Below are 121,896 nucleotides of genomic sequence, written 5' to 3'. Positions count from 1 at the left end.
TTTCTCATTTGCCTGCTCGGTTTTCTTTATATCTTGTATGAGCTCAGCGAACATCACCTGCAGTTTAGACATTACAATTGTGCTTTCTTGTACCGTAGGTGAAGCGTCAGGCTCTACTGTAGCCGGTGTCCCCGCTATTCCCGGCTCGCGTGGAGTAATTGAGATCGCGGACTGTAAGGCCTTTTCCAGTTTCAGGTGTTCTCCGATCAGCAAGCTATCGAGATCTGCACTCACGATCGTATATTCGCTTCCCTTTTCACTCTCAGCCGGTGACGATGTAGCAGACTGTGGTCCCGAGGAGTCTGTACTTTCGCCCATCTGATCCAGATCTCTCTCTGAAAGGCCGTATCTTGAGCTAGGGTTTGCTGATCTTAGATTGGGTGCAGCTTTAGTTTTCGATTCTTTCGGACCCCCTTTCTGGTTGGCCATGTTTATATATGCTTACATACTGTATATACTGTAGCAGTCTCCTTGGGTTGAATAGATACAGGATATCTCAGGATAATAAGCAAATAGTATGAAAAATAACACCGCTGCTAGCGGAGCTCCATTTCAGATGTCCATCTCTCGCATCGGACCAGACCAACCCCTATTATTTGTCTTTTTAAAATAATTTAGTTAGGTTATTCCCAGGTATATCAAGGATTTAGATTTTCATACTTTTTTTATTTTATTCTTTTTCATATTTTCTTCACAAATTCTTCTATTAAGTGTATACCTCTTTAAATAAACCCATAAAACTATGACCAAGGAAGAAAGTATTTATATTGACAAAGTGATGGTTCCTCACCGCATAGTGTGGATGAGCGGTGACAGCACGTGTCTGTTCTGCTCGCTGGCCTAAATTGTGCACAGCACCACCTTTCTGGCCACTCAGATGCGGGTTGACATTGTTAGCCACGTCTCTGATTAGTTTATATTTGAGTAAACCATTTCAATAAATAATTAGTAACCTATTTTGTTTTGTTTATGTGCTAAATCTTGTCTTATGACCTTTACAGGACATATACTGTCACTCTGTATATTTTAGAACACATTTTTCCTGTTGCTATCCCGCAGCGAAGCACAGGTATTCAGCTACTGTAGTTACAATATACAGTATATATATTGTCACACATGTGCGATTGGGAGGCAGTCAAAGAGCCTAAAGGTGAGTGAAACATCGCGAGATAGAGGGTTGTCACGTGGTACTTACCTGAATCTCTTTTGCCCAACAGAAAACTGGAAGAAAAATAACTCCTCCACTTCCGGATTCCAAAATGGCCGCGACGACATCACTTCCGGTCCACCATGATGATGTCACTTCCGGCTCCATCAATTCACATCACTTCCGTCCCATCCTGATGACGTTGTTTCCGGTTCCTGTTTTCAACGTCACTTACTGCCAACCATTTCCTGTCCCATAATCCTTCCCTCTATAAAGTCGCCATTTTGTCTCAGGAAAATTGTTCATTGTTTTATTTTTAAGACTTTGAATCGTGCTTTTCTTTGATTGTCTGGACGACAATATATGGGGACGGTCCCCAAAACTTTTTCTTGTTTGTGTAACATTCTTTTAAAGAAGAATCCTTATCACAATATATATATATATACTGTAAATATAAAAATTAGCTATAATTAAAGCAACTTCATTACTGTAAAAACTTGGCACATTGTTAATGGCTGGATATTCTGACTAAACTTTCACCAAGGATGTTGTGGAGTTTTGCCCCCCAGACACAGACAGATGGACTCAGAATGTGCCCAAAACACACACGGTTTATTTTACTTTTCTGCACAACACAATGCAACCACAAATCTTCCCAATAAATCAGTTCTTATCTTTTTGTTTTTCTTTTTTTTTCTTTTCCACCTCCACTCCTCTCCTGCAAGCTTCGTCCTCTTCCACCAAACTCCGGCTGGAATGGAGTGGAGTGAGGCGGCCCCTTTTATACCCCACCCAGAAGCACTCTAGGTGTTCCTCAATTACATTCCGACAGCACTTCTGGGTGTGGTGGAAGTGCTGTGTTTTAAACCCAGCTCCTCTTCTAGCAGCACGAGGCGAAGTGCTGCAGACCACGGCTCTGAAATTATCCTAGTGACCCCTGGTGGTGGCCACGTAACCCAACAGGCTTGAGCTTTACAGCCCCATGCTTGTGCCCCCGATGTAATCCAGGTTGGCTGTCCTTCCACATCCCAGGGAATGGCTTGCCCTTTTCTTGGTCCCCTGCTCTCCCAGGCTTCCCGACAGGGCACAATCCCCGGCCGTCCATCACAATATATTACTACTTAATAACATAAATGAATTAATTTACTTGTCCTTATTTATCACACAGCTACTGTATTATTAAATAGAATCATTAGACATAAATAATAATAATAATAATAATAATTCTTTACATTTATATAGTGCTTTTCTCACTACTCAAAGCGCTCAGTAATTGCAGGTTAACGGCCTTGCTCAAGGACCCAACAGAGTAGAGTCCCTTTTGGCATTTATGGGATTCGTAATCCAAATTCACATTAATTTCATATCTTTATGTTTACCCACACTTAAACTCTGCCCATAATACTATTTAAGTGCCCATCTAACAAACAAAACCTGATTAGCTCAGTTCTTCTAACTAAAACAGAATGACACCATCAACAGGTAGAATATATTGAGTAAACTACCAGTTCATTCATTCTGTTCATAAAGGTAAGAAAGGCGGCGAGAATAGATGCCAACAAAAGAACAGAAGAACTGGGCCGATAGAGTGGAGAAAAGAAGAGCTGCGCAGGAAGCAGCAAGCACACCAACCTCTGAGAAAACGAATGCTAAACATACAGAGAAAGATTATTAAAACTAGGAATGCTCAAATCAAGTGTAGTCACTGCACGTTATCATGCTTTCTCTAGTTATTCTTTTTACAAATAAATTTCTTCCCCTTAATGAACCACAATTACTTTTTAGTATTAACCACTCTTATACTGATTATTATTTATTCACTCTCTTTCAGGATTCTACAACCACTTTTGGCACTCCATGACCCACCCACACTATTAATTTGAGCGTAATGAACTTTTCAAATATGTAGCTACTTTTGCTCTTATAAAGTGTAGAAACGCCTACACAGCTCCTTTGTAAGTAACCAAAAATCAAAATATTTAGGAGCAAAAGATAAATTTTAATGAACTCACACAGAAGTACTGCACAGCACTATGTATAACTTCCACTTAAACAAGAAGGAATGACATGAAACATTAGTAAATGAATCTCACAACAGGATCTCTCTCAGGATTTAAACTGGCTATTTGCACTGACATTAAGATTGGAAAAATGTGATGTGGACATGTAGTATCTGACAATACTGCTTCATAAATTCTACAATACTTGGACAAACAAGATCTACAGTTGTGTGTCATTATGTAATCAGTAGAAACAGTGCAAGATCTTTGAAAGAAACAGAAACACATTACTAATGAAATTCTTTAAGTATTTTATTAGAATTATATTTCTGGTAACAGCTTGTTTCACATCAGGTTGGCACATAGGTTGTTTCCTGCAATATCAAATGTGACTTAACCTTGCAGGTCTTGAGAAGGAAATGTAAAGTTAACTTCTATCATGTCCTAAAATTGCAATGTATTAGTGTGTTTTACATCAAATTCATCATGCTAATTTCTTCTAAGTAATTTTAAGCATTTATCTATAAGATACACAGAGATAACCAGCAGATCTGAGATTTTTTTATAACAGTTATATCACATGTGTAGAAATATCTCTTTATTCTGCTATGGACTGTAGGCAGTAGTGTCATCTGTCTGTGCCTTTTCCATTTCATTTGCTAACTGAGGCAAAATAACAAGATCTCTGTCAGGGCTAGCACAGTTAAAAAAGGGATAGAGGGGCATTTCAGTGCTAAATGTCCAAGTGTGAATACGAGAAGTCTCATCCAAATTGTAGAAGGAAAGCTCGCTTTTGTCATAATCCAGAAACACTCCAATCACACTAGCCCTCTGTTTCGTAGTCAGCTCCATTTCTTGTTCAACATTTACAGCAATAAACTTCTTATCTTTCCACTTCAGTTCCCAGTAATTCTTCCAGGCCTTAGTCTTGTCTTTTACTTCACTAAAGTCTGAGTCACTGGTGACACCCAGTCTCCATTTATGAATGTCTCCCACCTTCACCTCCCAGTAGTGTCTCCCAGCAGTGAAGCTCTCATTGGCAATGGCACAGTCCCATCCTCTTAGCTTGGTTGTTTTTGCTCTGACTTTCTTTCCATCTTCTGACACTTTAACATTCTTTGATGATTTGATTTGGCTTATTGTTAGATTAACTGTGTAAAAAGAAACAAATATTGGACTAAATACTTTATCTGTTTCACATAAAATTTAATTGTAATATACTAAAAAGTTTAAAATATTTTTTGCTAAAAAACTGTAAAGATACCAGCCAGTAATACCCTTTTTTAAAAACCTCTTCATCGATGTTATGTCTTTATTTACCTTTTACTGAGCGCATCTCCTCCAGTTCTACAAGAAAAAAAAACAGCAGACAATTACCATTCCTCACACTGGAGTTTACTCCTTCATGATACAAATATAATTAATGCCATACCTTGGCTTGGGATGTATCCTCTGTTTTCTGTTTAGGAGACAGAAAAATAATAAGAATATCAAGTAAAGCAAATGGAACAAAATAACTTTAGCTTAAAATTCAGGCAGCCTCACTGACCAGCTGAACTCTGAAATGCATCAGAAATGCAAACTAACTGTAACAACAACAGGTTTCGGAAAGGAATTTGGAAATGATGCAAATATTTTAATCATTAAGGTTTTGTTTGTATGTGTAAAAATGGTCAAAATTCATAAAACTGAACTTTAAAATTTTTCTGTGGATATATATGTATCAATGTCCAACTCAGGTCCAACTCCTCCAAGGACAGTCCCAATCCCGGCTGCAAAAGGAGGTGGGTTGGACCCCCCCACCAAGGGATCAAAAAACCTTGGTATGAAACCGATGGAATATGAAACAAATCTATGCATTCATGCTACTGCATCTGGGGCAGCCAATGCACCATCATTGGGGATCCATAGTACTGGTGAGAAGTGGACTACTGGCCATAGCAAATTCATTGTGCCAAAATTGGAAACCTGCATCGCTGCATGGAATGTACAAACTGGCCACCATGTTGTCCAAAAGGAAATCATAGCCTAGGAATTGTTGAAATGTAAAATCTTGATTGTGGCAGTATCGGAATTACAACTCACTGGACTTGGAACACTAATCATTCATCCACCAACAGATGATGAAATGATGATGCTGTACTACTCTGGTAGTGGAAAACAAGAAGGAGGTGTTGGATTTATGGTGGATAGCTAGGATGACAGAAATATAATCACTTTCCAGCCAATATCAGTTCACCTGGCAATGCTTACCATTGATAATACTATCAGGACTCACACTCTATCTGTCTATACACCAACTGAGACTATCTTAGATGCTGCCAAGGACGATTTCTACAACAAACTCCAACATACACTGGACACGATTCCGAAGACTGAGCTTGTTGTATTGACTGGAGATTTCAGTTCCCACATTGGTGCAGACCAGCCTAGGATGCAAAGAAATAATGGGCAGATTCAGCCACGGGGAGATCAATGATAATTGATTGCGTCAGTTATCCTTCGCCACATTTAAACATTTGATTGTGGGGAATAGCCATTTCCAACACCCCCAAAAACATCAGTTACATGACGAAGCCCATCAGGCAAAGATTCAGCCATCCTGGACTATATTTTGATCAGCTCTCAATTCTGAATATCACTCAAGGATGTTCGTGCATTGAGAGGGCCAGATTGCAGATCCGACCACTACATAGTCTGTGCTAAGATACAGCTGCAACTCCATCTGGCAAAGCGCAAGAAATCTCCATCAGCCAAGCTGAACTGGACGCATCTGAGGGATACAGCAATCAAGCAAGAAGACCGGCACACAATCATTGAAGAACAGAAAAGTACCTGGAATGGACCAAGTCACCGCTAAAGCGATCAAGGCTGGATGGGACACCCTACTGCATTGACTACACACACTTCATTGAGTTGGCAGTCGTAATATGTACCGATTGCATGGAAAAAAGTTGTCATTGTGCCAATTCTGGAACTATTTTGGCATCAGCCTCCTTTCCATTGTTGGCAAGGTCTTTATGAAGATCATCCAATCCAGGCTACAGAAATATCATAAACAAACCAGCTGAGAAGTACAATAAGGATTCATACCAAATCAAGGCTGCTGCGATCAAATCCTCTTTATTCCCCAACTGATGGAAAAAGAATCAGATGTGGACATCAAACAGTCATCGTCTTCATTGACTTCAAGTCCGCTTTTGACTGTATTCAGTAGCTAGCCATTTGGAAAGCATTGGAGATCACTCGACTCCTCCAAACTTCATATCATGGCTTTACCAGCTCTGTGCTGATTTAAAATGAGCTATCTGAGAAATTCTCCCTTGCTCTTCAACACAGTGATTGACACCATTATGAAAAAAGCATTCAAGGGCAGGTATGGCATGCAGTCAAACAAGTACAACTTTGTGATTGAGTTAATGTTCTCAGACGGCAGCACCATATTCACCACCATTGCTGATTCTCCTGTATGGATCCAAACATGAACCTAGCTCAAACAAGACTGAAAAAGCTTGAGGTCTTCCAAACGCAATGCCTGTGGCAGATCCTGGGAGTCAGTGCAACTGAAAAGGCTGAAATGCATCTGGTGCTTCTAAAATAGGGTGTACTCAGGCTTGTATGGTATAGCTGTAAGCAAATGGTATTGATTTCTTACTTGTCTTTAGAGTCACAAACAGGAATCTATACAGAAGTGTTACATTTTGTGATGTTCCATCTGATGAAATGAAGCACATTTTATTTCCACATGCATAGCAAAATGATCATACATAAGCCAGGTTTCCATCCGAGGAGTTTTTGCGAAAAAATATTTAGCTCTTCAAATTTTAGCTAATGGAAATGCTAATTATCGATAAAATGTTGTACATGTCGACATAATATTTTTCCGTTTAACTTTAGCGCATAAATTCCATATCGATACTTCAGATGTCGCAAAAACTACATTGGAAACATTTTTTGTCAGAAAAAAAGGGCTTTAACGCAAATAAATGTGTCACATGATACATTTTCATCACGTGCAATCAAAGCGAGAATAGCGGAGCGGTTCGCATGGTCTGATGAAGAGCCTCGTTATTTCTCGTGATGAGCCAATGCAGTAGCGGATAGGCTGGGTCTCCTGCTACTAAAAGGGGTACCTGAACTCCCTCCACATCAACTGTAGCCTGGGGGTGTCTCTCAGGATGTCTAAATAATACAAAAACCGCAAAGGTAGTTTACTGTGCCAGTCAAAATATTTAATAAACCGTGTGTTTCATTATCTAAACATTTTTTTCTTATTATTAAATGGCAGATGTTTTAGCATATATGAGAAATTCTCTTATTAATATTAGCTTTAGTTTTTTTTTTTTTTGATTAAACATCGTTATTTTGTATTAATTCAAATTTCAGTTTTAATAAAAAACCTTAAGGGAAGCAGGTTACAGTACTAATTCAGTTGTTATTGCACAGAGAAGGGATGTTGAAAGGTAGGCTCACCTGTACAGATCCGATGCTGCAAACACAGCTGCATCATGGGCACTTCCAGGAGTGCCAACAGAAATGTCTCGTATCATGCACCTGTCATCAACAAGGGCCTGGAGAACAATAGATGGCCATCCTTTGCGATTAATGTAATCGCGGTAGCCTTCCGTCGGGGGAAGAATAGGCACATGCGTGCCATCCAGCGCACCGTAAATCTGTGGCACAAGATGCACCAAGGAATTGCGGTATGCAATTTCATTGGCCTCCGCTACAGTCGGAAGTCTGATATAACACCGCATTAATTTTTCTTTAATAGCGGTGCACACAGCATATACACATCGATGGACGGTAGTTTTACCAACCCCGAAAGTTTCTCCAACTACTCTATACTCGGCGCAGGTTGCCAGCTTGTAAAGGGCGATGGCAATCCGCTTTTGGGTTGGAACCGGTGGTCGATGGCAACCTGTGATTGGCGCAACATCAGGACTGATGAATCCACGCAACATCTCAAACGTTGGCCGTGTCATTCTAAAATGTTGCAGCCAGAGATTTTCTGTAAAGTGTCTCTCCACCACCTCCTCCCAGAAGGTCTTATTTCGTCGTCTCTCCCATACCCGTGGGTTTCGTCGCACTGGGGTACTTTCTTCGAGCTCTAGGGCTATCGGACAAGCAACTGCTTCATTCTGCTGTCGTCTTCGGATATTATGTACAATTCCAATTATTTGTGAAACTGAAATAACAGTAAGCTGGCAAATTTCAAAAAACTGTCTAAATAATCTCTCCATTTCTTTGTTTCTTTGTTTAGTGGACAGGGTGTAACATGGAAAACAAAAGGTAGATAATTTGCGACATACACAAAATTATGTATGGAAACGGCTCACAGGCAGATTTTTTTTCGTGATACAACAAAACTTATGCGACAGTTCGTTTTGGGGGTGACGTCATCACGCACACCATTTTATCGATAAAAAGCCAGTTGGATGGAAACAGGCTGGAGACAGCAAATGTCGCACATTTTTTTTAACGTATATTCTGTTTGTCGATAACAAAACGTCGCAAAAAACTGGATGGAAACTTGGCTATTGATGACACATTGCAAACTGCTGCTGAGACCTCTATATGAAATGTTATACACCTTTGCCTACCAACAGACCAAAACAAAAAACACTATAACTTAAGGCACAAATTTAATATTATTCTTTATGTAGCTGACATTTTTACCCAAGATAACTTACAAACACTGATATATAAAACATATTTAGATGCTTGACAAGAATCAAAGTTAAGAAATAACTAAGAATAACAATTTAGGAAAAGGACAAGAAATTTAGTACTGTTGCTGACACCATTTATAGCAAAGGAGCAAATGCAATTTCAGCCCTGATAAGAACAGATAGTGCAAGGGTAGATATCCCAAATGATGACAATCATATGGCTTTGACAGCTGTGGTCATGAAAACCTTTGAGAGACAGGTGTCAACTCACGTGAAGGACATCATTTCCCTGTAAGACCCCCTTCAGTTTGCAGACAGAGCAAACAGGTCAATGGATGATGAAATAAATATGGGTCTGCACTACATCCTGCAACCGTTTGACAACCCAGGGACCTATACAAAGGTTCTATTTGTGTATTTCAGTCCAGCATTTAATACAATCACCCAGAACTCTTCCAGTTTAAACTCACCCACCTTCTCTGTCATTGCCTCCTCCTGTCAGTGGTTTACTAATTTACTGACAAATAGGAAATAACAGGTGAAACTCACCTCTAGCTCCTCCACAATCAAAACTGATGTCTGCCAGTGGTATATGCTCTCCCCACTGCTCTATTCACTCTGTATTAACCTTGTTACTGTTACACTTTTTCTCAAAAGAACAGCTAAAATGCATTTTACAGCCTGAGTAATCCTCAGGTCCAACGCTTATGTGTTAGAGACGCATCTATACAGTTGCCCAAGTGATACTCGAGACTAACGCTTTTGGCATTGTTTTCACAGTCTGAGAGACACTCGAGTCTAATGCTAAGGAGGTTCATGACTATACTTCTAAGGACCGCTCTGTTGAGCTCCTCTAATATGAGTTTGACACAACCATCACTGGACTCATAAGAAATGGTGATAAGTCTGCATACATAAGGGAAGTTGAGTACAGGGCCCTTTGGTGTGGTCTGAACAATCTCGATCTAAACGTCATCAAAACTGTGGAGATGACAGTGGGCTTCAGGAGGGACCCTCCAATATTACATCCTGTCTCCGTACTTAAAATATTGTGTCAATTGCAGAAACCTTCACAACCTTAATAACAGGAATGGAATCCTTGACCTCAAAAACAACCAATTCTTGTGCAAGATTGTAACATTTACTATCCCAATGAGTCAAAAGAAGCAATAGTAAAACCAAATCATAACAGGAATGTTTCCTTTAAAAAATATATTTTTTCATACAACTTGATTCATGTCAGGGGCCCCTGTAACTTGAGGAGCTCTGAGCTGCAGCCCAGATTAGGCCAATCACAAGTCTGTTTGTGACCATATCTGTGCTTTATCAAATCAATGTCATCTGGCTCGTTGCTCCTCCCATACTATCGCTTTGGGCAGATGATATTCTATCATTTGCAGGTACAAATCAATAGACAAAACAAGAAGCCACACATACTCTCAGTTTCACTTAATGCTTTCCATGGCCAAAATATAAAAGTGACACAGTACAAAACACTCTAACATTTAGTTCACTGATTTTTATCACATTACTTAAATAACAGGGGCTTTTGCTCTTCTCATGCTACTATCCTCCAGTTTACCGGCACCTTTTCAGCTTATTCATTACACTTGAACTGCTTATATTTCAATAAAAACTGGAAAAATCCTAAAATGTTTGACCAGTAGTGCATGTACATTTAACTTTTTGCCTCAGAAACTCAGACTGAGAAATAACTTTTAAGCTGATTTGCTTCAACTTGACATAGTTTACAACAACCAAAGTGCAAAATATCAACCAGTAATACTGATGCTTTTAAAAGAGTAAGTGTAGTTGTAAAAAATTCAAGCCACAAAAGTAAAACATTTTATAGACAAATGGTGTCTTACTTATTATAGCGTTAAGGTCACTGCAATCTGGAAAAAAGCAAAAAATAAGAGGGACTAATTATTCTGACTTTGAACTTTATTTGAAGCAAAAAAATAAATTCATCTTTCTAATCTTCATTTATAATAATATAACAGTTATCTTGTACGATTCCCATAAAATACATTTCATATAGCTAGTGTGATTTATATGAATAGTATTAAATTAACATTTTAATGCCTTCTAGTAGCTCAGTAACTAAAAATAAATTATTTCATTAGTCTAACACACAAGTATTCTCAGCATATGTTAAGTTCAGCAGTTATGCACATCTTCAAATAATCAGTTCATTTGATAAGCTGTCATTTACTATCAAAAACCTTCGTTGTCAAAAATCTTACCTTGTTTTAATTTTCGACTTTCTGATTTTGTATTTTCTATTAACAAAACAAAAGAATGAGTTTTAATTACACATAGTAATACAGATTTACCTCCCCATGATATCTCACCTGAAGAAAGGTTTGACCTGACTAGGGCACCAGATAACCAGGAAGTAAATTAACCAAGGGATTAGAGGTTTGGAAAAAGAGTGGTAAGAAATACAAGAAGTACTTGTTACTTTTAAGCATAAATGATCTAAATAACAAAGCCAAATGGTAAGCAAAAGTTATATAAAACAAAGCAACTGCAAGTCTTTTAGAAGCCATTATAAGAACTTGCAGCCATTGCATCACAAGTCACAACAAAGATGGCCCTGAAATAAAAATGAACTCATCTAAATGGTATCAGAAAGAGCCAAACACTTAGGTGAAAAAAAATTTTCTAAAGAAATGAATAAAAACAAAATTCACAAATTCTGCAAATAGGCTACAGTCTGTAAATTCTGACCTTTTAGATATCCTGGGTTCAAATCCTTTTCCCATTTGTTCTCACATCTGATAAAAGCATTTTCATACATTACATACCCTGGCTGAGACATAACAGTTGGTTTTTCAAGGCAGATCATTACAAAGTAAAACTTATTACTTGGGGTTCATGTGAAGTTCAAAATGGGTATTTGAATTATGACTGCTGCAAATATTTCTGAAGCACAAAGTGTTTTAGTAAATGACACAATGCCGGTGCAGTTCTCTCAGACAGCATAAGTGGGTTAAGTGGGTACATCTCATTTCAGTATACAGCAGTATGACAACCCAGTTTATTGGCCAAGAACTGAGTGTGCGCTGTAAAAGCTTCAGCCTTAAATCTGATGTGGGTAGCTTTATGTTTCTGAGATACTTGCGTAAAGGAGGATTTAGTGAAAGCTGTTGGTACAGCTTCAGTGATATCAGCACTCTTCATGTTGCAGAGACTGGCAAAGGTGCGTGAACTTTAAAATAAGAATATGCATTTGTCAAACGTGGTATTCATTCACAGGGTCAAATCTAAACAGCTGACAATGGCCCACAGCCATATATTGATCATCTATTAAGGATAAGATTGAGCAACACCTGGCAAGGACAGGAGTTATTAGGAACAGTCAGCATGGGTTCAGAAGATGGAGGTTGTGTTTTACTAACATGCTGGAATTGTATGAGGAGGCAACAAAATGATACAATCAAACTGGAGCAGGTGATCTTATTTATCATGACTTTCAGAAAGTATTTGATACGGTGCCATATATGAGGTTGGCCATCAAACTAAAAGAAGTGGGAATTTAGAGTGTGGTGTGTAGATGGGGGCAGAATTGGCTCAGACACAGGAAGCGGGTGATGGTGTGGGGAACCTTATCAGAATTGGTGCGTGGTGCTCCACAGGGGTTAGTAATACGACCGCTGCTATTTTTAATAAATATAAATGATTTAGATAGGATTATAAGTAACGAGCTGGTTAAGTTTGCAGATGATACCAATATAGGTGGATTAGCAGATAATTTGGAATCCGTTATATCATTACAGAGGGACTTGGATAGCTGACAGGGTTGGGCAGATTTGTGGCAGATGAAATTTAATGTCAGTAAATGTAAAGTATTACACATAGCAAGTAAAAAGGTTAGGCTTGAATACACAATGGGAGTTCTGAAAATTGAGAATACACCTTATGAGAAGGATTTAGGCGTCGTAGTGGATTCTAAGCTATCGACTTCCCAACAGTGTTCAGAAGCCATTAAGAAGGCTAACAGAATGTCAGGTTATATAGCACCCTGCAACAAGGTCCGCATGTAGGCCAGTGATCTCTAAATCCTTCATCATTTTCAAGTAATGTTGAGAACAAAGCGGTGTTCAGTTGTTCAAACAGATAAGCTACAATAACAGGCAGCACCATTTTAAAAAAGATACTCCCCTTCAGTGCATAATGGATATGTGAGGTGCATCTAGCACAAACATGTTTTCCTAAATGTACAGTCATATGAAACAATTTGGGAACACCTCTTAATTTTTTGGAATTTTGTTTATCATTGACTGAGCTTTCAACGTAGCAACTTCCTTATACTATATGGCATGCCTTACGGAAACAGTAGTATTTCAGCAGTGACATCAAGTTTATTGGATTAACAGAAAATATGTAATATGCATCATAACAAAATTAGACAGGTCCATAAATTTGGGAACCCCAATAGAGATATTACATCAATACTTAGTTAAACCTCCTTTTGCAAATATAACAGCCTCTAGACACCTTCTATAGCCTTTGACAAGTGTCTGGATTCTGGATGGAGGTATTTTTGACCATTCTTCCATATAAAATCTCTCCAGTTCAGTTAAATTTGATGGCTGCCGAGCATGGACAGCCTGCTTCAAATCATCCCATAGATTTTCAATGATATTCAAGTCAGGGGACTGTGAGGTCTATTCCAGAACATTGTACTTCTCCCTCCACCAAATCTGACAGTAGCAGGTGTTTTTCTTAGAATGTGGTGTTCTTCCGCCATGCAAAGCGCTTTTTGTTATGACCAAATAACTTAATTTTTGTCTCATCAGTCCAAAGCACTTTGTTCCAATATAAATCTGGCTTGTATAAATGATCTGAATACAACAAGTGACTCTGTTTGTGGCGTGAGTGCAGAAAGGGCTTCTTTCTCATCCCCCTGCCATACAGATGTGATTTGTGCAAATTGCGCTAAATTGTAGAACGATGCAAAGATACACCATCCGCAGCAAGATGTTCTTGCAGGACTTTGGAGGAAATCTGTGGGTTGTCTGTAACCATTCTCACAATCCTGCGCATATGCCACTCCTGTATTTTACTTGGCCTGCCAGACCTGGGTTTAACAGCAACTGTGCCTGTGGCCTTCCATTTCCTGATTACATTCCTTACAGTTGAAACTGACAGTTTAAACCTCTGAGATAGCTTTTTGTGGCCTTCCTCTAAACCATGAGACTGAACAATCTTTGTTTCAGATCTTTTGAGAGTTGCTTTGAGGATCCCATGCTGTCACTCTTCAGAGGAGAGTCAAAGGGAAGCACAACTTGCAATTGACCACCTTAAATACCTTTTCTCATGATTGGACACACCTGTCTATGAAGTTCAAGGCTTAACAAGCTAATCCAAACAATTTGGTGTTGCAAGTAATCAGTATTGAGCGGTAACGCATTCAGATCTGCAAAAATAGATAGATAGATAGATAGATAGATAGATAGATAGATAGATAGATAGATAGATAGATAGATAGATAGATAGATAGATAGATAGATACTTTATTAATCCCAAGGGGAAATTCACATACTCCAGCAGCAGCATACTGATAAAAAACAATATTAAAGAGTGACACAAATGCAGGTATAACAGACAATAACTTTGTATAATGTTAAGGTTAATGTTAAATTACAAGGGTACCCAAATTTTTGCACAGCCAGTTTTTCACATTTGATTTAATTTCATACAACTAAATACTGCTTAACTAAAAATGTGCACATTTACTTTGTAATGATGCATCTACTTGAGAAGAATTTTTAGTACTCTTTCCACCTCTGTGTGCAATAATATTAAACTATTTTGCCTTTTGTGTAATAAATACACTTACAGAAAGAAAGAAACAACTTACCCAGATGCTTCTTGAGATCTTCTATATCTGAAAATGAAACATTTTATTATATATCAGTATAGTTCATTTGCATAAAATATATTTAAGACAAACAGATTGTGATTGCATTCACTACACTTTTGGCACGCAGACTTATTCTGATAAACTGGAAGAACCTAAACTCTCCTCTTTTAAGTCAGTGGGAAACAGATGTGTTATATAATTTGAAATTGAAAAAATCAAATACTCAGTTATAGGAGCCGTACAGACTTTTTTCAAAACATGGCAGGATCTAATCAGTAATATTTTAAAATAAGTTCATGAAGCACAGAGAGTTTATTAATTTAGGTATGTTTACAAGCCGTAAAATATTTACGCCGTTTGACTTGCTCTCTCTCTCAGAGGTGGGGATCGATCTGTTCTTAACTCAATTTTTCTTTTTGTAAAAACTTGATTGTTTTGTTTGGATTGCAATAAAATATATATATATATATATATATATATATATATATATATATTTAATTTACAAAATATACTGTTCCTCATTTTTGAAATTATTAGCTGAATATAAACAAATAAATTAATATGACCAATTACAAAAAGTAAAACATGGTACTATTCCCATGTTGTACAATGTATGTAACATATATGTCTGTAGTTTAGAAATAATATTTTCCACAGAAGCAGTCAAGTCTTTAGTAGAATTAATATTTTGTCTTATGAAATAATTTGTTTGTAAATGGTGTGATGGGTGGCCAGAACCCTTACCCAGCCGGGACGCTCAGAGTGTGGAAGGACTGGGGGAGAGAGTATTTTCAGGACAGTTTCTCCCCTGGGCCAACAGAGGGCAGACCCCATGGTTTCCAGGGGATACATGGATCTTTCCAGGGACTTATTTGGCCACACTTCCACCAGACCCAGGCACGTGGCCGGAAGAAGCTTGTTGGGCACCTGGAGTCCTTCCGGGTGCCCTATAAAAAGGGGCCAGTCTTCACCCTTCAAATGCCAGAGTCAGGAGGAAGAGGACAAAGCCTGAGGAGGAGTGGAGGGAGAAGGACTGGCAGCAAGAAGGGACTGTATTGGGCTGTGAACCTTGTGTTTTGGTGTGTGGTGATTTGTGCACTTTATTGTGAATAAACATGTGTAGTGTAGCAAACCTGTCTCCTGCCTGTCTGTGTTGGGTTGGCTTTCACAATGGATAATGGCAACACAGAGTTCAAAACTCTTCTCGTTTAATTATTTTAAAGCTTTAAATATTATATTTAGGAGCCATCCACTACTCCATCCATTTTCTAAACCTGTTTATTCCACTGTAGAAGAGCAACAGACAACAGCTTATAATCACAGAATTCAGAGTTATTAGTCAATTGAACACAAACGTCTTTGGAATGTCAGATGCAATCAGATGGTGTGCCATGGATGGCATGCAAACTTAACACAGGAAGTGAACAGGTTGGGATTAAGCCCAGTGTCCTGGAGGTGTAATAGTATCAATGATAACCACTACTCCAAAATGCAGTCCCTAGTCTTTTTCTTTAGATGGAAATATTACATTAATAGGACCACTACCCTAAATGGTCTGAAGGCAGTACATGCTGGTAAAAGAACATTTAAGGTGCTTTATGTTTAGCTTACTTTGTTGTTATTTTTATAAAATAATGCATGTGGAAAAGTAAGTGCTTGCATTCAATGATTTCAATGATTTTCATTTAGCAATATGAACCAAACTAAAGTCAACAATTATTTCAACCTTCTTTGTCAGAACAGGGTGAAGGGGAAAATGGGTGGTGCAGTTTAGTGGCAACAATAAGAAACAAACTTTCATTCATACATAGTTTATTATAGTTTGCTATTATTAAAATTAAAGGAGATCACACATAACATTTTATTTATTGTGTTATAAAAATAAAATAACATTTTTGGCTAGAGATTCAAATTTAGAAATTTTAGGAATTAGCTAGCAAAGTGCAGTTTCAAACTTCTGTGTGCAACAAAGTGTTACAAACCTATTAAGCGTTGTCCTGATTGCTTTAATGATTATTTAATTACAGTTATATTATAATTGTTTGACTTTGCCAAATAACTTCAGACTTCAAATTTCGGTTTGGTCTTTGTTTTAGGAACTTTGAACTTTGCTAAGTGACCCTACCCTGGTTTGTAACTATTCTCTTAAACTGCCTCTAAACTATCATCCAGTGGTTCCTCTATCACTCTTGGCAAATTGTCTGGAGTGGCTCATTCTTGTTAACCATACTTTACAGGTTGGCTCCTCTGTGGATCCACTACAATTCACATACAAATGGAATTGTTCAGTGGAGGATGCAGTCATGACTGCTCTTCATACCAGTTATGTACATTTGGATAAGCCACTATTTTGTGAGAGTACTGTTTATTGAATTTACTTCAGCCTTTAACTGCATAAAGGCTGATATCCTTTGCAGTAAATTACAGAAATTCCAGGTGGATCCCTAATTATACCCTATAAATTATGGACTTTCTCCTTAATAGGGAGCAGTTTGTTAAGGTTGACAATTATATTTCTATAGGTCATCGTACATTAACAGGAGCTCCATAAGACATGCTGATGACCCCTATACTCTTCTCTATCTATACTAATAGCTTGAAAGGATCTGAGAGCAGTTGTTTAACTGTCAGATTTGGAGATGATACAGCTGTGATTGACACTTCTATCAATGTGGCACATTTTGAGGAAGAAGCAAAGAGGTTGCAGAGATGGTGCCAGGAGTGCAACCACTGGTCCTCAATGGAGAACAAATTGAGAGAGTTAGTAGCTTTAAGCACCTAGAAACCTATCATTAGAAAACATGATGTTAATTTTCATACGTAGATCACACCCAATTATACTTTTCTTTTAGATAAAATTAGGTTTCTCCAAAGTTTTCGTTAATTAAATGTGCTAGTGAATTAATGGAGTGGATGAATGAGAACTACTTGTCTTTAAACAAAGATAAAACAGAAATGTTAATTATTGGTGGTAAAGATACTGGTCACAACAATATTTTGTCATTATTTAACTCTGCTGGAGTTTTACTGAATCAGCTCACAATCTAAGTGTTATCTTTGACACTAGCATGTCATTTAAACCGTACATTATTAAATTGTCCAAAACATATTTTTTCCATCTTAAAAATGTTAGGAAATTGACATTTTCCTAATATGCTGGATTCTGAGAAATTAATTCATGCATTTATTTCTAATAGGATTGACTACTGCAATGCATTGTTTACTGAATGTTCTTTATACAGATTTCAGTTAATTCAAAATGTTGCTGCAAGAATTATTACAAGAACAAGAAAGTACGAATACATACCTCCAGTTCTTAAATCCTTACACTGGCTAATGGTTAACTTTAGGGCAGATTTCAAAATCCTCCTTTTAACATATAAAGCTTTACATGGCCAACATCTGACTTACTTATCTGAACTTATCATTACTTACAAACCAAGAACTAATAAAATAACAGTCAGAGGACATGCTTTTAGTTACAGAACCTTGAAACTACGGAATGGTGTGCCTTCTACTGTCAGAGATGCCCTTTCAGTCTCAGCTTTCAAATCAGATAAACAAGATGAAAGATGAGCAAGGTGTGGTCTTAAATGAGCATGATAGGATCAAGAATAAATCAGTCAGTCAGTCTGTCATTACCCAACTCGCTATATCCTAACACAGGGTCACGGGGGTCTGCTGGAGCCAATCCCAGCCAGCATAGGGTGCAAGATAGGAACAAATCCCGGGCAGGGTGCCAGCTCACCACAGTCAATAATAACTGAAAGAGGTAATTTGAAAAGCTGTTGAATAAAGACAGTCCAGGTGTAATATTTGGGCTAGTACCAAGAATAATGAGGGAGGAAGTAAAGGAGGCACTGAAAAGAATGAAAAATCAAAAGACAACCAGACCAGATAAAATATTAGCAGAAATGCGGAAGAGTTTAGCAGAGGGAATATACTGTATGCATTGTGGGATCTAATGCAGAAGATCTCTGAAGAGGAGAGGAGTGAAGGAACAGTGTGATTGTACCAATTTATTAGGAGAAGGGTGATATTCAGGATTGTGGAAACTATAGTGGGATAAAGCTGATGTCACACTCAATAAAAATTTGGGAAAGAGCTATAGTAAGAAGGCTCAGGGAAAAGACCATCATAGGGGAGGAACAGCTTGGTTTTATGCCAGGGAGAGGAACAAGGCAGTCTTTGCATTTCATTGCAATGTCTCATAGAGAAGCATCGAGAAAAACAGAAGGGATTGCAGGTGGTCTTTATTGATTTGGAGAAGCCTTATGATGTCAAAAGATTTGGAGGTGAATGAGAGAGAAAGGAGTACCAGTGAAGTATGTGATGATTGTCTAGGATATGTATAAAGGAATGAGGACTAAAGGCAGCATTGTGGTAACAGACAATATCCATGTTAGAGTAGATCTGCACCAGGGATCTTTTTTAAGTCCTTACCTATTAGATCTGGTTATTTATTGTGTGGAGTCATGGGATAAAAGACCAAACCCCCAGTGCAGGCTTTTTTACTAATGAAATTGTGTTGTGTAGTGGAGAGGAAGTTGGAAGAATGGAGAAGGGCTTTGCAAGACAGATAATTGAAGATAAATAGGAAGAAGACAAAATGTATGAGGTTTAATGATTATCAGGATTCAGAAGTTAGACTGCAGGGAGAGCTACCGAAAAGAGTTGATACATTTAAATATCTAGGATTAGTGTAAACCCCAGATGGAAAACTAGATGCAGAGATTACCCATAAAGTGCAGGGATTCTTAGCGGATGGAAAGTATTATGAGTCATGTGTCATTGAAGAATTAAGATGAGGTTTTTAAGACAGTGGTAAGACAAGCAATGATGTATGGAGCTGAGACATGGGCAGTAAAGGGAGCACGGGAGAAGAAGTTAGATATAGCAGAAAAGACGATGTTGAGATGGATATGTGGAGTTACAAAAAAGGACATAATTAAAAAATGAGACAATCAGAGATACAACAAAAGTGAGAGAGAAATCTAAGAAAGTACAGGAAAGTAGGCTGAAATGGAATGGACATGTGATGAAGATAGACAATGAATATGTGGGTCAAAGAGTGAAGGGAATAGAAGTACAGAGGATGAGAATGTGAGGGAAGAAGAAGAAAAGGAAGAAGAAGAAGAACAGCAACAACAAGATCCATGGTAGGTATTGGGTTCACTATTTTGACTCCTCTTCACAGTCCAGTTCAGCAGGTGGTGGTAATGCACCTTCACAATTAGTTTGCCAGGCGCCAACAAAAAGAAGAAGTTAATTGGGATACATTATGTAGGTTAGATGTTGGCGAGTGCTCAATATGTCTGTGTTATTGCTTATTTTGAATTATTGGAATTCAACCTTTCTGCCCTGTTTTTGATTACTCTCCTTGGATTATACATTGTGACATTACCTCTGGATTTTTAGGTAAGTCCATTTGTGCTTTTGATGGTCTTTTTAGGTCTTGTTTATTAAGAATATATGTGAGAAATCTTTGTATTTTTAAAGATTCATTTTTTGCCCTTTAATAACAAGCCAAAGTTTCACGGTCACCCTTTCACTTGCAGTGTGTTTATGATATTTTTTGGAATTGTTATAGTTGTTTTGCCAGCTCTTCATTTTTGCCTGCTCCAGCTAAAGCCAGTAAGCTGCCTTGGGCCCTGATTGAAATTAAGGAGGAAGGGCAGACCAGGTAGATTTCTGGCATGTTTCCGAGATTCTTTATGGAGGTCTCACAATTTTTTTGTTCTTTAGGAAACTCAGATCATTAGAGTTTACAGAATGATTAACTGTTCTTTACTTGTTTCTTATCTATGCCTATATAAACTTAGGAATGTCTTTGTCTAGTCAGAAGAGCTTAAGAAGAACTATAGTTCACATGCTGCGATCCAATAGATCAATTGAATAAAAGGAACAAAGCCTTTACAGAATGATTTCAGAGTGACTATTTAAAAGAAATCTACAACATTATCCAAGCAAACATTTCATTTTACTATGTGCATGACAGGCACGGTGGCGCAGTGGTAGCGCTGCTGCCTCACAGTTAGGAGACCTGGGTTTGCTTCCCAGGTCCTCCCTGTGTGGAGTTTGCATGTTCTCCCCGTGTCTGTGTGTTTGCTCCAGTTTCCTCCAAAGGTGCATTGGTGATTCTAAATTGTCCCTAGTGTGTGCTTGGGGTGTGTGTGTGTGCCCTGCGGGGGGCTGGCGTCCTGCCTGGGGTTTATTTCCTGCCTTGCGCCCTGTGTTGGCTGGGATTGGTTCCAGCAAAACCCAGTGACCCTGTAGTTAGGATATAGTGGGTTGGATAATGGATGGATGTACATGACAATAAACATACTTAATATTTACAGACATTTTAGGCAGCTCACATTGTGTGACTACTGAATATAATTTTATTGTTTTTAGGGTTGTGCATCTTACCTTCTTTAATCTTTGCAAACTCAGATTCTATAACAACATGAAAAAAATGAAAAGTTTAGTTATTGTATTTGATTATACTCCAACCTAGAATGTTGTTGGGTAGAAATATCATCTGTAGGAGCATATTAATCAGAAAGACAATTCCTTACATATTCAAATTAGTCAATAAAAGGTGCATTTTTTCTGATAATGCATTAGGCGAGCACTTTTGAAACATTTGTATTGTCTGTATTGCAAAAACCTGAGCTCCAGCTTCAAATTTTAAATATAAATTTCCAGACTTCAGATTTGGTTGTGAAAGAAGGGTAAGGCAGTCTCTGTGATTAATGTCATTAGAAATAGTCTAGTTGTTTAGGAAGAACTGCAGGAAATTAAATATTTTAAGATGAAAAACTAAAAAAGGTTGGTTAAATGATGGAGCACTGCACTGATAACAGATTCAAAACCATTACGCTGTAATGGAGGATAACAGTCAAATATAGCAAAAATAGAACACTAATAATTTAAAACTAAGTCTTCAATTTTAACCCCTAAATTAAAATATCCTGACATAGAAAAAAACAGTGAACATTTTTTCCCACAAGACTAGCTACCAGGAAATTATTCAGAAGTAAAATGAGAAAACTACTAAGAAATCTATCCAAAATTTTTTTCTTAACCACTCATTTTTAATCTCTCATTTCAGGTTAGGCATGCTGGAAGTATGTTGAGCTATACATGTCAGATCTCCCTGTCCCTAACAACAGTCCCCAGCTCCTGTTAGAGAATTCACAGATATAAATCTTCCAGGGTGTCTTAGATTTGTCCTGGGTTTTATCCCAGGCATCAGTTACTTTACTACCATAGCTTCTTTCTACTGCCTCCTATTTTTTTTTTTTATCTCTGCACGTTAGTGTCACATTGAGGAAACTTACTTTCAACACCCTTACAAACTTCACCTGCATGGCTCTTAGATGGGAAAATGTGAATATCCCCATATCTGCCCAGCACCTTTACAGAGGGGAAACACTAGTGAAAAAGACACATAGAAGCCACTCTTGATTAACTAGTTTAAATCTGGAGTGGTAAGTCTCGGGATTGAAACCTCCTGCACTACCTCCAGTTTCCAACAACCAGGCCCCATGACGAAAAATCAAGCATATCTTGTGTACTTGAACAATATGTCTAAACTGTATCATTTACAGAGCTATTTTTATACAGATATTTTCCTTTTAAATGCTCCAGTTTCTAGAATGTTGGTCTATACAGAGTAGGTTAGTTGAACAAATGTAAAGGTTTAAACACTCACCTAAATTTTTGATGCACCTTTCTTTCTCTAAAAATGAGAGTAGATTGCTGCATTAGGCCACAAAAATATTGATTAATATGTCCATAATAAATGATCAACCAAGCATCTGTTCAGTCTGTTTTTTTAGTTTAATCAGACTTACCTTCTAAAAGCATTTTTTCTGATTCTGCAAGAGGAATGAGAAAAGACGTATTATGTAAGTTAAACTAAAAGCTGAAAAACAACTTTCAAATTAAATAAAATTTAATTACATACATTATTTTATCAGGGAGGGATGAACCTAAATTTTATTAACAGTTTTTATCTTACTTTTCCCTAGCAAGAAGGCAAATAGCAGTGATGACAATGGAAGGGGAGTAAGGCCAGGTAGATTGTAGGTGGATTCAAATTGTTCTGTCATGGTGTAGATGGGAGGAGAAATGGGGTAGGGGTTATTCTGAAGGTACAGTCTGTCAAGAGTGTTTTGGAGGTGAAAAGAGTGTCGGACAGAGTAATGATTATGAAGCTGGAAATTGAAGGTATGATGATGATGAATGTTGTTAGTGCACATGCCTCACAAGTTGGGTGTGTGATGGATAAAAAACAAGATTTCAGGAGTGAGTTGGATGAAGTGATGAACAGTGTACCCAAGTGAAAGAGAGTGGTGATTGGAGCGGATTTCAATGGGTATGTTGGTGAAGGGAACAGAGAAGACGAAGATTTGATGGGATGATAGTGGATTTTGCGAAAAGGGACCAAGCTGGGAGAGATGTGCAGCAGATTAGGGTGATAAAGGATAAAGATGGAATCTCACAAGAGAGGAAGGTGTGTTGAGCAGATGGAAAGAGTATTTTGCGAGGCTGATGAATAAAGAGAATGAGAGAGAGAAGAGGTTAGCTGATGTGGAGATAGTGAATCTAGAAGTGCAACGGATTACCAAGGAGGAAGTAAGGACAGCTATGAAGAGGATGAAGAATGGAAAGGCTGTCGGTCCAGATGACATACCTGTAGAAGCATGGAGGTGTTTAGGAGAGATGGCAGTGGAGTTTTTACTAAATACAATCATTGGTAAAGTAGCCAGTCAGAAAAAAGGAAATATAGGCAGGTGGAAACTGCCACATCAGCAGGCACACAAAAACAGGAATGCACAGAGTGGCTATGAAAGATGCAGTGCTACCTTAAATTTTCCTTTGAAATCAATTAAAAGTATATTTTTGTTCCAAGCTAAACACAGAAATATGTATTTAAAATGGGTTCATTAAAAAACTGTGTGCACAGATAGACATAAGAATATTTTCAAGAAAAACATGTTAAAAATCACACAGATATATGAAATCATGAGGGATACCTTCTAGTTTAGCTGTTGTCACTTGGCCTGCAGAAACAAATGAATGTATTTTACGATTTTTATATCATTTAAATGACTTTCTTCAAAAATATTGTGGTTAATGAAAATAATCCAAATCTTTAACTTAAACAGGATAAGAAACATCAGTATTTCAGTTCAGTTAGCAGGATCAAAAAAGAGTTTACTCACTTCAAATACATTTTATAAAACAAATTCTTTATGAAGCCTCCAAAGTAGCTATTTCATCATGAGCAGGTATCTTTTAGTACATATGGAGCTCTGTCTAACTGAATGCCAGTTTATTTGGAGGCACTAAGTATGTGGTAGTGCCAGACACCAAATTAATGCTGGTTCACAGAATAGAGCAGTTTAACCCATTAACCACTGTCACACACATGTGCTTGGGAGACAACTTCAAGGCTTGTCTGAATGTAATTCCACCCTGGGTCGACATCTGGCACTGTCAAGTAATGCCTCTCCTTTTCTTTTAACAACAGACCAATGGCACAATGAAGCTGTAACGGCTTAAACCACCAGCACTCCCGTATTATGGTGGTCAAGAGGACTCACGTCTGAGAAGAAGCTCATTGCTTTCACATTCTTGGTAAGATGTCTTTATTTTTCAGGTGCCCAATATTTTATCTTTTCTTGTTTGTTCTGAAGGCTTGTCACATACAGTATATAAGTATATCAGCAATAAAAATTGAACTTAATCTTTGAATCTAAATTACAGGTACAATTATATACTCTAAATATTAAGATTGCTTGAAAGTAATATTTAATGAAACAGGTGTTGATCCACGGGTCTCAGACTCACTTTTCAGGGGGTGATGTTAGATATTTTTTTTAATTATTGCTGGTAATAAAGCATGTAATTAGAATAAGCATCATTGGTGCTCTCAATCCCTCACATACAGTAAGATATTTCTAATACTGTAGATTTTCCTTTTCTGAGAACATCATAAACACTTCTGTGGTCCAGCACAAAATGGTACATGTCAACCCTTCACTTTTGTCTCTATTATTTCATTCCAAATACACGACTGAAATGTATATGAATAATGAAGGTATAAGAATGGAAATCTGGCCAAGTTCACTCTTTACCTGGTGGTTCTTGTTATTTCTGTCTTATTATTAACTGACTACTAAGAAGAACAGAAAAAATAAACCATAAACATATTGGTTTAATAGTAAAAAAAAAAAACAAAACAGGGGTAATTAATCTTAATGAGTGAATTCAAACTGAGTTAAAGACGTTCCAAACTTAGGTTGAGACCCACATATTAAAATTACTGAACTTAGTAATGCCTATGTTTTTGGGTTTATTTTTTGTTTTTAAATAAGTAAGCAGCTCATCCATTACCTCTTTTCTTCATCCAATAAACAGCTGCAACACCAAGGAGTCCAAGAGTAAGGAGAAGAAACAAAAGTATAACAACAAAAGCAGATTTCCATGCCCTAAAGGTCTGGAATAGCTCCTCTGCAAATTAAAAAGAGAAATAATAATAACAAATATTATTTGCATGTTCTATTTTTTCACTTTAATACACACTGATGGCATCTTGCACTGTATACCACACAAAGACAACATGATCTTATTGCAGCAGCACAGAACACTACAGAGGAACAAGCTCTGGACACGGTGCCTGTCCATTGCAGAGTCCACTCACACACACACAAGCTCATACTCCACCAATTAAGAATCAATTCATCTATATACTTCTTTGAGGATGTGGGGGGAAAACTTGAGTACATAAAGAATTTGCAAACTACACATAAACAACAACCAGCTATGGGATTAAACCCTTAATGCTAGATTCAAAAGGCAGAAATGCTAATCATTGTTCCACCAATATAATTACTTTTTATATTTATTTTCTGTAAAACATTTCGATTTTCTATCACGGTATATTACACAATTGTCACAAATTACAAAGTAACAAATTATAAAAATACCTTTTATTCATACTCACCTTTGATTTCTATATATGTTTCAGACTGTCTTTGCACTCCACCGACACGACAAATTATCCCATCACTGTCTTCTGGAGAAACCTCAAGGTGGCTGTTGACACTGTACAGTCCATCCTGGTCCATCAGAAATTCAGTGTTTGAACGAACAGAGATATCTTTATATGTACCATCTAACCACTCTACTTGAGGAAAAGGGAGCCATCCAAAAGATATGCAGGAAAGTCCAATTCCAGCACCCTGATGTCCATCCAATGAAATGAGTGGTGTGCTGCCAGTAGCTGCAAATACAATGTGACCCAAATTTAGCTTAGTGATTTGTTTTACAAGCTGAAATAATGAATGCAGAATTTTACTTACCAATAACATTCAAGGTAAGGGAAGCATCCGAAAACCATTCTGAGGTAATAACTGAGCAAGTATAGTTGCCTTGATCAGAGATTGTGACACTTTTTAGAAGTAGAGACACATTCCCCTTCCTCACACCTTCTCTGAGGAGCTCAGTCCTTCCTTGGTAAATTTTGTTCAGTTCATTTTCATTATTCTCCTGTGATATAAATATAATTACTGAATTCTGCTTCTCTTTCTTCAGCCATCTGATCTCCATTCCCTCTGCACTGATATTTGCTGACAAAGCACATGGCAGAACAATATCCTTCCCAACATGACCAAAAACAGATGGTGATGAAGCTACCAATGAAAATTTGTCTAAAACAGGAGAAAACACATAATTAGATTAGACAAACTTTATTGTCTAACTAGCTGTGTAAGCCTGTGATGTGAAAAGCCTGAGGTCCTAAAAACTATTGAAATTGTCAGAAAAAAATTGAAATGAAGAAATATCAGGTAATTGAAAGGAACTACTCTGGGTGTCTCTCTCCTAAGAGCGGTTTCATTTTGCCGACATGCTTGCATCGCTTGTACATTAGTGGCGGGAGGAAAAGTAAAAGGAATACCGTTTTGCCGATGTTAGCGGCTAAGCGACTTTGTCTTTCTTCTGAAGTTTCATTTGCTTATGTGCTGGTCTCACTTGTTTTATTAGCTGCTAAGTGAGTTTTGTGTTTCCTCAGAGGCAGAGCCCTTACCCCAACTCCATCGCTCACTTCTGGGCCGGACAGACAGACACATACACTTCCCTGCGTAGACGTTTTTATATAAGATGGGGAGATTCAAATACATACAGCAGCAGAAACATAAAATCCTGTAGGTACAACTGATTCTTCTGTTATTTTTTACATAAAATGATTATTTAAAAACACTAGGGGACTCCGCCCCCTGTTCGCTTCGCTCACCAACAACATTTCCTGTGCTACACGTCGTGCTGAACGCATCCCAAGGAGACACGCTCGTTCCTCCAAAACCCCCTCTTAAACGGTGATACAATGGGAAACAAATAAAGTTTTTTTTTTTTTTTAGTCCTCTTTGCTCGATCAGCTTCTGGATTGCTGCTGCTGCCGTGCCATGTGATCTGCATCTCTTGCAGCACTTCGAACGTTTAAATGCCTGTACACCAGCTCTCCTTTTGTCTCACCGACTTGTCTCTCTTCTCCCCCAAACATCCTCAAACACTATTCGATTTTTTTTGCTGTTCCGTTATTTCACTGAGTAATATTTTCCAATTGTTTGTGCTAACTTGATTTTTACTATCATTTTTTGAAACTTTCAAATTTTCCTACTTTCATTATCTTTAACCTGCTCTGCATGTGTATTGCGCCAACGTTGAATTCTTTACGACGTTCTACTTTGTCTTTTTCTGGTCCCAGGCTTTCTTTTTTGCATTCTTTTCTCTCCAACGCTTTTGGGTCTCTTTTTGACATGCTGCTTTTTCTTCTTCACTTAGTTGCTGACGTGCCATCTAGAACGTATGCAATTTTTAAGAGCTGAGAGCACAGGAAATGTCTCTGCCAAAAGCATTCCAACAACTGAGAGGTTAGATGACATTGGACTTGTTTGAAAATGGTTGTAAGTAGGGCATGACTTGCAAAAGTCACGGTCTCACGGGACTTGCTTCCACAGGTTGTAAGTATGACGTGACTTGACTATCTCTTCAAAAGATCTCTTTTCAAAAGATCACGTAAAAAAAGTCTTGTCTCGTCCCAAGATTTTTTTTTATAATAGAGAGATATATTGAAACAATAATAATTCACCAGACACACCTTGATTGTTTCAGTTACTAGATGTAAAACGACAACTTCTCAAATAGGCCACACATATAAGAGATTTAGTAATTAAAAATATGAGATGTTTGAAATGTAAAGTCAGTGAGACAAAACAGAAGAGGGTGATAAATATAATATGGCACTGATCGAGAGACAGCTGGGAAAGAAATGATTAAGACAGTGGTCAGTGTAGGAACAGCACTGACAACATGGCAACTTGACACAAAGAAGAAAGAAAGTACAGACATGCACTGAAAAAGATCCAACTTCTTCAAAGCCACAACAGAACCCACACCAACTAGTCTGGTATGGCAGCTACAAACTGCTCAGTTCAATCTTGGTGCCAAGTTCACATCCAAGCAGTACATTTATGAGAACTTTATGTTAAATCTCTTCATCCCCTGCACATGTTATCTGATCTTCCTGTGACCAACACCCCATCATGACAGGAACCCACCTACTAATCAGGGTGATTAATCCGTTACATTTTTGTTAGACATTCTGCACCTCACTTAATTGAATTGTCTGATTGTTACTTGTGATTTGTAACTATTGTTCCAGACTTTCAGTGCACTACTAGCTTCACTTTGTCCCAATTTTTAGTGAAAAACACATTTAAGATGCTAAAGTGTGAGTAATTTCAAACTCTCATACAGTCAAATTGAAGTTTTTTTTTTACTATATATGTCTGAATCATTCACCAGGTGTGATCAATGATGGAAGTGGGATAACACACACCATGTTGTATTTATCTATGTATGTTGTCTTGTATTTTTCCCTTTGGAAATAGGTACAAATCAGAGTTATGCCTATTTTAGCAATACAATGGGTCCACACATTTTAATATTTGCAACTTTTAATTTTGTTTGCACTGCACTGAATTATAAAGACCATCCACAATGCTAAATTTAGGTCAGCTTTGCTAACATCTCATAGGTTACTAACAGTCACCACAATACAATACAATACAATTTAATTTTGTATAGCCCAAAATCACACAAGAAGTGTTGCAATGGGCTTTAACAGGCCTTGCCTCTTGACAGCCGCCCAGCCTTGACTCTCTAAGAAGACAAGGAAAATCTCTCAAAAACAAAAATGGAAAAAAAACTTGGGAAAGGCAGTTCAAAGAGAGACTCCTTTCCAGGTAGTTTGGGCATGCAGTGGGTGTCAAAGAGAATAGGGTCAGTACAATACAATACACAAAACACAAGTAATCCTCAATACAGCATAACAGTAAAATAAAAATATTACGAGTACAGAGCAGAATTTAACAGTAGATGATATCACATAATATGATTTGGATTTGTACAGAGTCCTGGAGACTTCGGCCATCAAGCTGCCTCCCCCAGTTCCATTCCACAGCTGGGACAGCACTGTGCCAGCCAATCCGATGAAAGTACTCCTCTTCCCGATGATTCCTGCAATCCTCCATCAGAGATGACTTTACCTTAGGCAGGCAAAACAACTTGGCAGGTGGGCAATGGCACCAAATGCCACATCAGACTATGTGCCACACACACGTTCACCCACATTCATCCCCTCTTATTTTGTTAAATTATGCATTTGCTATACAAATGCAATCATCACAGAATAAAACAGTAGACATGTATAAAGAACTCAAAAACCCAGGCATGTTACAATATTATTTTACTGTGGCAAATGCTGATTTCAAAGTGGATATTACAACCAAATTCTGGAATTGTAACTATTTTATTTGTGTAACAAATAGAAATCAAACTCCAACTCCTACTCGTTTCTCACTGGCATTATTGCGATAAATTAATAGAGCAAGTGCATTTATCTCTTTAGTGATTATGGTTACAGACACCATCACATAATAGTTTAGAAAACAGTGGGAGTAATGCAAACTAGATGTAACCATGTCACATCTTATATATACAGTAAATGTGTATGTATGGAAGTGTATGTGTCTGTCTGTTCGGACCGGAAGTGAGAGGTGGATTCTGGGTAAGGGCTCTAACTCCAAGGAAACAGAAACTCACTTAGCCACAAATAACACAAGTGAGGCTAGCATGTGTGCAAAACAAAACCTCAGAAGAAAGACAAAGTTGCTTAACCGCTAACATCGGCAAAATGGTATCCCTTTTACTTTTCCTCCTGCCGTTAATACACAAGCGAGGTGAGCACGTCAGCAAAACGAAACCTCCAAAGAAAGACACGCTTGCTTAGTCACTAATGCTCAAGTGATGCGAGCATGTTAGCAAAATGAATCCTCCTAGGAGAGAGAAGACCAGAGTAGTTCCTTTCAATTACCTGACATCACTACATTTCAATTTTTTTCTGACGATTTCAATAGTTTCTAGGATCCTGGGCTTTTTACAGCAGGTGCTTACACAGCTAGTATTCTATGATCAAATTATTTATATTGTATTAAATGTCTTAAAAATACGAGATCCTCTGTTGGAAAAATAATGTTTACTGTATTATATGTGCAGGTTTAGCTACAGAGGTAGCATTTGAAAAGCTTCAAAATGGTGTTTATCATTTAAATGCTACTTGGAAAAGCAGTACACAGAAAGTATTTATCTACATAATAAGCTTCCTAGAGCTAGATGTATTAAAAAGTTATTCAAATGGAAGGTTATTTTAATATTTTTGTATTCTTCTTCTTTCTTCCTCTTGCATTCTTTCTCTGGCCAGATTCACTGCCTAATACTAAGGTTGTATGTTTCGAGGTCCTCCCTAAAGTTATCCCTCCAGTGTTTTCCATTGTCTTCCTCATGTTCTTTTCCCTGTAATGTGGCACTGCATAACCCTTTGTGGCAACCTTCTTTTGTTCATACTGGTAATATCTCCAAACCACAGGAGTCATCGTTTAATGTTTCTTCCTGCTTCTGTGTGTTTCGTATGTTGTCATTTTGTATTCTGCATAGCCAGGATAGTAGTACGATTTTTCGTAGCCAGTTCATTTCTGCGACTACTATCCTGAGTTCATCTTCTTTCCTCAGGCAACAGCATTCACAGCCATACATCATAACTAGAATTACCAGAGTTTCATACATTTTGACTTTTGTTTTGATTTCTATAATTTTTGATTTCCATAGCTTGTTGAGGCGAGTTCAGTTCCCCTTGTGTCATCAGCCATACTGCATCTGACCTGTGTTAGCAAATGACAGACAAATTCCTTTATCTGTTCTAAATCTTCTCCTCTCATCTTTATTTTTAGCAACTGTTGCTTTTTGGACTTGCTTATTAACATTGTCTTCTTTTCGATTGGAAACATGTTCTCTAAAAACAAAGACACTAAAGTCCATCCATCAATCCATTCATTCATTACTGAACCAACCTAACGTTTATCAAGTTAGGATGACATGAGCTTAACCCTATCCCATAGGAATGAAGTGCAAGGCAGGAACCAGTACCACACCAGTCAGCTTTAAGGCATGGCCATACTCGGCCTCCCAGACTACAGTCAAAGTGGCAAATCATTTCACATAAACATCTTTGGGATTTAAAATGAAACACAAAGTATACGTGTTTATTAGTCCTTGAACCCACGCTTAAATATTCACTGGGCCCAGAATTATTTTATCACTCATTATGCTGAAAACAAATTTTTAAAAAATCAGTCATCATGTCTTAAAATTACATTAGCTTGCCAAAACATTGGTTTCTACTTCACTTTTGAACCAAGTGTGTGCAAAACAAAAGACAGAGTACTTGCAAAATGCATAGTTCTGTGTTGACATTTTGTCTGACAGAATGTTTTTTCCCACTGTACACTGTTTATTAAAAATATATACAGTACATATATTTAATAAGGAATAAAAGGGGGTTATACTCACTTTCACTTGTCTTTGTTCTGCACAGCTGTACAGTAGCCATCAACATGAAAAATCGAGCTGATATGCAGGTCTTCATCTTTCTGAATTGATTTTCTGAGGAATTCTATTTTTTCTAAAAACAAATAGTAAAAAATTATTTCAGTATCTCAAAATTATAAGAATTTGCTGCTTTAGTGTAAAACAAAAATTCAGATACACTATATGAGATCAATTTATAATACACCATGCTAGGGCCATAATGGGAAAAGATCAATTTGTGATTTTTCTGACATATATTGCGATTGTGACTTAATTTGCAATATCATTTTTAGTGAGAAGTCAAGAAAGATTACAATATACTGTATGCAAGCTGTTGAGGCAACTCAGGCCCTTCTTCAGGCAAGATGTAATACAGAGACTGGAGTTCCCTGTGTTTATATAGACATTTGGACTGATACAACATTGGAAAACCTTTAAGTTGTATTGTTGTAATGTTGTTCCAATGTTGTTATTTGTCCTACTGTGTATTGTAATGGACAGCCGGGTCCCATGCCCGGTCGGGACGACCCTGCTGTATATGGTCCGGGGGAGCAGCCATGGACTTCTCAGTACCTCCCCAGGGACGCTTGGTGACAGCCTCCCTGGTTGATGATGCCTCAGTTTCCCACAGGGTTTCATGGGAAATGGAGTTCTCCCCAACCCTGTGGGGACCCAGGATGGCCGCCAGGGAACGAGACAGATAATTAAGCCCAGCTGGTTTAATCATCAGGCCCACACGGGAGTGCAATTGGGAACAGGTGAACAAGCAACAGGAGCACTCCCGGGAGGGCCATAAAGGAGCCAGCAACCACCACTCTGGGCCAAAATCGGGAGGAAGAGAACGAGGTTGCCTGAGAGGAGTGGTGGTGCCAGCGGAAGGATTGCTGTGTGTAAAGTAAGGTGCTTTGGGGCTGTGTTATACCTGTGGGGTTCACGGGGAAGACGTGCCCCACAGAGGAAGAGTGTTTGAACTGTTTAAGTGTTTTGGACTGTGATGGGCCTGTGGGACACGGGCATGACGTGTGCCTACGGGTGAAGAGAAAATAAAAAAGATTCCTGTTTAATTTACATGTGCCTCAGTGTGAATCTGTGCCGGGTCAGGCGCTTTATATAGCGTCTTATTCACAGTATATAAACACAAGGAATTCCAGTCTCTGTATTACATCTTGCCTGAAGAAGGGCCTGAGTTGCCTCAAAAGCTTGCATATTGTAATCTTTTACTTAGCCAAGAAAAAGGGGTCATTTTGCTTAACTTCTCCCTACATCCATAATGGCTAACACGGTACAACACCCTAGTACTACAATATCATTTTTTAAAATCAAGCTTCAATATTCACCGTGTAACAGATTTTAAAACATGATGGAGCATTACCACATGACATACCATCAAAATATTTACTGTTTTATACTGCAAAACAAGGATGACTTTTTAATTACATTTTAACTGGAATAGAATAATCAAACATAGAACGTTTATCACAAAAGCTGTGACTTGCGGCTATGGGGTAGCATCTAAATATTGCACAATCTGTAATCAATAGATTGTTATTTACTGATATCCAGCATTTAACTTATAAATTGACAAATAACAGAATAATAATCAAAAAAGTGACCACTAAAAAATAATAGAAACAAAATACAAATGTTAAATTGTCTAAACATTGCATATTAATATAAAACATCTATTTGCCGATTACCAGCATTAAACTTGTGAACTTTTTTCACAAAGGCTACCAATATAGGATATAGTGCAGAACAACAAAAATATTACAAGCCCTACATAATACTTGCTTCCCTGACATCTGTACTTCTTCCCAACACTCATTGTGTTCTTCACAGACTTTTTTGTCAAAAACACCAGCATGTCAACCTTTGCTGGTTTCAGATGTGAACACTGACACATAACTGCACTGTCCCAGCACTACACAGTCTCTCTGATAGTGAACTCGTGGCTGGTATGCACAGGAAATTGCGAGACAGTTCACTTAACATCGGAAAGCTAACATTGTGTACTAGGGCTGTCAAATTAGTCAAAAAATAAGGTCTGAATATTCAAATGAAAACTAAGTATATATTCTAATATATATTCTAACTTAGGTTAACGATGCTAGGAGTTACATGTACGTTTGCACTCGCTTTTTTATACTTTTCTATTGTTGTGATGGTCACAGCATCAGCTAGTAAAAGAACAAACACCAAAAAAAAACAAAAAAAAATAGCCATACCCGGCCAACGGTTGTTTAAGACTAACAGACATCAAAATCCCAAGCAGCTATAAATGCTATAAAAGGGACGCATCAGCAGTACTGCCTTGTTATAACATTAAACAACAGCTAGAAATCATAGGTTTAAGAGTAAATGGGACAGAATTAGATTTGAAATGATACTTTTACATCACTGGAAAAGTGTAAAGAAAAACTGCACTTGTGGCAGACCTGTCCCAATAATATGCAACTACAGAGCCCGAGCACCATACATCACCAAAGGTCTACGCCAGCGGAAGTTAAGGTTAGGGGTTAGTATCGTTAGTGTGTAGGATGAATTGTTAAGGGTTAGGGGTTAGTTAATGTTCAGGGTTAGTCTTTTTAAGGTAAGATTTGGTGCGGTTAGAGTGTTAATCAATTTGATTTCTGACGACCTATAAATGTTTATTACCAAACTGCTGGTCTGGATATGCAGTGATATCACTTCTGCTGTGATACTGCTAGCGTAGACCTGCAGTGACGTATGGTGCTTTAGCTCTGCAGGTTGACACATCTTGACCCGTCGCCCAGACCAAATATACAGGTGGGCTTTTGCATTTCTATGAGTGGGCACAAGGCAATATGAATTTCTGACTTTAAATAAAGTGAATGCTATTGTGCTTTTTTCACAAAGCCCTGATTTCAAAATGAATTAACAGCATAGATACTGACATGCAGATAGATAGATAGATAGATAGATAGATAGATAGATAGATAGATAGATAGATAGATAGATAGATAGATAGATAGATAGATATGAAAATCAACATCTGCTCAATAAAAAACCTTTCTGGTTTACGTAAGATGTAGTATTATTCTCAGCACATAATATGCATTCAACTCTGAAATTGAAAGAATTAATAACATGAAAGGATAATTTTGTGCAATGTCAATGGTCAGTAAACTAAACACAGTTTTTAAGTTGTGGTGTATGGGGAATCCTAAGGCTTCTTCACACACTTGTGCCAAATCAATGTTACTACAATGTCAAGATGACTTCTGTAGAAATGATTGTACCCGATCACATTAAGAAGAATAGCACTTTTCACATAGTCTCCAGGTTTTAGCTAAACACAAAGCTACCTTCGATATTTTAGATGTATTAGCTATTATTTTTTTGTGTCTTCAATAAAATGTCTTGATGATGAAGCTGTCAATATCATTTTTCAATTGAAAATGTGAAATGTTTATATTCTTTATTGAGATAATGACTTATGTTGCCACATTCAGTCAAAAAATGAACTAATTGGAATGTTTATCTATCTAATTTAAGTTAATTTAACTTAAAATAAAAAACGTTTTATGTACATGACTATCTTGTATTTGCATGACGTATGCCTCTTTTGTTGAGCACATGTTGCAGCATGTTCATTTTAACCTTTGGACAGTTGGAAAAAAATAAAATACTTTTAGTATTTTTATTTCAAATGTCACGGAATTTATCCAGTTGTGGAAGCTGATATATACTTTTTATACACTCTACAAAGCATTTTTTTTTCTTCTTTTCAAATACAACATATGGTAGTTAATTTTTAGACCTGCAGTGCAATAAATAAACGTGTTGCTTTAGCGTAGGAGTCGTTACGTATGTTTGCAAGTAACTGTGCAATCCACACAAAATGAACAATTTAAAAAATTAATTTTCAACAGTTTTGTCATTCGTGTAAAAAGTATTTCAAATATCCAAAGGGGCTTTACGGGCCATCACTTACTTTCTTATAAAGCCCTTTTGTGCGGATTTGCAAATGTTTTTCATTTCTATTGATCGAGCTTGACTTCGATTGAATCAAAACGAGAAAGGTCATTAAATTAACAATCCGTTAAAAAAAATATTTACGGTGGGCGGCACGGTGGCGCAGTGGTAGCACTGCTGCCTCGCAGTTAGGAGACCTGGGTTCGCTTCCTGGGTCCTCCCTGCGTGGAGTTTGCATGTTCTTCCCGTGTCTGCGTGGGGTTCCTCCCAAAGCCTGATGGATGGATATATTAATAATATATATATATATACATAACTAATTTACTAATCAGTAATGTCCACAAAAAATGTAAAGACTGTGACAAAATTCACAAGTATTTTATACATTTGGTGCCGATTTTATGAGTATTTTGCACCCATTTCCGATTTTTACTGCGTTTGTGAGCTAATTTTTATATTTACAAGAATAAGGAAATCTCTGGGAAAAATAACCCTTATAAACAAACTGTGAGAAAATTTGATTTTTTAATGACTTTAGTATTTTCATCCCGGAGTTATGAAGTCTCAAAGTCCGAATGTCAAACAAACGTCAATCTAACTTTTTTTTCGTTTTCTGCTGTTGTGTTAATGATGACGGGGCAGATCCCAGCCGCCCTACAACACGAATTGAGCTCTGCGGGATGACAGACACGGTGATTTTACAGTAGCCTAAGAAGTGTCAGCAAGTAAAGTGCAGTGCGACGGTCGGTTTTAGTGCAATTCTTGAAAATCAAATATCTTATTACATAAAACCAAAGCAGCTCGGTCCGTCAGCAATTCCACGGTACTTCCGGCAGTCAGTGCGCTGTTTTCACACTGCAGTTTAAGGCTTTTGCTCCTGCACTTTCAGACTAAATACTGAAGAAAGCCGAGCAAACACTTTTGGCCAAGTCGCGCCGTTTTACGTCAGTCCACTCGGTGGTTTCTAATGACTGAAAGTGACCTTCCATAAAATGGTCATCGAAATGCACCAGTTTAACGAGTTACGAAACCTTCTCTCGACGAGTATATTTAATTGCTTTCGTAATTATCTCACGTATTTTGCAAAGTGAACCACATTACTTACGTCTCTTGGTTTTGTCTTCACATATAAAACCGAGTAAACTGGTAAGAAAATTGTAAGAATGCTTACGAATGGCTCTTGATTTTAAAATAAAAGCAGCCGCACCTTTCGTTCCCTGAGATTTCACTTTTACTTTTAATTTCTTCATACCTGTGCTCCTCATTTCGTCGCAAGGTGGCGCGATGTATCAGCTTGACGTTCGACTTTGAGATCCCAACTTGAAACTCCGTAGCACTGAAACCAAAATTATAAATTCGTCGACGACAACTGTAGATCAGCTCGCATGTTGTCAAACTTGTGCTCATAAAATGTCCTTATTTTATATAAAAATGAAAAGTCTCTTTCAAAACTCAGTAAACATCGAAATCGGTCTAATATCCGTAATAAATAAGTAAACTTGTCCGTTTATTCACTTCTTTTATAAAGATAACTATTTTTTTAAATAATACATAACACCAACATCAAGAGCGTAAAAGCTAAAAAGACACAGCAGTCCACAAATGAGGTTAGTTTTGTTTTAATGTTCAATGCTTCATGTGCCTTTAACAACTCACAATTTACATTGATCTCTGTCTGAGACCCTAAACATTACCTGTAAATAACGATGGCTGCACTGCATTCTGGGGCTGCAGTCCCTCAACTCAAATGGCAGGTATTCAAGTACACTTCAAAGCAAATGCTCCCGATTACATACAGCATGGAGGTCTGCCGTAATGTATTAGGGATTGAAGATTTAAAATTGAATAAAAAATGCAGGATTGAGCCATCAATCTAATTTCTTTGGAAAGGTTAATTTAAGAGTGAGTCTTTGTTTTCACAGTCCTTGTCTAAGTTTTGAATTCTTTAATTTTTCACAACCAATTAATATTAACAAAGCTGCACATCCAAATAAAAGTATAAGGGCTAAGGATTTAGAGTAGAATTAAATTGTCAGAAAATTATGCAATATTCAATTCTATACAAAACAGCAACTGTAATGGCTGATCTTTGTTTCATAGTACTCAGAGATACCAGATTTCACTTCTGGGTGCTGTGCAAGCCGCAACCTTTGTATGGAAGCTTCATGTTCTGTCTGTTTTTCTTTTTGTTTCTGAACTTATTTTATTAGTTACTAGTTTGGTTAAGGTTACATTTTATCTTGCTTGTCACTGAAAGTGGTCACGAGAAATCTCTTTACAGTTTAAATTGCAATTTGTGAATTAGACATCGACATTCAAGCTGTCAGAATTAGTCCATATTATTTGCCCAGGGAGATGAGTTATGGATGTTTACATCCCTCTCTCTGCAGATTGGTACTCCGTAACAGAAATGATTGACTCTGTCAGCAACACTTTAATGATGATTCATTCTGAATCTGCAGTAGTGCTGAGGTACTCAAGACTTCTTTTGATTGTCTTGGACTTGTCCTGAACTCGGGGGTATTCATACTCAGACTTGCCTCGGACTTGGCTGTTGGTCTTGAGAAATATATTTCAGTCTCAGTCAAGTCAGGCTGTTGTTGAAGGGTTTTTTTTCTCCACTCAGAGAAAAACTTTACTTTTAACTTTAACTTTTCCACACTTGACTGTGTTGTTTGACTCCTCATAGATCCATCCCTTTGAAAAGAGCCATTTCAATCTGCAAATGGTTCTTTGCACATGGAAATTGATTCTTAGGGCTTTGAAAAGATTCTTATTTTTGGGAAAACACAAATCTTTTATGTAAAGCAGGCTGCAGGATACTAATAGATCCAGAAAACATGAACTTAGCATGTTATTGTGTGCAGGTAGGTTTTTTTTTGTAGTCAACATTTCACTAAATAAAGTCAAATTGGCAGGATATGAAATGAAGCAAGAAGAGTCTTTTTAAAGCCATGAACACAATTGCTATTTCACAAATCTGTTATTATCTATTCACTGTTTATTATGGAGCCCGTTTTTAGATCTAAATAAATGAAGGTTCTTTTGATTAATATAGTTTTTGTGAAATACATTTATATACATTCTATATTATATGCATATAGCCTTCTCTATAGTATTCTACAATATTTACTGTGTTGTAGGCTCTAGGAAGGAAACACAGGCATCCTGGCCAGGATAAAGAAGGATTCATACCCATTTAGGATGACATAATGGAAGGACCAGCTGAACAGACTTACTAGGAGCTGGTCATTCCCCCACATGACAGGTGGCAGTGTTCCTCAGGGCTGAACCCAACAGGGACACCTGCAGGGTTGCATGAAAGTTGGAGCCTGGAAACTCAGGCCTGTCAGGTTCTTTGGTGACCACCAAAGGGCTCTCCCGGGGACAGCTGCCCTGGTTTCTGCACAACCTGGATGTGCTCTGGACAACTTGGACCGAGGACTGGAAGTAGTTACCAAGTCACCTTTAAAAGAGAGACAACCAGCCTCACGAGTTGGGAGGAAGCAGGGGACACTCTTGGAGGGTAAAGGAGAGAATTGTGAATGGTATATTTGAATCTGGAATTGTGTTGGATATTACTTTGTCTGTGGTTAGGGGCTCAAGGGTGTCTCTTTCTGGTTACAATTAGCATACAGTAGTCTGCAGGATTTCTGGCCATCTGCTTGGCAGGGACCTGCAAGTTATTTTATCATAATCAAAACCCTGAACATAATCCTACACATCTGGCGCCAACACCTGAGACCAGAAATAGTATGAAGAACCACCAGAAAAGCCAGCAGAGGAGGAAGCAATCAGTCACCTACAGGAAGCTTAGCTTTGTATGAAAACATCTGGCCAGCGTACTGAGTCCAAGAATGGAATCCATATGCGTAGGAATAGTACCTTGCTGGAGGGATGCTGGATGACAGAGCACTACTAACCTCAAGTAAAGATGAGCTACATACCATCAAAGAGTCAAAATCACTGCAATGTGATGCAAAAAACCTTGTGGATTCTCACTATGAAAACAATGAGCCTGTGGTGGGCCATCTTTTCTATATTTCAGCTTCCTGACAAGAAGGCCATGAGGCACAAGAAGACAGGAGTGGTGAAAACATTGTTATTACAACCAAAATGCCAGATCCACCACTAAAAAATACCTGATGACCAGACCAAGGGTAAGTGATTCCCTTTTCTTACCAGGAGATGATAAGGGGTCTCAGAATTCATATCTGACTTCCACCACTAAAATTTTTAAGATAGATCAGACTGTCCCTGAAAAGTAAGTTCTGGACTCATTCTTCCCACAGTTCCATGGAAAACCAGAGTGCACATGCACTAGACCAGCATTTGCTGGACTCACAAAGACGGGGCAGAGATTCCCAAAGATCCACCCAAAGCCAGACAAGCCAAGCCAAATCAACCTCCAGGAGCTCAAGACCTTTTAAAACCAATGACCACACTTCAGTCTGTATGGAACACCTTAGAGATTGGGAGTATGCAATGATGCACCACATTACCATACAACAAACCACCTAGATTGGGACCCGAGTGCAGCCGTGCAACAAGTGACACCTCAACACCACACTGCAACAATGTAAGTTTTTTTACAGTGGCTGGAGTGCCAGTCCTGCCCCCAACTCCAAAATTTTCACTGAAAGTTGGAGGGAGTACTTGCAGGACTGGATGCAGATTAACCTCATATCCACGACAAAGCAATTGCAGGTGAAGGGACTTTCCCAAAGGCCCAACGGATTAGTGTCACTTCAGACATTTACAGGATTCGAACCAGCAACGTTTCGATTGCTGGCACAGATCCCTAGCCTCAGAGTCACCACTCTGCCCATAAATACTGAAATAAAAGGGATTGAAGACACTGTAAAAGCACCACTGGAGGCTCTCAACAAATATCTTCTGCATTTGGGCTTTGAATCCACCCAAAGTGGATTTGGCCATACTGGTGAGCATTGCTAGTATGGTAAAGTGTATAGTGATCTCCGAAACCACTGAGGGAAATTAAGTATCACTCAGTCCAGCAGATTTGGAAAAAACGTTCCCTATGGTCAGATCTCAGGTAAATGGAGACTACTACCCAGACCACCAATGTCTGAATAATGAAGAGGAAGAAGTAGCACTTGCTTCTACAGGACAAAAGGATATTAGGATAAAGCATCCCCTTGCACTAATAAAAGCCATACAAAAGGTGCAGGGGCCCTCTTTAACTGATAAAGGGTCCCAAACCATCCAAAGGCCAAAAAATAAAATGGGGAATCTAACATAAATTAAAGACTTGCCCAACAAATTAGAAGCAGCCAAACAGGAATACCTGCCGAGGTTGTGTCACTTTATACCCATGCCTACTTCCACCCTGTCAATCAATGACAGGCCAAAGGGGATTGTACACAAAGGGATAAAACTTCAGAGGGGATGGACCTCATCTAGTTCCCTCTCTGCTTCAGAGTTTAAAGAGGGTGTTGTTTTGAATGCCAAGGGTTGGGACACCGATGGAGACACTGTCCTTGGTGACAATTCACTGGGAAAGAGCCACCACAGATGCAGCAGTGGCTATAAACCCAATGAGGGATACATTGACAGCTACAGAGTGCACCCAATGACTGTGTATTCTTATCCCCTCACAGGGCTCAACTGAGGGGGGAGCTATGTAGGTGCTAGAAAGGAAGAACAGACAGAAAATGAGCCCATCACCTCACTTAAATGAGTCAAGAGGCAGCAGACTACATTATTAGAGGATGAAGGAGAGGATTGTGATTGGAATATTTTTGCCGGTGTTCTTATGAAGAAGGTGTTTTGTCAAATAAAAATCCTTCATTTGAACCTAGAATTGTGTTGAGTATTGCTGTCTGTGGTTTGGGGCCCAGTGGCACCCCTTTGTGGCTAAAGTGTTTATTTCCTGGCTGTGTTTGTTCTTCTCTGGTTAACTCTAGTTTGGCTCATGATGTTAGTTCATCTTTTGATGTTAGTTCATCTTCTGGAGCTTAGGATGTCTACCAAAAGTAACACTGCCTTCTTGATATGAACCATGTCTTCAATCTACTGATGATTACCAAGTCAGCATTGTTGCTGTTCAATTCATTTCAATTTTTTGGTCTTAATTACTTTATGAAAATGGTTGTTTCAGCTAGTGTATTCTGTGTACAAAATATTTCTCTTTATATGTCCAATACCTGCTCCTGTCTGCAAACAGGTCCCCAGTACGAAGTAGATGCTGTTGAAACAACAGCAGAGCTTTTTCCTGAATGTGCAGCTTGACAGTCTGAGCAACTCTTCATTACATGTCAAACACAGCCCTGTTTCAAAATATTCAAAGAACAAAATTATGATGTTGGTCTGTTTGATGAGGTAAATAAAATTAAACACGCTCCACCTTTCAGAATAATTAACCCAATTTCCAAATGCACCTGAATGTTATGCCATGTATAATGTACATTATCCAGCTTATTAAAAAAAAAGTTATTTTCTAACAATTACAATAAATAGGTAAGCAAACTTAAAAATATTTTTTTTCTGTCATTTCAAGATTGTTAATGGTACTTGTGTAGTTTTTTATTTCTAAGTTTTAAACGTGTTAATAAATGAGACTTACTTTATGTTGTAAATTAATGTAACACACAATTTATGATTTGGGGCTGCAATAGTTTTATGGTTCGTCTAGCACCCCCTAGGCCTAAATGTCAAACTCCCCCCAAGGTTAAGTAACATTAATTTCATCCACATCTGCTACTTCAATAAAGGTGATAGGTAAATTGTTGAAAATTGTGCATAGCGATACTGCGCTGCCTGCCTCAGCAGACTTCAAAGGGCTGAATAACATTACAGGAATTATGGAAGTCGCTAACCTTCTAAAAATGAACAAAAATGTCTTCAGGTTTAGATAAGGATAGGAGGACATGAATTGTAGGGAGAGGTGAACCAAGAAGGTAGGGTTGGAAAGGATACAGAAAAGAGTGAAGGTGGAAGGAGGGGAAAGTTATATTACAAAAGTATTTGGTTGTTAGAGTTTTTTGATTTTAATAAAATGTTTGTCAAAAATACAGCCTTATTTATTTTCAGTGTGTAAGAACTTTTTTGAATGAATAGATAGAACTTTGAAAAACAAAGTTCTTTGGCACAGTTGAGTTTATGAAGGTTCCATATTTTAATCTATTGCTTTATGTGCTAATGTGTGAGGTGTTTCGCAGTCTTAACATTTTAGCCTGTTACTTGGTGTTTACCAACAAAGACATTGTAAGTGATACACCATAGAAGATGTTGATCTGTGTGATACATTAGACTTAGGTCTGATGTTGAGTAGTCCATGTGAAGTTTCACTTCATATGACTTCTACTTCAAAGCAGCACAACACCCTTAATGATGCATATCATTACATATTTCTAGAAAGTGTAATGTCAGATGAAAAACCATACTTAAAATAAATAATGTGGCCTAATTAAACCCTATACTGTTGTAACAGTTGTCACATATTTTTTTATTGTGTGCTTTTAACAGTTTCTGCTGCTTGCTTCCTTTTAGAGATTATGTCCCAGTAATTAACTGTCTGGGGGATATCTCTTTAAGAAGAATAGGGGGCCAAACTACGCCTGTGGTTCTTTGCTAAACATACCATGGTGTGACGTAAGGGGAACGGACTTTATAAAGGCAAGGAGGCGCGTTTTTTTTTAAAGTGAAGAAGGGAGAAGAGACAGAAGGAACGGAAAAGGGAGAAGAAAAACTGTTTGAGTAAAGAGCTGGGAAGGTGATTGGAAAGAAGCAGCCAGCAGTAAAGCAAGCAAGACTCCGTAATAAGGACGGTTGGGTGCATGTAGAAGGGGTGCTTGCTAACCTAACGGTTTTACTTGTCTGTTGTGGAGCGGGAGTCAGCCCTGGACGGATCAGCCCTGGACGGATGCTAACGCCGAGTCACCGGGTGAGACGGACTTCATCCATCAATAAAGGAACTGTCGCCAGGCCGGTGAGATTGCATCTTTACATATAAATTCCATAAACGTGTTCGCGGCGCACATCAGGATTGGTCACTGGATTCACTGCAGACTTCCCAGGCCGTATGGATATAGACTTCTAAAACAAAGTTCAGATAAAAGGGACTGGGAAACATGTGGGGATTGTGGGCGTGTGTGTGTCTAATTTATGTGTATCTAGATGTAATATAGGTTAAGTACATGTGAATATATTTGCATCATTTATAAATAAGACTCTTTCTTTTTCTTTATGTTGCTTTCTTTCTTTCCTGCTTTCTTACTTTCTTTAGTTTTCTTTCTTTTTCACCGTTTTTCTGGGTAATATATTAAAGGGTTTAAGGGGGTGGCATATTATTTAGGATTTGTATAGTTATTATAGATTAGTTAAGGATTGTTTAAAGGGTGTTTATTGTTTTGTTTGATTTATAATATATACAGTGGCTTGCAAAAGTCAAAATCCAAAAATGTTTGGAATCATGTATGATTTTCATTCCACTTCTCACGTGTACACCACTTTGTATTGGTCTTTCACGTGGAATTCCAATAAAATTGATTCATGTTTGTGGCTGTAATGTGACAAAATATGGAAAAGTTCAAGGGAGCCGAATACTTTTGCAAGCCACTGTATATATTGTGGTGTATGGCCGGCCGTTTATCCAATACCCCCAAGCCGCCAGGTGGAGCCCTCCCTGCAGTATGGAGGTCCCCCGAAGACAAGCAGGGCATCATGGACACTGCAGGGCTGGATGCCATGGGGGCCACTAGGAGAAGCTGCAGGGGGGAACAACGGTTATGTACCCTACGCCCCGGAAGTACGTCCGAGTCACATGGACAAGGGGAATGACGTGCTTCCAGGGTGAAGAAAAGGACTTTTTATCTGACCCGGAAGTGATACAAGATGACGTGGACTGGAGATTGGGAACACTTCTGGGTCAGGAAATATAAAAGGATTGTGGGAGCTCCCAGATGGGGAGCTGAGCTGGGTGGTAGGAGGGCAATGCGTCTGGGAGTGGAGGATTGATTTATTGTGTATTGATTGGTGATTTGTATGAATATAGTGGAGGAGAGGGTGCTTTGTGCACTGTGGCATAAAAATAAAGTCAACTATTAGACTTTTACCTGGTGTCTGGAGTCGTGGACAGGGGTTCAAAGGAGCGATAGCACCCCTTATCTATATCTATCTATCTATCTATATAAAAAATACAATATGAGTTGTTGGGGTGATTATTTCCTTTTTTCCTATAAATTCTCAAAAGCCTACTACAGCTGAGGACATCAAATTGGGCCTAAGGTTCTGTCAGTTTCTGTTCCTAATAGAATTAATTTTCCTAAGAGTAGGAGATTTTTGTGTGTGTCGGGCTCCTCATTCAACTTAAGAGGAACTCGCTACACTGTTGTGACAAGTTACTCAGATGTCTTCTAATGCTATCCTGGGTATCATGGGTCCAAAACAGATCATGAAACATTTGGGAAAGCACAAGAAAAATCAAAAGGCCTTTCTTTTGAATGTAAAACTATAAGTGATAAATTCTAGGTAAAGGAGTTTTATTAAGCATTATGTAATTTAATGAAGATTTGTTTTATTGCCAAAGAAACTATACTGTTTAAGAAAGGGCAGAGCAGGTTCTTTTCCTTGGGAAGTGACATCCTTCACATCTTCTACAGCACTGTGATGGCCAGTGTGATTTTTCTATGCTGACATGTGCAGGGCGGGAAACATCACTTCAGAAGAGACCCGCTGAAACAATAAGCTAAAACAAAGGACAGGCTTGGTTATGGGATGCACTCTGGACCCAATGGAGTTTGTAGCTAAGGACAGAATTAAAACAAAACTGAGTGCCATTATGAACAATGCTCTCCATGACACATTGTCACTGGAGACATTCAGCCAACTAATTATTCAGCAAAAGTGTATCAAGAAACACCATCAGGGCTTGTTTCTACCAAAAGAATAAGCCCTCATAATGCCTCAGTGGGACTGGGCATAGCTGTCTTACTAGAGTTTACCCAACTGAATTAACATACAATCATTAAGATGTCTGCTCCCACTGTCACTTCAAGTCACAAAGACCAGCCAAAGTCTGTGCTTGAAAAGCAGTGCATTAAAGCATTCACACACAAAAAAAACCTAAAGGCATGGTTTTCTCCAGGTCTTCTGTCATCCTAAATGTTTAATTTTTCTCCAGTGCTAAAAATCATTTGACATCTTGTTAAAGTTTCTTAATATTTCACTTTTATTCTCTATAGTGGCAGATGTTTTTTGTGTTTGGTGGTTTGTGTAGCACATTGACTCTGTTTTCTTTGAAAGGATATTGTCACACACTTGTGCATTAGAGACAGCTTAAGGGCTTGGATGATGGTGATCACCCACTGAATCAGGGGTTGCCACTTTTGGTCTAGTGCCTTCTTTGTTCCTCCTTCTACTGAACATAAGATTGACAGCCACTACACCACTGCCATCAATTCCGGTGCCCACCCTCCTAGACCCGGCTCTTCCTGTTGATCTGCCCTTATCACCTGGAAACCTGGACTGTAAATACGTTTCTACAACTTATGTGATTTTTGTTTGCTGCCAAAACCTTCAGTTATATGGGATCACCAGAGTGGTACTCCAACCCTCTCAATGTTTGTTTTGTCTTCTTTAACAACATTCAAGAAAAATTATTGTTGGTTGGCTGTTTTCTCATTTTGTTACTTTTTTTAGCCTTTACCACCTATAATATTTTGGGATCATGTAAACATCACTAAAGTATTTTAACAGTTATGCACCAGGATAAATTAGTATAATTGTAAGGTGGAATAGCAGGTAAAATTTCTGCTTTATAGCAAAAGATTAGATCCTTGAAAGATGGGCCATCTCCCACAAATGTATGTGTTTTTACCTTTTTTACATGGCTCTCCTCCATTCCTACAGATAGACGGGGAAGCTCTAAACTGGGTCAGTGTGAGGAAATGGAGATGACGGATTGAGGGTGCCCTGCAATGGACTGGAGGGACCTCAGTGTTGTTTCTTGCTGCACAACTACTGCTGAACTTGACATGAGGTTCCCATAACTACTGCATGGACTGTTTCAGAATACAGCTGCAGTCTTTAAGTCTATAAAGCACTGATCTTATTTCAGATTTTTTTTTTTTACAATTTGTAAAAGCTTCACAGTTTTAGATTAGTATTATGTTACTTTAAACATCTTATCATTTTTAATAAAGCAAATGTATGTACCGTACATATAATTTTATGTATCAATAATATTCTCCTTTCCCTTAACTCCCTCTTTTTAGGGTGGTGTGACCATAAGGGAGCGCCAGAAAGCCACAAACCACAGACACAGTAAAGCCAAACACATTATTAGGATCAAATAACAGACTTTTATTCTCTCCAAGCACTTCTCCGCAGACCTGTTTCCAATGTTCAGCCACAAACATACAATAAATTAAACGATTCTCCTTCTCCACCTATGCCCGCTGCCTCTCAACTCTGACTCTGTTATATAAGGCAGTGTGCTCCATTTTATGGCAGACCCAAGCATGCCATGTGTTCTTGGGAGCACTTTTGGGCTATCACCCTCTCTCAATCCCCAGGGACCCCAACAGAGCTGTACTTCTAGACTCCATCTCCCATGCACTCCTGCGGGTGTCTCAACTGGGTTCACATACAAGGCCACTGCCACCTTGCGTGTGGGGGGTGGAACCACTGCCGACTCTGGACTTCTGCTCGTCCCTCATTAATTTACACCAGCCGGGTACAAAGTTATTTATTTGTTCCGTCTGTGTCGTTGCAATGGCCTCCCGTCTGGGTAATTGGGTAATGTATTTCTCTCCATATCACCCAGGATGTCCATTCTCCAACAATGAGCAGTCCATTATAGGAATTTATCAACTGAAAATGACCAAGTGGTTATTAAATTGTTTAGCTGACATTATTTTATTATTTTCTGTTAATCAAGATGTTTTACACAACACAAAATTGAGCTGTTTGTAACTGAAAAAATCAAATATTACTCATGTTTAAAATATAAAGTGTGAATTAAATGCATGACTGTGTTAGTAATTTAAATTTGATATTAACTAACAAATTTGCACAGAATAGTTTTCCTCCTATTCATGTATAGCTGTAATGGACAGAACTACTTACTTTCTACTCTTATTCCATATAAAAAAGGCTTCATTTGTAAGTACGAGATCTGTCAATGTGGGTCTGATAGGAACGAATGCAGTAATAGAGGACAAGTAGTTCTCTACATCAATAAAAATAACGGCAAAATGGCGCTTTATCTGGAATAAATGGAACATTAACTATGAAAAAAATCAATATTTATAAATACTTAGTACCAGCTATTTTTTTTTTCATATACACACTGACTTTGCAAAACAAATAAGCATGAGATCACTATGCATGTAAGGCATTAATATAAAGTGTCATTTTATATATACAGTATTTTGGCAGAAGAGGCAGTGTTTAATCTTCAATACACCTCTATGAAGTAAATGTTCTCTAATTGAAATATTTTTATTCTAAATACATATTTCTTGCTAGTATTAACTGTTAACTGGCACTTTTTATGCATTATAAAAGAGAATTGGTCACTTCTCCTAACGCTGTATGCTGGCATTAATGTTTTTCAAAACTTCAACTGGTCATTCCTCAGAAGGAGAGCTAGAATATGAGTGAATGCTGTACCACCTGCAGCACCTTTACATAATATTTGATCTAAAGGCTCTCATTTACAAATAAACTCTTTTTGGACAAAGGCAAATACCATATTATGTAAATGATTGGATTAAACACTGAAAATGTTTTCAATCTGTGCAGTGTAGTTACTGAAAGTAAAAAGGAGATTTAGAAACATAAATCTAAATATTTCAGAGAATTCCATTTTTTTGACAGCAGCCTGATTCACATTGGTTCTCTGCAACGCCTGACATGAAAACGCTAAATGAGACTTCAGAAGAAAAGTTCAGCTTGTATTCAGTTTTCAGTCCAACAATAGTGTGGTTTACTTTAATTCATAAATTTCAATTCATCATAGGAAACTATAAACATTAATGTATAAGATGCATTAGGTTACCATCAGATTTGTTTTATATTACAACACAGTAATATTACATGTGTAAGAGGTCACTTTGCTCTGCTTGAACATAAGACTGTAGTCCTGTCTGTCTTTGACTCTTCCATTCCATTTGCTACTTAAGACAAAATAACAAGATCTTTGTCAGAGCTGACACAGTTAAAAAGAGGATAGAGGGGCAGTTTAGTGGTGAATATCAAAGTGTGAATATGAGAAGTGTCATCTAAATTGTAGAAGGAAAGCCGTCCTTTGTCATAATCCAGAAACACTCCAATCACTCTGGCCTTCTGTTTTGAAGTCAGCTCTGTTTTTTGTTCACCATTTACAGCAGTAAACTTCTTATCTTTCCACTTCAGTGCCAAGTAATACTGCCTGGCCTTAGTCTTGTTTTTTTCTTCAGTAAAGTCTGAGTTACTTGTGACACCCAGTCTCCATTCAGGAATGTCTCCCATGTTTACCTCCCAGTAGTGTCTCCCAGCAGAGAAGCTCTCATTGGCAATGGCACAGTCCCATCCTGTTAGCTTGATTGTTGTTTTTGCCCTGACCTTCTTTCCTTCTTCTGACACTTTAACATTCTTTGATGATTTGTCTTGGCTTATTGTTATATTAGCTATGGAAAGACAAACAAAACATTGAACTAATAAATGAATTTTGGATTTGCTGCACAAAATATAATTAAAATACTAAAATGTTTTAAACATGCTTTTTGTATACAAAACTGACAAAAAAACAACAAAATTGGCTTCAGTGAGTAACCCTGACTGTAAAAACCAGTTCACAAATGTAGTCTTTTTACTTACCTCGTACTGAGCGCATCTCCTCAAGCTCTACAATAAAAACCCAACAGTTACTCATCATTACTCATACTGGAGTTTACTCCTTCGTGATATGAATACAATAAATGCCATACCTTGGTTTGAGACGTATCCTCGGTTTTCTGTTAAAGAGACATAAAAATAATGAAATAGTCAAATGAACCGTAAGTACAATCATTGGCTGATGTCCGCTGACCAGGCACTCTATAATCCATCAGAAATTCTAACTGTGTGACTTGACAATACTGAAGCTGATTTTGGAAACTCTGCAGTTTCACCTTAAAATAGTTTACTGACACATTTTTGGAGTTAGAGGACAGTTGAGAAGAAAACACATTAATAATACAGTAAAACAAAATATCAAAATGCAGTTTAGGAAACTAAAAGAAAAACAGGAAGAATAGTGTGATTTAAATAAAAAAAATGTAAATAAGTTTTACAGCAATGCACAGCCTTAGTCAAAATGAAGATAAATAAAAGATATAACCATAAAGGAATAAGCAAGAAACAGGGAGTCTGCCCACTTATAGATACTTATGATCTTTAAAAATCTAGAAAATGCAAAACATTAAACACCAATTAGCAAATGACATGTGTTGCCAGTTGCAAGTCTTCCATATATAAACCCCTACTGAACGGGTAACCATTAGTTCAGGACTCCGATTCCTGTCCGTTTTTACATAACACATTAGCACTGACCAGTGCAGTGCTTTCCAAATGAGTGATTTAATTTCATTAATATTGCTTCTCCTTAATGGAGCTCTCAATGGTGCATCCTCTCCACACTTGGTTACACCCAGCACTATTGTCACACAATATTTTGTAACATTATACCAAAGGTGATAAATACCCACTTTCTTAAACTGTATAAATTTTGTTTAACCTGTGATTGGAGAATGAAGCACAGACATGCTGTGTTCTTCTAGTCTTATAGTTTGTTAGAATATGTATTAATTCTTGGAAGTTAAATAATTCATAACAGATGATGGCTGAATGGGTGGCATGATGGCGCAGTGGTAGCGCTGCTGCCTCGCAGTAAGGAGACCTGGATTCACTTCCTGGGTCCTCCCTGTGTGGAGTTTGCATGTTCTCCCTGTGTCTGCGTGGGTTTCCTCCGGGTGGTCCGGTTTCCTCCCACAGTCCAAAGATATGCAGGTTAGGTGCCCTAGTGTATGTCCTGCGGTGGGTTTGTGCCCTGCCTGGGATTTGTTCCTGCCTTGTGCCCTGCACTGGCAGGGATTGGTTCCAGCAGACCCCCATGACCCTGTAGTTAGGATATAGCAGGTTGGACAATGACTGACTTCATTGGGAGAGAAAAAAGTAGACAAACCAAAGCAAACAATGCAACAGTATACTAAAATGTTCCTTTACAGCCAAATCAAAGCAAGAAGAAAAAAATTAAACAGAAAGCACTTCCAAGGCAAAAAAGTATATGACATTATAAAACATAATACAGTTTAACACAAGATTTCACCTAAAGTGGACTGAAAATGTCAGGGTACATGTATAAGAGTCTGGCTAGAATCAAAGTTAACAAGTACATGACAAAACTCTTTTTGCTTCAGGAACTTTATTGCAGCTAACATTAGGACTATAAATATAGTAAAGTAAAGGAAACAAGGGTCAGAAAACCTTGTTAGATTTCCAAAGAAGAGATTCCTACATTAGTAGAAGCAGCAGTGGTACAATACCTAAAATATTTGAAAAGCATAAATCTTGTTCAAAGTGAGTGCACTCTTCATCCTGAACATGAGTGTGCTGGTTACAGAATAAGGCACATCAATGTAAAGAGTGAAGAAGAACTGGGTACATTTCTCTTAAAATGATCAGTTTTAGTGAATGACGAATGAGATAGCAAATAATACAGATAAAGAAAGAGCGAGTTGTTATTCGACATTTAATAAACGAGTTTAACGAAATTTGTCGGGCTCCTCCACAGTGTCTGCATCAGAAAACAGGAATATTGATCCCATGTATTTCAATGGTAAAATATACATTGTCACACCAGACATGTTCAAATATAAAAAAAAAACACACAAACACAAAATAAAGAAATAAAAATTTCAAATACCTGTAATAGGAAAAAAATAATTTAACATATTACATATTAGTCGAAATTCTGTAAATAGGCTCAAAACATGACATGGCTTCCTTCCAAAAAAAGAGCAGTGGCGAGCAGCGGTAGGAAAAGGAAGCAAACTTCACAAAAGAGAAGCTAAAACAACATATGGAGAGGCTAGAAAAAAATTAAGAAGTGTTGATTTCCAAAGCTTGTGGAAGCCACCAAGGACTTGTGCAGACTCTGGAATCGCATCTTCCACCTGCCCAAAGCATATTAGGGCAACAGTGTGCGTGCTTCGACGTATGCTGTTCTACCCCCACTCAGCCATGGTTTTAGGATGCAACATTGGAGTTAGCAGGTATTCACGAAGAGGACTTCCACTGTGTCCTAGTAACCTGCCACTAGCAAATGCACCATCCCTAGCCATCTGACACACTCCACAGTTTTCCAGATATAAGCATAATGTGTACCCCTAGGTTGCTTGTCCACAAGATTTGGCTGATGATCGGCTGCATATCACATGGACTTTTACCATCAAGAACCCTTTTCGGCAGGTGTAGCTGGGATTCAAGAGGCTGGGATTATGAATATGGATAAGCATTCCATCCACTGCACCTACAATGCCAGTTATGTCTGCACTGGCATAAAAACCATTTTTAGCGTCATGCAAGGATTTGTATTATTATTATTATTATTACATTATTTGGCTTACACCTTTAATCAAAAAAACTAACAATATTTGAAATACAATTTGTCACATTTCTTTTGTTTTTCTAATTGGAGTATAGGTGAAGAAACTTGCTTACACATTGTCAGTAGAGCATTTAAACCCACAACCTCAAGGTTTGTTACATGTGTGGCACAGTAGTAATCTGGTCACTGCATGCTCAGATTTGGACATGTGCCTCACCGATGGTCAGCAGGAATCCACTGGTGGTGTAGAAACAGAGAACTGTCAGAAGCATCACAGTGGGAGTGAGGGCAAAATTCTAGTGTGTCCATCTTTCTCATTTATCCTGTGCCAGACCTTGTAGAGTGATTATTTCACCCCTGCACAGCCTGTATTTCTCTAATCATTGTTGATTAGTGAGATGACCCGAGAAGTTTTTGTAGCCATGATAAGAGCATGTACATTTTAATTTGGCTTCTTGGGTGGCACTGTCTCAAATGGCATCTCCAGTTGAACTGCATGCTTCTCTGGTCAGCTTCCATTGTTGTTGCTGGTATTAAGGGGCGCTTCATCTTCCCACTTTAAAGAATGTGACCAATTACTTAGCAAATTTCAGTTAACTCATCAAAGCTATAATGAGCCCTACTGCACTAATTTATAATCTACATTATAATTTTATATTTAAAAGACAACATTGACCTTTCGTTATTACATTGTCCAAAAAAGAGTGTCCGTGTATTTTCTGAGATCTACTTAGTGCATCCTCTGTATCTCTGTGTTAGTATCGCAGGCAAAATGTTCAAATAAAGAACGATGTTAAAAATAACGAGTGGGATGATGCAATCGTTACTTTACAAACAAGAATAAATACTACTTTATTTACGAAGGGTTTTAGGAAATTATCTTAACTACAAGTTAACAAAGTACTTAGCATTATGAAGCTTTCAGGAAATGCATAGCAGGTCACTGTTGGAACATAAAGGGTGAGAAGAAGAAAGTGATTTATCTTGTAGTGGACTGTCGGTACACTTACCTACCCAGAATGCCTTTGCAGTGGAAGGACATGGGGCACTATCTCCACCTAGGTTGCAGCAGTGCCTATGATTCCCACAGGGCATCATGGGACTTGAAGTTTGCCAATTCAGCCCTGTTGGGTTTGGTGGATAACGCCATGGGCTGCTGCATGGGTACCCAGAAGTGCTTCTGGACCATGCTAACAGGCCACTGGAAGTACTATTGGGAGCAGGATAAAAGAAGCCAGCTGCCTTCATTCCAGGAGCCAGACTTGGGAGGAAGATGGACGAAGCTTGCTGGAGGAAGGAGGAGGCGGAGTGAGAAAAACAGAAGGAAGGAAAAGAGAGAGAGAGAGAAAAAAAAAAGAAAGTGTTGCACTTCTTGCTACTGTGACATATTTGTGCTTTTTACTGTGCTTTGGTTGTGAGAAACATCTGGGAAAGAGTTTTCCAATACAGAATAAAAGCCTTGTTTGTGCAGAACTTCTGCCTGTGTCTGTCTGTGTCGGATTTGAGGAGCTGCAGCACCCCCTGCAGGATACAGTGTGATAATAGTGATAGTTCTTCATAAATGGACAGTGTCCGCAGAATAGCTTCTATCTAGTAATAATGAAGCATACAAAGGTGATGATTTTGCTCAACTTAAGAACAATTATGCCATTTCTGACTGTGTGTGGTATCATAAGGATGCTGAATAACTTTCAAAGCTGCCATTCACTAGATTTTAAGGGCAGACGGCAGAAATATAGAATACAGTACAGATGATACCTTACCGAATTACACTCTGTCCATAAGTGACAGCATGTTAGATGTAATTGTGACTGACCTGAACAGACATTCACTTCAACTGATCCGGCTTCACAGACTAAAGCAAAATTCCAGGGTGCACATGTGGTCTGATGTAACATATGATGAGCGGATTGCTCTCTTTGTATGTCTTGTATACCAAGATGTAATATCAAGTGATTGAAGTCAAAATGTACTGGTCAGCAAAACTTTTGAGTCAAATGCCCTTATGGACAGCAGATTATCAAAAGCAGGGTTGCAGGGCAGTTATATATCTGATTTTAAAAATCATAGTATAAAAAGGCAAACAGAAGGCATAACACAATAAAACTGAGTATGCAAACTACAAAAGCAAAACATTCTCCTTGTGTTTTTGCTTACTTTGCCAAGGCCAACTGCAAGAATGTTTTTTATTTATCTTGCATGATTATTACCTTTTTTATTTGTTGCTCCTTTTTAATAGTTTTTTCTTCTTTTTTAGATAACGACCACCATTTCTGATCCAAACCAGTACTTAGGCCAAGCTTTTACTGGTGGGCTAAGATGGCTTCTCTTCTTAACATATTTCAAGTATAAAAGTTTGGGAACTCCATCATTCACTGCTTAGTAAATACTCCTTTGACAGAAATCACAGCTACAAAAATGTCTTTTTGCCAACTAAAACTTCTTCTTGTGTTTCTTTGGGGAATTTTTCTCTGCTGTTCTTTGGAGAACACTTTCTTAAATCTCTTTGAATTCTTTGCATGTTAGTAAGCTGTTCACAAATCATTTTCAATAACTTTCACATCTGTGTACTGTTAATTCTTTCGTTCCAGTAAATAATTAATGTTTGGTTTTAAGATGTATTTTGGATCACCACCTTGCAGTACTAACCAGAGCAATGTTCTCAGACAGAATAATGAGCAACACAATGAAGTCAACAGTAAGCACTACATCTAACCAGCTAGAAAATGAAGCTCCGGACTTAAGGGACTTGAAGCACTCATTAATTGAGTCCCTGACTGAGACACGAAACCCTCCATAAAACAAACAAATGTGATAGCCCACTATTAATCATTGTCGAAAAGTTCTACTATCTAGATGGTTCTATGGCAGGTGAAACCACAGTGTGAATCGAGGCAAGCAAAAGGACTTAAGTAAGAAAAAATTAGCATAGGAAAGAGTGTAGCATAAGATAAGAAAACATTTACTGCTCAAAATTTTCAGAAGTAATATGTAATTATCATCGTGTACATACTATGAGAAGAGTAAACTCATGAGCAAAGTTATATGCAGGCTATTGAGCATCTGTGCAGTGTTATTTTCACCATCTTTAATATGTAAATCTTCCCCTTGGTCTCAAAAACAGACAGCACAAAAAAATCTAAATAATATGTTTAAAATCGTAGTATAATTTGTAATTATTTTTGTTCCAAATTCTTAACATTTATATATTCTGCTGAAGTACCTTGTGAGATTTAACAAGAGTGTAAGCATTTTAAAATAAAAGTAATCTTACTTATTTCATTGTGAAGGTCACTGCAGTCTGGAAAAAAGAACAATGAAACGTGATGTGCTCATTAATTTTGACAACAGACTTTATATTAACTGAAAAAGAAATACATTCTCATGTCCAGATAAAGAATACAATAGTTTTCCTCTAAATTCCTTATAAAATAAAATGCAAAATTGGTCCAGTGACTTATAAGGAGGTCTCACAGCGCTATACCACATTTAATAAATATTAATAATAATATTACTATATATCACATTTAAAATAAATTATTTGATGCATATATTTTTATCTGTGTAAGACAGATGTAGTAATTATGGTCGTTGTAAGATATTTAGTCTGATAATATGTCATTAATATTATATAATACTATTTTGGGTAATCTTACCTTGTTTCAACTTTTCGCTCTCTGATTTTGCCGTTCCTGTTAGCAAAAGTGAATAAATAACCTTCCGTTATGTGAAGAAATACATTTTTCTTAGCTTCTACTAATGGGCTATTAGCACAGTCTGAAAGTTAAGATATTAAGGTATTCTTTATTTTTTATAACAGAATACAACATGAAAATTAACCGTGTGCAAATTGCACATAATGGTGTGTTGTGAATGTGTCCGTCAGTAGTGTGTTGGAATCTCATGCCACTTTCTAGGAAACTCTTTCTGTCTGCATTTTTTCTGCTTTTCTATGTTCAAGAGAAACTATAAATCTTGAATAATCCAAAATGTTTAAAACATCTGTGAACGTACTGCTGAAAATGAAAAAAAGTATGCTTTGGATGAAACCGTATCAGTTATTGTGATTGCCCTGTAATACATCCAGGTTATTACACCATTAAATTTAACAGGAAATCACTAAACAACTTACAATAACTAAATATGTGACTAATAACACCTTACCGTTTTTTCAATTTTTATCCGAGTGATAAAAGAAAAACTAAAGTATCCCTCTAATGACAGTCTACAGAGATGACCCCTGACTTAGTGGCCCAACACTTTATCCTCTAGCCCTACAAGTACGAGCTGTCTTTACAACACTCTAGTATGATGTTTAAAAGGCCAGCATTGGATATATGTGACATTATATGTTACTAATTATACATGTAAACTACAGGTAGTGCTGCTGCCTGAAAGTTTATGTCCAGGGTCGTCCCCTCATGTAGTTTGCCTGTTTCCCCATGTTTATATGAGTTTCCTCCTACAATCCAAACACATGCAGATTAGGTGGATTGGCAATGATAAACTGACTTATATAAGTGTGTTGTATTGTGTTTATTCACCCTGCGATGGACTGGTGCCCTGTCCAGATGATTGTCCCTACCTTGTACCCCATGTTTACTGGGATAGACTCCAGCCCTCCACGAAAATGGTGTGGTGTGGTAAGTACAGGTTAAAGAGTGGAAGACATGGCTGTTTTTAATAATCACACTGCCACATCATTTTTAGATAGTTAAGTTTTCACTTGTAAATCAAATGTAACATTTTTAATTGTTAAATTTTACTGAATCAAGGTTTATTTTAAAAGAGCAAGCTAATAATTATGTTTATGAAAAGTTATGCTATTGCAAAATAATATGATTGCACATGTGGACATTTAAACAAAACTCTTACCCAGTTGTTCCTTTAAGTTTTTTTCCTCTGAAAAGCAAAATCATGTTGTTAAACACATTTCCTTTGAAAAGCAAAGCTTTAACATAAAGACTGAGTTTCATTTGGAATTAGATTAGTTTTCACTTAGTTTAATTACCTTTTCTACTTTTCTCTATCTCAGTTTCTGCAACAAAAAGGAAATGTTAATTACTCTAATTACTTAATTACTACTTTAAATCTTGCAATTGTTATAAACTCACAGATTACATATGAAGAGGAGTAATTTGAAGTATATCACTCACCCAAATGTCTGATGTGATTATCCTTTTCTGAAATTGAAATAAATGTTACTTGGAAGTGTTTTCACTTATTTTGAATAGTAACATTAAATAAATCATGAAAAAACACAAAGTTCTTCTATCTTTTACTTTGACTCACCATCTTTTATTTGTTGTATGTCAGAGTCTACAAGGAAAAGAGAAATGTGTAATCTTTGGGGAAAAAAAGTAACTAATATGTTTTAATGAATAAAATCTATTTGAAATAACAAACCCATACAGAAAGGAAAAACCAATGATTACCCACCTCTGTGTTTTGTTAGATTTTCTTTATCTAAAATTGAAACAATGTTTAGTGAGATTTTGAATATTCAAAGCTCTGTTTGTCTTATAAAAACACCTCTGACTGGATTAACTTAAGTATTAAGTGGCTACTAAAAACAAAAAGATAGAAATAACATGGACCTCATGCTTATGGTTAGTCCCAAGCAGGTTTCTGTCTAGGCACCTTGGCCTTCCTTCAACAACAAAATGACAAACGTGTTACAACAACTAGCATCTTTAATTGCTGCAGTTTAGTTATAGGCAAGAGTGTGCCCGGCTATGGACTGGCACCCCAAACAGAGTTGGTCAGTGTTTACACCCAGTGCTGCAGTAGCAGGCACTAGCTGCCCATGACAATGAACTAGATAGTGGAAGGAAGAATTAACTGAAAATGTCTGTGTGTGAAAATAGTGGTTACTTTTAAAATGTTAATATCAACTCCTTTTAAGATTTTAGTTTACCTATTCAGCTCCGTCAGAAAGCTTTTTTTTAGACAGAGTCGCCAATGTTGGTAACCTTTGTTCATCCTTAAAAAAAACTGCTTGACAATAATGACCCTATCTACTATATAATAAAATGCTATGGTCTGTGTGTCCAGTCCCTATGAGCAATTTGATTGGTCAGTTTCACTTTGGTGACAGGATCAAAAGAGGAAGTGAGAGTCTGAGATACATGAGGAGTAGTAAAGGTGTAGGAGCCATGCTGAAAGTCGCTTTCGAAGACAGGAATCATGAAAGTGGGCAGGAGGTGAAAAAGAAATCTCATTTTTACTTGTGGCCAGTAAAGTTCAGTACTTAACAATTTAAGACTGAAAGAAAATGGTAGCACTTCAAAACATTTACATTTTTGAGGTGCTACGCCAAGAAAAAAGATTAAGAACTCCAGTCTTGAAATATCATGTGACATTTAATCAGTCAGTATTCTACTGTAGTTAAGTTTTCACTTTGATTAAATAAATCTCCTACTACACAAAATCATGCTGTGTGACATTATATTAGTTGGGGACCCTGACCAGATGGTACAAGATTTTGAGAGGGTCTTGACTTTAAAATGTTTGGGGATCTCTATCTACTATGTGTAGTGGACTGATTGCAAGTCTATGCAAATGCATGCACTAGGATGTCACAACAGAAACAATCACAAAACAAGAAAAATAAATAAAAAAATACAATTCCTTAAATTTCTGACAAACCCAGTACCAGCTTCTGAACGCATTTCAACACAATGGGAATGAATGCTTCCTCTCTGTAGTTTTTGTGACGGTGAACTTTTTTTTTCCTTTGGTACTGGGATACTTTTTATCATTTTGAAACAGGATGGGACCGCAGATACACTCAGTGAGGATTTAAAAACATTTGGGAAAATGACAAATAATTGGTTGATACCCTGACACTCCATCAGGATCAGTGGCATCCTGCATAATGCCATGCGTTGAACTCACACTATAACATGACGCAAGCACAAAAGCCAAAATGTGCTTGCGCACAGAAAAATCCAGTTCTTCTGCTAAACAAATCCCGGTCAACATGAAAAGTAACTCTCGTGCACGCGCCTGCTGTCCCGCCCCAACTCCTCCCAGAATTACACCTCTTTGAATATGCAAATCAATATATATAGCCCTTAAGCTCAGCGTTCTGTGAAAAGACAATGACAAAAGCAAGAGGGAAAATGGAAGAATTTCAGCGAGTACCAAGTGGAGGCAAGGAAAAACGTACTATTTGTTGGTTTAAACAGTGGTATAAACAACAAAAGGAAGCTGATCGAGTGACATAGCATGTCGAAGAAACTCGAAAGTTCAAGTTCACAAACTCGCACAGTGCCCTAAATAAAAAAGAAGTTGTGAGATATCAAAGTCGCAGTGAAAAGGTGAGTCATAGCCCACTGTCTGAGTGTCATATGAAAGCTTATTAGGGTACAGAGAAAAAAAGGCACACAGTGGGGAAAGCAAGAAATGTCAACTTCAATCTTGAAATTTCCACTTTAATCACGTAGTTTACTTTGTTATTAAAGTAGAACATCATCTTAAAATCGATTAAATAACTAGTTTCTCAAATCACATCGTGGCATGTTAAATAATTTGTTTTGTATGTGTTCTATGTGCTCTATGTGTGTGAATCACTAGTGCTTCTTAAACCGGCTTTTTCTACCTCTGACAGGACACAGAATCCATTACATTCATGATATTACAGCTCTCTGAATAACTAAAATACTGAGATGTATATGTGATATAATTTTAATGATGATGAGAGTTAAAGCACGTTATTAAACATGGGAACACGGTGGCACAATGACTGTGCGCGACCATCAATGAAATAATTTATTGCAGCAGTACTCCGGGGCGGCTCTAGGCGGCCCTGGGCAGAGGAAGAATCGGTGGTTCCTTCGCCCGCAAATGTCAATATGGTATCTTATGCATGGCGGATGGCCACGTTCGTTGCGGACACTGCATAGCCGCCTCGTGCTCATGATACAAGCATTTAACTTTTGCTGAAATTTGCCGCTGCGTTTTTATCTATGTCGTTATTTTCTCTTTCTGTTTTATATTCAATAGATATTGGTGTGGCGGCCCCTGGGATTTGGCGGCCCTGTGCAGGTGCACAGTTTGCACATGCCTAAGGCCGCCCTGCAGTACTGTCTCTTTCAAACGTTATATCCTCCAATTCCTGTCCTCCCTATTCTTTCTCCAAGTAACCGATCGTCACACAATCAGCTCTGTAATGGACGTTAAGCTATCTGTAAGCTTATAACGCAGATTCTTCAAAACTTTTAAGGGACATTGAAATAACTTCGTAGTACATGTTTAATTATTCTATCCTTCACGCCAGTCCTAGTGAAGCATATAGTGCGAGGCAGGAACAATCGTGAGCGGAGCGCCAGATCCTTGCTAGCGTAGCAACACCGTGTCCTTTAATTATTAACAATATAGATTATTTAAATAAAGTTAGTTTTATCTGTATAATATAATAAACATATTTTGCTACATTTCATCTTAAAAATGATATCGTCATCATATGTAAATACACTTTATATAGTGGCTCAGGTTGTGGAATATTATAACTGTACTGCAAGTTTACAATGAGGTAACTGTACTAATAACTACTAACAGTTCTACAAGGAGCAGTTGATGGACTGATTAAGTGCATTTAGAGTTCTTGGGATGAAACTGTTTCTGAAACGCGAGGTCCGTACAGGAAAGGTTTGAAGCGTTTGTCATATGAGAAGCAGTTTCAAAAGGGAGCATGGCTGAGTCAGTGTGTGCTTGATGCTGTATACCGATAACTCTCTTTCCGATCAGCTTCTCCGAGTGGTGCAGTGAGAGTAATATGGAAAAAGATGATCTGCTGCGGCAACCCCTAACGGGAGCAGCTGAAAGAAGAAAAAGAAAGTGCAGTGAGAGTAACAATGCTAAAGCAGCTATGGTATTTAGAATAGTTTGACTATTCCGTGGACCATTATATTGTTACTGGTTAATTACAATCAGATGCATTAAACTAATAAACAGTATGCGGTTAATTTCAGTGTATTTATAAAGCCGCGTCAGGAAAAGAAAGGATAACCACACAGGAACAGTAGCACTGCTTTGATGCTGGGTGCCGCCAATCTGCAAAACCAAGCGGAGAATTTGTGTACAACAGGGTATGAGGTACCATGGAAATGTGCGTGGCTTTATGCCAAGTTTAGGTTTTATACATCGTGATTTGAACGTGGAAACATTCTTACGCAACATTTCTGTGTGTACGCACCGTTTATACATGAGGCCCCAGGTGTTTTGTAGATGTTGATTCATTTAGATACCTTCCTTAGGCCACCAACAGAAACAGAAGGTGGTATTATGTGGTGAGACAGGCACTTGCAAAGGAGGACCCTTTTTCCTGCAATCTGTGTGGGAATGGAAAGAATTCATTTTGCCAAGGAAAAAAAAAAGTGGATGAGTTTTAGATTTGAATCCATAGCCAACTGTGTGTCTTTACACTGTTTACATGTATTATTAGTGCTGCTGTATCCTCTTTTCAGAATATCCTGTGTCACGTGCCTGTGCATGGGAAATAGCGTGAAGGCTTGGGTGATGGTTATTCTTTGCCGAGACAGTGGGTGGCACTATATACTAATGATATGTCTTCTTCCCTTTCTGCAGAAAGGATGACTGACATTGTTCCAGCTGATGTCCCTTCCAGGTTCATCTGCCTGGATCCTCCTCTTCCTCCCAGAAAACCTTAAACATGGAAGAGCCGAGATCCTAGCCAGTCAACCTTAGACGGAAGTTGATGTTATAACACACGTTTTCTTTATATTTACTGTTATGAATTATATGGGATTGGCCACAATGTGCCCCAAAAATCTAACCTTGTCCTTTGTTTGCTTTTACACATGATATTAACATTTAGTAATCTAAACTGATTTCCAGATTATGTTTCTGCATATCTTGCGTCCTTCCATATCACTAACCTGAAATGTGTATATTAGGACATTAGAACAATCTAGAAGAGAACAGGCAATTCAGCCCAACAAAGCTCACCAGTCCTATCCACATACAGTGCATCCGGAAAGTATTCACAGCGCATCACTTTTTCCACATTTTGTTATGTTACAGCCTTATTCCAAAATGGATTAAATTCATTTTTTTCCTCAGAATTCTACACACAACACCCCATAATGATAACATGAAAAATGTTTACTTGAGGTTTTTGCAAATTTATTAAAAATACATTTTTAATAAGGTTAAAATCCAATAGAAAAAAGTCTTCATTAAATACAACAAGGTTAAAACAATGATGAAAACAGTCTCTTTAAAAACAAGCCCAGTGCATTCTTTAACTGCCTCCTCGGCCTTGCGCAGCCAGCCGTTCTACTTCTGGTCACTCCAGCTCCTTGATCGCTTAGCTGGAGCGACCGCTTCCTTCTGCCCCACTGAGTGTTGGCCAAAACACCCCTGCTTGGGCTCACTGTCCAGCTGCCTGCCTGCGAGCACGCGCTAGCTCACTCACTCACACCGGTTCTTTCCATACTTCCTCCCACTTACTTCCTCACTCCACAACCTCCATCTTTCTTTTCTTTTTCCTCCCCTTAGCTGCCTCGCGCTTCTATTTATGAAGAGGACGTGGCAGCTATAGCAATCAACCACCACGCCCCCTCGCTAAGCTGCAAGCACGGTGATTATTTATTTAAAACTGGCCTCTTGACGTGAGCTGTGGACCCGCTATACCACAAAGTCCCTCTGCGCAATGCACATCTGACCGAGAACAATGTACTGTACAGGGAGAGAGTGAACATGTGTGGAAATCATTGGCGCGTACAAACCGGAAGGAAAACTGGCTTGTTCGTCATCCGAGTGTGTGGTCGTGAACAGATGCAAAAATTTGACAAACTTTTTGGTCGTAGTATGATTCGTACGTGGTTCTGAGACGTTCATGACCCGAGGTTCCGCTGTACATAAATGAGCATATTAACAGAATAGACACATTCAGTAAATCTATAATAAAAAAAATGATGTTTAAACGTATGTATTTTTAATCCATTAATTAGTTCACATCATTCCTGGAACTATCAAAAGTGCATAGCTCTGAACAATACACACTTCACATACACATGCACACCAACTAAATTAAGAATGTCCCATCAACCTAATTTATGTTTCAGATGAGGAAGGAAAACCAAACAGAGCAAAGATCTGCAAAAAAACAGACAATTTGACAAATTTACACAAACAGTGACCAGGCTGTGACTCAAATTCGCAACTCAGGAATTATATAAGACTACTACAAAATCACTGTGTCACAGTTATTTTTCCAGATGGAAAAACTAACAAAACATTTACAAAATAATCTTTAAAAATCTCAAAACTTCATTAATGAAACAGTCTAAATGCATAAAACATCAAAGAATGTGAATGGTTTGTAATGAATGTACATTAAAATGTAATTTGATGTTACTGCACAATGGCAGATGCAGGAGGATTCATTCTCTTCTGCATTTATCTTCTGAAATTAACAATGATTAATAAAAAGAAAATTAAAAAATTAACTCTCCAGCTACTGTACTAATTAACTTTTACTTATCAATAACAGCAAACATACCAGTGAATACAGACCCTGTTAAAAAGGAATACCAATAAAAAATAAAAAAATCAGAGCTTAACAGGCACATTTTCAGAAAAGTTCATTTGAAATGAAGAATTAATTAAGAACAGACAGCTAATAAAGTGATTATATCTCTGTACAAACCATACCCAGATCATCACATTCAGCATAATTTCAGAGGATTTACATTTTATGTGATGAATGCAATTTCTTATCTTTTAAATATTATTTGGATGTTCCTTTGGCTTACCTTTTTTAATTCGTGTAATCTCAGATTCTAAACAAAAAACAAAAAAGATACAAGTTATTTTTTAATTAATTTTTCAATTTTATTCATTGTTTACATCATCCGAAAAGCATACCTCTGATAATGACTGGCATATCTTACCATTTGAATTTTTATTTTAGTGACTTAATTTTTTTTTACTATAATTTAAATGTATGCCTTGTAGATAAGCATCATACTAGGCTATCTACAGAAATTATTTTAGCAAGCACTACACTGCACTACTCTGAGCTCTAATTTTATGCACACACACACACAAAACTGGGATCCTTACCCGGCAGAGATGCCAACAGCATAGAAGGATAGGGGAAGTCAACTCTTATTCAGGACATTATCTCCCCGAACACCCTAGGTGGCAGCCCTTCTGAGCTTCGGTACTGCTATGGAGGCCCACAGGGCATATTGGGAATTGGAGTACTTTTGGCCATCCATGTTGGGCCCCATGGGTGCCGCCATGCAGTGCTGAGAGAATTTATGAGTCCTACTTAGTAAGGCTCCAGACATACCTGGAAGTACTCCAGAGCAACAGTATCAGGATACCAGAAGCGCTCCCAGCTATTACATAAAAGGAGCAACTTCCTTCATCCTTGCAAGCAAGGGTCAGGAGGAGGAAGATAAAGGTTTCTGGAGGAGCATAGGAGAGATGACAGTGTTGCAGAGAGAGAAAAAGAGTTGAGGTTGTGTTGTGAGAAACACTTACCTGTAACACTTTCACACAATAAAATCGGTTTGTTTAAGTAGAACTTAAACTTGGGGAACTGCAGTTGGTGGTCATAATATATACCATTTGTTAATCATCTACAGAGGTATTTTTTACAGAAAAAGGTTTTCTCTTGAATGACCTAGTTTCTAAAAGGTACAGTATGTCTATACAGAAGACATTAACTTCAAGATAGAAGGCAAATTTTACTTACCTAAATGTTTGATGTGCATATCTTTCTCTGTTGAAAAGTTAAGCCAAATAATTTTCATTGTTTTGTAAAACTGACATGATCAATTAAGTTTCTAATTTTGTTCTCTTCCACACTTACCTTCTAGTAGCGGCTTTTCAGATTCTGAAGGGATATAAAAAGATATTAGTTTTACTAAAGGTTTAGCAACAAGTTTGATCCAAAATGCAATAATCAAAATCCCAAAACAGAAGAATTAATTCAAAAAGCCAGTCAGTCAGTCAGTCATTGTCCAACCCGTTAATATCCTAACATAGGGTCATGGAGGTCTGCTGGAGCCAATCCCAGCCAGCATAGGGCGCAAGGCAAGAACAAACCCCGGGCAGGACGCCAGCCCACCACAGGGCACACACACACACCAAGCACTCACTAGGGACAATTTAGGATCACCAATGCACCTAACCTGCATGTTTTGGACAGTGGGAGGAAACATGAGCACCCAGAGGAAACCCACGCAGACACGGTGAGAACATGCAAACTCCATGCAGGGAGAACAAGGGAAGCAAACCCAGGTCTCCTTACTGCGAGGCAAAAGCGCTACCACTGCCACCGTGCTGCCTCCAAAAAGCCAGCATATCTCAAGCAAGGACACTGAGAACAAAACCCATGAAGGACGCCAGCCCACCACAGGGCACACACACACACCAAGCACTCACTAGGGACAATTTAGGATCACCAATGCACCTAAAAAGGTCGGCATCAGCAGTCTGCACATATTTTTGAAGTCTTTTGTAAGTAATTTGTCCACACTGTCATGTGAGGGAGTCCTAGACAGGGCAAAACATGTGTGAGGTAGGGCTGTTAAGTTATACAAGAGTTAGGGTTTCAAATATATTCAATGCAAGTTAAAAATACTGAGTGATACTATGCGTATGTTTGTACTTAACTTGCCTTTGTGTGCTTTATTATTATTAAATGTTTTGCTTTTTTGCTCGTTGTATGCGTGCAAAGCAAAGCATGAAATGCTTATGACTCATACACTAACGTATCCTTCACTTGGAAAATACTGCCCTATAAAAAACGGTATATTCTGTGCATTTGAAAATTAAAGAGAAAAGTGGAACTAGCGCACTTCATAGGCTTGTAATGCATATACTGTATGAAACCCATACAAAATCACTAATGAAAGCTTAAACATGTTAAACAAACTCATTATTTAAGTCCTTCACACCCTGCCCCCTCCTTTAGCCCTTAAATCCTGTTCGTGCCTTTCTGGTCTCTGGGTGAAAAGGGGTACATTTCCCATAAATGTTGAGTAGTTTTTCATCAAACAGGATTTACTGGTAAATGAAGCTACAAAGAGCAGCATGTTGGAGCAGTGGTAGTGCTACTACCTTGCAGTGAGGAGACCAGGCTTCATGTCCCGGATCCTCCCTGCATGAAGTATGCATGTTCTCCCATGTCTGCATAGGTTTCCTCAGAGTGCTGTGGTTTCCTTCCACTGTCCAAAGACATGCAAGTTAGGTCAATTGGCAATGCTAAATTGTCCATAGTGTGGGTATGGTATGTGTGTGTTTGCCCTGCGATGGACTGGCATCCTTTTCCTGCCGTGTGCTCTATGCTAGCTGGGATAGACTCCAGCCCCCCACTACGACCGTGATTATGACTGAGCAGGTTATAAAATGACATGGCATGAAGTTACAAAGTAGTGTGGTACTCAGTAGTATTTTGGAGACAATCAAAACCAGTGGTGTTGGGAAGGGGGACTGTTGGGGCTTAAGCCCTTGATCTATTTTGCCTAGCCAGTGATGTTTCTGTCCATCACATTCATGATCTATTGCCTCAAGGCCCTGATCTTTTTATTGGTAATATATGATCTAGCTCCTGATCAACTTTACTCAAGAGTACGAACACACAAAAAAATCCAGAGTACCCTGCTCTTCTTGCTCTTCTACCTTAATAGCCAAAACTTGACTTGACATTATTTTGTAAGAATGAGGCGAGTAGATGATCACAAATGATATTGGTCTGAATGGATTGTTCTCCATGTAATATTTCTAATGTTTATAGTGGACCCCCCCACTCCCCACTCTCATATAGCTTTCTTCAGGTGTTTTCTGAGAGCTATTACAATAATTAGTAATATGGACAGATTAGACACTTACTTCTGTTATGTTGGTTACTTTTGTTCATTTTTATCTGGTTTTGTAAATTCTCTTGCCATGATCTCTACATGGCTTTGTGGGTTTTATGATCAGGGATTCTGAAGAGTCCATCAGTTTTGTAATTTAATGCTTCATTTTAAAGCTGATTATTCATTTTTGTTTACCGTAACACTATCTTAGATCCTAACGGATGCTGCTATTTTGTATTCTTCACATCTCCTGTATTCATGGGAACAATCCTAGAATTCCTTCGGGAGATGCGGTGCTGATAATGTCTTAATTGGCAACTGGCTAAAAGGTCATCCAAAATGATTCCATGGCATCTGACTTTAAGGTCCCAAAACTATTTATGTGCCTTGACTCTGCAATTTATTTATTTTTGTTGTCCTAGTATTTGACTTCATGTTTTTGTTTTTTGCTTTCTGATTTTTTTTCTTGTGCTCTGTATTTAGATTTGGTTTGGTTAATCCCCCAGTTTTGACCTCTGCCTATTTCTGACTATGTGTTTCTCCTGGGGGGTATTTTCCTTACGTTGCTTAAATCATCCGAGATCAGACGCGTCATCTTGGATGAGTTAATGCCGGTGAAACTCATCCGAGATAGGTCAGTTTTTCAAATGCTGTTGTGTAGTAGATTAGTCTAGCTGGATGTAATCATACGAGATGATTGTGCGTGCCCGCGCTGATTGAAAAGCCCATATATATTGAGTCTAGAAAATATGATCAGCAAGTCTTTGATAGGCTGCAACAAAATGACGAAAGAACGGGCGCATTTTTTCACACAAGCGGAACAGGACTTTTTACATCAAGAGTATGAAGAATTTCAAGATTTAATATGTACAAGGGGTAACACTACAAAAGCAGCCCAAACCAGAAAAGACAGCTGGCAAAAAGTGGCTGACAAATTAAACACGTAGGTAGTGTGCATTGTACTTACTGATAAAGCGTTTCATTTCCTATGTGTCAGATTAATTATTTAATATGTCATAATTCCAGATCAAACGTGAGAACATAGGAACAGGTTAAAGTGAAGTACAAGAATATACTTCAAACTGGTAGATATTGGTATATAACTATTTAAAGAACTGTTGACATAAAGAATCATATGTAATATAAAAAACATTAATTTTAAAGCTAATAAGAAGGCAGACAAGCAAAAAACAGGTGGAGGTCCACACGGTCCAGACCTAATCCATGCAGAAGAGTTGGCTCTCCAGCAAAATGCCCATCGCCCTGTTTCTGAGGGCATTCCAGGGGGAAGCTCCTCTTCAGAACCAGTGGCAGGGTGCAGTGGTCACTTCATTTCAGGTAAAGGATGATCATTGCATATATTTATCCTCAATGTGCGCCATAGGTATGTTCCATATAGCCCACTTTTTTGAATATAAGGTGGTAATAAATCTTTGAGGTACAATATTCCCCCTCGGCTAAAGCGGTATCTTTCGAAAAGAATTTTCTCCGGGAACAATAAAGGATCTTGCCGATCATGCGAAACCCTCTCTATATGAAATTCTCTTCTTATAATTTGCACACCGATTTCAATAGGTCGCTCATTCATGAATTCCACGCACGGACACTGATTAAGTGTGTGAGCTAATCCTTGTTTACATAGAACAAACCTGCTCCGAGCAGGTTTGCGGATTTGGATGTGCTGCTGTGACAACACATCCAGGAAGAGTTTTGAAAAACCGACAGATCCAGGATCATGCCAAATCATCAACAATTATATCCGGCTAAACGAGTAATCCAAGTACGAAAAATACCCCCCTGGTCACTTTCCTTTTCTGTGCCTTTGCTGACAGGACTAGATGGTGTGGTACATGAAACAAAAGAGCTTCACTTTAGATATTCTGCAGTAACAAAGAAAGGAGAAAATGAGAGCTCAGTGGAAGGTCCTGCTTATACATACCTACTTCACAGTTATGAGGGCTGTATGGCCATTTTTAACTTTTACATTGAGTTCAACATCATCATAAAGGAATGGATAAATATGCATTATGCAACATTTTCAACACTTAAACTATTTTAAAATGGCTTCTGGCACAGAAGTGACACCGATTTGTGAGGACACTGGAGATGACAAGTATTCACAGCAGAGCATAAAGTGCCTTTGAATTTGGTGGTTTTACTTTAAATGTACTGGTACAAAATTATATTTTTTCCTTCATGTAACAAAAATGAAAACTGGCTAATCTGCTATAGAGATTATGCACAAAGCCAAACCTACACAAGAATAGCTAAAAACCAAAAATGTCCTGGAGTGGCAAAGCCAGAGTCCAGGGGCCTCATGTATAAGGCCGTGCGTAGAACTCGCACTATAACATGGAGTAAGCACAAAGCGAAATGTGCTTACGCACAGAAAAATCCAGATGCAGGCATCTGTGCGTACTCCAACTTCCACGTTCTTCTGCTACATAAATCCCGATCAGCGTGAAAACTAACGCTCGTGCACGCGCTTTATGTTACGCCCCAACTCCTCCCAGAATTACGCCTCTTTGAATATGCAAATCAATATAAATCGCCCTTAAGCGCAACCTTCTGTGAAAAGACAATGGGAAAAGCACGGGGGAAAATATAAGAATTTCAGCGAATACCAAGTGGAGGCAAAGGAAAAACATACTACTGTATTTGTTCAAATAAACCGTGGTATAATCAACAAAAGAAAGTTGATCGAGTGACATAGAGTGTTGGAGAAACTTGAAAGCTCACATTCACAAATCGCACAGTGCCGGAAATAAAAAAGAAGTCACATATCAAAGTCGCCGTGAAAAGCCGAGTTGTAAGCCCACTGTCTGAGTATCATATGAAAGCTTATTAGGGTACAGAGAAAAAAGGCACACAGTGGGGAAAAAGCACGAAATGTCAACTTCAATCTCGACATTTCCACTTTAATCACGTAGTTTATTTTGTCATTAAAGTAGAACATCATAAACTTCATCTTAAAATCGTTTAATTAACCAGTTTCTCAAATCACATCGTAATTAAAGTAGCATGTTAAATGCTTTGTTTTGTATTTGATTTTCTATGTGCCTATGTGTGTGAATCACTACTTGCTTCTTAAACCGGCTCTCTTCCTCCAACTGGACACAGAATCCATTACATTCGTGATATTACAGCTCTCAGAATAACTAAAATACTGAGATGTATACGTGATGTCATTTTCATGATGATAGGAGTTAAAGCACGTTATTAAACATGTGTTGAAATAATTTATTGCAGCAGTACTCAGGGGCGGCTCTAGGCTTGTGGTGGCACTGGGCAGAGGAAGAATCGGTGGCTCCTTCGCCTGCCCATCAGTAAGGTAGTTTATGCACGGTGGAAGGCTACGTCCGTTGCAGACACTCCATAGCCGCCTCGTGCTCATGACACAAGCATTTAACTTTTGCTGAAATTTGTCGCTGCGTTTTTAGCTGTGTTGTTATTTTCTCTTTCTGTTTTATATTCAATATATATTGGCGTAGCCGTCACTGCAGTCAGTGCTTTTCTTTCCCCAAGTAACCGATCGCCATACAATCAGCTCTGTAATAGAAGTTAAGTCATCTGTAAGCTTAGCACCGATTCTTCAAAACGTTTAAAGAACATTGAAATATCTTCGTAGTACATGTTTAATTATTCTACCCTTAACGACACTCCCAGTGAAGAATATAGATTATTTAAATGAAGTTAAAGTTTTATCTGTATAATTTAATAAACATATTTTGCTGCATTTAACCTTAAAAATGATATTGTCATCATATGTAAATACGCTTTATAAAGTGGCTCAGGTTGTGCGATATTATAACTGTAGTGCAAGTTTACAGTGGGGTGATTGTACTTATAAGTACAAACAGTTCTACAAGGTGCAATTGATTGAATGCATTTACAGTTCTTGGGATGAAACTGTTTCTGAACCGCGAGGTCCGTACAGGAAAGGCTTTAAAACGTTTTGCAGTGGCTGAGACAGCGAGTCCTTAAAGCTGTATATCGATAATTCCCTTTCCGTTTAGCTGCTGTTGTGATTCACACTCAGATACAGTGATATAAATACTCCGAGTGGTGCAGTGAGAGATATATGGAAAAAGATGATCCGCTGTGGCAACTCCTAACGGGAGGAGCTAGAAGAAGAAGAATAGAGTAACAACGCTAAAGCAGTTATGGTATTTAGAATAGTTTGACCATTCTGTGGACCATTATATTGTTACAAGTTAATTACAATCAGATGCATTACACTAATAAACAATATGCGGTTAGTTTCGGTGTATTTATAAAGCTGCGTCAGGAAAATAAGGTGTAACCACACAGGAACAGTAGCACTGCTTTGACGCTGGGTGCCGCCAGTCTGCAAAACCGAGCGGAGAACATGCGTACGACAAGGCATGAGGTACCGTGGAAAAGTGCGTGGCTTTACGCCAAGTGTAGGTTTTATACATCGCGATTTGAATGTGGAAAAGTTTTTACGCAACATTTCTGTGCGTACGCACCGTTTATACATGAGGCCCCAGATCTCCATCCAATTCAGAATTCATAGCTGGACTTGAAAAGTGCCAAAGGTGCATCAGTGTTTGTGTGTGTGTGTGTGTGTATGTAAATGTGTATATATATTTATGTGTGTGATTACCAAAGACTGAAAAATAATGTTATGCTCAGTTATACATAGAGGGTATTTTTATAGAACTAGAAATGGGTTAACAAATTCCAGCTTTTCTGCACAAATGGAAGTTAATTAAGCCTTCAAAGTTGATGAAAACAATTCTTGCAGGTGTCCAAACCTTTGTTGATTAATTGTAAACCCTCTGTCTATATAAAAGCAGTGCTGGAACAAATTGCTACACCCTCTGAAGCATTATTTGTACAATACTGCACTGCAAATTGCTGTCATCCCCAGCACCCTGCTCTGAATAAACAAGTTCAGAAGATGGATGGATGGATGGATATTGCTATCATTAACAAATAAAGACCGACAGGGGCCCAGTATATATCTGGACATGTCGCTACGCGCTCAATCATTTAAAAGCCTGTATAGCGGCTGTCCTTTTGTCTCAGTTCTTTGTCTCGCGGACTTCATAATGCATAATACATAATAATCTCTCTCTCTATAGAGCTATACATATAATATAAAATAATATATCAGAACGGACTTATGCAATTGCAGAAAATATTTTTGCAAAAAAATCCCAAAAAATTGTGAACTTATAATGATTACCTGCTAGTTTTGCTGTTGTCTCTTGACCTGAAAAAATAGTCAACATTAATTTAAAATGACATGCCTGTAAAAGTGTCTATTTGAAGCCATTATTGCTGATCAAAATGATTCTCTTCTGAAAACTGAACAAACTAAGAGGTCTCAAAATTATCTATATCAAAACAATTACAAGTCAGCTGACAAAAAAACTTATTCTATGAAACAAAGTCTTAGAACAAAAATGCTCTTTAGATGTCTTTTATTTTGAAAACTAATCATATATGAAGCTTTAATTACTACTCAAAACCAGATGCTAATATAAGATATAGACTGAAGGGTTACCCTAAAAGTATACTGGCATTTACGTTACCATGAACAATTCAAATGAGAAGTAACATTGACTGCTGCCAACCATAGAGATGAGCAAGGATGTATAATCAGGCCAAGTTATGATCACTTTATGGTGTTGTTTACACCATAGTTTCTTAATCTATGGGCAGCCTTTTGGGTCGTGTAGGGGTGTAACTCACCATTGCACTCAATGAGAACTGGTCATATCTGGTTTGTGACATGTCTTGCAATGGGTTGCTGTGGACAGTTCGAGCAATTAACATTGCTCCACTATGACTGTCAGCAGCGATTTTTCTAGGGGTATTGAAACACTAAGAAAGGCAAAATTGGCTCATGAGAATAAAAAAGTTTAAGAAACACTAGTTTAGAGTGTGTCTCTTTGGAGACAATGCATAGATGCACAACCTGCATTTGGCAAAGATACATCACATCTGCATTGGCAGTTTTAAATGAACTATTCCAAATTCAAAACCAATCCCCACCAGCCCCCACTGGTGTTTTCATGGATGGCTGTAAAAGATGAGAACCTTACTGGAGCTGTCACTGCATACAAATTATGCCTGATAATACAATGGCAAATAGATACAATTGTAGAATTAACTTTTGAAGATTAGATGAATGACACAAATGCTAAATAGGATTCAAGAAATATTTTGCTTTGAATTGAAAATTTCATTCAGATCTTTTAAGTTTTTGTTTAGAATGAGTGGCAGTATCATACACAAAACTGGAGGAATGTATCTGTGGACATGACTGAAACTGTACAAAGGCACAGGAGCAATTTGAAGAAGTCAAATGCAGCAACTCTTATGCATTCATATGTGCAGAGTACAGTGAATTTCATTGCTTCCACATTCCACATCCAGCATGTCATCACTGTCTGGAACCAAGATTAACCAGTAAAACTAGCTTACCTCAAAATATAATTTACAAAGAAGAAGACCACAAGTGTGATAAAAACTATACAACATAAGGAGCACTTACATGATTCTTCATCTTTCTTTTCAGATTCCTGGATGGCTATAAAAACTAAAGAGCAGTTGAAATTTCATCAGTTACATCTGACCCAAACTGCTTGTTCATCAACTCCTATGTACTAATTAAACTCTTATTGTTGCATTTGACAGTTAAAGGATTGCTTTTACTTGGTTGTCATTTATTTATAATTTGTTTTAAAGCAAACAAATTTAAAGATATAAGTCAGTCTGTCAGTGTCATGAGTGGCCTAAAGCCTATTGGAAAAGTATTTTTATTTCTGACTGTTCCTGCTATGCAGTCAGTATTAAGATAAAAACAGAATGATTTAAAGACAGGTTAACTGGTAACTCTAAATTAGCCCAGAGTGAGTGGGAAAGGATGTGTAGCATGAACGTAATCTGTGATTGAGTATTGTGCTGACCAAAACTGGTTCAGTCCCTGTGACCCTGAACTGGATAAGGCGGGATCAAGAATAAATGGATAATGTGCCAAGTAATTTTGACTTCCTGTGAGAGAAAGTTTGGGAATGCAGGGAAACCATGGGGAAAAAGAACTCCAGATACCACAAGATACCAGAAAGTCCATGGTGTCTGTCATTGTACTTCCTCTTCTGGCCACAAGACCATAACTAGTATAAAATAAAAAGGGGCAAACAGAAGGACAGTCTACATCTGGCTTCTACACAAGAAGGAATTTTGTCTATTAGAATAATCTATTTATTATGTAAGGGGAATCCTACTCTGATAACCAGGGCCTCATTGTGTCACAAGACTAAGCATATGATTACATGTTTTACATGAAAGAGACCTCTGTTATCTGGGACTAATGAGCTACTGCTATCTTCTTTAATTTCTATTTTTTATTTTACTTTTGAGATGAATAAAACAAATAAACCTCACCTACTTAACTAGAAATTTGTATCTTGGTTGGTAAAAACAACACCCCCGCCACCATGGATAGAGTTTAAGAATAACATGAAAATGTTGTTGGGTAATTTAGTTCTAGAAAAAGTGGAGGACATATCTGCTTTGCTTTTTTTTGTGATGCAGAATTAACAATTGTAATAAGTAATAAGAGACAGACATGTAAAAGGTTAGTGGGAACCTGCAGGTTAAATTTGCATTGTATCTGGATGATATAATGCTTTTTTGGTAGATAATGAGCTAATGAATTGGCAGCAGCCAAAGGACAAAATTATTGGTCACCATCTGGATCAGCTTTAAATGTGTCTAAATGTTATATATTGTTAATGGGAGATCATAATTCAAAGAAGCTACACTTTTAAGGGATACAGCAAAAAAAAAAAACTACCTCTGTTTTTCATCCAATACAAGAAAGCTGCACCCAGGAGTCCAAGTGCAAGGAGAAGGAATAGAAATGTAACAGCAAAACCGGCCTTCCAGGGTGAACTGGTTTGGAACAAATCAGCTGCAAGAAAAGGTAAATAATATTGTAATATTTTTCTCAAAAACATAAGAGATTAAATTCACCATCCATCTGTTTACTCAATCAGCATAATCCAAATTCTGGGTGCCAGGAAGTTATAGCCTATCCATCCTAGACAGACCGAGTCCTTTGTGGGACATACTCACTTTCATATTCAGTCTGCTATAAATTAAATTTCAGTTTGTTTTATCAATTAATATCTCTGCCTGTACTACAGAATGTGAATCTATTTTGTTTTAAGATGAAATTAATATGAAAGTCACCATGCCAGTGAAGTGGACTTTACAGATTTAGAGATGGATGGACAGATGACGAAACAAAGGCGTTTAAAAAAGTAAGACTTTTTGTCACAATTCAAATTTTATTTTGTAGAAAGCTTTGTGCTGTTTGATGGGCTTTATGGTACAAGAGACATGCAAACCTTCTTGTAAACAGGGAATGTCAAGAGACAAAGATTGAATTTTGATATGCCATTGTAACAATACACGTTAACTTATCAAGTTTTATAAATTCAGCTTCAGTGACCATATAACTTAGTTTCTATGAAGACGAACAGTAAACATATTCCTTTAATCTATTTTTGTACAAGGAGAGGTACCGTGTTGAAGTGGTTAGTGCAACTGCTTCATGCATCCAGCATCACTGTCTATGTGGATTTTGCAAGGTTTCAGATTTTTTATGTCAGTGTCTCTTCAATCCTTTGGTTTTTCCTCTCACAATCCATAAGAAGTAAGGGTTAGGCTAATTCACAACTCTAAACTGGCCCTGGTAGACTGGAACCCAGTGTGGACCACCGGGGCACGTACAGCTGTCCTAACCCAACACAGACAGGCAGAGACACAAGTGCAGCACTCAAGACACTCTTCTTTACAGCTGGGAAGCACTTTTTCCTCACTCCCCAGAGCACAGCACAGTTCTAACACCAAAGCACAATTCACAGTTCTGTTCTTCTCATTGTCTGTCTTCCACCTCCATTCCTCTTCCGGCAAGCTTCGTCCACTCCTCCCAACTCTGGCTCATCAAACAGAGTGAGGCAGCTCTTTTTAAAAAGTATTACCTGGAATCACTCCCTTTTGTGATGGAAGTTCACTGTAGGGCTCCACAGCTCCTCCTGGTAGCCCCCACAGAACCCAACAGGGCTGTTCCAAACTCCAAGTCCCGATGTGCCCTGCTGGAATCTATGGTGCCACAGCCACCCAGGAGGGCAGCCCTCTAGCATCCCAGGGAAGGTAGTGCCCTACGGATACGCTCTCCCCTGGTCCTTCCATCCAGCTGGCGTCCCGACCGGGTGATTGACGTAGCTGCCCATCACACCTGTCCAGGGGTTGGTTCTTACCTTGTGTGCCCACCTGCTGCCAGAAAAGGCTTCAGTCTCTTCCAACCCTGATTGGACTGAACAGGTTGGACAATGTTTATACATAGGTATATTTGTAAATATGTATTTGTAATGTTTTGCAACAATTGAAGTGGCAAGTTTGTTCAGAATCTTGGCAAAGAAAAGGTGCACCATGACACATTATCAAGCATTTAGCTGCTCTCCCATAAAATTCCAGAATATTAATAAACAAGATCTGTTTCGTCTAAACATATGATATTGTTCCTTAAAGTACCGATGCTGTATAACTGCTTTTCTACATTCTATATCGATTGCACTCATCTATTTACCAGCTGTTACAGGTACAGCAGATTTGGTGCTTGAAATGGTGATTTCAATAATCATGAGAGGCAAACAGTGTGCTCAAACAATAGGGTACTCATAGGTATGTGACGATGGCACATAAAATGTGTGTGTTGCTATATTACACAGTTCTCATTTTTCTAAAGATGTAGACTATTCTGGTGTGGAGAATCTTCAGTTTCCTGAATTCACAGGACTTCAACTGCAAGCATTGTAAGCATCCTTTAGTATTGCACGAGTAATTTATGCATTTATTCCGGTCAGTCTCTTTTTGAATTACTTTATTATCCTGGGAATTGGAAAGAATGACTTACCACAGAACCTGTGTTAAATCTTTTATAACCTGTGAATGGATGGACGCTGTAGGATTAAGAATTATGCATCTTGAGAAAGGGAGGAGTACTTAAAAGATCAAACACTTTCATCAGAGTAATTCATCATCAGGATGAGATAGCTAATCAAATGTGTGCAATGTGTCCTGTCTCAAAACCCCATGTGTGCATTTTAACTTAAATTTGGGTTGTTCAAGAGACTAAACGAGGATGAAAAGAAGACGAAGCAAAATAACTACAAAAGGGTGATGTCAGAGATCAAGAGACATGAGGTCATCTGATTTGAAAACGTAAATATGGGCAACACAGATTACTAAACCAAAAGTTGCCCACAACATCTACCCCTTGACACTTCAGATTTTCAGTACGCATTTGTAAAGCTGTTTATATGAAGACTTTCCTATTTTACTTTCTATATATTTTCTTCTATTTGGTATTATTATACATTAATAAATATCTCATTGCTTTTATATTTTCTATAATTTGTCTTTTAACTAGAGTGACTAAAATAAAAAAAGGGCACCAAAGTATGAGTTTGATGGCTACTGTCATAATCACAAGGTTTACCAAGGCTATTGAGGTTGCTCCTCATAATTAGAACAACTGCAGTAAAAGTAAGACATAGTTTGGTTAGTAAGATGACTACATGTTTATTAGAACTGGTGACAGTAAATGCCTATATAGAGAATCACATGGAGTGACTGCCAATTGACTCCACTCAAGACTTGTCTGAATAGGATCGCTAAGTGTATGTGTGTGTATACCTCTGTGTGTGTGTGCTAATCTTCAAGGGCAAGAGTAGATGAACACAATAGAGGTTCCTGGTAAGTCTCATGAATTTCATTATAATACATAAATGTAATTTAACAAAATAGAAAAGATAATGCAAACTTAATTTTAATTGGATGAAACCAACGTAAACAGAATGCTAAAATGAAGAGCACGGGAAGAAAAGAGAAAAAGATTTCAATAAAAATATCACACCATCAACACATGTAGAATTGTTTATTGAAAAGTAATACTTCAAAAGAAGACTAGCTGTGTTTCCCATTGTTGACTGGGTTTTATTTTAAAATGTTGCTGTAAATTACACTATTACACTAAGACTATGCTATGAATTTAAAGCTCACATTGTCTTTTCGTAGGCTGGCACCCTGCCGGGGTTTGTTTCCTGCCTTGCGCCCTGTGTTGGCTGGGATTGGCTCCAGCAGACCCCCGTGACCCTGTAGTTAGGATATAGCTGATTGGATAATGGATGGATGGACACTGTCTTTTCAAAATATTATTGTTGTATGGTACCATTGCCTGTGCAGGAGTCAGGGGGGTCGGGCAATGGAGAGATGGTTATGGATTTCAAATAATTAGCTTCTCTGCCCATGTGCCGCAGAAAGCACAGTATTTCTTATAGAAAAAAAAAATCATACTTCTTTCTGTTTTATCGTGGTATGTTGGTACATATTTTGACTTTTCTTTTTATGTGTACAAACAACATGTTGCAAAAAAGGCATATTGTCACTGACAAGTTGCCTTAGCCTGAGGATCAGTGACTCACATTATGAGCTGACATTTCATAATGCAAATGACTAGCTTCAGAGTGAGTGATCAATTTAAGGATAGTGAGCTACCTAAAATACAAATGTAAAGAGCAAGAAACCATGGCCACTCAGAGACTGCGAGGAACACATCAGCACCGCGGCATAAATGCACCGGTGCCCCTTCAATTTAAACTTTGCGCTTTTACACAATGATTATACGGCCTCTTCCCCTTCACAGAACACTCCTACTGCTTGATGAGAAATGTGGTCCCTTTGCCAGTGAATGTTTTTATATATATTAAATACCATTCTTCCTGACTCAATGGCACAAATTTAACTAACCACTTAGCACCACAGTTTCGCAATAAATTTTGTAAAAGGAAACAAATTCAATTTTGCTCAAATTGCTGGCTCATTGCTAAGATTAGGTTAAAAGTAGCGCAGGTCCAGGTGCCCAACTCAGCACTGCAGTTTATGGTCTGAGCCATGTTATATACTCGTACAAACAAAACATGACTCATCAAGAAAGAGAAAATTTCACCTTTACCCTCTGAGCTGTGCCACAAACTAGAAATGAACCGTGACCTTTCACACCGGTTGTCTGCATAAGTGATAACTTGTCCAATCCCCTGTTGCTGTATTATTCTTTAGCTACTATGCCCTTCCATCCATTCCAGGAAAAATTTTAAAAAATGGGTCATGATGCATAGCACGTGCCACCTACTGCAAATAAGACTACCTGAAAGCTTTCCCGTGAGTCATGCAAGATAAAAAAAAAAGAAAAAAGAAAGTAATGGCTGCAATATGGTACTTTGAGGATATTTATGCAAATGTTTTAAGCCAATCATTGATTTTTATTTACACGGATGATGTGGTCATCGATGGATGAAATAATCAACCAGTACCTCAGCCCTACTTTGCACTCATTTGAGAGACATATAATGGACCATGACATAAGTAATATTTGCTTCCATTAATTTATATTTGTATGGTTTGATTACTGGCCGATGCCTTTTTAAAATGGGGCAATATTTGCTAGCTTCCAATATAAAAGAATTTCACTTCTGTGCAGTGATTTTTAAATCATTGCACACAATATTTTTACTTACTGTAGGAAATACGTTATCTTCTTCTGGCAGCTGGTTTGATTTCAGTCTTTTTAGTTCAAGCAGAAATTGTATCTCAACAGTTTTCACATCAAAGTACCACTTTAATAAACCTTTTAACTTCTTAGAGGCTATCCTTCTCTTTAGATATGTTAAAAAAATAAAAAAATATACTATGCCAAAGATACCCAAATAAAGATGCTCATGCATTAAATATTTGCTTTATGTGCTTTATATTGACAGTAAAATAAAGATTTAATCAATTATTTCAATACTCTATAATAGTCCACTTGTCTTTTTTAAATGCGGATGGTAAGGAGTAAGATACTACACCAGCATAATCAGGCACAAATTTAATTCAGTTAAACATTAGAGCATTACATAAAGATGACATTAAGGCTACAGTTCATCTACAGAACACATCATGCTATGTTGGAATACTTATCTTGTCCGAAATTTCAATAAACAATTTTCTGAGCAACATTTGAGTGATAATGACTTGAAAAATAAGTCTGGAGTTGGAGAGAGAATGAAGGTGAGAACAGCCTCCAAGAAAAAATGCCATTCCCAAGAGGAGAGTCACACAGGTGGTGACAAACTGTGGACCGTGACAACATTTGGGCTTCATTGAGGTATTACCAAGTCATAATGTAGGTGTCAGCTAAACAGATTATAAAGCTACGTAATATTCTGGTTTCATTTTTACTCTACTATGTACTACAGCATTCTTTCAGCGTTGGTCACTTTATGCTGTCTACGTGTGAACAGACAGAAATCAATTTGAACTCAGAAGTCTTTTTCATAAGGTGTGCTTTATAGTTCCATATTCTCTATTGCATAATAAGTAATATTTTATTTACTATATGTATAACTTTACATTGTTTACATTATAATTCATTGACAACATATTCACTTGAATTTTTTTTCCAAGTGCATGGCTTAATTTAGCTAATTTTAGTGTTACCTAATTTACTATCATCTGCAAATTTAAACAACTTGTATATTATTGTAAGGAGCAGTAACCTATTAAGCAAAATTTCCTTATTCTTTTCAGATCGAGCTATAAACATTCTTGGAATAACATCTTTTTATAACCCTTTAGCATCTTTGACTCTTATGCTCACAAAGTTTTTCCAACTGTGTTAAATAAGATAAGTATTGTTTAAAGAGAAGCAGGTTTTTTCAACCAGTCCTTGAACGGAAGTCATAAGGATACCAAAATAACAAAGTCGATTTATACTCTCTCTCTCTGCTTTAAAGGATAAACTCTGTATTTTTGAGTCAAAGCTATTTCTTTACTACTTCTTCTTTTTCATCTTTTCCCACTTCTGAGTGGGGTAGATATGCTTGATCAACCTTATCCATACAGCTCAGCCCTGCACCTCCTCGCCAGTCAAGTTATTTTCCGTCAGATCTTCTTCTACTTTATCCATCCACCTCCGGTTTGGCCTCCCTCACTTTTTCTTTCTTTGTATTTCCATTCCCATCCCTCTATTGTCCACATATTATTCATTGTGTCTCCTCATTACATGTCCATACCACTTCAACCTACTTTCCTGTACTTTCTTAGATATCTCTCTCACTTTTGTAATACCTCTGACTGTCTTATTTCTCATTTCTTATTGTCTTGTTCTGTCAACATTCTCATTTCTGCCACGTCTAACTTCTATTCCTGCGCTCCTTTTACTGACCATGTCACAGCTCCATACATCATTAATGGTCTTACCATTGTCTTTAAAACATTACCTTTAGCCTTCGCCTTCATTCTTCAATGACATAATATTCCTGATACCTTCTTCCAATTGTTCTATCCACTCTTCACTCTATGGATTATCTCTGTATCTAATTCTCTCTCTTAGTCCACTCTTTTCAATAGCTCTCCCTGCAGACTAACTTCTGAATCCTGATCAACTTTAAATTTCATATATTCTGTCTTCTTCTTATTTATGTTCAACCATCTGTCTTCCAAAGCCCTTCTTCATTCTTCCAACTTCCTTTTCACTTCCTCTTTTCTGGTGCTACACAACACAACGTCATCAGCAAAATGCATGCACCAGAGTGTATTGGTCTTTTTTCCTGTGACTCAACACATCCACAAACATGCTACATACAGTATACATTTGCCACATTAACTTGTGTTCTGAAATTAATCACTTCCTATAAATTTTAAAAAATGTTGCCCATACTGGCACTTCACATTGTAGTCTAAGGGGCATGGAGGAAAAGCTTAAAAACTTTCCAAATACATCTGTTTTTTAACCCAAGACAGTTGTTAAATATTGGTCTGCTTCTTGCAGTTACACACACATTGTAAAAGAGTTTATGCATGTTACTTCTGAAAAAAAAACAATATTATGAGATTCAGCCATTATAAAAGAACACCAGCCATGCGTGATAGTTTTACTGTGCCACAAACTTTTACTCCCATGCAATCCTGGGATGTCTTTCCTGTTCCTCCTGACAAACCCAATCACAGTAAATTTTTCATACAATGTGGTTGGTTTTGTTTTTATCTATTCTGTATTTACATGAAAATTTGCACAACTAAGTAGAAAATGTATCCTTACCACAAGAAAAACTGGATATGTTTGTTAAGTTTTTAAACTTTTCCTTTGTGCCCCATGTCCACCATTATAAAAATATATGTTTTTAATTCACATAAAGTGTTCAACTTTAGAACACAATTTTGCATGGCAAATGCATATATATTTGTGAAGAAATCATTTTGATTTGAAAAATACTGAAAATATCCTTTAAATTTTGTAGACACTGAAGCAACTCTGACCTTGAGTCTGAGCAATAAGAATATATTCCCTTAGTCATGTTTAATTCATTGTCGTTTACCATCCATCCATCCTCCAACCCGCTATATCCTAGCCACAGGGTCACGGGTGTCTGCTGGAACCAATCCCAGCTAACACAGGGTGCAAGGCAGGAAACAAATCCCGGGCAGGGCGCCAGCCCACAGCAGATTGTCGTTTACCTTTTTATGTAAATGTACTTACCTATAATTTGCATACTCTCGGCTGTATGCTAAAGATGCTCTTGTGTATTCATATCTATAAAAGCTTAATACGATAAAGAATTGTTAGCACATCTGTTATTACAGATCAAGAAGACACATCTTACTTGATGTGCTCCAGAGGTGTTTTTGTTAAATAAACATCTTGTATACTTTCTGAAGACCTGAGAGCCTTTGCATTCTATTTACAAAGGAATTTGAGATCAAGATCTTTTCCCTGCCAACACTCATTAGAATATACTGTAGGTTCCCTGGTCTTGTACTGTAGATTTGAAAAAGAATCAGAAAAGTCTCACATTGTCTTCCTCTTACTCATAGTTGCATACCTCAATGGAAAAACTCAACAGGGACATGAAATGTAGGCACATGCAACACAACTGCCCAACCACTACATCAACTACAACCCCAAACTACAACCTTGTACGTAAGCAGCCTTTTAAAGGAATAGAGAGCTCCACTGTTTCCCTCATTACAATCTAGGATTCTCCTGTGCTAATATACTCACCATTGATCTGAACTCTGGCTTCAGTTAATTCTGTATCCTGCAGACCTCTAATTCGACAAGTTACTCCGTCATGGTCATTTGCCTCAATTTTGAAGTTGCTTCGCACACTGTACAGTCTGTCTTTGTCTTTTTCAAATTTGGTTTCTGAACGAGAGGTGAGATCTGTCCCAACATTGGAAAGCCACAGGACCTGGGGTTTAGGGTGCCATCCACTTGACATGCAGGACAATCCAATCCCATTACCTTGACGACCATCGAAAGTGATCCTGGGTGTGCGACCAGTGGCTAGAAAGACAAATTACATTTTTAGTTTTGTGGAGGTATTGATTTAGAAAATAATAAAGTAAACAAAACAAAAATAAAAACTCACCTAAAACTTTCAGTTCTATTGAGCTCTCTCCAAACCACTTTGTTCTGAGAACAGAGCATGTATAATTAGCTGCATCAGAAAGTCTGATGTTCTTCAACAGTAGAGACACATTTCCATTCTTCAGTTCCTCGCTGTAAAGCTGTGTCCTTCCTTGATAGTCTTTGTTTTGTAGCTGAAAGTTATCATTTCCATTAATGTACAAATGGACTGGTTCTGGTAATCCCTTCCTCACCCACCTGATCTCTAATCCAACTGCACTGCTCTTCGGAGAAAGAGCACATGGAAGTATAACATCACCATTCAAATGGCCGGCAACAGTGGGAGATAAGGTTTCCACTGTAAATGTTCCTGAAATGAAAAAATATATATATATATAGTATGTTTCACACAAATACTGCAATTAATAAAAAGTAAAAAGAGTACTCAACTCAACTGTGAAATCACTTATCAATTTTCTCATTTGATAGGTACAATAATAAGGATAAAGATGATAACACTGTACTGATATTTTAAAGGTGTGTGCTACTAACAAAAGCATGCTAATGACTTGTCATATAGTGTAGTGAATGCATTTTAATTAGATTCCCCAAGTGACATGTTAATTTGTTAATAATGAATATTTTTAATATGTTGCAGCTTACAAAAACACCATCCCATAATGAAATATACTTGACATTTGTTCTCACATTTATTGCCCTGTATAACTAAAGGAATAGTGATTCATGTTTTAAGTCTGCATATAAGAAATGGCATTGTGGATGGCCAGAGCATTTCCCAGTAATGTTGGATACAAGGAAAAAAATAAGTCTTGATAGTATGCATCCTTGTCCTGGGTATGACATTAGACTGCATCCAGTACTGCAAGCAGTCTTCCAGCTTTCAGGGAAATCTTGAGGGTTGGTAGCAGGATTGGCACTCCAACCACTGTAAAAACTTCACACAGCTCTGAAACAGCAGACAGGACTCCTTTCTGCTCTCTGTGGGAGTAACTCTGCTGCAGCCACCCATAGATAGGCTCCTTGCATTATGAAGAGGATGGGGCAAAGCACTAGGGTGCCTCATCCCCAGAAGAGTCAAAACCGTCAGAGAGTCAATTGGCTCAGACCTGTTGAAAATCAGAACTGGTGTCTTGCTGTGGCATTGCCAGCATTTGGGTCCTAATTTGAGGTGGCCCATACAAGTAGACGTGTTGTCACACACGTACGAGTAGAGGAACATTGTATGGACCAAGCAAAGGTAATTCCACGCCAGTCCAGGGGATGGTGGGGTACACTAAACCTTCACCTGTTATCTCTACAGACCAGCCGTGGGAAAATCTGTCTGATTCAGTGCTGACGATTCCAGTTCCGGCACCCAGAAGAACATCACTTCCAGTGCAAAGGCTGACATCAGAAGGACATCACTTCCAGTTCCCCTACATCACTTCCAGTCTGATCCCTTAAAGCCACCATCTTTTCCAACCCTCATCAGTTCTGTTTTGGACTAAGTATTGTCAACAGCTCTGTGCTACTTTCAAAAAACCATTTGCTTCCAGGAATATTATACAGGTGGCTGCCCCTAACCTTTTTATGTGTGTCGAGTCTGTTCCTTTTTACAGTGTAGAACATCTGGTCTCTCTGGCGTGATGATCATCTTCCTCTGCTGTCAGAGTAGCTTTGTAAACTCCATATTTCAGTGGCAGCACTCTTCGATGTGCGCAGACCTGGGACTGACCAGATCTCTGTAGGTGGGTACAGCTTTTATTGGTCTGGTTGCTCTGATGGCTGCCATACTCAGGGAGTAGCTGTTGCTGTGGCACATCAGCTCCTTCCAATGGTGTCCGATATAGTTCCTTTCAATGAGCATATTATGAGACTCAGATTAAGGCACTTTCTGAGTGTCTTGTTTGTTTTCTCAGTGTGTGCTCTGACCGCGGTGAGTGATGTCTCGGGGAGTGAGACATTTTATTCGCAACTTCACTCAGTAGATGTGGTGACTCTTCTCTGATCGACTTCAATGTGACCACTGGTACTGAAATGGTTGACTATAAGGATTGTGTCAGCCCCCAAGGGTCTGGCCACCACAGTGAAAGTGGCTTCATGTTCCTTGACTTTACAAAAGATCAGAGGCTGTGGAACACTGGATCCTGGTTCCCACACTCTGAGCTGCATTCTTGGACTTGGCACTTCAATATTGGCGGTGCAGTAAAGGAGATTGAGCATATCCTCATGGGCAGATGCTGGAGGCTCCCACAAAACTAATTGAATTCTGACCACAGACTTGTTGTTGCTACTTTGAAGATCCAACTTAGGTCCAGTAGGCTACCACCTACTAGGAGAATGAGGCTGGACCTGGCCTGACTCCAAGATCAGGCTGTTTCTAATGAGTTTGCACACAGTCTGCGTGAGGAACTTGCAGACTTGGGTGCGACTGTGATGTGGAAGACCTTACATGACAAGACCCTGAAGGTTGCTGAGGGTTGTGTTGGTGTTACTGGTGCTCCCAGGAGGTGTTTCATCTCGCAGGGCTCCCTGGATATCATCCAGAGGAGTCACCGTGCACAGCGTGATGGCAACTGTACTGGAAACTGAGAAGGACAGCTGTGAGGGCTCTGAGAGAAGATAAGGAGGCATTTGTTAGAGGAATCTGTGAGCAAGTGACACACCATCTGTGGTCTAGTGACCCACGTCCTGCTTACAGAGGAATTAAAGCATTATGCACATCTGAATCTGTTCCTCGAAGAGACGCAGTCAGGGTGGGTGAAGGAATGGTCCTAATGGATGACGTTGCAATTGTGACCGGCTGGGCTGGGTACTTTGAGCAACTGTTTAAAGCTGATCCTCTGGCTAGGACACTGGACATCTTTGGGTCAATGGTTCTTGAGGCTGATCCACCAATTAGCTGTGAACCACACAATCTCACTGAGATTGCACAAGTGGTGAACCAGCTAAGGATAGAGAGGGTTGCAAGGATCTGTTATATCTGGAGTGAGCTTCTCCAGGGTGGTGGTAAGACGGTCCTCTTTGCATTGCAAGCAATCTTTGCTTTGATTTGAGAGATATATGTTATCCCGACTGACTGGAAAATGGAACCTGTAGTCCCTATGTGAAAAGGGAAGGGTGATTGCCTGGATTGCGGCGACTGCAGGGGGATACTGTAACACTACACTCGGTGTCAGGTAAAGTCCTTGCTAGGGTCATCCACAATAAGATCCGTGATCACTTGCTCACCTACCAGCGACCGGAGCAGTCTGGTTTAACACATAAGAAGTCTTCCATCAACCGTATACTGGCACTGAAGGTTTTCATGGAGTGCAAACACGAATATCGGCAGTTTCTTTGCAGCCATTGTCAATTTTCATAAAGCGTTCAACTCAGTTGATTGAACTGCCCTGTGGGACATCCTGAGACTTCATGGGATCCCCTCAAAGCCGCCTAATGTCATGGCTGGCCTGTACACTGGTACTGTGAGCGCTATGAAGAATGGAGGCAGAACCTCTGCAATTTTCCCAGTTGATTCTGGGGTTCGTCAGGGATGTGTTCTTGCTCCTACAGTTCAGTGCTTGCATGGACTGGGTGTTGGGCAAGGTCATGGGGTCCAGTGGCTGTGGCACATCTGTTGGTGAAGAAAGATTCACTGATCTTGACTTTGCTGACGATGCTGTGATCTTCGCAGAGTCAATGAAGGCTCTGATTGGGGCTCTCAAGAGACTGAGTGAGGAATCTGAGTGAATGGGCTTGCGAGTATCCTGATAAAAACCAATATCCAGGTCTTTAATGACCTCTTGGGCACAGCCATCAGTGGTGTGTCTGTCTGCGGAGTGTTGACCTAGCAGTGACATTCATTATTCTTCCTATGAAATCAGAAGACAGGTTGGAAGAGCATGAGGAGTCATGAGGTCACTGGAAAAGTGTGTGTGGCACTCCCGATATCTTTACAAATTGACGAAGGTCCAAGTCTTTAGATTCCTGGTGCTTCCTGTTTTTCTATACGGTTGTGAGACATGGATACTACCCAGTGACCTGAGAGACAAACACTGGACTTCTAGAGTACTGTGTCTCTTTGGAGAATCCTTGGGTACCACTGATTTGACTTTGTGTCGAACAAGCGGTGGCTCATTACCTGCATTGTGAGGGAGCATCAGTTACAGCACTATGGCCATGTGGCACAATTCCCCAAGGGTGATCCAGCTCACAGGATTCTCATTGTTGAGAACCTAAGCGGCTCGACCAGGATGCCCATGTAACACCTGGTTGCAGCAGATAGATAGTCATTTCCAGAGGGTGGGACTGGGTTGTGTGTCTGCCTGGGGGGTTGTCAACCAGGATCCCGAGCTGTTTTGTCATGTTGTGTATGTGGCAACATGCAGTACCAGAACATGCTCCCCAGCCTGACTTGATCTGATAGTATGCCAGTTCACAGAAGCACAAGTACAGCAAACATATAAATTGACTGTTTTTTTTTTTTTTAGATATTTGTGTTTTTTTTGTGTTTTACTTGCACGGTACAGGTGATCATAAGACATGAGAGTAATTAGCCAAAGGTTGTATGAAATATATAATTTGGTTACAAATCCCTTACACAGAAAAGCTGCTTCAATTAGAGCTGTGAGTAAAAACTGTTAAAATGTTTAGCTGATTTGAAGAAAAATATTTTAGGAAATAAAGTAAAAACAATTGGCACATAAGCTCCAAGCACTTCTCCCTCCCAACCACCTCTCACAATAAAAATGTGCTTTACAGAAAAAACAAGATAAATTTGGCAGGCTCATTCCTTACAGCTTACTTACAAAAGTTAGACAGGTTTCATTTCGAAATTCTATGCGTAACGGTCATAACTGGAACCTACTTACTTACGTACATATATATGGCCATAGCCTGCAGCTTGGTCACCGTGTAAGGCGGAGTTGCGTCCCTCATCGTCACGCCTCCCGCGTAATTGAGTGCCTGCCCATATAAGGCCGTTGTCAGCAGCTATCCAATAGACATGCTGCCGCGAAATATTTGCGGGTGAAGGACTGTGCTTATATCATTTTATTAAGATTAATAAATTAACAGTGGGAGGTCAGCTTTAAGTTAAAGGACTCCGAAGCTGTGGAATGAAGTGGTTCCATCTCATGGGAATAACAAATGTTCCAGGCTTCAATTAAAATACCACAGGACTGGACACTTAAAGTCTATTAAATAATCATTCTCTGAAAACACTCTAAAAACTTCAGTTTAGCCTTTGACCTTTCTCGAGGACAAGAACTGCTTGTTTCACAACACACCTGTTGAATCACTTTTAATGTTTTCTGACATCAAAGTCAAGTCTGTTCAAGTCAGCTGCACATTCCCAGGAGTCAAAGTGCCTTACCTCATGTCATTTGATAACTTGATCTGCAAGTGTTTCATTGACAATTGCTGCCCCAAACTTGTCAAATACGTTGGTTTGGGCTGTACAGCAGAGTATAAAGAGACTGGACCCAATGGCCAATTTGGAAGAATTTAGGGCAGTCTACCAGAACATGTGTCTGTGTTCTTAGCCACAATCCATCATTTAAATATAAATATAGGCAGTCCCCAGTGTACAACTAAGATCCGTTTCAAAGTCTGTCTTTAAGTTGAAATTGTTACTTAATTGGAGCAGGTACATACAGTTCTTAGTTTATGTCAGTTAGTTAAATAATTTCCTTAATATATAGTATACTAGCAAAATACCCGCGCTTCGCAGCAGAGAAGTAGTGTGTTAAAGAAGTTATGAAAAAGAAAAGGAAAGATTTTAAAAATAACATAACATGTGTGGCAGGTGGCTGGGTGTGGTCACCAATCAGCCACCTACTTAAGGAGCCACCGCCCTGCAATCAAGGCTGGAGTCGGGTGAGGAGGAGGACAAGGTCGAGGCAGAGGAGGCGAAGAGAGGCCTGAGTATTTGTGTGAAGAGGACTGTGTTTGTGGACTTTGGGGAGCTGGGGGTTTGGTGGCGGTGCACTTGACTTTTGTATAGCATTGTGTAAATAAACGTGGGTGATGATTAAAACGGTGTCCGTCTGTGTGTGTCAGGGCCGCTATACTTCACAGTGGCGTAGTCGGCAGGATGCTCCAGCTGGGTCAAGGTGGGGACCTGCAGTGATAAATATTTCTGTGAAGGGCCCGGCAGCAGCGAAGTGCTGTATGGACCATTGGGGGTCCATTGAAGGACTTTGTTTTTGGGGCGGTTCGCCACGCGGAGCCAGGAAAGGGGCTGCTGAGACGAGAGGCTGTGGCGGCGAAAGCCGCAGCAGCAACAGAGCTGCCTGGAAAGACGCTCTCGAGTGAGAGAGGAGAGCGAGAAGGCCAGCCAAAAGTCCCTCCTCGATACAGACACGGGATTGGACAGTGTGTCCTGTTCTCTTGCCAGTGGTTGGTCGAAGGCGAGAGCAGGGAATGTCCGTCCCGTGCACCCAGGAAACCCGAGTGGGCCGCAGGGAAAGGCCCATAGAGAGCAGTCTGTCGGTGGAACCCTGCACAAGATAAGCCCACCGCCGGCTGCTTCTCTCTCCCTGGCGGCTGTGTTGCAGGAGCTGCAAGACGAACTGCACCTTGTGCTGTCGCCGCCGGCCGAGCGATGTGCCCTCCGGGCGGAGACGCTGGACTCAGAAGGGAGGGCAGTGCCGTCGAGTCGGCGCCGCAGGCAGAAAAGGATCGGCGCACTGCAGGAGCTCCTGGGCGGAGAGGTACAGCGGGGAAGGTAGGTGAGACCAACCCGTAAAGCTCCGGATGCCAGCAGGCTCTTACAATAAGCAGATCCAAGCCGCTGCGGCGTCCCAAAGTAAGCGGAGGAAAGCGGCTTGAGGAAGACAGTTCCTCCAACATGGGAGGGCGATGTGCGCTGGGTGCGCCACGTCACGTGAAGGCCGTCCTCTGCGGAGGCCAAGGAAAACCCATGGCGTGGGAGTTGGACACAACGCCTGAGCCCACGGGTGGTTCCATGGCAGGGACCGCCGACTTACCCACGAGGAAGCCAAGCGGGGAGCAACAGAGGGCGATTGGGCGGAGAAGCGTTGGCCCAGCTGAAAGGAGGAGCCGAGGGGCTGCGTCAGGGCAATGTCCCCACCCCTTGTTTTTCTGTTTTCTTTACAGGCTCGGGCCCTATCCTGCAATGTGTCGGCTTGGTGCCGAGGCGTCTTCGTCCTCGTGGAATGGTCCGCTGGTACCGGGAGGTCCCAGCTAGCGGGGGAGTACTGTGGCTGGGTGTGGTCACTAATCAGCCACCTACTTAAGGAGCCGCCGCCCTGCAATCAAGGCTGGAGTCGGGTGAGGAGGAGGACAAGGTCGAGGCAGAGGAGGCGAAGAGAGGCCTGAGTATTTGTGTGAAGAGGACTGTGTTTGTGGACTTTGGGGAGCTGGGGGTTTGGTGGCGGTGCACTTGACTTTTGTATAGCATTGTGTAAATAAACGTGGGTGATGATTAAAACGGTGTCCGTCTGTGTGTGTCCGGGCCGCTATACTTCACACATGATTGTCAATGTAATTGCTTTGTCACTTTTATGGGTGTTGCTGTCATCAAGGATTTGATTATCATTATTTCTTTCAATCAGGTTCGTATTTGGAGGATGTGTTGTGTATAAGTTATATTCCGTGGTTCAACCGTTGTAAAGATAACAGGTTTCGTTCATCGAAGAGTTCACTAGCCAAATCGGTACTCGTGAATCTGAGATGTTTAACAGGCATTCCCGGTATTAAGTTGTGGATTTGCCTGCGAATATTTAGTGGCAGCGTGTCTATGAACTTAATTTAAAGTTAAGCTTTACACCTTGCTTTCCTATTCGTTTGCATAAGCACAGTCCTTCACCAGCAATTTTAACTCCATTACAGCAATTTTAACTCAGTTACAAAGTGATCCAAAGTCTTGTTTATACCCTGCGTCTTCTCATTAAACTTGTATCTCACGAATATCGTGATTAAGTGCGTAGGCATGACAAACGCCAGCGGCAGCCTGTCTATGAACTTAAACTTAAGGTTTACACAGTGCTTTGTTTCCTCAGTAGCTGCACTTATGAATATGCTTGTATGCGTCACTCGCTTCATATTCTTTTGCTGCCTTCTCAATTGTGTAATGCGTTTTTTTGAACAGGTTTCATTCATTGAAGTAATCACTACCCAAATCGGAACTCGTGAATCTAAGATGTTTAACAGGAATTCCCAGTATTAAGCTGTGGATTTGCCTACGAATATTTAGCGGCAGCGTGTCTATGAACGTAATTTAAACTTAAGCTTTACACCTTTCTTTCCTATTGATATGTGTACAAAGGCTTGTTCAGCATCAGAGGGTTGTTCGTTTCCTACTGCATCAATAAGCAGCTCGTCTTCCTCTTTATCTGAGACATCACACACTGCTTGCATGAGTTTACCTTTACCAGTCCTGCAAAGTCAGGTCACGTGAGCCGCTCCGAGTACATGCATCGAAGCTTCTCAGCTGTGCTTGTGCTATCTCGCGCAATCTTGCAATGTCCACGGCTTTATTTAATGTTAGCTCAGACACCAGCACTTAAAAGTTTCTCTCGCACTTTTGCTGAGATTGTGCCAAACACTATTATATCCCTGACCATCTCATCTTCGTTTGTATAAGCACAGTCCTTCACCCGCAAATATTTCGCGACAGCATGTCTATTGGATAGCTGCTGACAACGGCCTTATATGGGCAGGCACTCAATTACGCGGGAGGCGTGACGATGAGGGACGCAACTCCGCCTTACACGGTGACCAAGCTGCAGGCTATGGCCATATATATGTACGTAAGTAAGTAGGTTCCAGTTATGACCGTTACGCATAGAATTTCGAAATGAAACCTGCCCAACTTTTGTAAGTAAGCTGTAAGGAATGAGCCTGCCAAATTTCAGCCTTCTACCTACACGGGAAGTTGGAGAATTAGTGATGAGTCAGTGAGTCAGTCAGTCAAGGCTTTGCCTTTTATTAGTATAGATAGACAGTATACCTTTCTATGTATACAAACTTAACATAGTGTTAATGGAAATGTGATCTAACTTAAAACGGCTCCTTTCTCAACCCAACAAATTGCAGAAGCTTTGCAAAGTTTTCATGAATGTCACAAAGTACTGTAGTGTATGCGTCGGTGGCGTATGCTACAATGTGTATGACATAATTTTCGTCATCAATCCTGGCACAATCAATCCTATGCAAAAATCAAAAGTTTATGCAGGCAGAAATGGAATATAGCCAACTGAGAAGGCGATTCTTACTTATGGACGAGGGACATAGAACAACAATTGTATAAAAATGTTCAAGAAATTACTAAAAATGGCAGCATTAATAAATCTCTTGTTATTAATTCACATGGACTTGTATGATTTCAGACTCTTGTTAAGAACCTTAGGGTTTGTTTTGATTGGCACCGCTCCACGTGTTTAATTCTTATGCATTTGGCCTGTATTACCTTCCTTATACCAGTGTTTCTCAGCCTTGCACCTCAGTTTTGTCTTTTTTAAATTCAATGACAACCCACTAAAAGCAATTGCAAACTGCCCCATTGGTAAAATGAACAAGATTGGGGGGGGGGATAAGGTACAGTAAAATGAGCTCACTTAGAAAAGGGAAGAAATATCACGCTGCACTGTCCATCCCTTAGGTGACCCACTTGCAAACCAATAATGGCAATCCAGGACCCACTGGTTGCAATCCAGGTGACTGAGCGACTGAAACCCACTGGCAGCACAACTCAGTGGTTGAGAAACTCCACCCTATACAAAGCCTGTGTGCGGACACGAGGACTCAAAGATCAGTTTGTGCAACTTGGTTAGCCTGAAGTTACAGTATGTATACTGGTATCCCACACCAGACCCATAGAGTTTCAATTCCAATGACCTGTATACTTTGTGACCAACATAGGGCATAGCGACCAGTCCCAAATGGAGCTTTAAGTCGGTACATGACTGTATCAGCAAGATTGATGTGTAAAACAAAGACAAAACATAGAATGGATTCTAAAATTGTGCAGTGTTCTGCACGGAATGCTTGAACTATAGACACAGCAGAGTGCACATCCTTTGTGTGAGACTGCATCTGCAGCTGCCTGTGCCTGAGTATCAACAAGCCTTCTTTGAATTATTATATAATAGGCTTTATTACAGTCTGTTCGTAAGTATGAGTTGCCTGTAAGTCAGACATTCTTGGCCCAGGGACTTCCTGTATATTATTTTGTTGTTGTGTACAATTTTTGTTTGGTTTGCTTTCATTAGTATTAATGTTGAAATAGTATAATCTTTCTTCCCTGTGGGTGCACGCTGGAATCTCAGCCTCTGAGATTCACAGTCTGAATATTTATAAATGTGTGTGTTCATTTAACAGTTAGGCTTTGAATTAAATGTAACACATGTCAAGTTTAGCTGCTTGCAAGTTTTTTATTTTGAAACACACACCAAAGAGAAGCCTCTGAGGTTGCATGTAAACTATTATTCATGTAGCACATTCTAAGAAAGCCACATAACCCCTGAGGGTTCATGATATACATACAACATGCTAGTTAAACAGCGGTTTAACTGCTGAGGTTACATATAAAAGGCAACTATTAACCATAGTCATAATTCTTTCTAAGGGTATGCAACCTAAAGCTTTGTAAAAGATAGCAAGTCAGTGCTAACTCAAACATTATAGTAACTTATAAATAATTCATAACTATGAGTAATAAGAAGATTTAGAGTCAGATAAAAAATCCACACACTTATTCCATCATGGGCTGAGAGATGTGACAACTGCAGTATAAGGCTGGTGAAATAAGCAATTAAAATAAAAGACATAAATTCATAATTATTAAATGCATTGTAATGAAGCACTATATAGCGCCCGACCCGGCACAGACTGACGCAGAGGCACATACAAAATGAACATATGCTTTATTAGTTCTTTAGCCGTGGGACATGTCTACCCCGTGCCACACAGCCCAATACAGTCCCAAAAGCACAATTATACCACCAAAACACTCTATTTGTTCACCACTCCTCCTCACCAAGCTTAGTCCTCCTCCTCCCAACTCCAGCTGGAGAGTGGTAGCGGCTGGCCCCTTTTATAGCCCACCCGGAAGCGTTCCAGGTGCTTGACCACCTTGTCCTAATTGCACTTCCGGGTGGGGCTGAAGATTTGTCCAGCTGGGCTGTTGAGACCATGCAGCACCCCCTAGCGGCCATCGCAGCTCCCAACCAGGCTGTGGAAAACTGGAAGACTCCATCTCCCATAGAGCCAGGCGGCAGGCTGGGAAATCATCATCGTTCCAGGAGGCTGCCACCAAGCATCCCGGAGGAGGTATTGAGCTGTCCATGTTTGCTCCCCCGGAACATATGCAGCAGGGGCATCCTGGCCGGGCATGGGACCCAGCCATCCATCACAGCATAAATTAATAACTAGCTGAATAGGCCTGCATCTCCATAATCCTTGATATTTTGCTCCAAAACTCTACCTCTTAACTAACTGTTACCTTGCTTTTCTGTTTTTGTTGTGTTGAGTTTTTCTTAATTCTTTGGCTCCAGGGACACCAGGGCAGAGCCCTTTCAGAGCTCTTTCTTTTAGCTCTAGAGCCCACTAAAACAGCACAGGCTCTAAAACTTGATCTTTATTGCCTGGCTATGTAGTTGCAAGGAATTTCTCTTGGTGTTACATCCATAAATATTATAAAGTAGATGGAATAAATAGCCAATATGTAACACTATTATATACAGTATATAGCAAGTAGTCACAAACTGTTTAACTAGAGTGACCTCAGCAGAGAAGAAATTATGTATGTGCTAGATGGTCCTTGCTTTTAACAGCTGATAAAGTTTCTATGACAGTAAAAACTGAAAAAGATGGTTCCCAGGGTGAGCTTTGTAGTGGAGTGTCAAAGGATTGCTATCTAGCATATACTGTAAATTGAGAAATATTTTGTATGTATTTGTAATGTTAAAAACTCAGGAAGCTGGACAAACCAGTTTTCCACTCCAGGAGTATCGCTGATGTTAAAAGCAACATCTGGAACAGGTTTGTGGTTTATCTGTTTTCTTTCTTTCCTGTTTCCATGGAACTACAGAAAATTATACACTTGGGAGTTGAGCTTGCATGAGCTATTGTATCAGTGAATGTCACATCCTCACACTGTAAAATAGACGAACTGGGAAGGAGGGGTGTGCGTGAGATCTTTCATTAATGAATAGCCAGGAAGGAACAAGTAGACTTATTCTATTGGTCATTTGAAATGGATTTTGGCTGAAAAAGGATTGGATGAGCCAATGGAATTGAGTGCACCCACTGATCCAGAGGTATACCAATAGAGGTTGGGCCAGTATAAGACAAAGCTTCACCTCCCCCCTGTCTCTCACAATCTGGAAGAGAAGACCACATCTCTCACTTGCCATTGCTGCTTGAAGGGAAGACAATTCTGTCTCAGCAGCCATATTGAGACAAGCACACTGCCTGGGCCTGTGCTGATGATGAATTGAACAGGAAGATTTAAATGCAACTGTAAGTTATTGCACCACCTGAAACTACACATCCGGCATTTTCATGTTGTGTGGTTTTTGTTGTTGTGATAAGACAGCCCAAGCACAGACAGACAGATACCAGATGTTGAATGCCACACACGTTTATGCAACTATTTACAATTCCTTAAAAAGTCCTGCACCATACACAGTGCTCCAGCACCAACCACCCTTCTCTCTGGGCCTCACAATGGTCCTCTTTGGGCCACCTTCTCTCCACTCTCCAAAGCGGTCCCTTTTATGCTTCCTTGGTATACTCCAGGAGCCCCTTGATGAACTTCCTCCAGCACTTCCTGGTGTGGCAGAGTGCCACATGAGCACCCGGAAGCACTCCGGGTGACCCTGGAATTCCTTCCACCAGCACTTCCTGGTGTGGCAGAAGTGCTGGCTTCCAGGGCTCTAGGATCCAGTAAATGCCGCTGCCGATGGCCACGGACCCCTATAGGGTTCAGCTTTCCAGCTCGGTTCCCATGAACCCCGTAGCAAACAGGACGGCTGTCCTCTTGTGGCCCGAGGGAAGTATAATCCCTCTCCCGGTCCTTCCAGGTGTCCCGGCTGGGTATGGCACCCAGCCGCCCGTGACAGTGTGCAAAACCACATTCTATTTTTTTATATGGCACTAGTTATAATAAAATTTATTACCTATAAATCATAGTTAAAAGTAATGCTTTTTTCTCTTTCTTGTTCTTTTACTTTGTCTAACTGCCTACGTTTGTAGATGCAGAAGGCATGTGGGAAGAAGTGCTGAAATACACTAGAGTGGTATGGGATTTGAAGCATTTTGATAAAGTCTACAAAATAAACAGTATAAAGTGGAAAACAGAGTCAATTAGGACTCTATACAACACAGATAATATTTCCTGACCCACAATGTATACAAGTCCTCAACAGAGCACAATGTGTGGCCTACAATCCTATCTGCAGTCTGCATAACATGTTTTGAGTGAACATATGCACTGACATTCCAGACATGTATGGAGAAAGTGAGGATGCTTTCAATGATTGCTTCATAAAATGGAATCAGTACTGACTGGCACAGGTTCAACTTTTTAAGCTTGTGGAGAAAAACCATACAAGTTTTTTTGATAAGAGAAATTATGTTTTCATATGTTAACTCCACTGTAACACATTTCTCACCTCAGTATGCAAATCCATCCATCCATCCATTTTCCATCCCGCTGAATCCAAACACTGGGTCACGAGGATCTGCTGGAGCCAATCCCAGCCAACACAGGGCACAAGGCAGGAACCAATCCTGGGCAAGGTGCCAACCCACTGCAGGACACACACAAACACACCAAGAACACACTAGGGCCAATTTAGAATCGCCAATCCACCTAACCTGCATGTCTTTTGACTGTGGGAGGAAACCCACGCAGATATGGGGAGAACATGCAAACTACACGCTGGGAGGACCTGGGAAGTGAACCCGGGTCTCCTAACTGCGAGGCAGCAGCACTACCACTGCGCCACCATGCCGTCCAGTATGCAAATCACATAGTTTAATAATGAAAGACAGCAGAGAAAAGGAAAACTTACGATTTATATGAAAAAATACACACTTGGGTTAGTAAAAATACCATTATTGCTTTTAATTGACTTGTGAGCTCATTGCTATGTATGCACACAACTTTGAAATATGGCAGTGTCCTGCCAGCAGCACACCTCGTGCATAAGTGGTTAACCCTAATTGATGGTTTGATTTTATCTTTCCAAATGTTTGCTAACCTTAAAATTGTCTGTAAGGCACCCAAAATCTAGAATAGTATAAAAATAATGTAGAATACTATAATAATGTTAATAGACCCTATCAATCAGTATTTAAATCAAGGTGGAAAATGCATTATTTTTAGTAGCATACTCCTAATAGAGCTTGGGATAACATTTTGTAGTGTCCTAAGTTTGTCATGTTTTGCTTGGTTAGTTTTTCCTTCTATTTTTTACTTAATTATGTCTTGTTTAGCTAGTTAAAGTCTTTAATTAATTATTGCCCTTAAGATACTGTCAATAATTTATGAAATTGTTATACAGTCAGCTAAATGGCTTCTAATCAATCCAATGAAAGGCAGAGCACTGGCCTCTGGTAATGAGCTTCAACTTGAATCACTTCTGCACAGATTTTCTTTTGTGGTTAAGCACAGTTTCAGTCTTTCCTCTGGTTTTGTTCTTGCTAATGTGTCAAGGATTTGGGTTTAAGTTTTGGTTTTGTATTGAATTTTGTTTGTGTATTATGCATTATTCACTTCCTTCAATTTTGTTCCTTTTTCACTGTGTTTATTTGTTCCCTTATTTCATATCTAGGTTTTCTTCTTGTTGATTATTTCATAAATCATTTATTAAATAATCTAATAGTTTACTTTCTTGTTCATCAAGTTGTGTTTAGGTGATATTGACACTTTGTTTCTGCTTCCTACATACAGACAACTGCTGAAACAAATCAAGTCAATAATAAAAACAAAGATATTGTGACAAGATGATGCTGAATCAAAGCTGCAGGCCTATTTGATTCCACTGGTGGGGATACGTTTAAAGCAGCTGCCACTGAGAGGTCACCAACTAACACAGAAGAAAATTCTTCATCAGTAACCGCTACCTCAGAAATGTGCTAATAAAAAGTAAAGAATAGGACTAAATACTGGAAACAATGGATGAACATAAGAGTCCTTTCCTTTCTCAAAGTCTGCCATACAGCATATTAATTTGGCAGCAGCCTGCAAGAAGCTGAAACACGGCGTCAACATTTCCATGAAAAACTGCAACACGTACATATAAATATATATTACTAACTAATCAGAATCACAGTGCATTAAGGTAGGTATTCACACAATTGTCAAGTAACTAACCCTGTGCGACAAACACTGAAGCCTCCTTGCCACATAAGTTTAACATCCTGTATGCTCATTTTGAATCAGAAACATACAAATTTCTAATAGGACCATGGTTTCACCATGGACACGGTGGGAAAATATCTAATGAAAACACATAGCATTGGGTGTTAGACTATTGTGGGGTACAGTTACTCATTCTGGGCCAATTTGGACTTATCAGTCAACTAGTCAATCATACACCTTTGGGAGAAACACTAGAGACTACCCTGAGAGACTGTTCAGGATTAAGCAGGCTTAGATGGTATGGTATGATAAGGTACTATAGACAGACAAGGAGAATATGTAAACTCTACAGAAATAAAGTCAGGATTCAAACCTGGTCTCCTGGAGCTGTGAGGCAGCTGTGCCACTGCGCTGATTTTACAATACTATGAAAAACATTGAGAACTCTAAATAACTCAAAACCTGTTCTTCTAACAGAGTACATGGCATATGGCATTGGTTGAATTACCTCTTTTTTTTTTTTTTTTTTTTTTTGGTTTTCTGTTTAGCAGATAAAAGATATGTTTATATATTGTGATGAATCGGGCTGCATTTTCACTTTCTATAGCAGGTTCAGATACAGAGAAAACACATTTTAACACAGACAGCATTTTAACAAGTGTGGGATCAGCTTTGCACAAGTCTCACATCTCATGGTTAGAAAAACCTTTATAAGTGAAACAGACTTGAATCCTTTATAAAAAAAATTTTTTACTTTCATTTTGAAAGACTGTTCCTGCAATGTCAAGAATAAAGGGTGTAGAGTGGCTAAGTTTTACTTGTGCAACTCTGAACCTCACAAATGATAAGTGGTACCAGAAGCAAGGGTTGCACAAAAATGGATACACAAGAGCAGCAATATTACGATCAACATGTCCCTCTTCCTCCCCTCCTGAAGATAGGATACCTACACTTGTTAGAAAGATGTTTCAAATAATGACAGATGACCCTGAGTGCTATTTATGTACCTTTGGGCATACCACCAGAATGAAGCGCTGGAATAGAGCAACAATATTGGCCATTGGCTATACAGAATATTCCACTTTGTCCGGATGAATGATTATACTATATGAAGCATCAAATTTTTCTACATTCTATACCTCTTTGAGTTCTTTAGCAAAGAGATGTAAATTTCAAGTTTATTAAGTAGACACTCATCGTTTGATAAGATCTCTGGCTCCAGATTCTGTTAAGTCTCATTCAAAGTTGGTTCTAGGTTAATCCTGGGATGGGATGCTGAAAGGAATAAGTGACGAGGTCCGAGAAGTGAGACTTTGAATTGATGTATGATCTATTGTGTATTTAAAAAGAATACTTTTATATAGTGTTATAGTTTCATTTTTGCAACTCTGACCCTGATACATGACAAGATATATAAAAAATTCTGAATAAATATATGGAAATAGCCTGACTTGTGCCATTTAACTTCTGGTTTAAGCATGTTTTCTGACTTACAGATTTATATGCAGAAGATAAATTTATGCCATTCAGAGATCTATGCGAGAAGCACATCTTGCAATAGGAACAGTTTGTAATTGTCTAGAAATTGCATGCTGCATATTGTTTTTTTAATATGTGTTTTCAAAATTACCCTAAAAATCACAGGTTTTCCAAATGTTTAGCATCTAAACAATTTCTAGATTTTGTGTTACATTGTTCATTAGACTAATTCCACTTTGCAGTCAGCACTTGAAGCCTGCAATGTGCCAGAAATGTTCCAAAGTAAAACAAATTTCTTGAAGTGATCTTGTTGTTTAGTAAATGTAATCATATCTGAAAATGTCTTTTACAGTTTTAGTATCTAATTTTTCATTAATCAATATCTTGAACCTCATTTAGTGGTTTAAAAGCAATCACATCTACCTATGCATCTTTGACGAGTCCTTCAAATGCTGCCTTCTTAACAGATGACCTGCTATTTGAAAGTTGGGTCTTTTTGTGAGCGATCATGTAAAATCTGTGAGTGACACTCCCAGAATGTACAGTATGAGCAATCACTCATGGACTCTGCTTAGAAATGAGGAAGTGGCTTGGACTTCCGAAATGCCTCAGCAGCGTTGGACTCTACAGCGATACTGTCACTGCCCTTTCCTAGCCTGGTTGAGGAGTTCAAATGTGCAAAAGTGAGGCTGGAGATGTCACTCACGGACTCCCAGGATCCCAAAGTGAGAGGCACTCTCCCACCCTAGCAACAGGGAGGAAATGGACCCCAGCCACAGCTGTGCTACAGGACAAATCTGCTCTTCTCCATCATGACGTGGTGGGTCACGTCCAACAGGGCAGAGGAGGCTTTGGTCTTGGAGGGGTAACCTCTCTGGCAACATAGTAAACAGTCTAATAAAGACAACAGGGTCAGCTTAGGATCCTACCAAGACAACATAATAGTGACCACCATCCCCAGGTGCTCTACAAGGTCTGAGCTATAGCAGAAGTTTTACATATACAAATATTCTGTAACTGGTGCACAAACAGGCCAGGTGAATCACTCAAAATCACAGACTGAACCAGTGATCCTGATTCTGAATGGTTTAGTACTGATCAACTGAATAGTGGTGAGTAATACTTGGGTACCTCAGGGAAATGTCCTATCTCCATTTTTCCTACTTCAGTAACATATGAGAGTCTATATCTGAGTTTACAGGTATATATCTTAAGTGGGACATTACCCTCTTCAGCACGTAACTTGCCCATAGCCGACCATGTACTGATTTTTGTATCGCTAAGGCAAAAGCTTCTTAAATGGAACCAGTGTCAGGCACCTACCTGACCTCATCTTCATCTAGTACTTAAACGTCTCTCCATAAAACCCATTGCCAGAAGTGTTAAGCATCTTGTTGCAGTATATACAATAATGTATATCAGATGTAAATGTAACAGATCAACTCTAGAGCAGCGAAAGCATTTACATTTCTTTTATAATACAGGCCATAAAGACAAGTGCATGAATATCAAGTAAACATCCCTATAAAGCAATTTTTAATTCATGTTCAAGGGTTCATAGTAGAACAGACTATGGTCTTTATCACTCACCTTGCTGAGACTTACAAAACTGTAAAAGTGCCATGAAAATAAGGTATCCATTTATCACAGCAAAATTCATACCTGTAAAGAAAATCTCCAGTTAGTATTTGAATGTAATTCACAGCGTCTGATTTTGACATCCTCAAGAAAATGTACATGGTAACACAATGTATAAAATGATTAATTAAAACATGGGCACTACTGCATTTTATTGAACTTCATGTTCTCATCAACCTTTTTTAGTACTTTCAATCAGTCTTTAATCAATTAATCAATTTTCACTTTACATGCTTCCAACTATACCTTTCTTTTAAACCAAGTGTAGTTTCTCCAATGATATCCTTAATTAGTTGTGCCAGTGAGTTAAAGGAGTGAATAGGACCAAACTACTTGTCTCTGAATACAGAAAAAAACAGAAATGCTATTTATTGTGGGAGGGTGATGTGGATGTAACAACATTCTGCCACTTTTTAACTCATTTGAAATCACCATTAGTTTTACTATATCAGCACACAGTTTATGGTAAGTGTTAACTCTGACATTAGCATGTCTTTTAAAGACAAAATTACAAAACTGTCTAATGCATGCTTTTCCCTTCTTAAAAATGTTGGAAATTTAAGTCATATTCTAAATATGCAGAATACTGAAAAATTAATTAATGCATTTATTCCTAGAAGGGTTGACTATAGCAATACATTATTCACAAGCTGTTCAAATTATTCTTTATGCAGCTTTCATTTAATTCAAAATGCAACTGCAAGCATTATTACAGGAACTAGAAAATAGGAACACATAACCTCTGTCGTTAAATCCTTGCACTGGCTTCCAGTTAAGATTTGAGCTCATTTCAAAATCTACCTTTTAACATAAAAAGCCTTAACAGCCAAGGTCATGTTTACCTGTCTGAAATTTATCATTACTTAGACATCAAAACACACATTAAGATCTCAAGATGCTGGCATACTGAAGGTTTCAAGGATTAATAAAATAACAGTGGTTCGAGCTTTTAGTTGCAGAGCCCCAAACCTGTAAAATGAGCCATCAGCTTATATAAGAAGTGCCCCTTCAGTCTGAGCATTTAAATTCAGGCTAAAGACTCATGAAGTTAGTCTGGTAAACCCTAGTTAGAGCTGCTGACTAGCTGTGCATAATTCATCTCTGTTTGTCAGTCATTTGTTGAAAAATATAAGTAACACAATATTTATTTTCCGATTAATGTGGCCTATTTAATGCATTAAAAAATACTGTTGCATCCAGGGCCATTAATGAGGCAAACACCTCAGGCAGTGCTTTGGTCAGTGCTGCATTTTCATGTATTTTTGTTTTTAACATTACAAAACAATAATACAAAAATGTTAAGTGTGTACCTAAAGAATTAAATGCACATTCAGTGCCATATTTATATACGACCTTTAAAAATTTTATGAAATAAATTTTAAAGGTTTAATATTTCATACTATCTGGTTCGCAACGATACACTGCATGTCAATACATAGCACTGGTGTTCATTCTATTGATTTAAACTTACTGACATAAATGCAGGGGAGTGAACGGAAAAGGAAGGGGGTTTATGGCAGTCCTGACGCAATGCTACCACCACAATTCTATCAACCACAAAAGCATTAAATCTTTACACATGCTAAACTATCCGAAGGGGGCAGGACATGGGGCAGCAAAAAAAGCATCTTGGAGATTGCCGTTGACAGACACAGCCCTTGGAGTGTACTTTGGATGAAATTTCCAGCTACTTCGTCCCTTTGCCCCCTAATATATGCAGCCCCGGGGTCAAACGCAACTCATATGCCCACTGTCCCTCTGCTCTGCAAGAGTTGCTAACAAACATGTACCCAGGCAGAAGGACTTTTGGCCCGTCTCCTGGCTGCTAAAATGCTCTCTAAGTGCTGCGTCTGCAAAACAGCGATCACAGAGCAGCTTTTATGTATGTCAGCTTCTCCAAGTAGTCCCATCCTCCTCATATAGGTTTCGACCACCTGAGGAGCATATCTTACTCAAGCCTGGACCCAGGGGACTACCCCGTTATTTCCATGGTGCACCAGTTGAAAACCACTTGTGCAGAGTACAATTGATGGTGATGAACAATTAAGGACATTACTTACAGAGTTTTAACACAAGTTTTAACGTATGCCCATTTAAGAGATGCTAGTTCTTTCAAATAAATCAGCCTTCAGAAGTGCATTCACAGTAAACAGTCATTTTGATCATTTAATTCTTAAATTGACACATCTGTTTCTCATATACTTTGCCTATTTGATAATTAATACATTGGTCACGTTCTTTTCAACTTGCCTTTTAGCAAGGCATTCAAGTTCAGGTTGTACTTGCTCAAGCAGTATTTTATTAAAAATTCAGGTTTAAGGTCATTATTTAATCTTAAACTATGCCATTAGTTTTTATTACATTCCATTGTGCTAATTGTACATTAAATTTGTGATTCAGTGTGTATTTGCTTCATGATTTATGTATTAATTTTATACATCTTTTAATGTTAGATGCAATTAATCACGATTAATTACATATATATTATATGATGAATTAGTTATTTTTTTAATTGATTCCCAGCTCTTAATACAGTAATATATAAAATAGTACTACTAATAATAAAAATAAAATAAAAACTTATTTAATGTACTAAATGCAGGATCAAAATGCAGATGAATATTTTGATAGTAAAAAAATATATATCAAGTGAATGTATCACCTAAACTTAGGAATTTATCTAAGCTTTTGCCCTTCCAATGATAGCAGATAGCAGATAGCAGTGAAGTATTATCTAAATCAGTAATATTGGCTGATAAAATTGATCAACAATTGAAGTTCATCTGAGCTGATTGCTCACATTGTATGTCAAAGTTGCTTGCATGGTGTTTTTCCACAGTTCAGCCAATAACTAACTACAAAGCAGACATCCTGCATGTTGGTGAAATTTACAAATATGTCCTCAATGGAACAAATCTCAGAGCACTTGATATGTCAGCTAACGTTAGCAGCCTTTAACAACATGTGTAGGTCCTGAGGTCTATACAGGGGTAATAAATAATCCACAACCATCAAAAACCCAAAATTGAAAACAAAAGGGTACCACTATTTCAGGATTTTCGGTACTGGAAGTAAACGTCAGCATTCCTCTCAATCTCAGACCCCTCAACCCTTCCTCCTTTCCCTCAACACTTGCTGTTGCAGTTGAAGAAAAACACTGCAATCAAAACTTAATGGGCCCTCTTGCTTTGATGCAATGAAGACTTCACAGAGGATATTGTTTAAAAGCAAGATTTTATGTGGGATCCCCAAAATGCTTTTACACACACTGGGGAGGCGAGCAATTATGAGGTGCATCAAAGAGGCTGGCATAAGACAGGTGGTTTTGGTATTATCCATTATTTGCTCATAAACCATTTTGGTACCAGTACTGAAGTATTGATACTGAATTCAAAATTATAGCTCATCAGTCGACTGTCTAAGATTCACAAGAGGACACAATTACAAGATTATTGAAATTTATAATGCTAAATTGCTCAATTTATATTTAAATTTTATGCAACAGCTTCATTTTTAGTCAACAGCTTGTTTTTTGAGTTCAATTTGTTCATCCTCAGTACTATACAGTATGTGGTTCAATCTATGGTTCAAAAATTTGAAAATTGACTTCTTCATCTTCAAATGTGATATTACTTTTCTATGGATCGGGAAACCAAAACAAACATTTTCTAGGGGTTTGGGGCATAAAAGAGGTGGGGAACCACTGAATTAATGAAACAATTTCTGTTGTAATATTTTCAGATGTCTTAGCACAGTTGGACAGTCTGTAGCAAACACTAAAGGAAAGCTGGTATTGGGTGGATTCTAAAGTGCTTTGCTGTTAAATGCCAAAAATAATAGTAATAATGAAATACAGTGTGCAAGTGCTATATGGACCAACCTATTCACCATAAAGTGTTAAATGAGCCCTGTCCTATCATGGCTCCATTCTAATTCCTGTGAGGTCTCTGCAACAGTGAGTGTACACAAAAGTGTGCATACAGAATAGACGCGATGTCTCACGTTAGAAAGTCCGAGAGCTTTGCCTTTGCATGGGATTGCAGAGGTGTAGAGGAGCCTTGGTATTGTGCAAACATTTCAGAGAAAGTTCTAACTTTGGTAAGCAGGCTGGTAGCCCTTTAAGAAAATAGAAAGACAAAACCACTGTTGTGACTTAATTACACATAGACAAAATTGCCAAGAAGAGGTCCAACATCTTACAACCTTCAAAACAATTAACATCAGGACCCTTTTCTCACATACAAAAGAGACTGGAGTAATTTTGTTACATGTGCTGGAGTTTTCTGACTTCAAGGATGACTTTTCAAATTTTCTTAGTATTCTGTGTCATTTAACAAATACATCTGACAGGAGGAAAGGAGCTCACTGGTGTACATAAATACCTGTAAACACTGTTATATTTACCATTACAACTGGCCATTTACACTGGGTACTGAGATCTCACTTCTTGCAGTCTTAACTTCCCCTCAGGGTGTTGAATATACATGGACAATGTGGGGGGAAGATCTACTGTTGTGGTCTATTCTTTCATCTCCTACCTCTAGTCAGGTTGATTTACCTCCAGCATTCCCCATTTAACACAAAATGTTCACTATAAGATCTAGTACAACAATTTTCCCAAGACAGAAGATTCCCTGCCCTCAGGGCAAATGTGACGAATAGCTGGTCATTAAAGGTCCACCCATATCTCCAAATCAATTTTAGATTTATAGTTGTGCTTTCATGCCAAAATATGGCAGGTGTAGTGTGCAGATCTCACAGTCAAAGCCAGTCTGTTCAAGGTTAGAAAATAAACTAAGCAACACTACTTACTAGTAAACAGTAAGACTTTAGGGACTTTCAAAACTAGACTCAATGTTATTTTGGAAGAATTAAGTGGACAGGACATGCAAACTTTGTTGGGCTGCACGGCCTGTTCTCATTTAGACTGTTTTAATGTTTGAATGTTTTAATTAGAACATTAGAACAACTTGTGATAAGAACAGGCTATTCAGCTCAACAAAGTTCACCCATCCTCTCAACTTATCTAAAACAACATCAGGTCAAGTTCTGAATGTCCCTAAAATCCTTCTCTCTACCACACTATTTGATAACTTATTCTATAGTTCTCTGTTTGAAGAAAAACTTTCTAATGTTTATGGAAGACGTACCCTTAACAAGTTTCCAACTGTGTCCCTGTGTTATTGCTGAATTCATATTAAAGTCATATCTCCATCCACTGCACTGATTACTTTCATAATTTTAAACAATGTAATCATGTCAACTCTTAATCTCCAATTGCTTAAACTGAAAATTTTCAACTCTTCCAGTCTTTCCTCATAATTCATACACTACAGTCATGGTGCCTCATTTATAAAGCTTTGTATGGATTTGATTGGGGAAATATGCCTTTGTCAAAAAAACAGTAAAATACGTAACCCACAAAAAATCAGATTTATAACATTTTCTATAAATAGTTTTGGTGTACACACATTTCTACGCATCTTACCCTTTTTAAATCATAATCATCTTGAAAATGTGTGTTGCTGTCACTGCTAATCAGCCTCATACATATGCAATCCCGATGCTGCATATGTTAATTGGCTGGTAGAGCTGCCTTCCTCCAGACATGGCAAGACCCCATCATCTGCATTCAAGAGCATCTGTCTGAGCTACGCAAATGAGCATGCAAGATCACAAGCGGCATTACAGTGCCTATGCTCTCTGTTCTGGAGGTCTGGGAAAGGTGTATAGTGCCAGCATCTGAGCAGGTAGCCACTACTACCTTGCACATGTAATAACATGATTGCTGATACAATGAATTGCAAAAAATATACAAAAAAAGTGATGTCTGCCAAAGTTAGTTTCTCAAAACTCAAAATAAATCAGCCAGGCCATGCAGATATGATGTTTGTCAGCCTCATCTTGGCATCACATATGACTTGAGATTTAATATAACAGTTTACATTTAGCAAAAGCAGCTTCGTTCTCACTAGTTTCCCTTATTGCAGTATGAGTGCAGTATAGTGATGCGATTACTTTAAGAGAATCAGATACTGCTGCAAATTACCTTTTTATGCTGGCAAAAATCTGTTGTTTTATGTATTTACGAAAGCGTTATATGCATGTAAAGAATTCTTATTATTATTTACACCCGCACCACATGAAAACTAGACATAGTACCTCCTTAGTCAACTGATGGCTTTCAGCACAGCGGGTGTGATAGAGTGAAGCTTTGCAAAGATATTCCTGACCTTTCAGGAGGGTTTTAGAACAAATCACAGCACAGAAACGGCACTTGTTAAAGTAGTAAATGATTTGCGAGTGAATGCAGACAGAGGCCATTTATCTGTTCTCATCCTCTTAGATCTGAGTGCTGCATTTGACACCATTGATCATAACATTCTTAGAAATCGCCTTAGTCAATGGGTGGGCCTCTCTGGCAGTGTCTTAAATTGGTTTGAATCCAACCTGACAGGGAGAAAATTTTTTGTTAGTTGTGGGAATTACAACTTGAAGACACATGATATCCAATATGGTGTTCCACAAGGCTCTATCCTGGGTCCGCTGTTATTCTCAATCTACATGCTTCCATTAGGTCAGATAATCTCAGGGCACAACGTAAGCTACCACAGCTATGCTGATGACACACAGCTGTACTTATCAATAGCACCTGATGACCCCGATTCTATTGATTCACTAACACAATGTCTGACTTGTATCTCAGAATGGATGAATAGAAACTTTCTCAAGTTAAATAAAGAGAAAACTGAAATCTTAGTGATTAGCAATAATGGATACAATGAGGCTATTAGAAACAAACTGGATACATTAGGATTAAAAGTCAAGACGGAGGTAAAAAGCTTAGGGGTAATTGTTGACTGTAATCTGAATTTTAAATCGCATATTAATCAGATCATTAGGACAGCATTTTTTCACTTAAGAAACATAAGTAAAGTTAGACCTCTTATATCACTGAAAGATGCTGAGAAATTAGTTCACGCATTTGTTTTCAGTCGACTAGGTTACTGTAACGCACTCCTCTCAGGACTACCCAAAAAAGACATAAATCGTTTGCAACGAGTGCAGAATGCAGCTGCTAGAATCCTAACTAGGAAAAGAAAATCCGAACACATTTCTCCAGTTTTAATGTCACTACACTGGTTACCTGTGTCATTCAGGATTGACTTTAAAATTTTGCTTATAGTTTATAAAGCCTTAAATAATCTCGCCCCATCGTATATATCGGAATGTCTGACACCTTATATTCCAAATCGTAACCTCAGATCCTCAAATGAGTGTCTCCTTAGAACAAAACTTAAAAGAAGTGGTGAGGCGGCCTTCTGCTGCTATGCACCTAAAATCTGGAATAGCCTGCCAATAGGAATTCGCCAGGCTAATACAGTAGAGCAGTTCAAAACACTGCTGAAAATATATTATTTTAACATGGCCTTTCTATAACTTCAATTTAACTTAATCCTGATACTCTATATGTTCAATTCATCATAATAACTATTCATGGTGGCTCTAAAATCCGTATTGACCCCTACTCTCTTTTCTGTTTCTTTTTCCGGTTTCTTTGTGGTGGTGGCCTGCGCCACCTCCACCTACTCAAAGCTTCATGATGCTCCAACAATGATGGATGGATTAAAAGGCAGAACTCTACGTGACCATCTTCATCAAGCCCTTCCATGAGAACCCTAAATCCAAAGAGGACTGTTTAATTTATGTTAGGTAGAATACCCAGAGGGGACTGGGCGGTCTCATGGTCTGGAATCCCTACAGATTTTATTTTTTCTCCAGCCGTCTGGAGTTTTTGTTTTTTCTGTCCCCCCGGCCATTGAACCTTACTCTTATTCGATGTTAATTAATGTTGATTTATTTTGTTTTCTTATTGTGTCTTTTATTTTTCTATTCTTTATTATGTAAAAGCACTTTGAGCTACTGTTTGTATGAAAATGTGCTATATAAATAAATGTTGTAAAAAAATGTTGTTGTTGTTGTCTGACCTGTCAGCCAGCTCTCTGAGAAGTGACAACTGGTAGCCAATATTGATGAAAAACAGAAAAGTTCTTCAGTGAAAATGTGCAACATTGGCTCTCTTAAAAGGAAACTAAAATAGTCTTGTACATCTTATTCACACTTTTGAAGTTTAATATGTTTATCTCTACACACTGATTTGCCTAATTTGCACATCCATTAGGAAAACCCGTGCACATATGACAAGGTACTAGCTCCAGAATGACAACTCTTGACATCAAATCCATGAAATGTACACACAGTATTATGCTGACACACACAAACAAACACGCACACATACACACACATACTATATATAAAGATATTTTTTTTGTGATAAAGATAAGGAAAGACATATGTGGTCATATCTATCTGTCTGTCTGTCTATTATATAGTGCCTTTCACATCTATCTATCTATCTATCTATCTATCTATCTATCTATCTATCTATCTATCTATCTATCTATCTATCTATCAGATGTTGGTATAACAGTATACAGGTCACTTCACATTTACATTCCTGGAGTACCCTGCACATTTATAAGCACCATACTGATAAAGTGCAACACAAAATTATTTTCAATAAACATCAACACATAACGCAGTAAATTTAAAACACCAAAAATAAATAAATAAATAAATATATATATATATACATATATATATATATATATATATATATATATATATATATATATATATATATATATATATATATATATATATATATATACACTCACCTAAAGGATTATTAGGAACACCTGTTCAATTTCTCATTAATGCAATTATCTAATCAACCATCACATGGCAGTTGCTTCAATGCATTTAGGGGTGTGGTCCTGGTCAAGACAATCTCACGAAGTCCAAACTGAATGTCAGAATGGGAAAGAAAGGTGATTTAAGCAATTTTGAGCGTGGCATGGTTGTTGGTGCCAGACAGGCCGGTCTGAGTATTTCACAACCTGCTCAGTTACTGGGATTTTCACGCACAACCATGTCTAGGGTTTACAAAGAATGGTGTGAAAAGGGAAAAACATCCAGTATGCGGCAGTCCTGTGGGAAAATGCCTTGTTGATGCTAGAGGTCAGAGGAGAATGGGCCGACTGATTCAAGCTGATAGAAGAGCAACTTTGACTGAAATAACCACTCGTTACAACCGAGGTATGCAGCAAAGCATTTGTGAAGCCACAACATGCACAACCTTGAGGTGGATGGGCTACAACATCAGAAGACCCCACCGGGTACCACTCATCTCCACTACAAATAGGAAAAAGAGGCTACAATTTGCACGAGCTCACCAAAATTGGACAGTTGAAGACTGGAAAAATGTTGCCTGGTCTGATGAGTCTCGATTTCTGTTGAGACATTCAAATGGTAGAGTCAGAATTTGGCATAAACAGAATGAAAACATGGATCCATCATTCATGGTTACCACTGTGCAGGCTGGTGGTGGTGGTGTAATGGTGTGGGGGATGTTTTCTTGGCACACTTTAGGCCCCTTAGTGCCAATTGGGCATCGTTTAAATGCCACGGGCTACCTGAGCATTGTTTCTGACCATGTCCATCCCTTCATGACTACCATGTACCCATCCTCTGATGGCTACTTCCAGCAGGATAACGCATCATGTCACAAAGCTCGAATCATTTCAAATTGGTTTCTTGAACATGACAATGAGTTCACTGTACTAAAAAGGCCCCCACAGTCACCAGATCTCAACCCAATAGAGCATCTTTGGGATGTGGTGGACGGGAGCTTCGTGCCCTGGATGTGCATCCCACAAATCTCCATCAACTGCAAGATGCTATCCTATCAATATGGGCCAACATTTCTAAAGAATGCTTTCAGCACCTTGTTGAATCAATGCCACATAGAATTAAGGCAGTTCTGAAGGCGAAAGGGGGTCAAACACCGTATTAGTATGGTGTTCCTAATAATCCTTAGGTGAGTATATATATATATATATATATATATATATATATATATATATATATATGCACAAATACATACAGCATAAATATACATATATCTATACCCTTTTCTATAAACCATGTACTCAAAGCTACTAACAGAGTGTGGAAAATATGTGCAGCACATAATACTCCCAGAAATTTGGTGAAGTAGGAAGCAGGAAAACCTCCTCCGGTTGTACAGTAGGTTTCTAATTTAATTGTATAGTCGTATCTTCTAAATCTTTCCAACCCGTACTTATCAGATCCCATAATGCCGATTTATTCACTGGCATACTTAGCATTATATCTGATCCTGAAAAAATAAGATTCAAATAAATACGATCCCATGATCTTCTATGCTAGATAAAAGCCTTTTTGATTTCTAGCCTCTTTAAATTTATAACGAGGTATTCCATGCATTTAATAGTAGAAATATTACCCACATCGTTACTAATTAATTATTTTTTTAACGAAACTGGACATTATCCAATTTTTTTGGTTTCACAATTTGTCAGATGCAGTTTCTTTATTTGCGATTAGACTGTTGTTAGCTTCCTCTTATATTTCAGCATTACTTAGTCATTTTGCCGATTGAGATTTTAGACGAGGAACACTTGCTAAGACAACAGACGATTTATACCTGAATACAACGTAGTACTGGACGACTAGCATAACAATGGCTATTACTGAGGCTGGCACCAAACCCCGCACTTTTCGTAAAGACAAAAGTAGAGAACCGCTGGATAATAAACACAACAATCTCACATTTCTATCCCGATACCCCAAATGACCCACTTCAGTGTACTTTCTAGTGCAAGCTGTGTTCCCCACGATCCTAAATTTGGATTTTTCGGATGAGAAAATGAAACGAGATGTGTCCATTGTCTTAGTACTGTAAACAAAACGGTAGTGTGCCAACAATGTCTGTGTTGAAGGAAACTTTAATTAGGAAAGTCTCTGCTCGCAGTTTCACGGTGGAATTTCCTGGGATCTGCCCTGTTATGTTCTTCTCATATTCTGCCGAACTGAATCCTCTCCCCGTCTACAGGGAGTGGCAGTGTATATAGCTGGACCGAAACTGTATAGCCACTTACTGTATATGAAAACAAAGTTACTTACTTGTTTTCATCTCCAGTTTTCGTGTTAAAAACAGCAACAATGGAGTAATACGTTTGACTGTAGTGGCTACGGGCGTCGATCAAGGTTGTATCCTCGTCAACACCTACAGGACATTCTGTTTCACTTTCACCTTGAAGGACTACGATTTCGATTGGTTATCGTTTTCAGTGTCAGTTTGGCCTACTGCTTTTTCTGGATTGAATTTTGCTTTTACTATTCCGGAACTTCCTAAGCTAAAAACTACTTTTGGGAGCTTCATGTACCTGAAGGGGCTTTACGTGACGTGATTAGCAGGGACAGTCAGTAATGGCAATACCGCACTTCTGTAACTGTGGAAAGGACCCGAGTGGGGTTTTCTCCGGTTTACCTCCCCATGTGTGTCAGTTAGTTTTTTTTAGCCGTAGATTTAATTTACTTATTATACTAATTTGTCGGCATGCTGCGAAGCATGAAGGTCACCTCGCCATAATCGCAACTGCCTCGGTCACATCGCCGACATGAGTCTAATGCCGCAGTGCAGCAGTAAAATGGGCGTGAATATCATTTTCGACTTCAGACAATCATATATTAAATTTGCGCACGTCTCGAGAAGGGTCCGGCTGCAGGTCGCAGACTCGGCCTTCCACGCCTCCTGCCTTGCACAGTCGGCCCCACAACCGCCCACAGTCCGTAGAAAGAGAAGGAGAAGAGCTGCTATATAGTTTTTCCAATACGAAAAAAAGGAGCTGAAAACGTTTACCGACACGGAACAATTTCACAACAGAACCAGGTATGGACTCACAGAATAAAAAGCCTAGTATATTTAAAGAAACGTTAGATTCATTAAACAAAACTAATGAGATGTACGATTATATTCTGTATAGCGAATCCAAGTGTTCTCTGTTTATCGTCATTACTGATATCCTATTTTTAAGCATATCGTTTTAATAATTTTTTACCTCTTGTATTATTTCTTTTTAATATTTTCCTATTTTATTTAATCTATATTAACTTTTTCACTTATTTATAAGATGTTATGTGGAGAATCTGCAATGTTAGTGTAAAATATGAAAGGTATTTATGTTTATCGTCGTCATTAACGTGTGTTAAATATCTTATTTAACTTGGTTTTTCTGTAGTTAAATTAGCTGTTTATAAAATCACGTTAGTGCTTTCTGCCAAATTACATTACAGCATTACATATTATTTTGTCTTGATTTCCACAGTCACATTTCTACATAAAGGCAGAGAGTATAAAAACAACATTGATTACATTGATTAAATATCCAAATGAATCCAAGTGCCCTCTTTGTAAAAAGCAAAGAGACTACAGCATCCTGCTGCCTGCCTTCAGAGTCATGAAGACCACATTGTCAAGTATGCAGGTAGTGTATGTATGCCACGAGTGTGTGCTTGCAAACAATACTGACGTTTAGATTTCTGAACTGGAACTTTTTTAAATACAGATTAAAAAGCTGAGCATTTTCCATTGTTTGGCAGGTTTTACTATTTACAGATGTAACACAGGGTGTGTCACCAGTTAGCAATTCCATTGTTGTTTTTGTTTAAAAGGCATTGTCAACAGTTTGTCAGTATTTAATATTTTTGTTTGATTAATTTTTTTTACCCCTTGTATTAGGGTCTCCCTAATGTGTGCTTGGTGTGTGGGTGTGTGCCCCGCGGTGGGCTGGCTCTGCCCAGGGTCTGTTTCCTGCCTTGAGCCCTGTGTTGGCTGACCCTGTAGTTAGGATATAGCAGGTTGGATAATGGATGGATGTATTAGGGCCTTTCAAGTCAGATGAATAGCCATTACTGTGGAAATTCCATGTGGATGGTATGATCATTTCATATTGTAACTATCTTTTTTGTATGTCTGTATTTAATGTTGTGTCCAGGTTTCCAAAGGACTATTTTGTGGTGTCTCTGTATTTCATCCTCGAGGCCCCCTTCAATTTTAATGAGTTGTGTCTCAACTTTAGTCCTCTCTTCTTTCATTGTAGTATTTGTAGAGGGAGGATTATATCTGGTTGCTGGTTCCCATTTTTGTCACTTTCTACAAGTAGTGTTGGATATTCGTGTTATGTTTAATTTATTATATTTGATTTTTTTTTTTTAATTTCAGTATACTGTCCATAGTGGATTTGAAGTTCCAGAAATGCCTACCTTTCAAAATCCAGATCATTTAAATGTATGTTTATAATGGTTTGTGTAAATATTTTTGTAACATTAAACTCCTTTTAACAACGTGACTCTGCTCAGTCCTCCTTAGAATGACATGCCAGCTTTGAGGAAGTGCTGGTGTAGAATGTTACTTGAGAACTCCAGCCCCAAGGGGAAAATGAAATTAAAATTTCCTTTAATAACTTTTATTCACTTCTGTGGTAATGTGGCAAATAAACGTAGCCATATTGTAAATCAAAGACAAATAGTTAAAATGTTTACCAATATAAACTTAGTGCTTCTTTTTGAAATCACTGAAGTAACTGCTCACATCGGACTGAGCAAGCAAACGCCTTTCTAAATGAAGGCCAAGAACCAAACAAAAAATTAGAAGGTACAGAAATAACGGACAGCCAGGACAGGGTCATTTATTGTGCTTATTCTTTTGGTTCTTTTTTAACATTTCCTTAGGTAAATATTATTTTCTCTGTTTTCAGGTTTAGAATTTATTGAGCCATTAATGAGAAGACAGAAGATAAGTAAAGACTTGGCACTACATCTGAAATGAAAAAAAAAATGTCTTGCTATTCTGTTCCTAACACTGCGTTCTGCAGGTTTCAGATCTTTTCTTTTAGAAGAAACATCAGCCACCCTTCTCCAACATCCAGCACAGGGCACCGATGAGCAGGTACAGACACCTCATTTTATAAACTTCCATAAGAAAGATGAATTACACTTTGTTGATGCTGGCTTACAATGCCTATGGTATAGTGAATAAAATGTATAAAAAGACTTCATGCTTGTCTCAAATGCCGACTGTTAATTGTTAAGCAGTAGGAGTCAAAGCCCAAAAGACTAAAAGCCTGTTTTACATCTTCTGACAAACTGGAGTGCTAGTACAATTCTTAAAGGCCTGAAAATATTTGAAATGCATTGTGTGCTGTATATGTTAATAATAGTGTATGGTAAGAAACATTGAAGACTTGTAGAATCTGTGATCGAAAGCAGTAATCTTAATAATGTATAACAAATTAAATATACTGTACATTTTTTTTTTTACTTTCCTTACATTTCTTGTAAATGTGGAGAAAAAGACTATAAGCTTTATATTGACCATTTAAAGAATTTTCCTTCTTTCTTTCTTTCTTTTTTTTTAATAAAACGTATTACAGCAACACAGAATCATTCAGCATCTTACCGAGGTAGAGAAGTGGTGTGCTGAAAACATTTCTGTGTTCAGGGGGCACATCTCACTCCCTTCATTACTGACAATGGACAAAAACGACATTGAGGAGGCCCTTTAGAAATTTGATTTGCTATCTGAATTTCCAGAAGAAGAGGAGAGGGAATATGTCCTTAGACCCTTCATCATCCTTTATTTCACATATGGAAGACATGATCTGTTTTTAGATAACGTGAGAGGAAAAAGGAAAATGACTGTGTTTTGTGAGAAAATGTAACAAACATACATGTCCCTCATTGTTCAGTTACAACCTACAACTCTTGTTCTATATTTTAAATATTCTTTAACGTTTTGTAATAAATGTTGCAAACCAACTTCATCTTTACAGTCATTGTCTCAGATCTGCACTTCTTGGTGTTATGTATTAAAATAATGTTTTATAAAGCAGGGCAAAGCAATTTTTATTTTTAAAGCACATTTACAACAGCAACCAGAACTGAACCAAAGTGCAGTACAAGGAAGAGTAAAAGAAAGTTCAAATATACCATATGTACACAGCACAAAACTGAAAGAATAACCAACCATTACATAAAAGATAAACTCAAAATACCCATACATCCATTTTCCAACCCGCATATTCCGAACACAGGGTCACAGGGTCTGCTGGAGCCAATCCCAGCCAACACAGGCCACAAGGGCAGGAACCAATCCTGGGCAGGGTCCAACCCACCACAGAAATACCCATACATACATATTGATAATCATGAATGCACATGAACCAACATATACAAACAATGTCAAACTCTTGCAGGGTCAAATGGCAGCAAGAAGAAATAAGACTTTAATGATGACTTAAAAATAGCCTGTGCTGGAACAGAGCTCATATAATACGGCAAGCCATTCCAGAGAAAAGGAGCAGCCACCACAAACACACAATTCCTCCTTTGCTTCAGCCTCGACCTTGGCACAACTAAGAGCCTCTGGCTAGTAGACCGCAGGGCTCTTGTTGGCACATATAAGTGAAGAGGTTCTGAGAGGCAAGATGGGGCTGATCCATTTAAAACCAAGAAATAGAATTTTAAAATCAATTCTGAAATGGACCAGAAGCCAATGAAGCGAGGTAAGTATTGGTGAAATATGGCCACACTTGAGAGCCATTCAATAAGTGAACAGCAAAGTTGTGGAATAGTTGTAGGTTTCGTAACAGGGCCTGACCAACACCTACATACAAAGAACTGCAATAGTCTAAATGAGATGTTGTAAAAGCTTGGATGGCCTTTTCAAGATCACAGAAAGAAAGAAAAGCCTTTACCTTAAAGTCTCAGCTGGAAAAAGCTTCATTTAACCTCACAATTTATCTGTTTGTTGAGTTTGAATGAGCTGTCACAGATCATACCTGGGCTAGCTGAAGCTTTATGATACATATATGGCAAGGGGTCTAAGAGCAATATAAGAGACACTAAAACTATTTTAACTTTTGGAAACCTTGATCACAGTTTTATTATCATTTAGTTTAAGAAGATACATTGCCATCCAGGTTTTTATATTATTCAAGCACACATGCAGGGTCTGTATTTTTTCGCTTTGATTTGAGTGGCAAATATATTTAAGTGTCATCAGCACAGAGAAGCCATACTTGTTAACAATGGAGCCTAAAGGTAACATGCCTATCAAAAAGTGAACTGGTCCAAGGATGGAACCCACAAGTAAGAGGAGCTACAGAGGATGAGAACTCACGCAAATGAATAGAAACGCTCCTATTTCTTAGGTAAAATGTAAACCATTTCAGGGCATTACCTTGGATGCCTACATACAGTTCAAGGTGGGAAATAAGAATCATAAGATACATGGCATCAAAAGCTGAGGTAAGATCTAGCAGTACAAGAATGGCAGAATCACCAGTATTAGTAATTGGGAATAGGTCACTGTTAACCTTTAACAAGGGTGTTTCAGTGCTGCAAGAATATCTGTATCAGGACTGGAATTTTTCCAGAATACTATTTTCATCTGGAAATGTTTGAGTAAGGACAAGTTTACTTGACTTTAGATAAAAAAGGCAGTTTAGAAATTGGCCTGAAACTTGACACATTAAATGGTCCTTATTTTGTTTTTTATAATACGTTTCTGCACCACAGCGTGTTTCAAGGCAAAAGGAATGCAACTAGAAATCAAGCTAGCATTTATTAAGGTAACAATACTTGGTCTGACAGAATCAAAAAACCCTTAACTAATCAAGAGAGGTACACTGCTGTTCAGGGGGCAATTTGTAGGATTCAGGCGTTGCACTAAATCAGACAACAGAGGCGACGACACACGCAGGCTCAAAGTGGTCAAAGACAGCTGAACACACTATGGGAAGAGATGAATCCTTGGCAAGCAGTGAGACCGATGACCTAATAACGATAATCTAATTTACAAAAAAGTATATTTCTGTTTGGAGAGTAAGTTGGGGTATGCGACAAATGAGAAATTCCATCCATCCATTACCCAACCCGTGGAATCCAAACACAGGGTCACGGGGGTCTGCTGGAGCCAATCCCAGCCAACACAGGGCAGGAACTAATCCTGGGCAGGGTGCCAACCCACCGCAGGACACACACAAAGGCCAATTTAGAGTCGCCAATCCACCTAACCTGCATGTCTTTGGACTGTGGGAGGAAACCCACGCAGACACGGGGAGAACATGCAAACTCCACGCAGGGAGGACCCGGGAAACGAACCTGGGTCTCCTAACTGCGAGGCAGCAGCGCTACCACTGTGCCGCCCATAGAAATTCCTAATACAAGAAATGGTATATGGCGATTAAAGGTTTCAAAATCACTAAAAAAATGATTTGTAATTATTGCATCGACCCAAACAAAACATTTTAAAAGTTAAGTTTAAAATCTTCTAGTTCAGTTTCTAAAATAAATAAAAAAGACGGTTTATATGCAATAATGAAATTTTTTTTACATTTCTTTAGAAAAACAAACGATATATATCTATTAAGCAATTTAAGAGAGTTACTTCACTTTTTTTTGATAAGTACATACTTATAACTTTGGGTCCCAGGGAGAACAATTATGCATTAAAATTAAAAACCAGGAAAACGTTTGAAAGTTTATTAACTCCATTAGCAGCAGCGTAGAACAAAATAAAGAAAACACAATTCAAGAGAGACAATGGAAATGAAGGTATGAACTGTATAGTAAGCTGGATCATTTAAAAAAATTCAATATAAAAATTTTAAATGTTTCTTTTAGTAAGAACTCGAAAGCTTAGACCTTCATTTTGATTGTTATGTTGTGGTATTGATCATCATTTATTTTGTAACATAATAAATTAATGCCATTAACGGAATTTTCCTTTATTGAACGAGGTTCCAGAAATAATGTCAGACATGCCGTTAAGTACAAAAGTACCATAAAAATAACTTCAGATATTTTGAATGATAGAATTCACTATAATAGCAGTTAGAGCAACCACGTTCATATTTAGTATGATGTTTCCTTGATCTAAAAATGTTATGCTCTCTTTCTTTTAACTATATCGAATCCTGACTCAGAAATTATAAAACTGTTTTTTGTTTCTAAAAGTACATACGAGAATAATACCATAAAGAGAAACTCGGATTCTTGCCTCGTGATTGCAGGAAGTCATATTAATATCGTCTTTTAGGCCTTGTTCACACGGGCGTTAGGTTTTTGGATAAACGAACTTGCTCTGAACGTCCTAGACGTTTATGTTGCATTTTGTGGTGGCGATTGATTGACTTCTACACCGGCGTTCGTTTGTCTCTGTCTAACACCAGCCTGCAGCCCAAATTGTAGTTTGTGTGTTAACCTGTGGAGGCAGTGTCGGGAACTGGATATGAAAGCCCTTGTCGTTTTATTTGAGGTGCCTCCTTTCAATATGGACCATTTTGCTATGTTAGATATTAATCTTCTTGTTTTAAAAATACTCGTAATACGGCGACGTAGGGAGAAAAAATCGCCGCCGCTACTGGGTTCATCCTCTGACTGCACAACGTCGGGTTAAAGCAGTGCTTCTCAATTATTTTCTGTCATGCCCCCCCTAGGAAGAAGAAAACATCTCGCGCCCCCCGCGCGACTATAAATAGTATCAGTTGTCTATAAAATTGTTATAAGTACACCTCTGCATAACACTGTATCCTTATTAACGTATAAGAGAATAAAAAAAGAAAGAAATATCGACCAATTTACAACAAAGAATAGCTTTATTAAATGTAACAGAAAAGATTTAAAGTGCATTCTAAATTCAAAAAAAATTTAAAAGAAAAATAAAAAAGCATGCTCCCCGAGGTCAAACGCGACCTCCTTGACGGAGCCACGGGGGCGCGCCCCACTGTTTGAGAAACACTGGGTTAAAGGAAGTTTTTTTGTGCTTTATGAAGAAATGCGAAAATTTCTGCGCAAGTTTTTTAACTACTGTCGGATGTCGTTTCCACTTTTGATTGTCTGCTGCAGTTGGTGCAATGCCACATTGCACGCCGATCAACCAATATGTGACTTGGTGTTAGCCCCGAAGAGAGACTACTTGTCACTTTGAGGTAAGGAAACAGTAGTCGAGTGTGCGCTTACACCGGTGTTATGCACTGAAATGCCCAAATTACCCCCACTCCTCCGAAGCGTAAAATAAACGCGCAGAAAACGAACTAGAAGCGGTTTCCTTGCGTTCGTTGGGTTTTGAACGCCAAGAAAAAGCTGCATGCAACGTTTTTTTGATGCCGTATAAACGCCCAGCCGGACAAACGCACGTCACCAAAGCCCGTGTGAACACTCTCATTGACTCCTACGTGTAGAAAACACTCGGCGCTTGCGCTACGAACGCAAAAAAAACGCTCAATTTTAACGCCCGTGTGAACAAGGCCTTAGGGTTACAGGGTAAATCAACGTTACTAATTTTTCAACGAAAGCGATGCGACAGAAGACGGACGCGAATGCTGGGGGCGTGGCATGGAAGGCAGGAGGCGTGGAAGGCCGGGACGTAGAAGGCCGAGTCTGAGATCTGCAGCCGGATACAACTGGACGTCTCCACGTCACCGTTTTATTAAACAAATCGCCAATAGGCTTTATTTGTCATTCATGTTCCACTTAAGCCAATTGCTTTATGGATATGTAAAAAGTAAGATGGGAGTAATTTCTTAAAGTGGACGTGTAAGATAATTTCTGAAGGTGGACAGTCAAGATAAAGTGACTGTAAGAGACTGAGTGTATATTCGTAAAATACTTCTGCGACGATAGTATATTAAACAAGTGTCAATATCTTACACTATAGCACTCTGTCGAGGTTATTATTAAGACTGCCGTGTATTTTTACCACCGTCATGTATGATTAGCGGTTCTGAAAAAATAATGATAAAAGTTTGGATATGAGATATTTATCGTTACTGAACAACGTCTGAAGAAAATTTAAATGAACATATCGATACAAACTTGTGTCTGTCTAATTTTAATGGATTGACGCAGACTTAAGTGTGGGCTCTACTTGATTGAGTCGGTGAGATTAAAACAAATGTTTGACTGTTGTTGTTTACTC

At 38.5% G+C, this 121,896-nt stretch overlaps 2 protein-coding genes and 1 long non-coding RNA gene across 4 annotated transcripts; 1 reads left to right on the top strand and 2 right to left on the bottom strand.

The window, feature by feature from the left end:
- Positions 1–3,441: 3,441 nt before the first annotated feature.
- LOC120518641 (butyrophilin subfamily 3 member A2-like) lies at positions 3,442–36,878 on the bottom strand. Of its 2 annotated transcripts, none has more exons than XM_039741528.1 (15): positions 36,815–36,878; positions 31,654–31,765; positions 26,049–26,396; positions 25,691–25,969; positions 25,081–25,197; positions 23,718–23,744; positions 22,533–22,556; positions 22,391–22,417; positions 21,103–21,129; positions 14,689–14,715; positions 11,066–11,101; positions 10,688–10,714; positions 4,580–4,606; positions 4,468–4,494; positions 3,442–4,298 (listed from the first exon to the last, which is right to left on the bottom strand). In XM_039741528.1, exons 2-15 carry the CDS (start codon positions 31,727–31,729, stop codon positions 3,754–3,756), a joined length of 1,614 nt encoding a protein of 537 aa, XP_039597462.1. In that variant the 5' UTR covers positions 31,730–31,765; positions 36,815–36,878; the 3' UTR covers positions 3,442–3,753. The 2 variants fall into 2 exon arrangements, with proteins under 2 accessions (XP_039597462.1, XP_039597461.1); XM_039741527.1 differs by having other exon boundaries at positions 36,713–36,856.
- A 10,590-nt stretch (positions 36,879–47,468) lies between these two features.
- LOC120519033 (butyrophilin subfamily 1 member A1-like) lies at positions 47,469–113,151 on the bottom strand. The gene is made up of 20 exons (XM_039742114.1): positions 113,037–113,151; positions 101,922–101,993; positions 83,559–83,906; positions 83,189–83,473; positions 74,876–74,992; positions 73,571–73,615; positions 72,257–72,283; positions 65,052–65,075; positions 64,935–64,961; positions 63,985–64,011; positions 57,641–57,667; positions 57,494–57,520; positions 57,358–57,384; positions 57,213–57,239; positions 57,077–57,103; positions 55,858–55,893; positions 55,476–55,502; positions 49,542–49,568; positions 49,432–49,458; positions 47,469–49,241 (listed from the first exon to the last, which is right to left on the bottom strand). Exons 1-20 carry the CDS (start codon positions 113,044–113,046, stop codon positions 48,751–48,753), a joined length of 1,725 nt encoding a protein of 574 aa, XP_039598048.1. The 5' UTR covers positions 113,047–113,151; the 3' UTR covers positions 47,469–48,750.
- Positions 113,152–113,273: 122 nt separating this feature from the next.
- On the top strand, positions 113,274–116,571 carry LOC120519034. The gene is made up of 5 exons (XR_005631367.1): positions 113,274–113,805; positions 114,242–114,400; positions 115,138–115,203; positions 115,673–115,863; positions 116,348–116,571. It is a non-coding gene; the product is annotated as an uncharacterized LOC120519034 (long non-coding RNA).
- The last annotated feature ends 5,325 nt before the right edge of the window (positions 116,572–121,896 follow it).

Source organism: Polypterus senegalus, chromosome 18 (assembly GCF_016835505.1).
Source record: "Polypterus senegalus isolate Bchr_013 chromosome 18, ASM1683550v1, whole genome shotgun sequence".
Classification (NCBI taxonomy): domain Eukaryota; kingdom Metazoa; phylum Chordata; class Cladistia; order Polypteriformes; family Polypteridae; genus Polypterus; species Polypterus senegalus.
Note: the sequence above shows the minus strand (reverse complement) of the source record. Positions and strands in the feature narration are given on the sequence as shown.

Excerpts from the sequence above, each read along its gene's own strand:
- LOC120519033 (XM_039742114.1), bottom strand. Across the intron at positions 64,012-64,934 it reads TATGCACATCAAACATTTAG|AATCTGAGATTACACGAATT; the intron begins GTAAGTAAAATT and ends TTTTTTGTTTAG. Across the intron at positions 55,503-55,857 it reads GAGCGAAAAGTTGAAACAAG|ACTGCAGTGACCTTCACAAT; the intron begins GTAAGATTACCC and ends TCTTTTTTCCAG.
- LOC120518641 (XM_039741528.1), bottom strand. The coding sequence starts at position 31,729 with ATGAAGACCTGCATATCAGCTCGATTTTTCATGTTGATGGCTACTGTA. Across the intron at positions 25,970-26,048 it reads CCTTACCTTGAATGTTATTG|CTACTGGCAGCACACCACTC; the intron begins GTAAGTAAAATT and ends TTGTATTTGCAG. Across the intron at positions 4,607-10,687 it reads TGACCTTAACGCTATAATAA|AAAACAGAGGATACATCCCA; the intron begins GTAAGACACCAT and ends TCTCCTAAACAG.